The sequence below is a fragment of the Corvus kubaryi genome, unplaced genomic scaffold, assembly GCF_017639235.1.
Source record: "Corvus kubaryi isolate FWS band 111438036 unplaced genomic scaffold, C.kubaryi_AGA036_p1.0 split1-131, whole genome shotgun sequence".
Taxonomy (NCBI): domain Eukaryota; kingdom Metazoa; phylum Chordata; class Aves; order Passeriformes; family Corvidae; genus Corvus; species Corvus kubaryi.
Window position 1 is genome coordinate 13,752,262 of NW_024582073.1, and position 109,989 is coordinate 13,862,250.

Consider the following 109,989-nt stretch of genomic DNA (forward strand, 5'->3'; position numbering starts at 1 on the left):
TTATTCTGACTTGGTGCCTCCCACTGGTTTGTTTTCAAACTAGCACAGCAGGCCAGGGCATTGCTCGGACTATTGTAAATCCATGACTCTTGCCGATGGTCGGCCTTTGTCAGGAAACTTCTGCCGGGGTGCAAGGAGGGGGAATTGCTCTCCAATGCAGTCGCTCCCCCAGAGAGTGGCACAGGTACAGGCACAGGCCTACCCAGCCACCCTAGAGACGGCACCCGGGGATCAGACGGCACCCACGGATCAGACGGGTTTGACGTCCACACCGCAGCCGCAGTCGTCTTAGACTCTAGCGGTATTTATAAGGTTCCCTTGGATGCATATGGACCCTTAGCCCAGGGATCCAGTGCAATGCTGGTGGGAAAACCTGACGTTGCTCGTGAAGGAATCCTAGTGCACTCAGGAGTTACTGATGCTGACTTTACATGTCAGATTCATGCCATAGTCTCCATGAAAAAAACCCCTGTCACTATTCCTGAAAAGACCTGCTGTGCTAAATTAGTGCCTTTTAAGTCTTGTGTCCCCAGGATAGAACAACAAATTCACAGAGATAGCGGCAGTGGATCTACGGGACTTCCGCAGGCCTTCTGGACTGCAGACATCTCTGACCAAAGACCACAGATGACATGTACCCTGATCCTGCCGAACGCCCGTCCACCCCGGATTCAGCTTCGAGGTTTGATTGATACGGGTGCTGATGTAACTATCATCTCCTTCTCTGCATGGCCTCCCTCATGGCCTTTAGCCCCAGTGGGATCGGCCATCGCAGGATTAGGAGGAACCACACAGAGCTATTTAAGCAAACGGCCTGTGTTGGTGAAGGATTCAGAGGGGCACACAGCTACAATTAGGCCTTATGTTGCTACCACTTCCCTTAACCTTTGGGGACGGGACGTGTTGGCAGCTTGGGGCGTACAGATTGGGACAAATTTTTAATAGGAGTCACTGTGCGTAAGGGCGCACAGTATCCTACAAAGGAGGGATCTGCATGGCAGGTGCTGAAAGGCCATGAGTCAGGCTCTGCTCAGTTAGTTGAATTAAGGGCTGTTACCATGGCTTTTCAACGATTCTCACAGGAACCTTTGAATTTGATTACTGACTCTGCTTATGTAGCAGATATCACCCAACGCTTAGATTGTTCACTTCTGAAGGAGGTGAACAATGCGGCTCTGTTTTCGCTGTTGCAAACCTTGTGGTCTGCAATTCAGGCTCGAGTGCATCCGTATTACATTCTGCACATTCGAAGCCACACCAATTGACCAGGGTTTCTAAAAGAAGGCAGTGCCAGGGCTGACATGCTGGCCAACCCTGCGTGGGTAGGGCCTCAGCCTGACAGAATTGCACAAGCCAAGGCATCGCACGGTTTCTTCCGTCCAAGTGCACATACCCTGCAGAAGCAGTTCCATTTAACGCCAACCGAGGCGCGCGACATTGTCAGCGCTTGTGCTGTCACGGACTCGCTGCGCCTTTGCCACCAGGGGGCTAAAAGCCTTGCAGCTTTGGCAAATGGATGTAATGCACATCTCCGAATTTGGCTGGTTTAAATACGTGCACGTGTCTATTGACACTTTCTCCTCGGCTATGTGGGCTACTGCTCACACTGGAGAGAAGGGCAGTGATGTCATTGCCCATTGGAAATTGGCTTTCTCAGTCCTGGGCGTGCCAGCTTCTGTGAAAACCGGTAATGGTCCTGCCTACGCCTCGGAGAAGATGCGGCAGTTCTTGCACCTATGGGGTGTAGACCATACCTTTGGTATCCCACATTCTCCTACTGGCCAAGCCATTGTCGAACGCGCTCATGGTACCCTGAAGCGTGTTTTGGACAAACAGAAAAGGGGAATGCATGGAGAAACCGCAGAGAACTGACTAGAAAAAGCTTTGTATACAATTAATCACCTTACAGTAGCACAAAATTCAAATAATCCTGTTATTCTGAATCATTTTCTCTCATTGCAGTCTTCAGGTGAGACACAACTGCCCCAGGCAAAAGTCTGGGTACGGAATTTACTCACTAACCAGTGGGAAGGCCCTCATGAGCTTATCGTTTGGGGTTGTGGGTATGCTTGCGTTTCCACAGATACTGGGATACGGTGGCTACCTTCAAAATGTGTTTGCCCTGACCTACGGCACCAGAGGCAGAACAGGCAACCTCCAAATGATGGCCAGAACGCCAACCATCCAAATGGCGACCAGAATGTAGATCATCAGCCTAATGATCTTCTGATGATGACCAGGATGTCAACCATCAGGCAGATGGTCCTTCCACAAGCAGAGACTGAACTTTAAATTTCTTGTTATGGAGTCAGATAGTTAAAGCCCTTAAAGCTATATTTAGAATTAATAACTGATGTAAATTTCTATTTAGGATTAAGACCTAGTAGAATTGTTATCTTATAAAACGGGGGAATTGTGGATGAAAATATGCTGCTAGCAAGAATTTCTCTTGCTTCTTTCCAGTCCCGTGAGATACTTTTCTCTCTCATGGAAGATAGTAGTAGAGTTCTATAAACTATGAACACCTGCGACCTTGCAAACCTTTGTTTATAGTACAGTAGAAAAATATTTTGACAATGGATGTTTTAGGATTTTAGCCAATCACCCCATGGGGTGGCTGATCCTTTGACCAATTAGACTATGAAGAAAGAAGTCCATAAAAGAGTTGTAAAATAATTAAATCAGGGAATCTTGCTGCACAATGCCTGCCTGCTGGATCTCTCTTCTCCTCCCTATCACTGCAGGACACCGTGATAGATTATAGCCACAACTCCAAAAGCAACAGCTAGTTCCAGGTTGCATGAGAGATCTCAGATGTTACTGCAGTAGGTAACAAGACACATGAACCAATTCTGACTACAGATAGTAAACACAGGCCACATACTAAGGAATTTCCATGCTTACAGAGATGGCTTTCCCATTTTGTCAAGGTTTACAAATGGGGTTTAAGGCTTTTTTTTTTTTTAAGTAGGTTTTTCAAAGTCAAGGAGCATTAGGACCAGCTGTAACTTTTGTTACAAAGCTACACATCCCTTGTCCCCTCTGCAAAAATAATAATAATAAAGCAAGCTTTTGTTCACTATTGCTCTACATCCATCTCCTGTCTTTTCGAGCAGCTCAAGTGGCTGTTTACAAAGGAAGATGCAAATGTGCCATGAAATCCATGTAAGTGGGAGGCAATGGTACCACAGCATGTCCAGGTTGTGGAGCAAAACAGCACCAGCTGGTGAGAGACCAAAGCACACACAGTGTGGCAAACTTTGAAGAGATCAGGCAGAAAAGGTATAGGAAAAAGGTCTGGAAAAGAGATTACACAGGTAAAGAACAGAAAATAAAAGTTGCATAAGATTTTAAAAAAAATAGTAATGCCAAATACAAAACAAACAGATATTTAAAAAGAGGCAGCAGTAAATGTTTCTTAGAGACCTAAAGATTTGTATTGCAGAGTGGATTGTGTGCATGCTTGCTGAGAATATAGAAGTTTTTTTGACTACAAAACTATCAGTAAATAATAACTCCCCACAGAAAAACGTTTACTGAGCCTTCAGTTAACATAAGAGATCAGAGATCAAAATGGCAAGTGAGAAACCACCACACCCAGACACCACCAAAATCCTAAAATACTTCTAGATCTAGTACTTCTTATCACCCTTTTGAAAACAGATGCATAAACACGTTACTGACATATTTATTACTACAGAAATCTGGCAGCAAAATAAATTTTAAAAAAGCTTGTCAGAAGGAATCAGCAATGCATTCAGAAGCACTGACCACTGGTGTGTCTGTACAGTGTCATTGTGAAATGTAGAATGTGCACATGGACTTATCCAAGCTACACAAAGCTCCCACTGACTCGAGTTTATCCAAGACTGGACTAGAAAGGTGCACAGAATAGCCTTAGGGAGGCAACTGAAAGACATGCCCCTGTGACATGGGACACATCTGCTACTAAATCAAATTTAGGAACTACTGTGGGCAGGATAGATCAGATTTCCATATGCTCATGGACTAAAAATACTTAGCACAAAGCATAGCAGAACAATTACTTCTAAGCCCTTGATGTGACACCTCTAAGTTAGAAGCAAAAGTTTCCTTGAAGAACAAAAGGCCATGTTTAAGCTGACTGGGCTCTGTTATAACAGCAATTTCTTATTAAGAGTTAACTGCTCTACCCAGAAAATATGGCACTTCTGGATGGGCATTTCTGCCCCTCCTGTCCTACAGCTTCAGTGTGCCTTGCAATATGACCATCTGTTGGATGAGAATGATGAACAGCAAGCAGCTTTCAATGAGGTTGTCGGGAAAGGGAAAAACTTAGTCTCTTTCAAAACTGAAAGTGTGTTTCACCAGGGTCTCTCCCAAGCAGTTCAAAACCTTCAGAAGGCCACTTTTTTAAAGTTACTTAAAAATGGTATATTTCAAAACAAGAGGATAAGTTTAGTATTTGAATTTTGCAATGCCAAATAGCAATTTCAAAAGATTTGTTTTTAAAGCACAGAGTGGAAACTTGGTCCTCCTCACAAATAGAAGGTACACTCACTCTTCTGAAGGAAGCTCATGCATTTAGTAGCATTGTGAATTCAAAGAGCTGAGTTTTAAGTCAGTTAAGAATGACAGCTAGTAGGGAAAAAGAAAACATTTTAGATTTCTAAATGCTGTTTCTAGTTTCTTCTGCTTAGCACTACACCATGCCTACAGTAATATATAAATTGCAAGTAACATGTTTATGCTGAGGGCTATGCACGATATACAATGCCGAATCAGAATAAAAAAACATACTCTCTGTTGAAATTTTTCATTACAAAAAATTCCACATTGAGAAGACAGGCTTTCAGGAACAAATTCACAGAAACTAGGCAGGCTGAGACATGCAAACATTTGACAGATCATGCACTGTGCACACATACATTGCACTGAGGACTAAAGAATTGCATAGATCAAAATGCTGTGTTACCAAGGACAGATGTTATCCAAGGAGCTTTTAAAACTATGTATTTAATTAACAGTTGCTAAATTTTGTTGTGTAACAAGTCTTACACTGATTTGGAATCTTAAGTTTTAGTTCTACAGGACATTGTCATACCCATTACTAGAACACAAATGTCTGAGAAGCTAAGAATTAGATTCCAAGTTTTGCTGGTTTTATATACAACTTTATTTTAATCTTTACAACAGTATTTGGGACTGAACAGCTTAGCTACAAAAACCTCAGCTGGTATTTCTTCTTCTCCTCACCTATTAAAAATGGCAAATAGAAAAGCTTTCAAAGCTTAAGCTGGTACCAAACCATGTGCCAGACAAAATAGAGTCAATAGAAGTACTCTATAACAGTCTTGGCTGAAAAGCAATACAGAATTCCAACTTGATTCAGCTGCTTGAGGAGGTACAGGATCCATCATCTCAGCAGCCTGAAGTCAGATTACTTTCTAACTAGTTAGACGACCTTTCAAATGTATCACCCCCAATCCCAGGGACTGTATTAATAATGTCCCTGCTTATTATAGCAGCCAGGATGAGTTTGAACTTGCTTTTAATATTTTCTGTTTATTCTTGAACACACAATTTCTTTGTGCCATTAAAAAAAGTATTTACAGTTCGGTCGCGTCCCTTTACTATTATCAAAACCTATTTCAAGGATCCAGACTTGTCTCGTGTTCTTCAGTTTCATCAGGTAGTTCTTCAGCAGATGCATCACACACATTGTCCTGGCCATCTGCGGACTGATTTGATTCATCAGGTTCCCCAGCTGCAATCTGAGTTGTTTCTTCTTCCTCTTCTTCCTCAACTTCCCCGTCATCCTCTACATCCATCTCAAACACCCTGACATGGCGGAGGTTTGAACTTAGCTATAGAGACAGTAAGAAGTTCCTGTTAATGACTAAACAAGTAAAACACCAATAGCATTTTGTCAGCCACTAGCTTTGAAAATAGCCCTTATCTTTGAAATGGAGGTTTCAGGAGAATTAGCAACTTTTTTATTGCTCTACAGGCTGAGAAGTAAAGCAAGCAGATTGATTACCTTCTGTTAAAGTTTTTCCATCCTGTGCTATTCGACAGGTATGACTGTACCCTGACACCCTCATAGCAGATTATGAGAAAATAATCTGTTTGTCATAAAAAAATGGTAACTTTTAGGTTACCACTTTAGTCAGCATATTTTCTTTAATAGCTGACAGGCTTCTTCAGAGATACTGCACTTACCACACAAGAAACTTTTCTAATGCCATTTACAGAAACATACTGAGCTTTCATATTCTCTAGCACTCTCCACTGATTCTCCAAGAAGACAGTACGTGTGGGTATCTCACCGCTTCGCTCATCCAGCCTGCACATGGCAAAGAAAAAAGCACAAAGCTGGTTCAAAAGACATAACTGCAGTTCTAAGAAAAGCCTCCAGATTCTTATGTCTAAATTTCATCATATGCAACAAGCAGCATCATAATGCTGCTACAGATACTGTAGAGCAGGAGATCCAACTGTAGAGACACAGCATATTCCAACTGAGTTAAAAATATCACAGCAGGTGAGAAGGGAGTTGTGAAGTCTGATCTTCCCATGAGAAACAGCTATGGCAGGAGGATGTGGGTGGCTTTCCTTCAAACCTCTCCTCTGCACAAAGAGGAGTTTCCGAACACAGTCCTGGACACAGTGCCTCCCTTTACACAGAAGTTTGGCCTCCTTGACCTTTCAGATATGCATCACTACCCCGCTCACAGGGATTGTATGAAGACACTCCCTACCTATTACAGCAGCCAGGATTAGTTTGAACCTGCTCTTAATATTTTCTGTTCATTCTTCAATGCACAGTATCTTTGTGGCATAAAAAAATTTAATTTACAGTTCAGTATGGCTCTTTATTTTGCAATAAAAATGCATCTTAAGCAAACCACCAGAAAAGAATGAGAGAAAAGTAAAAGCAAGGGAGACACAACTAAAAGATTGGATTCACTGCCTGAACTACACTGGCCTTTTGTGTGTTCACTTTCATCAGATGCTCTCCTCTACCTGTGTCAATGCAAACAGCGGTACCAGTTCTGATGTTTTAAGGTTAAGCTGACAATATTTGTAAGGGTGACTACCAGGGAAAGAAGAAGAAATACCTTTGAATTCTTATTACACAGCAGAGATATATGAGCAGATATGCTGAAAACATCCTAAATTGAAGTATTCTGACCAGCAAAGTTAATCTTCTAAAGAAAGGAAGATTTCTGATTCTACAAGGTGTCTTCAGCTGATCCTTGCATTTCATGACACCCCTGCTACACATGTAGCATCAGTATCAAAAAACCCAAAACCAACCTCCCAAAAACCAGAAAACAAACTATTTAGGAAACTTCTGTCTCCCCCATCCTACTCTCCTGTCACGAAGAGAGTTTGTGTCTTTAAAATATTTATACACACACAAAGTATGAGTAACTGTACACAGTTCTAATATTTGCTTCATTTGCTTTTCAGTTCTACATTTTCAGATATGCTCAAAGTTTTCAATACCTTTCCACAGAATCCCAGATGAATTTCCTATCTTGGTCCTCATCTGTATATACTGAAGATAAAGGCAGCTGAGCCAAGACTCTCTCCTTCCCCTCTTGTTGCACGCTCTCCTTCAGAACTACAGTTACAGTTTCATCATCATAGAAGTGAGCATCCAAACAACTGTAGCATCTATAGGAAAATAATTTAGAAAGAATCAAGTAATGTAAGAGAATGCAGAACTAAAATATTTTAAAGTTGCACAGCCTCATGTTAAAAGGTATTCAGTACTTAACAATGAGCTTTATTGTAAATAATAAAACAGGTCAGTTGTGCAGCTATGACACTGAATGATAGCCATAACCTGGCAGACTCCTGTATCATGCTGGAAAAATTATTCTGAAAAGGGAAAAGAAAGCAAGGCACAAAAAAACTTACTAGCAATCTTCACATTTCAGATCAAACATAAGAAACAGTAAACACAAACACCAAAGAAAACTTAGAAATACAGCTGAAGGTACTGAGGGCAAACCATATCTGGCCTTTCTACATGAAAAGGACAAGTTTAGTCTATCATATGCCTTGTAAGATGGCTATATTCAGGCCTATCAAGTCTTATCTTACTTAAAGAACATCACAGAGATAAACAATACTTGTTTCCAGCCAGCTTTGTCTCTTGCACATGTGTTAAAGCTTCAGTTTTCAACTGGAAAACTAAAATTTACTTGACCTTGAGATGAAGCGCAAAGTAAGATTCTCACGACCCTGCAGCTTCACGCACCTGTGCCATTTCCTTACAACCTGATTCACCCAGGTGAGTTAACTTCAAAGTCAACTTAATGCAAAAAAACCACTAGGAAATATGATCTTTAATTCAGCAATCTGGAAGAAAAATCAAATATACTGACCTGGAGTCTGAGCTCTCATTTATACTGTTGTTCAAGAAGTTTCCAAACTCTACTGCAAGAATCCCATTACTGACAGACCTAGAACAACAGAGTTCATTATCTCAGTGACAAAATCTTTTCCCTTCACAGAGAATCCAAGATCTCTAATGGCAACTGTGGTACAAGATGGTGTAAGCCTATCTAAGCTTAGCACAATACATGGCTACATGCCAAAATTGTGATTGGCAGATGGAACCTTTTAAATTCTTCTGCTCCTCAGAAAAATGGGACTAATGGAGTCAAATGGAAAACTACACCTGGCTTATGGGATACAGTTCTTTGCTGAACTCCTGGCTCAATTGTCCTAGTCTCATGTTCATTATGTTACTCGTTACTCCACAGCAAAAGAGGTTAGATTGTTTTGGGTATCAATGAAGGAGGAACTAGAAGTCACCACAGGGCAGTAATTCTGTCATCAGCAGCTGTCAACTGGAAACACAAAAGATAGTTTCACCATGTGCTTTCCTTAGCAGTAAAATTGCTTTGCAAATTCCCATCCCATCACAGTTCATTGTCTCCTCAAATTAAATGACACAAATTATAAAAATCAGTATTTTACAGAGAGGAGGAGTTTTTGTTGTTTTTAAACCCAGCTCATTTCAGCCATCCCACTGATAGAATGCAGCTTGAACAGCTGTATCAGTATAACCATGCTGTGACAAATCACACAGAGGACACAGAAACTCTGAAGGTACGCAGATCCACACCCCAAAGAGATGTATTCTACTTCATGCACCTGTGAGTGCAGTCCCCATATTTCTAAAAGCATTAAATTACTGACTGCAACTCCTTAATCAAAGAATACTATTTAAAGTAAGACAAAGCAACACTGGAAGTGGGATTCTCTGTAATTCTGCACAAGTAAGTAATTCTGTGAGCAGCAATCTAAATGAGTGTGATTTTTTCCTTATCCTAAAACCATCTTGGGTCTTGAAATTAGATTTTCTGAGTCTAATACAACACAAACTTCTGCTGCAGGTTCCTGCTGCATTTCTTAATGTACTCCTCATTTTCTCTAGTATCCAACAAAGACTGTATTCATGGTGCTCATTCCTTATTTTTACAATTAGATTTGAATTTTAACTGTCTCTGTACAAACGTGGCAAAGCTCACACATCACTTTTTCCCTCTTTTTGTCTTACCTGGAAGTGTCAGTATGTCTCCTCAAAATGTGTATTTTAGAAATAGAATTTTCTAACATGGTGAAGAGAACATAATGTAAATTAGACGTTTTGTCATTCCACCTGCAATGTGGGGGAAGAAATGAAAATTTAGATCAAGTTTTAGTAACTGGTAAACAACAAGGAACAAGGAATAGCAGCATACTTACAGAAATGGTAATTTAAATAACTGAGGTGTGCAATCTTCACTGCAAAGGAAAGACAAAACAGTTTATAAAATGCTACTCATGCATGAGTTTTAGTTGCACATTTCTTTGGTTGCTTATAGTAAAGAAATACCTTTGGGAAATCTTGTAGAGAGACATGCAGGCTGCTTGATGCACTGACTTCCCAATTACATCCTAACAAATACAATAAAAATAAGCCATAAAATACAGGAAATTATTCATAATTATACATGTTTTTAAGATAAAAAAACCCCAACCAACCAACCAACAACCTCTGAGTACATCTGAAAGAAAAATCCACCAATATTTATCTTGGAATAAACGTCCCTAATGCAAACACTATTGTCACTTCATACTCGTTTCATGTTTCTTCATATTAGACTGATGTATTACCAAGTAACACAGTTATCTGGCACACAGCACACACACACACACACACGTAATTAACATTAAAACCAGATCCCAATAATGTGGCAACAGAATATGTTAAACAAAAAAATCCCCCGCTATGCTTTCCCTAAGCAAAGGCTTGACACATCCCAGCAGTGGTGAAATTGGACTATACCCAAGTTGTAGGCACTCAAAGGCAAAGATTAAAGTTTCAGGCCTCGCTAAGGGTGACTGCTACCTTCAGCTGACCACTATCCCTAAAAGAAAGTTATCATTTATAAAAACTGAACTTACTGCTGGCTTTTGTAAACACTGATCAATGATGCCTTCCATTTGCCTTTTGACAAAATGCAGTGATTTCTCAGGATAGTAGGGAAACAGAAGTGGACTTTCTGTAAACAGATAAAGTTAATTTTAAAAATGCTTGTATCTCTATAAAAACATATTACACCATTATAATCACTAAAACTAGATTTTCTGAAGACTATTTTCCAAACAAAAATTCCACCATTTCCCCCCTTTTTATTGAATTAAATAGGCAAAAAAAGGCAACTGTGGTAAATTCTATTACACGACAGCTTATGCTGTCAAGGTTTTACAATCTCTGGTTTCTAAAGTTAAAGTAGAATAATTTTCACCATCTGCTCATTATAGTCTCTTAGTTCTTTTTCACCACTAATTAACAAAATAGACTCAGTGAAAGAGAACAAGCTAGGACACTTCCCCCAGGTATAACCTAAGCGTAACTATTACTTTCTTGAACTGGAATTAAGATATCCTAAAACAGACATCTTCTGGGATTCCTTCCAAGCCAAGACTTCTGAGACTGGTACAGAAAAGATGGGGAACTCCCAATATCCAGGAAATGGTAATTAACTGGGTAAGCAGCTACATAAACCCTCTGCAAAATAACAAGGCCCATTTATTTTATTCTACTAAGATGAAGACCAATGAGTAACACAACAGAAGTAACTCATAAGCATGAAAAAAGATTACTCTTCTATATTTGTTACATTCTACATATAGCTTGCACTCACTTCTTTTTTTAACGAAAGCACCTTACCTTTAAGATGAGTACTATCCTTCAGAAAGTTAAACCACTGGTTTCCCTCTGTATTAGGTGGTGATACGAGGTCATCATCTTCATCTTTCAAGTACTAGAAAAGAAACACAAGTTTTTAAGACTGCAGTTTAAGAATAGGGAACATTAGAATTCACCTTCACTATTGCCCCTAGTAAGTATATTAAACATTTCTTGTTAAATTAACATGCCATAGCCTTGAAACTAAATATTCCACTCCATCCAGAAGCAGTAAGAAAAATCAACAATTGTTTAAGATCACATGGTGATATTTCCCTAAGAAACTGATTTTTAAACCAAGTCTGATCACAAATGTTTTGAAATCCAGTGTTAAATGTCACAAAGACAACAAATATACCAGTTTTACTGAAGCTGGCTTTTACAGTTTTACTACAGCCGCAAAATGTTTTTGTCTTTTCCTAAAAATACAGTATGTGCAAGGTGAAGCTACAAGGCATGGTTTTAAACCTTCATTTTCCTAATACTAAGGGGAAACAATTAGAAGACTCTCTTTCACCATTACTGGTATATGAAACACAGAGCAAATGGGCCAGGGAAGAAAAATGGACACAGCTTTAAAAACTTCTCTATCAAAGGATTTTCTCATTTGTATTTTTTGCATTTATTCCATAGCTCTTTACCTGGCCAACTCTTTCCACATTGAAGTATTTTCCCTTACGATTGTAAAGTTCTGGTGCCTAAAAAAATAATGCAAATAAATCCATTATTTAAACACAAAGTTAACGAGAAGTAGTGAACAAAAAGATGATCATATTATTCTATTCTAACATTTTTCAGACTCAGCTCTTGTCAGCAAAAATACAGTCAAATTATATACTTGGAAAACCAGTATCACTTACCTCATTGAAGTGCTCCGTAAGAAAATCAGCAACAAATGTGATATCTTTTTGAGTCATCTAAAAGGAAAAAAAACCAGTGACAAAAGCAAAGGGTAAGAAATACCTTTCAATGAGCACAGAACACACATTGTATAGGCTGCACAAGCACAGCTTCCTCAGCCTGTGCTCATAGGGCAAATGTTCCAGTGTCCAATCTCCTTGGGAGTGCTCTGCTGAACTCATCAGAGACCATTCTTGTTTGTCTTGTACAGGATGGCCCCAAACTGGAAATGCAACCTGACAAGTGCTAAATACGGACAGTAACTACTTCCCTTGAACTCCTGGCCATGCTCTTATTACTACAGCCCTGGTCACCCCTGCCCACCTTTATCAGGGCACACTGCTGGCTCATGCCCAGCTTGCATCCAGTGATTCCTACATCATCATGGCAGAGCTGACATCTTCCCGGCCACATGGGCTCCAGCTGTGCAGTCACAGGGGGTTAAACCACCCCACAACAGAACCTTGCATTTTGTCCTTGATGAACTGCAGGAGGTCCCTACCTCTCCATTCCTCTGGCCTATCTATTTCTGGAAGGTATCTCTGCCCTGAAGTGAGGGCAGTGTGACGGTGGCTGCAAAGCCAACACAGGTGTTATTATATTATGGTATTATTATATTATTATATATTCCCTCTCCTCTACTGGGGCATTGATAAAGATATTAAAATCTCACTCTGGTTAACTTCGTCACTTAGGGCACATAAAGGGCTGCTATACAGCGGCCTTACATACACAGTGTACTAAATACAGTAGTGTTAACAAGGAAAACAGAAAAAGTAATTCATGCACGACAGCATGTTAGTATGAACGTGCAGGCATCAACTTTCTCAAAAAAATGACACAGACACTATCCTTTAAGTTCCGGAACAAAAAGAAACCTTTAATTCTGCTTTCAAGTTGAGCAGAATATAGAGGATATCACCATTTATCAGAAGATATTACTATTACCTTGTTCAGCTCTGGAAGCACATGGTCTTCTGACATCCTCAACATGGCTGAGGGGAAAAATGATATTCTTATTGCATTAATACTGTTTTCCTAATATTCTTCGTTTTTCATGTCTATGTAATAAGCCACTACTGTTAGAAAAGATTAATTCATCCAAAGCAAAAGAGCCTGGAATGAAGAATTACAAATGGAGACTGAAATTAAGTCTCACTAGACCCACTAGCTTACATTACAAATTTTGAAGAATTTGTATCTTTAATCTTTTCCAACTGCATTCTACCCTGTATGAGACTGAGACAAAATTATTATGGAAAGGGCTCATAAGAATTTGTTCATGTCCATAATAAGAGTACTAAAATGGATATATGTAAAATACATTAAAACTGTCATGCTCAGAATAATGTGTTTTAAGAGAATTGCACAGGAGTAATTTTAAATCAGCAAGGCTTGGATAAAGTTCTCTGTTTAGTTTGAAACCAAACACAGTGAACATAGCATTATGACAGAGAACTCAGACAGTTGTGCTTTCTGCAATTTTCTAAATTAGAACTATTATATTCCTGCTAGTAAGTGCTAACGCTGCATATCTGGGGCTTTTACACTATCTGGTACCACTTAGGTTTTGTAAAGTAGTTTTAAAATGATCAAATAGAAATTATAAACTTGTTCATGAACACTTTATAAAAACAAGCAGCCTAAAATACAGCATTCTGCACTTCCTTTCAACGTTTTCTCTGCAGCTACCCAGACACAACTGAAGGTGGCTACTAAGTGCATCTGGATATTCAGAGACTGTTTCCATCTGTGCAGAACCTTACACATAACTAGGCTGTCACAGAAGAAAACAGCAAGTAACAGAGTAAAAGAGAATCAGGCTATACTTCAAACTAAGTCTAAAAAAAGTCCTTTATTTTTTCTCCAAATCAAGACCAGAAAATTGATCATGAATCAGAAAACAGTTTGGAGCAGCATTACAGGTCAAGTATATACAATATCCACTCTACATACACTAATTTTAATTGAGAACTACCAAATTTATAATCTGTGTTTAATATTATAATTACTCTTGCCTCATCAACTATATCCCTTTACATGTCCAGAAATTTTCTATGATAGAAAAAAAATAGATGGTTATAACTAAGATTGGCCTAATTACTTGCCTGCATTTCAATGCTTACAGGATAAAACAGATACTGGATGATTACTATGTTACCAATCTTACCAACATATAGCCATCGAAAAAATGCCTTGAAGTTTTTCATACTACTGTCGATAACTCTAAACAAGAAACAAGAAAAGAAATTACAAAATCTGAATGTCACAAGCTGCTCCAGGCTTAAGTGCCATCTTTACCACAGAAAGGTCTGCAAGCACTACCGGTTTTTTCAAAATGCCCAGCGCAACATTTCAAGTAAGACTGTTCTTGCGGTGTGAGTCTGACACGCAGTGAGACAAGATGAAAGCTCACCACCAAAAGAGGAGTCTTGCTCCCCCAACCTTCTCTATTCCCAGACACATCCATCTCCTTCAACACAAGACTGAATAGGAATGTTTTTTAAACTCTCCAGACTTTATACTTACTGAAGCAGCTCATTCGCCTTCAGGATGAAAGAACCAACAGCAGTAATAGCCTCTGTAAAAAACGCTAACCATTATTATTAAGCTTTCAAAAGTGAAATCAAAGCAGGTAGGTAGCACACACACTACTGTACCGTCAATTCCAGACGCGTCTAATCCCAGAGACTCATATTTTTGTTTCCATAAAGCCATTCCTTTCAATTCACTCAAGTGGTATAACAGTGCCTCAGAGCCACTAGGAAGGCAGAGTTAAAAAGTGTAATATTTTATTCACCCTCTGGAAAATCAGTACTCTGCTGCTTACTACATTTTTATCATTTAATGCACAAAGTGCAAAGTTTTACAAGGTAGTCTGACATGTACAAGAAGTAAGGTATTGCTTCAGAGAAAAGCAAATGTTGTCCCAATGATTTTAACCACCACATAAAGTTAGCATGAATGTTTTGCACAGATCCTATAAAACACACCAGGCAGCAATTTACAGGTGATGTGTCATGGAGATTGTTCAAAATACATCAATAGTTCTCTACTATGCAAAAGTAAAATAAGACATTTTGCCATGATCACAGTCTCCAAAGCAGCACACCTACATAGAAAGCACCACCAACACAGCATATTATTTGCCATTTAAACTATAATTTCTTGGAAATTCTGTGACTTACCTCTGCAAATGACTTATAACCAACTTCTGTATACTGGAATAGGAAGACTCTATGGACTGACCAAGTTTTTTTAAACCCTGTTAACAAAGAAATACAATCATATAATAATGTTCATTAACATAGAAATGATTAAAAGATATTGGAATAGATTCGTTTAGTATGTTTAAAAAATATTAACATACCTTTACTGTCAGTTGGTTCATTAGTAATGCCTGAAGTTCCAGACTGAAGAAGGTGGGGAAGAGAACCAAATAGGCATTTAATTTGTGTTTCAACATCAAGTGCAAAGGCATGCTCAGATAAAACAACAGTAACTACCTTGCTTTGCCCCATAACAACAGCTGCATAAACTCATCCTGAACAGAAGTGGTTGTATTCTTTTCCTGTCAGTCAAAATGATTGAAATAGATTGGTGAAGAGGTTAAATCCAGGCTACCAAATTATCTCACAAACACTTCAGTTAGAGTATTTCAGAGAACCCACCCATATTCTTGAATGTTGAAATCAGACTACTGATCACTGAAAATTTTCTGATCACTGAGAATTTTTAGTATTTCAAGTTATTTTCAATTGCATTACCCAATAAAAATTGTAAGCAGTTTGCCATCAGCAAGAATCTATTTTAAAAAATAAATTACATTACATTATTCATTAACTTCTGTCCATGGTCAATGAACACAAAATTCAAGCAAATCCAAGAGCATCTTAAATATGGATAATTATATGTGCTCTATTGAACTAGGTTGTAAGTGTTATTACTCAACAATTACAGTAATCAGTTTATCAATGACTTAAGTACAAAGAGCCCAATCTTAAACAGAAAGCAACTGATCAACAGCTGGGCAAGCTGTTGATTTTTTAAAGATTCAGAATAAATAAAGTATCACATGCAATCATGCTTGATTGTACACAGGTACCTTCAGCATCAGAGCACTTGACACAATAGATTTCAGGCTGTCTCCAAACTTAGAGACTTTTCTCTGGAGGCATCATGCTTAAACATTAAGATACACAGTAGACTAACAAGAACAACAGAACTTCTGCAAAAAGTGTTTTTCCAAAAGGATGGTTAATCCTACAGTACCTGTACAAACTTTGTTAGTCGTGAGTCCATCTGCATCAGTATTTCTTCCCATGCTTCACACATGCATGTCAATGACAACTTTATATACTGTAATACAGAAACTGTCATTATTACTATTTCCTTTCTCCCCTTTGACAACACGTTCAAAAACTGGATGTTACGATACAAAAGGAAGATATACTGTAGATCTTAACATAAAAATTATTATCAAATTCCAGGTTGCAGCTCTACATTTACTTAAAACTAACTCAAGCTTCTTACTAGAAAACATTTATTTCTTTTGCATTAGAATGTCAAACCTGCAAGAACCACAAGACTAAAAGGATGGTGTAACACATCACATCTGTACCTGTAACAGAGTTGAAATGTGAGTAAACTTCCGGGCCATTCGAGTCACCTCAGGTAAGTAACTTGATAATAGACTAGTGTCCAACTATAACAAATGAAACAAGCAACAGTTAACATATGATTTGTCTTGTAACAATATATAGATTACAGAAATTAAAAGACAGATTGGAAGGACCAACAGAAAATCTCTCAGTTCTCATTTCCTTAAGGTTGATTTTAAGAGGAAAATACATTTAATTCAAAGAAGCAATAACTATTTTTAATACATCTATAAAAACCCCTAATAAGATTCCACATTTTGGAGTTCTAACAGTAATAGTTTTAAGGATGACTGTTCTGGATAGACAGGATAATTGAAAGCATTGCTGTTATGCCTTTGTGTGCAGAATGAAGAAAATCCGAATCATTGTAACTGTAATTGAATAAATTAATGTTATTCTAAAAGTAGTGTTTTAAAAGAAAGCCTCAGATCACCAGTGTCAGTCTCATCAGTGAAACTGCATGTTAACATCATAAATTCAAAAGCTAAACTGGGGTTAATTTCAGAAAGGCTGGAACTGGTAATTTGTGCTTTCTCTGCAAATAATGGGAAAGCAATAAAGCCACCAGATGTAATTTAAAAAGCAGTTTTACTTTTAAAAAACATTTTAAAATTAGTTTACTTGCCTGAAAATACGTTATCTCTGCTTCGCTGTCTGAAGAACTTTGTATCTCTGTAATAACTGACAGTGATTTCAAATCACTAGACAAACATAGTCCACGACAAGAACCTGCCACCTGAAGGATTCCAGTTTACAAGTTAATAAAACATTTCATTTCCTGTAAGATATATTTACTGCTCTAACACACTGACATATAAAGATGACTGTGTTCAATGACATGTAAAAACAACGTGTAATTGTCAGCTACTGCTAAGGAACAAACCTGCTCTTTTTATTGTGTATTAACATTGAACTTTGAAACAAGATGTTAAATTTCCCAGTTCAATTTCTTTCCATCAATGACCAACAACCTAATCCATCAGTTCCTTTAAAATTCAGCAGTCCACTTTCATTTACGTGTAAGCATATGTATATTTTGACTCAATTCAGCTGCAGTTGGGTATATTATGAAGAAAAAATATGGAAAGGAACTAAACGTACCCCAGTTACTGTAGCAATCTTGAACATTCCATAAGCATAAATCTCAATAAATCCTGAGCTGCCACCAAGGACAAGAGCATTAAGTCTATAAAAATAGAAGAATGTGTTAATAAGCATACTGAAAGAAATTTGAATGCACAGATATCCTTCTTAATACTTAAATTCCATCCCTTTAATAATGTTCCTCTAAAGAATCACTGCACAAAAAGAAATACTGTGCTACCTTCCATGATCCAAGAAATTTAAAAGCGAACAAACAAATTAGCTTGGACTTTATTGATAAAACCGGCCTCTAACATTTACATTAAGAGTATCAATTACTACATTAACTGAGAGAATAGGGAAAAAATAGCACAGTTTAGTCACAGAGTTCTTTTTCACTCAAAGTAACAAGTTTCTAGCAACAGTCCCCTTATAGGCTGCAAGCATTCTTACAACCTACTTTGAGTTTATCCTGACTATATGCAGAGGAAGTTTGTCACAGTCACTCAGTGGCACTCCTCAGCAAAACCTCAAAGGCAATAACAGCCACAGAAGTAACAGCATCAGAAACCCAGTTCAAAGAATAGAGTCTGGGACAGACAGGTCTGCATTTTGCTCACTTATTAACACTAATGTGCTACACTGGTTTGGGAAAACGCCTACAAATACTAGAAAATTAACTGCAACTTCTGCCTGTTACATACCTAAATAAATATTCATTGAAGCAGAATGTTTCTGTTAAAGCCAACGCAGAACTTAGCAAAACAATATCTTAAAAACTTTTGGTTTGATTGAGCAGATGAAGGGAGCAGAAAATTCACAAAGCTCCTACACCACAGACAGCTCACTCTCTCTCAAGCAAGGAAATCCTATTGTAAGAAGACCTATCAAGTTTTAAGAAGGAGAAACTGGTGATAGAGATGCAAATTTGAATTAAGGAGGTTCTCAGTGGTGAGACAGTAAGGAACAGTGAAATGGAAAAAACAAGGCACAGACATTAAGTGCCCTCCTCAAAAAAGCAGCACAAGGCACTGCACAAAGCCAGTCTCAGTCTGCTAAATTACACTTCCACCAGCTGCTCTTCATATGTTTCCTAATAACAGATGTTTATTTTAAAGTAACATGAATACAGCTAGTTTCAGAGCTACTTTTAAGTTTAGATTTGTCACACTCATACAAACCCCCAGGAATTCTCTGTATAGAACAAGCATCCACAAATGTCTCCAAGACCATCTTAACTAACACATAAATCAACCTTCAAATGCACTGCAAGAAATCTTCTAAGAAAAAGAAGATATGACATCAACAGCAGTTGCTCATGAAGTGCCTAAAGTGCCTTATAAACCCTCTATACTGAGGGGAAAAGGTGTAAACTGATGGAAACTTTAATACATGCTTTGAACTTTATCTTTGTACATAAAAAAAAGACATTCCATGTAATTTCTCTGAGACTTTAAGAACAATTATGAATAACTTAAAAGTAAACTCGCTTATCCATTATTTTATACTTTTAGAAAAGCATCCAAACAAAAAACCTCAACCAACAGCAACCCACAGACAGAATTTACCTGACATCACCCAGAAGCTTCATAATCTCATCTGACTTTTCTTCACTGAAAATACAAAACATGTGATTAGGGCTTATGTAGCCTGTCTCAATACCAGAAAACAAAATAAAACAAAAAAATAGAGAGTTACAATATGACAATTTCTTACCTGAAAATTTTTGCAGTGGTACTGTAACTGAAAACAAAATAATTACTCTCAGTTACAATGATCAGACATCTGTAGGGCATTAAAGACAAATAACCAAAATAATGACAACAAATGAAAAATGGTATCTTCTCAAGCTGACTAGTATAACACTTACTTTTTTGGTAGTGCTGGTAATTTAGGCAAAAGGAGGTTTGATTCATCCTCAGCATTGTAAAAGGAAGTGAGAAGACTGAAAAAGAAGTAATACTGTCTTTAGTACCCAAGCTGTAAAAATGAGGAGAGACTTTCTTTTTAATTCCAAAGTTAGAGCATATATTCAATATATTATGTAAATGGGAATTAGAAATATCAGAGGATAGTCCTTTATGGGACCTTTAATAATTTATCAAGTGATCAAATTAATAAAAGAACTGAAAATCTTTTATTTCCAGTGAATAAAGTTTGTATCTGCTGGCTCAGACATTTGTCACCAAATCCTTCATTACCTGTAATGCAGTTCTGGTCAGAGGCTTTCTGTTTAAACTCTTTCCAAACCTGCAGTACAACTTACCCACACCTCAGAACAGCTAAAGACACATTGCAGTGAGAGGAAGATCAAAGAACAACACCTAATGTCACATCTTAGATATGTCAGAAGGATGAGATTCCCAGTAAGAAGCTAAGCCTATCCCCACCAGGAGAAGAATGTTAGTGATTTAAGACAGTTATTTTCTTGCTATTTTAAGACTGATGCTTACTGGAGGTGAGGGGGGAAATCCTCAAGTCGGGAGCTTACACCACCTGCCTCCTTTAAATGAATGTTTTATTTAATTATGTTGTTGCACTGCCATAAGGTGCATATCAGAGGTTTCTTTAAGACAACAGAAACAGGGACCATGATGTCCTCCAGCTCACAAGTGCTGCTGAGAATTGTTCAAACACACAGAGTTCATGGTCACTAGGGATAATCTGACTTCCTGAATAACAGAATTGCCAATGGAATTGGATGTAGCACCAAAGACACAACACGAAAGATGTGAACGCCAAAATAAAGATCTTGAAAATGCAGAAGAAAGGTTTAAATATAACACTTATTCTGATTAACAAAATAGATGAACATAACATTATTATAATTAGTTTAATAAATTGATTGGTGTTGAAGCAAACTGGATCAGAAGACAGGCTGTACATGCTTACACTAGTCTAAGCAGCTCTTAAGAGGGAGAAGCACAAGATCATGCTGAAATCTGATGTATAACCTAAAGAACAAGACTAAGGTACCAGCACTCAAAATAACCATATGAAAAGTGTCTATTCTAAAAAAAGGAAAATTTTAGCCAAGTGGCAAAAAACCCCACAGCTATGGAATATTGTATTATTTTATGTGACTGCTTGTAACATTCCAAGTATAAACTATCAGTAAGGTGGCACTACATAGCCTGTGATTTACTCCGTCAGACTCACCTGCTCTCCTCAGTTACTTCCATCCAATGCATGTATGTAATAGATAAGTCCACAGAGAAGGAGTGCAAGCTTTCAGGTTTTTCTACATCACACAGAATAATCCGCTTGGTATCAGCAAGGCCAAAAGCCAAAACTAGAGAAAGACAAGTGAAATGTATAAATAACCAAGGTGCAAAACTGTACTTTACACTGACCTAGAAAACAATGTGCCTTCAAAGCCAACTACTGGACACTTTTCTTTGTCTGTTTACAGTCCTTCCAAACTCTCATTTGAAATCTACTTACTGTAGTGAAAGTCTGAACTCCTGTCATGTTTTAGGTGATAAATTTAAGGCAAAGGCCTGATTTCACAAGTATTTACTTACACGTTGAACTGAACACGCTTCTAACACTTCTAACAATAGTTCTGATAAAGTAGAGGTTTCCAATTTTGTAAACTTGAGTACAATATTGTATATAAAGACTTTCCACCAGAAAGGTTTGGGTTTTATTGCAACAGAACACAAATTAGGAGTTGCTGAGCAACTTCTGCATCACTTTCTTCCTTTCTTCATCCATAATAGCAAACAGCAGGCAGAGGCTTCTGTACTTACTTCCTTGTAATCACAGGTAATCAGCTTAAAAAGAAGTTTCTTAAACTCTTCAGATGATATCATAAAACAATATAGGTAATTTTTATCCACATGTCATGGAAGATTATTCCCATTCTCCCACCTCCAGTAAATTAAAAATTAACTGATTTCTGGCATAAGTTTATTAAGCTACTAAATTCAACATTATTTCTGTTAATAAGGAAAAGACTTTTTTTTTCTTCTCTGGTCTATAACTAGAGCAATTTTAGTCTATGATATTTCACCCATGATAAGCAAGCTAAATTCTTCAATCAATCCTGATTAGACAGCTTCTTCCTCTCCCGATAAACTTTGTAGTTCATACAAAATATCCTGCTTAGTTAGGAGGCTGAAATTTTGCTATAACCGGAAAAGCAGCACTTGGGATAAAAACCTGGCTTACAAATCTTTCTTGCAATTGCATTCAATGGTGTTAATTTCTCTATTACTGTGAATGAACCTATATAAAATTAAGCTGCCCTTCTCTTCAAACACACTTTACTTGAAAATTTCCTTCACAGATGAGAGGTATCATCATTCATGATTTCCCATGGGACTTTATTGCACCATATCACCTCATATACTTGACATTACTTTTGCCATCTGGTCTCCAAGCAAGAGCAGTCACTTCTTTTCCTGTATTTTCATTTGGAGGCAAACTCCACACTCGTTGGAAGTTTGCAAGCCGATGAAGTAAAACCTACAAAGCAAATGCATTAAAGGCAAACTTAAACCACATTCTTGCACTAATAAAAGTGTGTAAATCAGTCCAAGATGCACGGAGTTTTTTACCAGTTTTAAACGCCTGTGTCTTAAACACCACCTACTCCTCTAGCAGATGATTCACTCCTATATTCTTTTAGAAGGCAGCATACAGTTTACAGCAATACAGAGAAATAAGCTGAACCTTGCATAAGAATACCAGCGCCTAATCAACAGGGGTTACCCATCACCTCTCCAGTAGACACCCCGAAAGCACAAGTCTTGTCTTCATGTATGATCACATACTGCAGTTCCGGGGGAAAAAGTACTCAAAAGTAGATTTAATTTAAATAGGAACTTTCATGCACTTTAAAATCCCACAAACACAAGCAACGAGAGCATCAAACGTGAATTTGCTCGGAAATTAGAATGCAAAAGGTGAAGGGACAGTAAGCATTAAGAAGCTTGATTCTAAAAAATTGCTATTCCTAAATGCTTGGCCAGGCGTACAAGAAACATGCCCCAAGTAACAGCAAAGGCATCTCGGCCTGCAGGGAGAGGCAGCGCCCGTCCCTCCCGTGCTCCTTCCCCGGCCCCCGCACTCACCTCCCCCGCTCTGTTGGCCAGGGCGATGAGGTCCCTTTTGGGGGACCAGGACATGAACACGACCTCCTGTGGCAGCTGCTTCTCGCCCACCTGCCTGAAGGCGGGCATGGCTGCGGGGCTCCGCCGCGACCCGCCGGGCCTCTGCTCCCGCTTCCGGGGGCGGTGCTTCCCGCCGCGGGGCGGAGCGGGGCGGAGCGGGGCGGAGCGGGGCGGGGCGGGGCGGGGCGGAGCGGGGCGGGGCGGAGCGGGGCGGGGCGGAGCGGAGCGGGGCGGAGCGGGGCGGGGCGGGGCGGGGCGGAGCGGGGCGGAGCGGGGAGGGGCGGAGCGGGGCGGAGCGGGCCTCGGCAGCCGTGGAGGTGATCTGGGAGCGGGGCGGGCCTCGGCAGCCGTGGAGGTGATCTGGGAGCGGGGCGGGCCTCGGCAGCGAGGCCGCCGCAGCGCCGAGCCCGGGCGGGCGCGGGGAGGCGGGTCAGGCTCTTCCCGCTCCGCCCACTTACTAAGTACTATTTAGTACTAAATACTTTTTTTTTAAGCCCCTTTTCGATTTGGAAAGAAATTTTTAAAAAGTCACAAGCCATCCCGTGAGAAGACTGTAGCTAACACAGCTTGAATTCCTAGAACTCGTGCCTTCCCATCACCTACCCTCACTTCCTCCCTTGCCTCACGTCCTCCAATACCGACACAAAACCAGAGCATCCGCCAGTACCTGACCTCAGACACATGGTAAGGGCTGTCATAGTTCACTTAGTTGTTTTCGGGGGTTTTTTTTTGATACCAGTAATGATGTATAATAAAGGAACTGTCACTTTTCATTCAGTCCGGTTTTATTTTGGATGTTAGCATTTACACTTTTAGAAAATGGAACGGAAGGCTGGCAATAAAAAAAAAAAAATTAGCAACCCTGTAGCAGCAAGAAAAGTCATGTCTTTTTTTTCTTATTCTTTACTTTCTTCTTAGAGAATATGGCATGTTTCATAGCTAATCTTCTAAAGATCCCCATCTTTACTCTCTTTTGAGTTTTCTGCCCTTTCTTTTTGTCAGGCCTGTAAAGCAAAAAAGGAACACTGAGATTAGAATAAAATGAAGAACACACTTCTCTGTACAAATATATTTGCTGGTATTTTAAATAAGTATATAAACTTTGTGGCAATATGTGAAGTACCGTCACAAAAAGTACAAGGAGTATTCCATCTTAAAACATTATGGTACTTCACTTCCCAAAACTGTCCACTTTATTGCTATTATACTTTCATTTTATGTACTTATTCAGCACTTAAATATAAACAGATATTGAAAACAAGAAACTCACCAAGTACAAAAAAGCACATACATAGTTTCATGCTAATATATAACGCATGAATATATAATAGAAAGGCTTAGAAGAAAGTACGTAAAGTTTAACACCATTAGGAAGCATCCTGCAATTAGTACAGGACCTAAGTACAACTGGCAAGTGGTTGTTTTCTGTCTCTGACAAAAGATGTCATAATGCGAAACGCTGAATAACTATAACAAAACATACAACATTTTTATTAGAAAAAGAGATCTAAGTTATCTTCTGCAATGAATCAGCAAAAGAACTAACTGATGGCCTGAAAGTACTAAACCATTCTGGTACAACTGACAGAATAGTACCTTCCTTGACAGAAGAACCAGATGAGGTTTCATGAATTTCTTTTACCATCCTTTTTAATTTTTTAGCAGAGGAAAAAGAAATAGTAAGAGATGGAATTTTTATGAGAGATATATAAAATGAAACATTGCTACCTTTTGTGTCTAATACTCCCTAAGCAAAACCCGGTTTAATATCAGTAGGACACAAAGCAATAGAGCCGTACCCATCTACCATCCAGCAGGCACCTGGTCAATCTCTGGATACTGATCCAAGAGGGTAATTGTCTGAGTCTCACTGTGTAACACACAGCTTTTGGGATGGAAGATTTGCACTCCCCCTGCTACAGCCATTCAAGTCCAGAATCACAGAAAACCCCATTACTCTGAAGAGGAATTTATAAAAGTGCAATCAATTATCCCGAACTGGAAAGACTGAGCCATCTGCTGGATCATCTCTTAGCAAATCCCCTTTCCTGTTTTCAGTTAGTTCCATCTGAAGACAGCCACACACCATTTATTTGGCTCTCTGATACATACAGGTATGTGTACAGTGTTGCTCTGTATGTTACTAAAGGGCAATCATGGAAGAAAAAAGGTATTTGATGTGACCCTCATTAACGGTGGAGATTTAGATCATGCTACAAAAAGCATGTGAAATACCAGAAGGAAAAAAGCAAAATATGCTACAACAAAGCAAAAGAGACAGGAAGCAATAAAACCATTATAGTGACTCTTCTATCTGCCCTTTCATGAGGAATTAAAAGGGGATAAAAGTGTTCTATTACATCAATTTTCAGTTGTCTTGACAGAGCTCCATGCACCAGTCACCAAGTTTGCCATCCATATAAATCAGCGTTGAAAGAAAACCCATAGATGGGGAACTGGAAGCCCCAGTAAGTGAACTTTTATCACACCCTCCCTTCAGTATATACTCCCCAGCAATGCAGCAAGTGGGCAATAGTGAGACTGACATCAGCATCTAAAGCCAAAAATTATCTCTTTCTGAATTGATTCCATGACATAAGATGTCATCTCATCTGAATGCTGTATTTTACTGTATTAATGCAATATCACACTTACTGACAAGCTGTTCTGGTGCGGGAGAGACTGGGACAGGCACTGCGCTTGTGACCTGCCTTGCCACAAACAAAACAGCCAACGTCAGTCTTCTCACAACTGTGCTTTTGAAGAGTGCAGCAGTTGCAATTGTTACAATGAAACCAAGCTGCAAAATACATAATATGATTTATGATCTTGGAAAAGTTTAGAATGACCATTCTGAAACCAAGCTTTAAATATAGGCCACAATACCACGTTTTTAATTCTGGATTAGCTTTACAGAGATGGATGTGAGTCACTTTCTGGTCCCTTATCACATTACTAGACATACTGTGCAATTATGTGTGAATTATTTGGGCATTAGAACTATTACCCTGTGTGTGATCTTAAAAAGAAAAATAGTCCAAATGTTATAATGGACTTGTAACAGTAACAAAAATGACTGCTTCAGCTATTTATACAGAGCTATAAATACACCTAAATTTGTGCATGAAACATAATTTTATCATGATCTCTCGAACATTTTAGTAATTGCCTACTTGTTTATGAAATTCAAAGTTTACAAAACGAGGAAATGCTTATATGACAAATGGAAATATTTCAGTTTTCCCATAATAAACATAAATGGGATTTAGTGTGCCTTGACAAGAATTTATTACATTTCCACATAGCGCAAGTACACCAAAACTAAAGAATAGCAACTTGTGTGAAATTAACACTTTTCCTTTATGTCTTCTGAATTACTACATTTTACTTCTTTCACAAAATATTTTCTCTTCTGGTTTGGAATCTCAGTTTCTTTGGACTACGTGCACTTTTATTTAGAAAATATTTTTCTGTACTTACAGGGTTTTACACATTTTTTGCAAAGAACACAATGTTTCCATCGTCTGCCATCCTACAAAAGGCAAATAAATGGTTTTATTTATTAAAGCCCCCCACTGATTCCATCTTAAAACAGAACTACTCAGGTATGGTCCCCACTCTTTACAGGAACTACTCTTCTGTAGGAAGGACTGTAACTCGGAAGCAACAGTCCTGAGAATCTGTGAAAACCACAGATGAAATTTTGAAATTAGCAAGTTCTACAACTTCAAAACGTAAGAAAAAATGTATGTGTCAACAGACCACAGCTGAATAAGCTCTGGTCTAAGTGGCAAGTAGCAAACTTGTCCTGTCCTTTTTCCAACACAAAGGAATTAGGGAAAGCGAAATTATTTCCCAGTGAGTTATGAAAGATGTACTGAGAAGGTAATAAGTCTATGAAACTGAACTGCTGGGGGTTTCCCATGGAACTCAGCATCAGAATAGGTTTTTATCAAAGCAAGTACTACAGAGGTTGTTATCTGACTACTTCTAAAACTTCCATTCAGAAAGAAGTGAAAATACTTACTTTTGATGTACATGAATTGCATATCTCACAGTGCTGGTTACCAGAACTAACATATCGCTGACATACAGTGCAAAACCTGGGGAAAAAGATGAACTGGCCCACTATTTGCTCACAGAACAATTAATTTTATACAAGCTTAACAACAAATATAAGGACTGCAAAATCACTTTGTTGAATTAAAGATTATGTCTTTGATGCATAAATGACCACTTAGGCCATTTACATACAGTACATCCACACAGTAAAATACAAGTGCTTGAAGTCAAATTATCAACAGTATCAGTAGTAAAAGAAACTAAATTCCTCTGTACTCAGTGCTTCTCTTAGTGTTCATTTTTTAACTACTGTCTTAACAGCAGATTATCAGACATAGCTGCAAATCTCTCTTGTAGATGTAGACAATATTTCCCACAGAAAAAATGAGGAATCTCATCATTCCACACTGGAAAATACAAATGTCATTTTAGACACTTCAGCTCTCCTAGACGTAGTTCATATAACATGCAACTTTAGAATGAGACAGAAAAATGTGCTTTTAAGCCTGGCATCCAAGTTAGGCAAGACAATACTGAACAGCACCATGCCAAACTCCTTTGGAGATTTTATGCCTTAATTAAGAACAAAGACACTCTTTTAAAAGTCACCTGAGTATTAATACATCTTACCTATAACCCTCTTCTTCAGGAAGCACAATCATATTTGGGGCAAGGTTCGTGAAAATACGGACAGGAGACTGTCTACGACCTGTCTTGCCATGCTTATATAGTGCATGATTATCATAGTCTACCTAGAAAAACAAAACCATAAAAAAGAGTCTTAAAACGCTAAGCACAGGAAGAGCTATTTACATATTTATTATCTTTATATGTGCCTTATGAAATGTTCAGGTTTATACAGAAGACTCTAACCCCAAATCAGATTACAAATTCTACATCCAGTTTTTTGTCTCATTTACTTGTAAATTTGTGCAAACATAGTATTAGGCTAGACACACAATACTTCAATAATCATATTTTACTTATTCCCTTTTGCTCATTTGCAGGGGATACCTAAGATAACATTGCAGTTGTTTACAAGAGCAACCTGTCAAAAAAAAAAAGGGATCTATACTGTTCCGTTTGTCAGTACAAGTGGTGACATCTTAACCTATCTCAGAGTAACTACAAAGTTGCTAATCCAATTAGCACTGCTTTTTCCTGCACCGCCTTCAGAGACTTGTCACAAAAAGCTCTGAACACTGGCAGGAATGCAGAGTCTAGCCTAGCATGAGTTTAAAATTTTCTTCAACAAATTTCTATTCTACAAGACACAAATACATTCTTCAGAACATCAATGTCAAAATTCACGAAGAGCTGTTAAATGAAAAAATAAACCTTTAGCATCATGAATACCCATGACTAAGTTCTCAAAACACACTACAGCACGTGTGCTTAAACTATGTACAGAATGGATACAATATTGAAGAAGCTGATACCAGATTATTGCTTTATCACTGACAAGTTCACTTATTAAGCAATTTTTAGTAATTCCAAACATTTCCATCATTGCAATTGTACTCTGATCCCAGCAGTTTTGGAGACGAAAGACCCTTTTTTTTTTTTTTTTAACCAGGGCCAGGCACTACCCACTAACATTTCAACATCTGTGAAAAACGAAATACTCTTCATCAAGTTACCTCTCACCTCTGCAACAAGCACCTGTCAGAATTAGAACAAATTCTGCTACACTGAAAGCCTGGCAGAATAAACAAGTTAATGAATAAATGACAGATGAGTTAAAGATACGTAACAGGAACACGATAAAGCTATCACAGATATGACTAAGAGAAATACAGAACGCAGGCTTCACACGAGCAAGGCCCAGCTACAGAGAAGAATGCCGCTGTACCTGCTTTCACTCATATTCCTGTTCACATTGCACACAACTGATATTTAGCAGATTCACTGGATTCAGCTGTACCTGGTAATCCATCATACTGAAGCTTGGGAAAAAGTCAAGAATACGAGACTCAAAGAAGTATGGAAATATCCAGAACACAGGCATCTCTTTGTTGTCATGACCTAGTAATGAAAAGACTTTGGTGTACATAGGAGAAAAACACAGTACATGCAGCATGAGAAATTTACAGTGAACATTCCAAATACATAAACATGGATATCTACATCATACTGGGCAGAAGCAGTAGTTCTCTTAGGCAACAAAGTTTTGGCATATTTTACACATGGAGATGTAAGTGCCATGTAACTAAACTCTTGATACCAGCTTAGGCTGCTAAGAAACAGGACTGGTTTGACAGCTTATTTTTCTCTACCTTTAAAGTCCATTTTAATTGCAAAGCAGATTTGTAAAAAAATGGGAAAAGTTTTTAATGCAGACTTTGGGAATTGGGCATTACTGATCTAAAAATATCAGGAGAGTAAATTAGATATATGATAGTTCATCTCTAGAAATTATAACAAGTGTGCTCACATTCACCTGAGTAACAACAATCACAGACTTAGAAATAGGTCCTTTTTCCTTAAAGTGATGTTACAGCACAACCCACCTATCTGGCTGTAATACATACCTTCTTTTTCTGTCTCCTTCCACATTGCCATCAGCTTTTTAAAACTAGAAGCCAGTGCTTCCACTAAACCTCCAAATGGGGGATCAGTTATCATAATGACTCTTTCACCATTCTCTTCATACAAGAATTTCCTGCAAGTTTCACGTGCAGCCTGTAAGAAACAGAAGTTAATTTCCAGAAATAAAGATTCGAGAACTGTAAACATATTGTCTTTGGCAATGAAATGATCACTGTAGAAATTTCAACTTTAAAGATGAAACTTTTTTCCTGTCTTGTGGAGGTGAATTTCCTCTTGAGTAGCATTAAAAAAAAAAAAAAACAAAAAACCCAAAACAAAACAAAACAAAAAAAAACAACCACAAAAAACCCACCTAGATTTGAAAGACTGAAAACAAGTGCCCTGTTCAGTTAACATATAAAAACATTACTGAAAATCAAAGAATGAGAGTGCCTCCTCTTCAGCAGTTCTCTTCCACTCAATTAAAAGTTAAAGCTGCCTATTAAATTTACGCTAATTAATGTTGCTTACACACCTTAATTGCTGCTTTTATTAAAATGTTCTTAATTGATTCATGTTTTTCCGTGATGTTTTCTACTAGATAGCCATGGCTTTCTTACAAAATTCTGCATCAACAACATGCATTTTTTTACCAAAGCACTCAATAAATACTTGGCCTTACCTCTCCGCCAAAAAAATGATGATTGAACATGTTGTAGTGGCAGAATTCACCCTCTGTGTAGAATTGTGAATACCTGTAAAATAAGTTTTGATAGTAGTAGAGAAACATAAACAACTCTTCATTTTTCCTAAGGGGATAGTTAAACATAGTTAAAACAGGCCTCGAGAAAAACATCATCTCTGGGTTCTGATAACTGACAACACATACCAATTCTGAGAAATAATTAAGTATACTTACTTTCCTCATCAACTGGATGTCATTTGTGTATGTGTACAGGAACAGAGATGCAGAGACAAGAAAGGGAAAACAACCACCAATTTATCTCTTTAAGTAATAAGAATACACATCTTTGTATAGGTTCTTCAGATAGATAAACATTTGCTAAAACCTACCTGAAATCAATATCCAGCAAAAGGCTTCTAACACTGAATTCTTCTTCTTGTGATACTCTTGACTGGATCATTTCATGAACTCTGAAGTATAATTGGAACAAAGAAATTTAATACAAAATCGCTGGCTTCAGAAATGATCTGGCAAGACGAGAATGCCTGGTACTTTACTAAATGTAAAACCAAACAGATAGAGAAAATGGAGTAGTCTAAACTTGCATGACTCCATTTGGTTTGTACTCAGAGTCAGAAAAATAGGTTAGTCTTAAAATATGAGAAATCAGTGGAGCCTACCGGATCACCTCACACAAAAAAGCATAAACTAAGAAACTCACTGTCACTTCTATACGGAACAGAGAGATCTGAAGCATGTATGTGTGTCATTTGCATTGGTGCCACAGTCTTCTCTGGTATAAATTCAAAGCTAGACCCCACTAGATGTTTGGATAATCCCAACCAATTAAAGTATAGTGAACCTCTTATTATGGGAGAATCATTGATCATGTAATCATTAGTAAGCTGTACAGTTTTGAGAAAGAAACATTATTTGAAAGTGTAACAATTCTCACTGATGTACCTGGGTGTCCCAACAGAGAGCACTCGTCTGAATCCTAAATCTATAAGGAGATTCAGTAGGAACTGGCAACTTCTGTCTGCAAATAAATATTGTGCATTTGTTTTTTTATTCTCCAGTGGATATAGAAGTTGACTGGGACTTTTCAACTGGGTAGTGGTGATATCACACAGGAACTGGTGATCCGAGTGTTCTTCCCATTCTGCTGGCAATAGCAATTGCTGGCATTCCTGGCAAAACCTCCTCTTTGGTAATGGCAACAGAACAAAATTCTTGTACCTTTAAATATAAAAGACGATAGGGAACAAAGTTTGAAAAAAGCTTCTATCAAAGATAGGAAGGGGAGCTATGGGAGGGGGCTTCGTATATTTTAGGAGTTCAGATATTTAAACAGACAACATAGTTTACATTGCTCTTGCAAAACTCCATGAGAATGAATTATTATTGATGAAAAAATATTCAAAGGACACTTTGAAATGCATAAAGTATTTTGACCAAATATACTGGGAATTTCCATGAAATAACTAGATTACAGAGTGAAGACTCCATCAACTATCAGCAAAGTACTGTACATTTATACACAAAATTCAGACATTATGTGTTACTGTGTTACCTTTGCTTCTTTTCACAATGTTAAGCCTGCTACTTTTGCATACTAAAGTCACGAATAATTTTTTTAACAGAAATTGCTACTGATGTCTTGTAAGCACATTATGAGCACTAACATAAGAATGACTATACATACCAGAAAAAAAAAAAATCCAACAGCCCCAGTTCCTGGATTGAAAATACCGTGCTCTAGTTAAATGTTTCATGCTATTTCCTTCCCACTGCCGTACAACAGTTCTTAGTTGTCCAAATTCCTCTTTTCATATTTTAAAGAAACCTGAAATGTTATCTCTACATTCAGATACCCATACTACTTCATTTTTACTGAAGAAAATATACACTAACAATACCTGTCCACGTTCTGTCTGTGTGTAAAAGGAGGCTGATGGTTTCTATTATATTCTTCACGTGCCGCAAGCCTAGTTTTTGACACCTGTAAAATTTGCGTATATGAAAAGTTACAAAACGAACAGCTACTGTTGTGTGTTGTATATCAAATCTCAACATGAAAAAAAGGGGTGCATAAAAGGTCTCATGCTTTAGCTACTTTGCAAGGAAGAATGATCATGTTTGTTGTTTCAGAAGAACAAGTGTGTCTGCAGCACAGGGGCATGCTGCAAAACAACACAAGCCTCTCGTTGTGAATTTAAACTGTGCATTTCATTCTTCTATCACACGTAATACTCAGAGAAAAACTCAAAACATTATTATGATGAAGATAGAAAGAGCCATACTTTCTATTAATGTGTGCCAGCAGCTGTGTTCCCTCTGAAGAACTATGATCTGATCCTGAAAAACTGATAGTAGAAATGTTGCCCAAGTCTTTTGTGTGAAATCATTTTAAAAGCATGACAGCTCCTTGTTATGATCTGCACCTGAGTATTTACCATTTCAGTCTTTCACACTCTTCTCCGAGTCTTCTACTTTGTTCCCACAAAACATATTCATGGTTTGACAACAAAGTTTCAAGACATTTGGTCAAAACTTATGGAACTGTTTTGCTTAAAGGAGGAGATGGTAAAATGCAATACAACGAAAGACATCATAATACAAGTGATATTCAAAATGAACAACAAAGAGATATTGCTGCAAATATTCTGAGACTGCTGATCATCATGCCAAGCCCCACCATCTCAGCATTCTGTATACCCCACTATTGTTTGTATCCAACAGATTTTCTCTATTTTAATCAGGGGAAACAACGACATCTTGGGATCAGAAGTACCCAATTTTGTTCAACATTGCATAGCATCGGCAAAGTTCCTATATGTTTTGGCAATAGAATAACAAGTGCCAGTTTTGCACAAAATGTACACAGCCTTCCTTGAAAGCTATACTTGAAACATGTTCTCCTGACAAATAAATGCTCAGCTAAATACCAACTATTAGACCAAGTTTAGAAAATAGCACTTGCCACAGATTTCCACAACAAAATATACTTTTAAAATTGCTAAATAGAGGAAAAAAAATCCCCAATGCTTCATAGAACCATAGAATGGCTTGGGTTGTAAGGGACTTAAAGATCATCAAATTCCAACCCTCCTGCCATGGGCAGGGCCACCTTCCACTAGACCAAGTTGCTCAGAGCTCCATTCAGCTTGGCCTTGAGCACTTCCAGGGATGGGACATCTACAACTTCTCTGGGTAACTCTTCCAGTGCCTCACCACCCTCAAAGAAAAGAACTGCTTACTAACATCTCATCTAAACCTATCCTCTTTATGTTTAAAGCCATCACCCTTTGTCCCACCACTACATGCCCTTGCAAAAAATCCCTCTCCAGATTTCTTGGAGGCCCCCCTTCAGGTATGGGGAGGCTGCTATAAGGTCTCCCCGGAGCCTTCTCTTCTCCACGCTGAACAACGCAAACTCTCCCAGCCTTTCCTCATAGGAGAGCTGCTCCAGACCTCCGATCACATTCGTAGCCCTGAGCCTTTAGCACAGCCTTAAGCAGTGCTCTCTTACCTTCTCATCTTCCCACTGAAAAAAGTTACAATCCTTTCTATCCCTACAAGCCGAACAAGCATAGAATCTTCTTCCTTGCTCTTTTCCTTGCCTGGTCTTCGCAAACAGAAGTGTAGGACCTAGGGACAAAGGCGATGACACGATAACATAGGGAACATCTGCAGATCGGTTTCACGGCTCTGCTGCAAGAACCGAGCATCCAGAACAAGGCTTCCCCAAAGGCTGCTGCAAAACAGCCCGCGCCAGGAGGTGTCCCCCCCAGGCCGGCTCACCGTGAGGGCAGCTGGGCGCGCCGGGCGCCGGCCCGAGCAGGGCGAGAGACCCGGGCCTCGGCCGCCCCCCGCCCGCCGCCGCCATGGCACCGCCTCCTTCCCGACGGGCACCGCGCCGCGCGGGCCGACGGCGCCCCCCAGCGGAACGGCGGCCCCGGCGGAGCTGGCGCGGCCCGGGCGGGAGCGACAGAGCGGGGCCAGAGCCGCGGGCAGTGCCACTGGCACAGGCGGCAGCACCGGCCCGTGCTTAATGAACTGCCCGGTAGAAACCATCATGGCAAGGCTATAAAGGCATTTCCATCTCCTTTCGAACTGCACTGTACCGTGTTTTACATTTAAGGCTTAACATTTCAGGTTGTTGAAGTTGCTGACATGCTACATTAATATTTACATCCACTCAGAATTATATAAAATACAAGCATTTTATTATTTCTCAGTTCAACAATATTGCTTAGAATTACAAAATACAGCAATGTCTGAAATACTGAAGGTTTCATAAAAGTAGCAATCTTTCTCCCCTTCCCAGTCTTAAATGTCAAAAAAATTACTAAAATAAAAATATTTACCACATTACATAAGCTGCAGACTTAGAAACATGACCATCAAGTCTTAAACCAGGTAACTTAAACATAAATGTAAATGGCAACTGGCAGGCGAGCACAACATCATTCAGGGCACAAAAGTAATTCTCTTTGCTGTAGATAATCCAGGGGTTTTTTTCTTTTTTTTTTTTTTCCCCCCAGTCAAAAAAACCCAAACAAACTGTGTTTAGCTAGAAATTTAGAAGGCAGACTGGCTTTGTGATGAACACATTAGAGCTTCTGTCATTAGCAGAACCACGCTGGTGACAACTGATGAACACATTTTTACATGTATAGCAAAACAAACCTGTAACAACATGGTGCAATTCCTTCATAGTGATGCATCTCTAAAGAAATATCACAGATTTCCATATATGTGCTTAAATATACAAATGCTAAACACTACAGTGAAATTTCAACCTCTGAAACATACACTCAGTGTGGTTTGTCACAGTAGAAACTGTGTGTATTTACTTGGGTTGAATTTTGCTGTAATTCAACTATTTTTTTGGTCCCCACGTGCAAAAAGGCCTACTTGGAGCATTTTTCCCCCCTTCTCCCTTTCTTTGACTTGCTTGTCAAGGACAGATTGATTTATTTCAAGTGCATGACTTTTCAAGTAACTAGTCTACAAAAATCTATAACCAGTTTAAAATATCAGGAAGAAAATCCAAGGAAAAGCATTTTCACAATCAAAGATAGCATTCTGAACTTCTTTTAAAAGCCATATAAAAAGAAATTCATAGTGTATGCATTCTCACATTAATATTTTAAAAAAATTCCTATTGTATTCAAAATTAGTTTCTCAGCATATGCAAACGGTTTATCTTCCCTCATTCCAAATATTATTCAGAATACATTAATTTAACCTATAAAAATACAGTATGGACAAATTCTTTTCATTCCCTGACATAAGAATTCACAATTTTGACACAAAAATTGTAAACTTTTATTACATTCAAAATACATTTCTTAAGTCTTCAGAATTTAAGTTCTGAGGTGTTGGCAGTCAGAGCTCTTGGTATACAGCAGAAGTACATTATTGCAGAGCCTTTACACAAAAGTAGCTTTCTAAAGTTAAGAGAAACTTACTCTTCCCATGTATTTTTGTTGCTACCAGGAGGAAAAGAAAGGCTTCCTGCTATGAAAGGTCTGTGTGAATGCATTACTCAGATGAACAATTCGGCCCTGACTTCCAGTGCTACTTCGTTCTACAATCACACGTGGCATCTGAACAAGCTGAATGGGACTCTTTTCATCCTTTAATGCCTGAGTAAGGTTTAGTATCTAAAAAGAGTAAAAGCAGGTGAGGTTAGGGTGCACAAATAAAACTGTGGCTAACAGGCTTATCATTTTAGTTGCTACTCTTAAATCAATTCTGTAGAGGACTACGCTGCTGAATAAATTAATTTCAAAAGATATGCTATTGCAAGTAAAAATATTTTATTTATTCTGTAACATGAATACATCCTACTGCTGTCTACCCTTCCATTCTTTTCCTATTTCATGCAGTCCTCTTCCAATTTTCAGAAAATTGTAAGAGATAAAAATCTATGAGCATTTTTAATTTCACAAATCTCTTGAAAGCATTGCACCTTTAGTGAAAAAAATACCTACAAGAAAGCCATCAACATGATTTAACATAGGATATACGAGCAGTTAGCTACAAATTATTTTCATATCAGAAGATATGAAGCCATATAATTACCTCATACCAAACCCAGTGCTAAGACCCAAATTCAGCCCTCAGCTCCCAGGAGTCTGTTATCTTCCTTCCAAAACTTCAGTGCTCATGGACTGCCCTCATAACTTACTTCATGTTCAGTGTTACCCTGCTGAAAACTGAGGCAAGTATTCAATTTAGCTCTAGTGACACATTTGCACTATCCTTAATATCAAGCCTTTTTACCCCCACACAATGCCCCTTTCTTCCTTGTGAGCCTTACTAATCCTCTGCTTATTCTGCTCTTTCATGGCCAAAAAACCCTGACAAAGTCTTTTGCATTATTTACCGCAATTTGGTTCTGCCAGCAACTCTACTTGACATTTGCATTCTCTAAGTTCTAAGGCAATCCTTTGTAGATGTGTTACCCATTTCTTGGACTCTACATTCTTGAGAGAACTGTCTCCTTTGGGTTTGAAACCCTTCCCAAAGTTTTTTTTCCTACACTTCACAAAAATAGACTTCTAACAATGTTCAGTATCTTAAAGACCTTGACCCTTCCATGCAAGATATGTTTCTCTGCAGTTTTTTATCAACTAGATTCTTCATTTTCTAATTCTTAAATTCTCATTTTTAATGATGTATTTAGATGCTTTGGCTATACTGCAAATTGATCCCAACTGAATGAATACCTTAGCATGTGATCTAGATAGCCAAGTCTTCTACAATGCCCTCGTAACATACTTTGCTTTAACACCAAAAAGTTTAAAAGTTTAAAATCAGTGCCAAAAGGCATTGTTTGCCAATGTATTTCCAATCTCACCCAAGGATTACTTATTAATTGCATTTCTTCCGTTCATGAAAACCTGACATTTCCCACGGTGAAACACACTCTTACGTAGCTAGAGAGAAGTAAAAAAAAAACCCCAAACGAAAACAAATCTCTGCTAAAATCCACCTGAGGAACAGGGTGTGAAGAAAGGGTCCAGATGCAGCCTTTATAGTGGAAAATTAATTTTGACAACCTCAGCTACATCACTCTCAATTACATCAATCATGTTTTTCCTCAAGCGTTTTGTTAAATAACAGATTCCTTGTAGCCAATTGTCTCATCAGAAAAAAAAGCTACTTAATAGAGTTTAGGATGCCTGAGTACTTCAAGAACCAAGCTTGCAGTGACTACACAAACTTCTCAGAAGAGTTACTTCAGAAACTCCTATAATTCAATTTAGTAAGTAAGGTTTGATGTCTTTTAGCTACCACACAAAAGATGTTAACTGGGATTATGTTTGACTAAGGAGAGCTGCAGTCTTGTGCAAGGTACATCTTGATGTAGGAAATTCTACAGAGAAAACATCGAATTAAGACGCTCTAGGAATGTCTGGTTTAAAACAATCCATGTTGAATCTATGAACACAAGGACTAAGTTTCAATAAATTCAGAGCAAATGGGACTATTAATTTGTCTAGTCCAATTGTCTTACACTTGCAGAAATCACTATTTTATGCCTACAGTGTACTAAATTTGTTCTTAGCTAAAGCTTTTTCTCTAGTATTTCCCACTAGCCTTAAATTGTAAAACAGGAAGAAGATGGAGAAATCCTCTCCTGTTTTAGTGTTTAAAAAAAAAAAAAAAAAAAAAAAAACAACAAAAAACCAGAAAAAAACCCAAAACAAAACAAAACAAGCCCAACACTTAACTATGATCAAACTTCTAACCTGAAAATGGCTGGACTGTTTTGAAGTATGGTTTTGACATTTGATAGGATGAAGAAATTTTATTACCTAATATTGCTTTCAATAATCAAGTAAACCCTCTAAAATAAAGTCATATTTATTTTAATAGCATAATGAAATCAGACATCAAATTTTCCATCCAAATTTCTGACTCGACTTTTATTTTTCAAATACCTTCTAAGATTTTAGAATCCCCCCCAAAAACAATAAAACATAAATCAGCATACACTTTTTGCTGTTTCATCTATCCACAAGTAAGAACAAACTCTAGAAAGAAATTTAGTCTTCTCAGATGAAAATACCTTCAAATATCACTCAGTGTAATAGGAGTCAGTTTTTGTAGCTCTAAAGAAAGCAGCTGAGGAGTGATGACAAATTAAATACATAGATAAAACCATAAAAAACCAGTCTTACCTGCCCCCTCATAACAGACATCTGGTTTTCAAAAGTAGCCTTGTCAAATCCTTTGTCAGTCTTTATTAAGAAAAACAAACAGTCTATAGTAAATAATCCATTTATTTTTAGCTATATATTTTGGTTGCAAATTCATCAATATCACAATATGCATATTCATATTTACCCACACAATTATAATTTTTGAAAGATTCAAATAGAATCCTAGTATGAATCACAAAAAGGTCTATTTACTGCATCAAGTTTACATATGTGAAAATGAAGACTGTTCCACATCATAAAATAAAATACATCAGTGGATACCACTTTTGGGCATTGGTAAATACCAACAGCTGGTAGATACCAGGCTTAATATCAGCACATTGCTCTTTCTCTTATGATGACTCCAGCAGAAAAATGCTTCCTCCTTCAGATTTAATAATACTTAACTAACAAACCCAGAGGGATTTTGAATACAAATGAGTCGACAACGCAAACACAGCAAAAATGTGTTTCAGGATCTAGTTTTGACATTACAGCTGCATTTTCATTACAAGTCTAAAATTTCCAATTCTTTCAATCTTTAATTGGATTTTTTTCTCTTGAACATCTGACACAAATGTTTGCAAAATGTTTTAGAGAAGGATACTCTTTACATGTCAACACTTTAGCACAGTTTCTGTATCTTTCAAGTGAGTCTGACTTTCAATACGATCAAGATTTTGGCATCAGCTTAGCACAATATATGCATAAAATTAAGTATATGAAAGGTATGGAGGTACTTTAAGTTACATTAAATACATTATTTCCTCAGGCTGCTACAGTTTAAGTCTCTACACATCACGTGCGTATGTTAAATGCAGTTTTTACACAGATTTGTGCTGTAAGAGTAAACTAGCTTTAATTATGTGAAACTTAGATATCTAATAGGTAATTTATGTTTTCAATTGAAATAATTACTATCAATTAACCAGATTGGTGACAGTTTGCTTATAATTACATAAACCTTTTCTACCATGCCAAGGTTAAAGGTAAAATAGCATAGTATCTTGGCATTCAGAAGTTAGATGGTTATTCTTTTTATGAATGTAACTGTCTCATTACAAGTATCAGCTACTTCAGTAATAGTTAATTCAAAGAAGCACTTGATTCACCTTAAATAGTTCATAAAGGTCTTCACAAAGGTCCTGCACGAAGTTCATATCAGAAAGGCGAGGAAGAACTAGGTCTCTGGTCTCCTGAGAGAAAGGAACTTTCGCTTGAGGAAGCCAAGCCCAGTGAAAGGGATCTAATGCAGAAAAACAGTGCACTTAATGATAAACAAGCAAAAATGAAATTCTGAGTCGCATGCTCTACTACCTACTGCAAGTTCTCAGTAATACCACTTCTTCCCAACATTGTTACCCCACACATCCCTTTTAGCTACAGTTACCAGAGCAGTTTTACAACGGCTAAGCCATTTTTTCAAACAGTGAGAATATATTAAGTAATAAATATTTAGTTAAAGAAATAAGTAAAAAAGGTATATAAATTAAACATCATAAGCAACAGTAGTTTAGTATAGCAGTTTCTTTTGGAGTAAAATAATAGCTGCAGTCAAATAGAAATCTTTCAGGTATTTGACTCATATGGAAGAATTAACAAAAAAGCTACTATTTTTAATATAATTTTTAATTTTTTTAAAATGCCTTCTTCTAAGAATGTTGAGAGAAAAGCATTCATAACTTTTCACGTAATTGCTATTAGACAGCTTTTTTCAAATTATATTACAAAAGTAATTAATATTACCAGATGTTAAACAAGACACCAAACTATTGCAGGAGCTGAGAAAGGCCACTAGGAGCGGGCCACCCCCTAAACTTCCTCACACTGCCCACAGCCCCGAGTCTGACAGTCCAGGCAGTTTTCCACATATCTCACAGTCCTTTCAGTTGGTATCTCACATTTCCCTACACGAATACTATGACAGAGCAAGTAGAAGTCCTCCTCAAGGTCAAGAAAAAAAATCAGTATTCATTGATCTTCCCTCAGCCACTGAACCAGTCATCATTAAAAGCCGCCTAGTTAATCAAGCACAGTTTGTTCTTTGTAAATCCATGCTGGCTTCCCCATCACCTTCTTGCTCTTCATGTGCCTGAATACAGCTTCCAGGAGGATTCATTCCACAGTCTTCATGGAGACTGAAGCAACCTCCCACCATTACTTATAGTCTTTCAAGAGGGATGATAAAACTGCATAACAACAGCATCAGCCAGCTCCCACTGTTTCCAATGCATCCCATCTACTCCTATGAACTTCTGTATGACCATTTTCCTTAAGTGTTCCCTTTCTTCTGCTTTGGGGATTCATTCCCAGAGGCTCTACTTAGGAGCTTTGAGATCCAAGAGCCTCAGAGCAAACCTTACAAGAGTGAAAACTGAGGCAAAGTCAGCATTGAGTAACTTGTTCTTTCTTATGGCTTTTGCCTTTATGTCTTTGCTGCACTTTTGTTCAGTCCCACTCTCACTTCTGATTTACCCAACCCTTTCTTGTTGCTCTTTATGTCCTCTGTTAGCTTTACTCCAGCTGAGCTTTGACATTCCAAACTCCATTCTTGCACTTTTGGAAAAATTCTCTATTTTTTCAGCAAAGTCTCTACATCTTTATTCTTTTTTTTTCCCCAAGGTACTTAAATTTTGCATCCCAGTTCAGTCAGGAAATCCCTTTTCATCTGTGCTGGACCAACTTCCGGCCTTTTGCAAATGCTGCTCTCTGGCTTTGAGAAGGTTACCCTTGATGACCAACCAACCAGCTCTAGTCATCAAAACCATGCTCTAGGTGGTAAGGGACTGCAATGCACAAACATTTTGCTACAAGTTTACTTTTACAGAACTATCACACACCTGTCCATCTGCAAAAGAATTCTAAAGGATCACGCAAGTTTATTCCTTTTGATGCCGATGTGAAAGATGATATAAAATAAGCAATAATTGCTGTGTCTTTAGAACAGCTACAGAGGTGACTGTAGCCAAGAGATATGTAGGACAGTATCTATTTAATATCAAGATAGAGACTACACAGAGCTCTGGGTGGAGTACTTAACTAGCCTTTTGACAGCATAACTAGCCACACTTAACTGCCATAATTACCCGATTGGATAATAGCCCACAAAAGTCATTGCAAACCCTGTTGGGCACTTCCCTCCTAATGATAAGTAGTCAGATGTGGTCAAAAATAATCTCACTTTAACACTAACAGTATTTTCAAGCAGATGGAAAATTGACTAACTAAATATTAACTTCTACAAAGTAAGCTAAAGCTGAGAACAAGAAAAAACAACCTGACTACTTGTCCACCTACAACAGTACCCTTCCTTTTGAAATAGAAATTTGGCTGATAGAGGGACAACTTGTATATCCTCACAATTGAGTTATTTTCCACCACATTTTTCAAGAAAACATGTGCGAGAAACATTTTCCTAAATTCTTTCAATACCACCATTAATCACTTTACATACAGTACTATGTTTACAAGTGTCCATATATTGTTCAAAAGTAAAAAATATGAACAAGAATCAAATCACATATGCCATTGCAAAAAATGGCGTTTGTCACTAACTTTCTGAGGAAGAGTACATTATTTAAAAATTCAATATATAGCTACAGTGATGATTTCTTAGTTTCTTGCTGCAACAACACAAACAAAAATTACTTCTTTGGAAGTTACTGTCCCAAAAGGAAGATGATTGAAGAATGCAGTACTTACATGCCCTCCACTCATCAGGATGCTTAAAAGGAAATGCTAAACCATTGTCAATTGCAGCAATTTTAATAGATTCTTTAGTTATAGTCCATTGGCTATCCTACAGAAGGAATATTTAAAAAGTAAGTGATACTAATGTGTTTACACAAACAGTGAAACACATTAAAAATACTAAATAATATACTTTGTAGTGTAGCTTCACTGGTTAAATTCAACTTAAACAATATAAAGCAGCATCCAAATAAACTCCACCACATATAATTTCTTACTCTACCATTATTAAAGAGATGCCCTTCCCCAAATACAAGATAAGCAGAGCACAAAGGGATGAAGAAATGTACCTGAGCAACAGTGGACATTGTTACTGTTATTATAGCCCAAGCTAGTAGAGCAAAAATACAGAACAATAATTTCTAGCACTGTTCTACCTAGTCTAATCAAAATAGCTTTTCCACTCATTTTGCCTACAATATTTTGTGGTTATCATATTTCTTGAGACCATGCACAAGGATTAAGGACATGCCCTTAATCTCCAACAAGACCAAGCTACAAAACTAAACAATTAAAGAATGTAAGTTTCAGAGTACAATTCTCTTACCTTATCTGACGGATCAAGTCCATCATCTTGTTTTTCGTACCTGACTAACCAGTTGTCATTACCTCTGTCTGTAAACAGGAAAATGCATGCCACAACAAGTCATTTATAAAGAAATCATCATCTAGAGTGACATACAACAATATTGTAAACTGACACTTTATACATGGAATTAGGCAAAACTGTTCAGAAAGGGTTTTTCCCATCACACGTGGTTTAGTTTTACTGAAATGTATAGGCAACTGATTCAGTGGAAAGACCACAAATTTACCAGGTATTTACCAGGTCCTTAGGTATGTATTACTTCTTTAGGTACCCCAACTGGCTGAATATGCAGCAAAATATGAACAAAGCCAAAAGAAACTATTTTCATACATTTTATGCAGAAAGATTGGTTGTGGTGTGCACTTTTCCTGAGGAAAATACTATCAGACCACAACGACTTAATTTTTAAGCTTGTTTTAATGCTGATGGGGAAATGGAGAAGGCCTCTAAAATTATAGATAATGTGACCTTTGACTACATGGAGAAAACAGACTCTACAAAGATGAAGAGGGAGCAAAACTGAACAGAAGGGAAAGAAACTGAAAAGGTTCAGACAAAATTGAGAGATTGAACACTCTGAAAAGGTCTTTCAGACAGAGGATGACTGCATGTATTCGTAGGACCTTCTGTCATTTTAAGGTGCTCCCTTAAGTTTAATCACCCTCAGATTTTCATGTTCTACTATGATTAGATATATCAGATTAATGTAAAATCATCCATGTAATGAGGTTTTGCATTTTGAGTATTTGCCTCAATTTTAAGAATGTCAAAAAACACTAACTGTTTGGAAACACCGAGGTTTATTTGATAAAGCTGACAGACCATTGCAATAGCTAGCAAGTATTATGTTCTTACGAAAATTTCTTCTAATTTGCTTCTAAAATGAGAGAATTTGAGAAAAGGAAAATGAGCTAGACCTGGTGTGTCTGAAGAAAAGCTAAGATGCCCACCTCTGCCAAAGCAGCAAAGCAAATATTTTAAAGATAAAACTGCCTTTGGATTCCTCAAGATGTAATTCACCTACATAGATAACAGAAGAATCCCAGCTTTGGAGTGACAGAAACAAGAGTGCAGCAGAACAGACAGGTACACATTGCAGTGGTACCTCAGTGCCTACACAATTAGTATGAACTATTGTGAGTTGGCATGAAACTGTGCTATTATCAGCTCCAGTTTAGCATAAAAGGAATTGTAGTCATTGCTTTTCTTATGGGTCCTGAAACCCCACCATTCTTTATCTTGATCGGGGGAAACAGTTAATAGCCCACACACAGAATTGAAGCACAATGAAAGCATTTGTTCTTGACTTCTGCAATTGCTTAAAATAGTGAGTAACAATCAAAAAAGAGTTGTTTGGATTGTTTTTGTACTACAATATTTAGTGTATTAATCCAAAGTAAATTTTTTAAAATTTCAAATGCATCTTTATGGCCTTCAATTGTGAGAAAAGCATCTGATACACATTAAAAGCCTTAAGCACCAGCTTTCAGCCAGCATTGCTTTCTACCTCAGGAAAATAGATAGATACCAAGAGACACTAACAAATACCTGTATTTCTGATGACATAATCCAAAATAACCAATCTTTCAAACTGTGACTGAAATTCTTTCCTTGTGTTCTCAGGTAAAGGATCAGTTTCAAACTTCCTGAGCCAGTAGTCAGCTTCCTTATACCCTTCAACAAACAGCTGGAAGGAGCCAACCTGAAATAGTTAAGAAACTGCATTTGGAAAATGCACATGGGTGGGTCACATAAGTAATCTCAACATTCACAGAAAAATTAATTATATACTTTCAAAGTTCAGAGCACAGGAAATATGACATAAAAAAAAAATTAAGTGGTTTCTCTTTTATTCCTATATTCTTAAAAAGGTAAGAATCAAACCATGTGAGGCTGGGTTTCTGGGGGCTCTGGTGGCGGTTTTTTAAAATATTTCTTTAAATACTCACTGAGTTTACCAGCAATAAAATATAGCCAGACAGCTCAGTGTAAATTAAGTTAGTATTACAAGAAATATATGAAACCAAGTGAAAGAAGTAACACCTGTTCTCTTTTTCATTGGAAATGCTTGTTTCAATAGTTCAGAGAACACTCACTGAAAATTACAAGAGAAAAATCTTCCTCTCTGAAAAGTCTTAAATCTTCACTGATAAGAACAGCAGCATTAACCATTTTCTTCAAGACAGATGCTTTCTGCATAAAAATTACTGAAATACATTTCCCAAAAGAGTCCAAGGGAGAACATGAGAGTTGGCATGGGCTCCATATGTATGTGAAAGGTACTCAAGATTGAAATTCAAGAACTTCTATTTGAGAAGTAAAATGCAGACAGATAAACACACAGCATGTTTTTTTTTTTCACTACAATCATGCTTTGTCCAAGATTGTCCAAGACAAAGTAACTATAGAAAACTTAATTAATTCAGTTTGTAAACAGATACTCAAGACACCAGGCATTAGTAGCATCATCTGTCTCATCCACCGTGCTCATACGAGCTTGCACAACCCATGTCACATGGATCTAAACTGCTGGGAACTGACTCAAGTGGATTACCCAAGCTGTACACAACCTGTGTTTTAAAAGCTTAGGATTAGAACAGTGTAGTGATATTTTGGGAGTACAATAAGGCTCATTAGGGAATAAAGATGTGAGGTTTTTAGTCAGTGTAGTCTGCACATAAGACAAAAGGGATGTAGGAAGAACACAACAGCAGGGTACCCAAAAGAATAAAACAATAGACGGCAAAAAAAAAAAAATCACAAAAAATTTTAAAAATTAGATAAATTGCAGGGAAAAAACAGACTGACAATATCAAAACATGACACTTAAAGGAAAGGTAGTAAGTTATCTATAAGTAGAGCAAAAGTGAGATATACAACAATTAATATGTTACTATTCCAACAGAAAACTGGATTGTAAACTGAAACAAAAAGTGACAAGATGATTAAAACAGTTCAAATGAAAGAATGATGTAAGAGTGGATACATGTTGCATGGAAACAGTCATATGTATCAAATTTCAGATCGTTTTCAACAAGTTTTTTCTTCTACTGCTGAAGTTACTTAAAAATACCCCTTTTTAAAAAAAAAGTTTTATGTAAGAATCAGGAAGTGCACAAATTACTTATTTTTCATCTTACCTTAGGAGGTAGTCCAATTCGATTAAATTTTTTAGCAACTTTTGGCACTTTCTCTAAAGCATATTTTTTTCCTCTTGACTTTGCACGATCTATTGCACTGTAATTAAAGGTCTCACTGACAAGCCAGACAACCTTAAAATATGAAAGTTAAACACAGCTCAGAATTCCTCATTATTTCAATTGTAAATTTACAGTAAATTTTATGCTCAGTTATACAAAAAAAATTTAAAAATTAATCAAGAAGCACGCATCAGGAATTTTCAACAGATAAATTTTACATGAAAAGGTGAATATTCTCTATTTTACATATCCCAAGCAAAAATGGGAATTGTATATGCTGATTTTTGCAATTTGCATCTCATCAAAACATGAGGCACAAAAGGTATCAGAAAATGCTAGAAAGTGCTTCCAAAGAGGAGATTCGATTCAGATCTCAAACTTATCCATTAAATCAAAAGTCACAGTCACTTTTTCTACACCAAACCACTCTACCTTTGTACTTGCAATAGTTTATAAATTACATATAAATAACACATGATATACAAGGATATCTACACAACCACAGTTCAGAGACTGACAAATACATAGGCTTTTTTTTTTTTTAATTCAGTAATTTATGTGTTTTGACTTTTACCTTAGTTTTAGGTACAACTCCAAGCCCCAGCTTCTCATCCACAAGATAGGCACCAGCTTCAGAGAGATATCCCTGATTTGGAACGAGGCAGCCTCTGCCAAAGCAGCAAGGGCAACAAACTTTATGAAAATATTTGGTCCATTTTGGATTTAGATGTCCATAAGGCTCTTCGGATTTTGGTTTGAACACTCCAATAATTTTCTAAGATAAATAATATAAAATTAAAATATGAGCACTTTGAGTTGAAAAATAGTAAAATTAGTCTGAAAATTAGTTATTTGAAAATACTGGTTAAATCCTATCCGGTGCATTTTACAGTTGCTCTTTTTAGATGATGAAATAATAAAACTAGTAAAATTGAATTCCAAATAAATTTATCATGAAGTGCTTCTTTAGGATTAGTATAAACTCAAAATAAGCTCTTCATAAGAGAAAATCCAAGCCAACACTTACTTTTTCAAAATATTTTGCCAAAAATTCAAAAGGACTGCGTTTTAAAAAAGATATACTTTATCTTAAGTTCTTAAAAAAGAAGTTTTTAAAAGTAGCTTTAAAAAACAATTTTCAGCTTACCAGCAACTCACTGACCAGCTATTTCAGTCAGAGACATAATGGCTCCAGGAAAGTGACAAACATACAGAACACTACTTTTATATCTGTTTTTCTTATTACCCTAAGTTTGAATGGATCAAAAGGTGAGAATGACCATCAGCCATCATGTACATTAGAGACACATAGTAAATCTTAAAATTAGTCAGAGCCCTATGTCCAATTTTGGACACTATGCTTCAAGAAATCTGTTAACAAACTGGAGAAAGCTGAAAAAAATGAGAATAAGCACAAAATACGTGAATAATGAAAGATGGTCAGTACAGGGAATGCTTAAGCTAAGAGAAAACTTAGACACGATGGACTATGGAATAGGCTGCTACAGGAAAAAAAGGAACAACACATTTACTGTTAATGAGTCAAAAAATGACAGGCTTAAATCCCAGCAGGTAAGTTGCAAAAAAGAAATCCTTTAGAAACATAAGTGCAGCTCGAGACTGGAACAGATGGCCAGGTTCTGCAGTCTCCAGAACAGGGTGCAACTAACAACAGGTTAGTTAGACATTCCTCAAGAATCACGTTGAAATGATCCTGCTCCACAGCACAAGTATTAAAGAGACAATTTCTCAAGGTGTCTTCTACAGAGGGTCTATATTTGTTAACCTCAAACTACAGGCTTATTACCACATTAAAATATATAACCTTTCAATTGTCTGTGATAAACTTTGGCCTAGTGCATAAGGTTCACATAATGACTCTTCCGTAGCTCAAGTGGAATGCTGTAGAAATGCTGCATCTTCATCCCTTCTCACTGGACAATGGCAAGTAAATAGAATTCTTTCTAATAAATACTTCAGAACAACTGTTTAAGAAGCATTTTCACATATTAGTACTTTACTGAATCCTTATGAAAGAAAGTATCTCAACAAGCTAAACACTGCCTGTTGTTGCACCAACACTCAAAGCTGATTCACACTCCGGTCATGAACATGTTTGCTGGCAGTCAGAAACTAGCAGTACTCTTCAGTAGCTGCTGATTCAGCTGGATTAGGGAGAGGATCGGACCAGCTGGTTTAGCTTCTAAAGAATTTTAAACCAATTTTCTCATGACAATCATGCTTTGTCCAAGACAAAGTAACGGTAGAGAACTTAAGTCATTCAGTTTGTAAACAGATACACAAGACACCAGGCATTAGTAGCATCATCTGTCTCATCCATCTATTTTGATTCATTCCCATTAACTACAAGGAAAACCAAGTTACAAAACACCATTATTTGCATTCGTACCATAAAATTAGTGTCCTATGAACAGAGTCAGGAAACAAATCGACAAGAACTCCCTTGGGTTTGGTAGGCTGTTTTCCATGATTCTAAGGTTGCATTCAAAACCATGAACACAACTGCACAGACAAAATTCAACTTGGACCTACAAAAATGTAATAAATATTCTATGCAATGTGAAAGGTCAGCACATTTTTGAATACTTTATTTTATTTTTTTTTTTATTTTTAAATCACAATACTCGGTATACTACTTAAGTCAAAATCCTAATGTTAGGTTTAGAATTGTTTAAAAGTTATTTAATTTTTTCCTATTGAAACACATGTATCTACCTGCTTAAAACAAAGCTAGCAGCTCTACATTTCTTGGAACTGTTGTGGTGCATTTAGAAGTATATGCCAAACCTTTAATTATCTCTTCTGAATCACTCTCTGGCTAATACTTCCTAATAAGTGCCCATTTAAAAAAGGAGCTTAGCTCATTCTATTATTTGCCTGGACTGTACTGTGCTACACTGTCAAATCTAGATATGGTTTTCAAGGTTTTGCTGAAGTTAGAACCTTACTAAATTTTGCAGAGCCACCCCTGTTGAGGACCAGAGTAGACCAAAAAGTTCAATCTATAGAACAAGCTACCATGGCCAGTCTTAATTTTGCCAGTCAAAATGACTGACTCCGTTAACACTAGCAATTAGTTAAAACTGTCAGGAACATATTGCAGAACAATTTCTTTTATTTATTGCTTTCACAATGAACAACAAATGCAGAAATATGCAGGTCTTTGGCAATAGTGCTGCTTAAGTACTGAACTCTATTTCAGTATGCAACTATATAATTTTTGCCAATAAATGCAAAAAAGCTAACTTTAATTAAGCAATTTGAATTTTATCTTTCTGATAGAACCAAATCAGCAGATAAGGCGACCTAATGGAAACAGCCTATTTTACCTATAATTTGGTATTCATTTTGGGCAAACACTTCAGAAGGTGATCAGGAAAAAGGCTTAGCACATCCTTTAATGAGCTCCTTCCCAGCATAGAAAAGAGATTACTCAAGAGGAATAAGAGAAAGCAAGTCACAGAAGTGTTCTGAAGTGGAATGACACAATACTGAAACAGGATCTGAAATCCATTTTACACATGAAAGTCGCACTATTGGCAAAATGAAGTTTTATCAGACCTTTAATATGGACAGCAAACATAGATAAGCTCTAGAATAAATGCAAAGAATAAAATCAAAATTTAAAGTCTGCTAAGAACCATTATTCCCACAGTCCCATATCCCAAATACTTTCATATTTTGTAATGATTTCTTTCTGAACCATGTAAAATAAACAGTCTTCTTTTCTCAATCTTTATTTCTCCTAAACACTTACATTCAAATCAGTGACCTGCATAAGGGAGGAGGGCAAGTCACTACTAGAAACTCAACTAGGAATAAAAACAACACAGCAAAAGAAAAGTAAAACCAACAAGAAAATCACCACGTAAGAAACAAGGAATAATATGCCCCATCCAAAATACTATGGTGATGTTTATACTGAAATGATGCATAAGTACTCTCTCACCATCCCCAGGGCTCAGTGAGTATATCAGGTGTTGTCTAGTGACCAAAACCCAGCAAAATCAATCCAGATAAGCTTCAGACAAAACAGATTGGCACATATGGTATGACTTTTTTTTTTTCCCCCTAATGATTTCTCTACTAACTTTCTAAGAATAAAAAAATCTTGATCGCACAGCATTAAGAAAAACTCAAAAAACTTAATCAGTTGTAAAGCATTTTTAGTGTGACACTCTAGAATATTCTTTAGATACATCATGCACAGGATTTTTGAAAAACTATTGATTTAAACGCATATTTGACTACTTATATTTTTTTCCTATTGCATATTAAATAAGATATGAACCTACTTTAAAAACAGCATGAAGTTTGAATATGTGTATATAAGCACACAACCAGAAAATCTACAAAGATCTAAGCTGCAAAAATAGGGAGTGACCTGAAGTTGGAACTCTGAAGACGTTTTTATATTTACAGCATTGCATGTGATAGCAAGAATCCCACAAAGCCATTACAGAGAGATTTTTTTCATTCAGGTTTCAAAGAGAGACCACCCTTTTTATTTTCTCCACCAGAATGAAGAGGATCATTACTAACAAATGTTCCTGGAACACAGGCATATGAACTGCAGTTTTCAGAAGATTTTGAAGAAGTGGTTCTGCTATTTTCCATAAAAATAAAATCATAAATTGATATATTTATTTATATCAAAGTCAGTTAACTAGTCTAAAAAAAAAAAATCACTTATTCAATAAAGTGTAAAAACTATCACCAGAAAATTGCCATTAAAACAAACTAAACAACTATGAAAATTAACTGGCAAAACAGGAATATATTTTCTAATGACTATATATAGTCAATAATATGACTAAAAGCTAAACGAGAACCGTACTACTTCCTAAATGAAAGGAAAATTACTGTTATGGGAATGCACGGAATCACAACAACCTTGAACGTGCTCTGAAAACCTAGGTATTCAAAGTGTTCTAACTTCCATTTCCAGCTCAATTGGGATCTTCAGGATTAAAGGACACCTACATCTATCTAAGACCTAAAAACTGCTGATTGAGCTTAAATTAAAATCAGATGTGACAAATTAACACAAGTTGAGCAGTCGGGAGTCTCATTTAGTAAAACAGCTCAGTAGCAAAGTATTTCTAATTTAAAGAAAACAATGTGAAAATATGTCTGAGACATCATTTCCTCTTACTAAATAATGCTAACCATGTGTAACTTTTCAAGAGAGATATTAATGTAACTATTACTTCTCTGTCCCAAAGTAACCTTAGGGACACCTCACTCACGATCACAGGTACCATTCACCACCACCATTTACCACTACAGAAGGGAAAACCAAATCTTCCAGAGGGGAAACCAAATCTTCCAGCTAAGATTCAGCAGACAAGTAAAAGTTAAAAGGTAGGTTTGATGATACCACTCCTCTCACCCATCTACCAATTATATATGAGAAAGGAGACATGACCTAAATAAAAGACCATCTAAGAAGAAAAGAGAGAAAAATATAGGAGGCTTAGCTAAAGAAACTTAAACCATACTGAAATTAGGAGCTCAGTTGTGCAAATATCAATTAAAACATACAGAGAACAAGATTCCACACAAGGGCATTTCTGAATTGTTTTCAGATGTTAGAGGCCCCTTTTATTCTCTCTTTCTTTGGTGCAGGTCAATAAAAACTTGATAAAACTGAAGCAGAAATAATGGTTATTTTGCCTTAGCTTATGCACCAAGACATAATTAGAAATCTAAGTATTACTTGCATTGATTTTTCCAAAATAAATTTTGGCATACAATAAATTATTAAATAACTTATTTAAATTAATTTGCATATAGATAGAATTTTTGAATTTCCATTTTCAACTTGCAGCTGATGTTGTGTCCGACTTTGCAGTAACATGCTCACCCCTTTTGGATCCTTAGCAAAGTAACTCCCACTGGATCCTTGGGAGATTCTTTCTGGAAAAACTCCACACTCTATAGCTTGTTCTGTTCTCAGAATAATTTCTGCAAATTCTGGATCATCTAAAAATATATTCATATCTGCAGTATGTCCTGAATGCCCTGAAAAACAAGAAAACAACCAGTCTTAAGTGCAATGAATTAAACATAAGCAAACACACTGATAAGCCAACAGCCTTCCCTGCTGACACCCATCCAACAGCAGGCTGAAAAATCTGGTCCATTTAATCAGTCCAAGTTTTTTCACTGATTTATCCATGTCTAATCAACTTCTTGTTTAAAGTAAATCAGCCAAATCTGCAACAACAAATTTGAGATTACCACTGCTAAGTGTTTACAATTTTCAAGGATTTCTTTTTTTAATATTTATTTATGAAACAAATCTAAGGGGAAAAAAAATGTTCAAAGCTACAAGTGTAAAAAAAAAAAGTGTGAAAGATTTTACATATTATTTTTGTGTCCTGCCCATTACCTCCTATTAGAATGGTATTGTACCATTCATTTAAGAGCTTGGCTAACATGTTTATTATCTGCTAAAACACAAAGTTGTTAATGCACTGAATAATCCGCTACAGGTAGCACTCCCAAGTGGTACCAACACGGCAGTGAAGTGCTGCATGCCAGCACTATTCCAGCCTTAGAACACTGTAAGCAACTTGTAACATTTCTTTACTTACCAACCGGAAGATCAGGTCTGTGCAGACATTTGTGCACACTCTATGATCCTATGCAAACATTTAGAAAAACAACTAGAAAGGAAGGTGCCAGAATCCTACTGATCCTTCAATTTTTTCAAACTATTTCTTCACAAATTTTGATACTGTAGGTTATTATACCTTCCTTTTAAGGCTGGGATTGTTCCACATGTTCACTGAGTGCATTCTAATGGGCCTGTGCATTAGGGCTCACTTCTGCCTTAAGAAACAGCTACATTATTCTAGATTAAAACGTTTACAGATGAAGTTCCTTTGCTCACATTTCAGCAATTGAAGAAATTTAACATACGTCCTTCTGGAATGACAACCAACACAGAATCCATTGAGAAAAGATACTCTTTAACAGTTTGTGGAGAGTCAAATAAAAAAAACCCAATGATCTTTTTTTGTAGCTCAGGACAATTTTTGAAGCTTTTTAGAACATTAGGACTTACTTGCATGTACCACTTAAAAATAGTAACATGGACTCCAAACAAAAACAATCAAAAAGCATAAAAAATAGGTAAATTTTAGTATAAGTTGGCAATAAGGAAGAGAAACCTTAAAGCTAATAGCAGATCATTCTTAAAAATCAACAGCTACAGCCCATTGGATCAGAATCTGTTACAACTATTTGGCCAATACTGCTGTGATAAACTACACTTTAAGACTTCAGTGTAGGACAAGAGAGAGGGAAAAGGTTCAAAGGTTTTCCTTTGTCACAAAGTACTTAAGTGAGTTGGGGAAATAAACCCAAAGATCCACAATACACTTATTTTTATGGAAAAAATCACTTAGAATCAGTGGTTCTTATTTCATAATCAAGCCTCAACTATCTCCACGTATCTACATTCCATCACACAGCTGAGCTCCAACTACTACATATTTTTGTCAGGGAAAGCAAAATCAGCATTGTGCATTATACTGTTACCAAATGAAGTGCAACATCCATGCTAAGTCATTCTGCACAATTATCTTCCAGGTGAAAAAAACCTACAGAAGAACTTTGTATCACATGGATTGCAACTGTCTATCTGGAAGACTCAGAGGTCAGTTTTTAATTTCTGTGCATTTTTTCTAGAATCTAGAAACATTAAGTAGTCTCACTGTCTGAGGAAATTCTTCAACCATGTCTTTTCTAACATAAAAGATAACTTCAGAAAAAAAAAAATTAAAACCAAAAAAAACCCCATTGCACTGCCTGCTGAAGGAAGAAGAGAAATAATTTTTGAAACTCATTACTTGCTCAGTATTGCTACTGTGCTGCTAAGGAAGCATGTTACAACAGTGATGTGGCTGTTCTAAAACATTTAGGCTGACAAGGAAACTAGAAGTTTTAAGGAGTTTATCAACCCTCTCCATATGGAAAATAAGCCGTATTAATTGAAGATGGTATTTGCTGAATGGGGCAGGGTTTGGGGGTTTTTTGAGTTATTTTCTTCTTTAAAAATTATTTTAATCAAGTTTTCCACTGAGAAAGCATGTTATGTCAGAACTTATTCCCAGTACAGTCTCAAACTTATAATTATAACTAATCAAGGTTTCTCTTGCAGTTACTCTTGAAAATTACTCTTCTCATTAAACTCCCACTAAGGATACAGGGCTCACACAAACAAAGTCAAACTACCAAGCTTGAGAACTTCCTTCACGTTAATTTGGACAAGGCCCAAGTCTGTGAAGCTGCTATACTGGAGTGATGATGACTTGCCAAAAAAGATACAAATACTATCATCCATGTATGCACCACAACCTGCTCTTCCATCAAGTTAGCATGACGTAAGCTAAGCTAAACGAATACACTTTGCAAGAGTAAGATGTATGAACTCCTTCAGCACTAAGCCAGATTTATACTTTTTAAACATTAACATGATTAAAAGTAGTCCCTTTAACCAATTCCACCTTCTCCTATACAGTCTCCTATTCTGACCATAACTCCATTATGTAAACACTCTGTGTTGCAATAACATACACAAGTAACATCTGGTGCATGTTGGCTCCACCTGACACGTGAAACAATCCTGCACCTTCAAGGGTTACACATACAGAAAAGGTAAGGACAAGGAAACCAAAGATGAGATGCTGTAATCAGTCACAGTTCTGAGATTTTCTTACACACTTTTGGAGCAGATTCCAAGTAGTACTCTGCATTCACCATCCTAATTGCTTCAGTGGTGCAAGAGTCATAAGCTCTAGCCTCCACTCTGAAGCATCAACTTTTTAAAAGTTTCTAGAAACATTTTGCTAGAAGCACTATCTCCTTAAAAGATCTTAAGTCTTGTAGGAAAAAGACAGGAAAACTAACATTTTAATGGCATGTTTACATTACAGGTATGGACTATGCTTGAGACTGGTGCTTAAAAGATGAGATTTTTCCGTCTTTATGGCCAAACAAGTAAAAGTTGTCTGTAGTTACTAAAATAGAATTATTAGCACAACTTATTTTGTTAAACTTTATGGGGGGTTTGTTCGGACTTTTTTTTTAAGTACTCTATTGTTGCAAAAGAAACAGTCTTGCCAGTCTCTGGCAAGAAATCCTACAGTATAATTACAATAGCAAAAACAAAGAAGTGATGGAACTCCACATATTTCTGTCAGCAAACCCATCCTAGATGGATACTTATACAGAAACTTGCACAGAATCAGAAATCTTGAAAGTCTAAAGAAAAGAAAGTAAGCAATAAATATCATGTAATTTATCATTTTGCCAGTATATCTAGAATTAGATAATAGGCACACTTATGTCTCTTTTCAAATTAATAACTAAGTTCTTGCATTTCTGGACTTTCATACTGTATTTCTCTCTTCAAGACCAGATTTGAAATTATGAAGGATAAATTTTTATGAAAACCAAAAATATGACAGTAGAGCCCCCATCTAAAACTTTTAGTGCATGTGATGGTACAAAATGAGCATATGATTAAAACAAAGAACAGACACACACTGATTTTTTTTCAAGATGAAACGATGGGGGGGGGTCACAAAAAAAGTATTTAGCGGGATAGGCGAGTCAAACTGAAAACTTGACACTTCTCCAAGTGTTCAGGAAGCAGCAGCCAGTCCCACCACAGAACAATCTTTAAAACATGCAAAGCCACAAGTTTCAAAAAACATGACAGAGACAAACAAAGCAAGGCCCAACAAAGCAGCAGACAGAGAGCGGGGAGAAGGGACAGTGGAGACGCTCATGAAGATGTAAACGAGTTCGCGCAGCCCTACACAAAGTAGTCGAATTTCGATCCATTCGCAGCATCTTCCGTTCATTGTCAGTCCGCGAGCCCATACGTCGAGAGACGTCAACACACCTCTGCCCCTCACCGATGCTGTGCCATCGGACATGGGATATCGAGCGCACTTCAGTCCCGGCTCCCCCAGAGCCGCGGGCCCCCTCCCCCAGGAGAGCAGCGCAGCCCGACCAGCGCTGCCGCCCCCGGGCCGTACCTGCGGCGGCGCGGCGCTCCTTGTCCCAGGCGGCGTCCGCTCGCCGCCCGCGGCCGCTACCCGACGCCCGCAGGAGAGGCTCGTCCTCTCCATCTCCCTCCGGCCCCGAGTCCTCCGAGTCCTTCAGCTCCTCGAGCCCCGGCTCCCCACACTGCCGCACGGCCCCGCCGGGGGCGGCTCTCGCATTTTGCGGCCCCCGCCAGGGCGGCTTTGCCTGAGGCGGCGACGGCGGCGGCTCCGTGAGGAGCAGCAGCCGCTCGTCGGGCTCCTCCGCGCCCGGCTCCACCATGGGCGGCCGGGGCCCAGCGCGGCGGGAGGAGGAGGCGGCGGCGCGGCCGGGCGGGCTCGGGGCGCTCCCGCCGCTCCGGCTCCGGCTCCACCGCCCCGCGCGTGCGCGCGGTCCCGCGCCCGCCCCGCCACCTGCCTTAAAGGGGCCGCGGCTCCGCCAGGGCGCCGGGATCGGGGGCGGCCAGCAGCAGCTCCGAGGGCTTTTCCGGGCTAGCGACCGGTCAGGAGCTCGGACACCTGCTTTCAGCGCTGGACGTTAGACAAAAACATCCCTGAAACTCGCCTTAGCTCTACACCTGGAACAGGCTTGCCTCCTGGCCACCATTTGCCGTAGCCAGCTGCTCTCCCTCCCCACTCTTTGCACAACATACGGTAACTTCCGAAGCGAAGCCTAAAAACAATATAAGTAAAACCAGTATGAATACATTGCAATTATTTCCATGTTCCCCACCATCCATGCGTTACTAACTAGAAGAAAGAGAATACAACTATAACCCCAACATACTACATCAGATTTCAACCTGGATGTGTTTTCCTGCTCCTCCCTATAGAAGAGAGGTTTTCCTCAAGTTTTGGTGAAATATGGGAGAAAGATACATGCATTAAATACTCCCATAGAACTGGGATTATGGGTTATATTTGGACCAAGTAAGTTCTCAGCTAAAAATAGTAATTGTATAAATTTATTATTCATTATTCTCATAGTTATGCATGTTATAAGAATTTAATATGTGCATAATCTGGATTACAGGGGAAAAAATAATTTTTCTTGATTACTGACAAAATAAAACCTTACTGAAACCCTGGACTTGTGTTTGTTTTGTCTGGGGTTACCTGTCAGCCAGTGGACTTTGGAATTAAGCTGAGCATCATGTACTTATGTAACTGCTAATATCTGTAACATTTGATAAAATCTGTTTACACTTGCATTTCTGTTTCCATTCCTTTCTATTAAAAGTGAACTTAGTCCTGTGATTCCAGATGAATAGCCATTTGATGCCTTGTAGACACATATATGAAGGTTACAGCAACTGGATGTAATTTTCTGTACAGAAAATTATATGGATGTCAATTTCTGTGTGAAGCAAACAAAAATATCAGACTAAAATGGGAGAAGTCTGACATTCTCCCCAGCAGAATGTTAAGTAATACTGCACCTCTCTTTAGCTACAAGTGAGTTTTGGCTGTTTCAATAATGTTCCATTGAACAGTCAATTCACAAGCTGCTAAAATGATTGAGAGTTTGTTCTTTTGAAAAAAATAGACAAGAAATAACTCATTAGTTATTTCATAGAAAGGCCTGGGTTGGAAGGGACCTTACAGATCATCTATTTCCAACACCCCTGCTGTGGACAGGGAGACCTTTCACTAAACCAGGTTGCTCAGACCTCCATTCAACCTGGTCTTAAACACTTGCAGGGACGGGGCATTCACAACTTCTGTGGGCGCTCTGTTCCAGTGTCTCACTTGCCTTACAGCAAAAAATAGTAAAACCCCCTATTTCTTCTGGTTTATGCGTTCATCTACACGTTACTGTATTTCTAAATGCAGTTAACTGGTAGTTTTCACCTTCTGCTTCAATGAGAGTTCTGTAACTTGCTCACAGGTCTTGATCTAACAAAGCCTTTACATTGCCTCACTCTTCAGTAGTGCAGAGTTCAAACACCACGAGAGCTCATAATTAAACAAAATACACATCACCGTCATAGTTATTAACAAACCATTAATTTTAATTCCAAGTAGCTCATACTCTTCAATTAGCCACCTGCATTTAAATTACTAAGAATTACATCACGTAAATTAGCTGGGTCATTTTCCTTGTGCTAAAGCTTTTGTTCCTATCCTCCTAAACCAAGAGAGCAGACTTTGTCATCTGCTTATATGTATTTGAGCATGGTGTCGAAACACTGGAGTTGAAAAAACAAAAGGAAAAAAAGGGGAATACCCGCACACTTGTGCGCTTGTCGCTTTAGGTAGGCGCCCTCTTGTGATACAGAGCAGGAGGAGCAGCTGCTCCGCGTTTATAGAGCAACAGCAACAAGACACATCCGACAAACCAGGCGCAGGTGACTGCGGGGAACGAGGAGGGGGCGGGGAGTTTAATTTGTAGAGCTCTCTTCTGCTCAAAGGGCTAAGAAACTGTGTTAATTATAGTATGAGCAACAACTTCAGACAGGTGTGTAAGATTACTCTGTCAAAACGTCCAAAAGATCCTAATCAGGTTAGCTAAACTTACAGAAGCGGGACGGTCGCTACGTACTCTTCCCATGCCAATTAGCCGTCTGAGCTTAAAACTGTAAAACAGAAGAATCAGATAAGATTTCATAAACGGATTCAGTTGACCAGGTACAGGCTGGTTATAATTAAACATTGGAACAAACACACCGCGTACTTAACGCGCCTCTTCAATTTTTGTACACTCGCTACTAGTTATTTCAAGAAGGTAAATGGCAACCTGCCAGTCCCCGTGGCCGCCTGGGGGCAAAGGACAGCGACGGCGGCCGGGTCCCCCTGCTCCTGGGAAGCTTCCACCTGCTGAGGCTTTACGGGCAGTTCCTAGTAAAGTTGCAAAGCCTGGCCCAGATCTCCTGCTGGTGTAACTGGTTTTTCCCAAGTTGTGGGGGGGAAAAAAATTATATATATATATATATATATGTATGTATGTATGTATGTATGTATGTTAGGTCTCTCTGAGTAATTTGTCTTTGTCCCTGTGATGCAGTTTTGGCCTATGCCCCCAGCCTTAGCAGTCTGCTGCTATTCCCTGAGGACCGTCCCACAACCACCTGTGCCCACAAACACGTCCCGAGGAGCGAAGAACGCCCTCGCCCTCGCGGGAACACCGGAGAGGTACCCGGTTGTTCTCAACAGCCTCTGAGGGGCAGCGAAAAACAGCCCACGAATAGGCTCTTCCCAGCCCAGCAGTCTGGGTTCTGGCGGGCTGCCCCTCACAGGGGGATGCGGCCGGTGACAGACTCTAAGCTCAGATCCGCTCCATCGCGGCCCCGCACCTGTACCGTGGGCGGCCCAGCCCCACCCAGCGGCCGGGAAGGGCCGGGCGGGGGCGGCCCCGCGGAGCGCTGCCCGCTGTGCGGAGCCAGCGGCGGGGCGGGGCCCCGGAGCTCCGCGGAGCTGCGTGCGCCGCACCGCACCGCCTCTGCCCGCCCCTTCCCGGCGGGAAGTGCCCGGCTCGCAGTGGCCCGCTCGGCGCGGAGGGGGAGCGGCGGCGGCCGCCATGAACGCGGAGAACCAGGGCTGCAGCGAGCGGCTGGTGACGGCGGCCTATGTGCGCCAGGGGGCGCAGGGCCGCCGCGCGCACGAGCTGCGCCTGCGGGCGCTGCTGGAGCAGGTAATGGGGCCGCCGCCCCCGCCGCCGCTGCGCACCGGGAGCCGAGTGGGGTACAACTGCCCTGAGCAGCCCGGTCTCCGTGCACCACTGTCTGCTGTGGGGCAGAGCTGCCCTTCTGCCCTCCGCTCACCGGGATCCGAGCAGGCAGAGCGGCCCGGAGCCGCCCGCCGGCCCTCCGAGCAACCGGGTTCGGCGGGGAAGCCCCCCCCCGCCCGGGCAGGGCCGTGGCGGCCCCGCGCAGCCCCGTGAGCGCGCAGGCCGCCCGGGCTCACGGACTCGCTGCCCTCTGGCACGGCGCCACCGCGGTGTCCGGCCGGCGGCTCGGGAGAAACCTTACGGAGCCGCAGAGCAAAAGGCCGCGTTTGGGAGGAAAAAAAAAAAATACTGCCCTGGGTTGTGCATTTGCCGAGAAAGGCACAGCGAACGGTTAAATGAATGTTTTAAAACAGTAAGATATTAACACATTGTTACACGAGGTAAAAAGTGGTACCTGTAAGGTGCCAAAGCAATGTATTTCATTGCTTCCAGCGTATAAAAATCATTGTCAATGAATTAGCAAATATTTCGGTTCTTGAGCATCCTCGGTCATGTCATCGACTGTTTCCAACTTAACTTTGATACTACACTTCAGAAACTAATCAGATTTACTGAACTAGCTGTTTTGTTACTGGGGCATTTGAAAAATCCTCTGGACCTATAACAATCTTCATGGTTTTAGGGGTCCCTGTCCTTTGAGAATCTTGTCTGCAGTTGGCAAAGATGGGTGCAGTTGTTAATGCAGTAAAGAGCACAAGAAAGAGCATGTTTCTGGTTGCGGGTTTTGACATATTTTGGAAATGGTTTCCTTCCCTATTAGATAATAACTAGAAAGGAAAATGCGTAGATAGGAAGATGTGTTACATTAAAACTGTATTTCCCTTCTGCTCCTGTTTTTGGTTCTCTAATATCTGAATATATTCCCTTTTGTGCAGTTTTCTCTGTTGAATTCTTGTAGTTGTACATCATGTCTAGAGAATACATCAAATAATCTATAGTCTTGTAGGGAGTAATTAATATGTATGCCCTGCAGTGGTTTTGTGTGTACCATAAAGAACACTTGAAGGTGAAAAATATCCTGATTGTTTTAATGTTGGGGTATGCTAATGTACTTGTACTTAATACATGGAAAAATCATTATTTAACTTTTCTCTGAATACAGGTTCATAACATTAGATAGTATAAAAGAGCATAATGAAAATACAAACTGCTGTTTAGCATGAAAAAGGAGAGTAACAATAATCAAACAAGTTGCATTAAGTTTTGTTCATTTTTCATTTCCAAGTTTTGTATTTACTTTTATATTATTAAGGGGAAATGTCCTGAAGATGGATGGGATGAAAGTACCATTGAATTGTTTCTTCATGAACTTGCTATAATGGATAGCAATAACTTCCTGGGCAACTGTGGCGTTGGTGAAAGGGAAGGAAGAGTGGTGTCAGGGCTTGTTGCCCGAAGGCATTACAGGTAGAAATTATTGACAATTTGAATTATTCAGGTTTATTATTAATACTTTCCAATGGCATATTTTATTGTGGTTTTGTTTATCTAAGACCTTGGTAGCGTTTGAGGCAAATAATATAATGCAATAATTTAATTGATACAGCTTTCTACATTAAATTTTCATTTAATAACTCATTAGAAAGTCTTGAAAGAAGAAAAAATGCTTTGTCAGGATTATGTCCTATATGCTGAATTTGTATAAGCTGAAGTTGAGTTGTCCTCTGCAAGGGAAGTAGAGATCTTGCTGTTTTAAAATAATCTATAATGCCGTACATGTCTTTTATAACAAGGTGCAGCTTTTCATCTGTATATTATTAAAAACTACTGTACATTGTAGTTGCACAATATTGAACATTGATAGTGAACAGCTCTTTGTATGTTGTCGTATTTGTTAATAGCTTTATAATGTGATTAGTTGATAGGTAGAGGAAACCCCAGTCCATCTATAATCGATTTTATATGAAGTAAGGAGATCTCTAAAGACAAAAAGAGCTTTTATTAGCTTGTAGCCCTTCTGACACTTAATGGGCATGTTGGATGCTATAATTTTAGAGGCGCTACGTTAATTTCTTTACGAATATACTTTTTTTGCATGTGTTTTGAGTTCTGTGCTGAGTACCTTGCTGTGATGTTTTATCCAACGGGAGTGAAACAAAGTGAAAATTCCAGGGTGTTTCTCCTTGAAAGATAAACACAGAAACAGAGGCTAGAAATTTAGTAAGCTTTACCTTATGGAGGTTGAGTTACTTAGGCTTGATGGCTTTCGTAAGCCCTACAGTATCACGAGAAGTTCATGGAGAAGTCCAGTAATGCATCAGTTTGGCTTTTTGAGTTTTGTGAACAGCTCTCTAGATTAGGATATGCATGGTAGGGGAGGGGAGGATATCTGAGGAAGTTCTGCTTTTGGACAGCACTGGAGAAAGCATGCCTGGCTTCTGGCCAGAGGGAGCCTGAACTGGTGTTCAGCTTCTGTTGTTCCAGGGCAGCTCTGTCACCTGGCATCTTGCGTCACCTGTGTAAGCAATAGCAAGGTGTCCTCCCCTCCATTTATTTCTGCAATAAGTTTTACAGGTGACTTTGGGAGTGATGGAGGTAGCAGGAGATGGTTTTCAAGCTGTCTCTCCTTTTAGCTTAATAAAGGTTCAGTCTTAGGGAGGATTAGTCCTTAGGAAGGAGTACCTACGTGCACAAAATAAAAAGTACTGATATGAGACAGTTATTAAGAACATAGCAAGAATGAGGGAGGAAAATATTTTAGGTGGAGTGAGGATTCTGTGTAAATTTCAATTAATTACCAAGTGTTTGTTGATTTCAACTTAGTACTTGAAACAGGAAAATAAATTTAAGCTGTAAAACCATGCTTCTGAATGTCATACACTCATTGGACTACATTTTACTCTTTGCCAAGACGAAAACAGAATTAAAGCTATAAGTAGGTGTATACTGTTACTAGCTTACTTGATCAGCTGCTACTTTTCAGCCATGGGTGAAGTTAGTTCTGTAAGCTTGTATCTTATAAATTACTTCAGGATCCTCCACTCCTGAACTAAATAATGTTTGATATAACCATAATTTATAAACAGAATGCAGAGAGACATGGTATTCCATGATAGATAACATAGAATAGCAAAATGATAGATGAAGTGAAGATGTATAAGATGGGCAAAGCGATACATATATATGTGTATATATATATGTATCGCTTTGTATATGTATTTGTCACAGTATGTGTTATTTCCTTGCCACATGAAGATGAAGCATTTGTCAAGAAAGTATCTATAATACCACTATGTCTATGCTACACTACACTGTAGACAACTCATTTTTGTTTTCCTTGGTTGTGTGTCTGAACATGTCAGCATTTATAATGCTGTTTCAACAAACATCAAGAAGTGCTGAGGTGCACTTAAAAGTAAACTTGCCAGATGCTAAAGATGTTGCTACTATGGGTCTTCTCAAAGTTTTTACTTGCATGCAGGAACATTGTTAATCTACTGTTAAAAAAAAAACCCCAAAATTTCATACAAATATGTGTAGTTTGTTAAAATGGAATTCATTGTGGCAGATATTGATGTTGCATTGGGTACAAAGTTTTCCACAATTGTTTATCAAATTAAATTCTCTTCAGTCAACAAGAATTGCAATGTGAAAAAACTTGATGCGTGTTTTCAACTTCTTTTGTTTAGGTTGATTCATGGAATTGGAAGATCGGGTGATATTTCTGCAGTACAGCCTAAGGCTGCAGGTTCAAGCCTTTTGAACAAACTTACTAATTCAGTAGTTCTGGATGTTATAAAACTGGCTGGTAGGTGTAAATTTGAAAAATATCTGTTGTTTGTGAAGTTACGTCATGGGTTCCTCATGTTGATTTCTGACTTGCTTTTTCTGTGCAGGTGTCCGGACAGTGACTGGTTGCTTTGTGGTTCCTATGGCAACAGGCATGAGTCTAACTCTGTGTTTTTTAACATTGAGGCACAAGAGACCAAAGGCAAAATACATTATCTGGCCTCGTATAGACCAGAAATCTTGCTTTAAATCAATGATAACTGCAGGTAAGAAGGTAACTGATTGATTACACAGTGTGTGTTCTTCTAACAGATACGAAACTTCCAACTATCAGAGCGATCAATTCATATCCTTACAGTAAGATACAAAAAAGGCTTAACTCCTGGTAGCTCTGCTCTATTTCTGCACTCCTGATTTCCAGCATATAATTAAGACATGTATGCTGCCTTCCTAATGCCTTGCAAAATGCAGGTGTGTGCTGTGGTACAGAGGTGTATAAAGTAGACAAATGAGAACACAATACTAAGGAAGTTACAGTTTGCCCTCAGAGTAAGATGCTTAATATGCTGTCCTTAGATTTATGTAAAACCAAAGCTCATGGTTCAAATCTCTCTCTCTCTCTTGAATTTATGCAAAAACTTGTGTCCTAGGAATTGTGATCAGAAGGTGATGACAGTCTGTCTGATTTGCACAGTCTTTTCTGTTAGCATCTATTAAAACAACAGTATCATGAAGTGTTTTTCAAACGTATACTGGAACTCAACCCCCAAAATTAGTCAGAGATTTGTTGAGTTACATTCAGGTCTTGCTTTTTTTGGTCAGGTTTTGAGCCTGTGGTGATAGAAAATGTATTAGAAGGTGATGAGCTACGGACAGACCTCGAAGCAATGGAGACCAAAATCAAGGCTCTTGGTGCTGAAAATATTCTTTGTGTGCATTCTACAACATCTTGCTTTGCTCCAAGGGTACCTGATAGGTAAGCAGTCTTTGTAAAATGTGTGTTATATGTTTCTGTAAAAACAAATAAACATCCTCCCCCAACAACAACAACAAAACCCAACCAACCAAAACTTCCATGTTTTGACCATCCATCTTGCTAAAATTATTTCTGCCAACAGTTAGCAAAGGTACTTTAATCCCCTTCCAGAAAAATATATTAAAAAGGTGAGAATTACAGAGAAGGTTTTTCTCATGTCATATAGGTGAGGTTAATGATGGTCTGTTGTTGTGAAATTAATGTCATTTTGCTAGTGGTTTTCTTAAAATTTCATGGAAGTAGTAAAAGTAGACTCTCAGAGAGACATAATCCAGGAAATGTAGCTCCATAGCTAATGCCATGTTTTAATGTTCCTGTTGCCTTCTCTACTCTTCTCCTCCAGCCCGTGATCAATTTTGCTAGGCTGTTAGCGGTTACAAAAAAGAAAAGAAAAAAGCTACAGCTAAATTTAAAGTCAGCTTGAGTTACTCTTTCCTGTATTATACTGATGTTTATAAGGGCAATTAAGACACACCAATGAAAGGAAACTCTTGGAAGCATCTGGGGCAGGTGTGTTGTATGACTGTAAGATACAATTTGCCCTGCTGTGCCTTGGTTTCACTATTTGCTGCCTGATTGCATGATGATGCTACTTACAACTTCCAGTGGCTAAATTACCATTAAAACAAATTTTAAATACATTGCATTCTTTCCTAATATTATGTGTCCATACACATAACTTCTGAAGTTGCTACAAAGATTTCATTCAAGCTCTAGCTGAAGCTGAGATGAACACTGCAGTTTTAGAGAGGAAATAGAATATTTGACACATTATTTCAACCTGTGCATTGGTTATGAAATATTTCTCAATCTGAAGGTGACCTGCTGGAGTACAGGTGCCTGAAGTACTTGGTATATTGAGTCATTTGTCCAAAATGACCATTTGCAAAACCTGCTTTCTCTATTTGCTTAAGAAAATAAAGCAAAAAATTCCTTATGTTTTACAACTGAACAGGTGTATTTTTGTGGGCTTGTATGTAGTTTGCTGAAATAGGAAATACTAATAGGATGACTTTTTAAACATGGTTTTATATGTAGTGTCTCAGTAATTTCTCTTTAACTGTTTTTAATTTATCATGAAATTGAAGACACTTGTTTAGAGTTCCTCTGCAGTGTGTGCTTCTTTGTTAATTATTTCGTTATTTGGAAAAATTAGTTGTCTATTCACAAGAACAGGAAAGAAATGTTATTGGCTCTGAAATGTGGCAAGTAAAGATATATTTCACTTTCTTTTCGTAGCTTAAAAAAAGCCCCGGTATTCATCATAGGTTAACCTTGCTGCTAGAGGGAAAGATGAGAGTTAAAACTATCTAATTCTGTCAGAATACTATGAACATTGCTTGAAGTTGACTTGCAGATTTATTGTCTAACTTAAATCACAGCTATCAAAATTGAATGGTCTGTTTTACAGCTTGGGTAAATGAACCTTCTCCTTATCTGCTTCCTCTTTTTGACATGCTGCGATTGTTTTGTCCTCTACCACTAAGAGATGAATTATTAGGTAGTGGCACTATGTTATGATATACCACAGATATAGGAAGATTTGAATGTACTTTCTGTTTAAAGGAAACTGTCAACTGTTGAAGGCCATAACCTTCATCTTCCTGTAGGAAGGAAAACCTTGACAGCATTTCTGGAGGGTGCAGTTTTAAATGTCTGTTTTTAAATATCTGCATTTGTAAGGCTTTATTTAGTTGTGGTGGTCATGTTTTATAATTTTAAGTAATTTTATGGCTGATGTACCTATGGCTCTCCTTTGAAGTATTGTTTAACTCTGTGGGAGTAATTCTCTAGTGTATAAACTCTCTTTCTCAGAGAGGCATCAGTTCTCAGACAGTGTTTTACCTGCTGTTGCTGTGAGGTGTTTCTAAAACTACTGTATTTAAGAGAACCAAAGGGGAGAAGTGTCCTTTTCAGTTGGTTTATGTGCTTAGCAGAATTCTGTATCTTTTTACTTTTCAGTAGTAGAAAAAAAGAACAAAGCTTTCTTTTCATTAACTTTAACAAACAGGAGAGAAAGAAAGGAAGAATAAACTGGGAAATATTTCTCTATTTGTGACTATTCGGAACTTCAGTAGCGAACTTAAATTAATGCTTTATTTTAATTATATGATTAGTAGCATTTTCAATGCTGCATTCTAGGCCTTGGAAGCAGGTGCAGGTACAGACAGGTGCTGTTTATTGATTGCTTCTCTTGCATACTATCACATTCTCTTCAAACTTTAGCATTCTCACTCTGTATTGCAAAATGGATCTAATTGTTCAATAGAATATTTTTAGGAAAAAAGACTTTTCTGTTTTCAGTACTTGTAGAAGATAGGTTATTGCTCCTTTAATTTTCAAGAAGTGAGAAAGATGAACATACATAGCTGTATACCCTCTGTGTTTCTAGTTTGGTGAAATTCTCTGCCTGTGCTTGAAAAGAAGCATGTAAGAGGGAAACTATGTTCCTTTGAGTCTCTCTAGAAGGTGAGGAATGAGTCTAAGAAGCAGCAGATCAGAAGGCAAAAGCTTTGCCCTACATATTGTTATGTTTGCTCAAGTATTCTGTTAATGAGGGGAAGCCGTATGAGGAGCAGCTGAGGTCACTTGGTCTGTTCAGCCTGGAGGAGACTGAGGGGAGACCTCACTGCAGTTACAACTTCCTCACGAGGGGAAGAGAAGGGGCAGGCACTGATCTCTCCTCTGTGGTCCCAGTGCCAGGACCCAAGGGAATGGCCTGAAGTTGTGTCAGGGGAGGATTAGGTTGGATATCAGGAAGAGGTTCTTCACCCAGGGGGTTGGTGGGCACTGGAACAGGCTCCCCAGGGAAGTGGTTACAGCACCAAGCCTGGCAGAGTTCAAGAAGCATTTGGACAGTGCTCTCAGGCACATGGTGTGACTCTTGGGGATTGTGCTGTGCAGGGCCAGGAGTTAGATTTGATGATCTTTGTGGGTCCCTTCTGACTCAGAATATTTTGTGATTCTGTGTTGATAAATGTGAAAAATTATTGAACATGCAGCACCTGACAAATATCTTGACTGTAGAAGATCAGTATGTACATTATATTACTGGTGTTTCCTAATCATAAAGTACTTTTGATTTTTTAAAGATAATATGGTGATGATGATTTCCTAAGGAAATTTAATGACACTTGCAGCAGAATTTTGCATTGCAGAGCAACACCAGACAATATAATAGAAATAGAATGCAAAGGAATGCCACCTCTTGGAAAACATTTTCATACTCCGCCACATTTTATATGTATGTCAGTAAATTACAGTGAGAAGCTGTACAGAAGGAGATAGAGTAAAAATGCATTGGAAGTAGAGTTTCCTGATTTTTTTTTTAAAGGTAATATTACCTTTATCATCACTTTAAATTATTTTATATTGCCTAATTTTTTTCAAATAGATTCTATTTCAAAATACATCCAAAAGTTTGGGGAAAATCATGAGTAATTTTTTTAAAAATACAGCATGATTGGAGTGCTTCAGAAAAGGCTACTGCCTATATGTATGTTTAAAACGCCTAATGATCTTACTTTAAATGATCAGTGTGCTTGCATAAATCTTAATTTGACTGATTAATCAATACAGGTTGAGCTCACTGTGATTTCAGGGGGTTCTAAAGGCAAGTGAAGAGTAAACAGCTGAAAAAATTTTCAATTTGTTGATGTCCACATTCAGACATTTGAGGGCCCTCCAGTCCTTTAAAGAATTTCTTTTCTCCTAATCAGTTTGTCAGAAACATGCAAGTGAGATTCCAGCCAAAGGATCGAATGCTAGTTCTTTGAAATAAACAGAAACATGTAAAAACTTCCTGTTATAGGATGCTTTTGATTCCCAAGACACTCTTGAAACTACTATAGACTATTTTTTACGTTGAATATTAGAGAAAAAGAAAGAAGTAACTAGCTAAAGCTATGTTAGTTAACATTAAAGTAACAAAAAACAAAGCTTATATCTAAAGCAGAATGGTTTGGGATATATTTACTGGTGTCCAGACAAAACTTAAAGTGAAGCAAGAAAAGTCTCAGGCTAGATCAACAATTTGCAATGTATGTAAAAGCCAATAGAGTGTTCATCTTAAGTTTTATAGCTTAAGATGACAAATACTGCCTTGAGGTACTAATCAAAAAAGTTACTTTTGTCATTCTGACTTCCTTGTAGACCTCTCAGTCTTTTAATGGTCTGACTTCTAAGATGAGCTACAGTAATCAATGCTTCTCTAAATTACAATTTTATGCTCTCAGGCTGGAGGAACTGGCTGTGATTTGTGCTAATTATGACATTCCACATATTGTCAACAATGCATATGGACTTCAGTCTTCAAAATGTATGCATCTTATCCAGCAGGTAGGAGCTGTGTATTTCCAATAATATTTTTTAGCAAGTATAAGTAAATCTGTGATTGTAGACAACCTAGCAAATTTTATGAGATACTTTGTAGCTTTGAGAGTAATCCCATGCATGTCTGATATTTGAACAATTTTCTGAGAAAGCAAAACAGACAAAAATAGCATTTAAACATAATAGTTGTTTCTATTATGTGCTTTTTATGTAACCCTAAATTTATTTAGGTTTTGTGTATGTTCATGTGTCTTTCATAATGGAAAAATGTCCTTAATAAGCTTTCTTAAAATATTTCCTTATGTTGTTGACTAAAAGTGGCATAATGGATCATACCTGAATAGAAATTAAGCCTTCAACGGGATGAGTTACAGATTTTCAATTGCAGGATTCTACAGCAGCACTTGATAGATGTTGTCACTGTTAAAATATTGTTGGCACAGAGAATGGCTGAGGAAACTGGTTTAAGTTCAATGTTATGTTCAAAAAAGTTTCATTTCTGTTTAGTTTGAAGAGGATGTTGCTTGATAATCAGTCAAATCAATCGTGAAACAGAGTTCTTGCATTTTTCCTCATTGTATTGTATGTGCATTGTTCTTCAATATTCTCTTTTCTGTTACCTATTCAAAAGAATAGGGGGTTAAATTTTAATAGAATCCAGAGGATCCTGAACTATTAGTAATTTTAAATATGCTAGTCATCTTTTTTTCTGATTGCTAAGACATTGCTATCAGGACACAGATGAGTTTAATGTACAATTGTGACAGAAATATCATGTTGGCATTTCTAAATCTTGAAAGACTGAGGGAGCTTATGAAACAGAAAATGGTATATGATTTATTTGTAATGTACTTAGGACGTGTTTATTGTATTTAATTTGCACAAGTTTAGTGAGAAACTAACATGAATGAGGCTGTGGAAATGCTGGGTTTTGCTGCATGAAATGTTCTAATGATAAACATTTCAGACTATAATGCTACAAATAGAATTTTTACTGCGGTTTGTTTCTGTATTTTTTCTAGACTTGGTAGGTTGTTTGTTCCTTGCTTATGCAAATGTATACATTTGAGCTCTGATTTGTTTTGCGTTTTTTTACAAAGTTTATTTTGTGTGCTAGAAAATTTTCTGTTTATGTGAAAGTAGTTATTAATGAGTACTTAGGAATATGTACATGCTGAGCACAGTGTGAATAGAACTTGCAAGAGTACCACAGGAAAAAGCTTTTGAGACCATTTCATGTTGTGCTTTTCCTCTGGTGGTCGCCTGTCAATTAAATCAAATGGTAGCTGCTGGCATTCATGTTCCCATCAAAAAGCTGACAAACTTGGAGTGCTTCTTCCTATCTCCTGTGCATTAAGCTATCAAAACATAGAACTAATAAATGAGGTTTAGTTGGCTCTGCTTTTTTCAGTCTATTTACCATAGGTATTAACTCTGTTTCTACTTCTTGCATTTAGTATGTAGTCTTCAAAATATGTGTATTTGCATGTATTTTAATATGTATGGAGTTTAACCTACTTTTCAGGTTCTCTTATGCTGCATACTTTTAAATTGTACAGTTCACAGTTGCATGCTACTCAAATTGAAGATGTACTGCAGAATCTACATTTTTTCCTTTGAAAATATGTGTGGTTAGGTATAAGGATGTGGGGGATGTCTGCTATAAGAAGTTACTTGAATCTTGATTTTGAAAGCAGCCTTAGAAGGAGTGCTGTAACAAGCCTGTTTGTTTATTGCAAATTTATGTATGTATTGAAAAAAGCTTTGCTAATGAAGCATTAACTTGTAGCCTTTTATTGTGAGACTTGTAGAAAGTGTTCGGGGTTTAACAGTTTTAACTGTGTAATTCCTGTTAAATTTTGAGGGGTTTCTTTTTGGTTGTTGTTGAAAAGAAGCTACACTTAGACTTGCAGGAACTAAAACTGATATTTTAAATCACAGCAACATGGGAATTTGTAAGGTACTATGTTAAGCAGACAACGGTAGTAATAGTAAGCAGTGCTAAAAAAACATAATACCCTGGTTTTTATGTTTGATCAGAAATGCAGTATCTGAGAGTTTCAGGAATTATATTTATTTTAGCCACACTTTTATATAGTTATGATGCTATCACGTTTCCTTTTTTTTCTAATGTATGCTGTGGCTTTTATTTTTTGTCCTTTTTGATAAAGGGTGCTCGAGTTGGCAGAATAGATGCTTTTGTTCAGAGCTTGGACAAAAACTTTATGGTTCCAGTAGGTGGTGCTATCATTGCTGGCTTCAGCGAGTCCTTCATTCAGGAGATCAGCAAAATGTATCCAGGTAACTAGTTCATGGACTGATGTCAGCCATACAAAATAACTGTAGAAAACTTGATTATCAGCTCTCTTTCACATAAAATTTATTTTTGCCACTTTAATCTGTATATTGGGGTTTTTTTTCAGGAAGAGCATCTGCATCTCCTTCTTTAGATGTCCTCATTACACTTCTGTCTCTGGGAACCAGTGGCTACAAAAAGTTACTGAAAGAGAGAAAGGTAAGCTTTTTGGCAAGCAGTATTTTCTTGAAGCCAGCTGTAACAAAGTCTTGTTGCAAAACTGCTTTGTATAGTAAATCCAGTTTCTGTCTAGAAAGCTATTGAACTTAGTCTGAATCTGGAAAGTCTGATATAATTACTTCTTGTCTAAATGGTGCTCACGAGTACGCATGATTTCCATGTTGTTGTTTGTTCAAACCAGGAAGCTAAACTGAGGTCCTGTACTATCTTGTACAGTATTCATATTTGTTGTTCCAAAGTGTGACTAATATAGTAGAATTTTGTCCACAAAAACTTAAATGGAGAAATACTGTACTGTGTTATCATGGTCACACTTCTTCAAGGACAGGAGATTGGACACTCAGAGTAACCCAGGGTCTGTGCTCTTCCTCTTTTGTCCCTGTTGTGCCTTTGTGCTATAATAGTGCTTAATTAAATGTTTCTGTACCACATTCTCTGGAGATTCACAGCTTCTGGTTGGGTTATAAATACTGTGCATTGCCACAAAAAGAGGAAAGTATTGTCATTTTAGGTATTCATCTAGACACACAGCTAAGTTTCTTCTCTGCTTTTCACAGACTATGGGTTTTAAGTTGGGTATAATTGCACTGCACAAAAATCCAGTGGATGTCAGGTTGGATTTGTATATCTTGAGTTATCCTTAATTCTGGAATAAATACATACCGGATTTTTCTCTCTTTATGTAGTAATACAGAAGATTCTTTTTATAGAGGCTTTATATAAGGAAATGCTGTGAATTAAGTACTATTACATTAATAATTTTTAACTATGCATTATCTGTTTCATTATTTTATTTGAAAACTATGTTCCGATTGTTTCCTGCTGACAGCTTGCTGCTGTCTCTGATTATGTGGCAGAGCAGTAGTTCTGGATGCTTTGACTAATTTCTAGCTGCTTATAGAGGCATCCATAAATTCTGTACTGGAACTGAGATGCCATAGGAATAGCTAGACTATAGAAAACCAAACCAACTTAGTGGCCTTACAGTGACTAAGAAGTGATCTGTGCAACTAAAGTGAGAACAGCTTGTGAAACACTGAAAGCAGTTACCACTTTTGCCTCTACCGCAAAATTTTATTGCGGACTGTTGTATGTATTGCCATGTATGTTTTGTGTCTTCATTAAAAGCAAATTGTATTTTTTCCCCTTTACTCTTATGTCCAAAGGAATCTAAAGTGAATTTATTGTTTTCTACAAAGCTGATTTTGATGCTAGATTTTTACCAGTAGCAGATGTATAAAGGACAGTAGAAATATTGTCCAAGTCATAAATAATAGTTTTTTCATAAATGTCTTAATGAATAGCTGTATACTTTGAGTCATCTCATTTTCTTGGAAGTAGAATTCTGAAGTGAATAAAGTATTATATTTTTACAACTTCAGGTCTTTTTATTTCAAATGTGAGTATTCTCGATAAACAGAGCCTTTATACGGCATAAATATGTTTCTTTTATTGGATTTGCTATAGAAATAGAAACATTTTTGCTTGAATGTGTTTGTTCCTGAATTGTAAAAATGCAATAGGGATAGTTTATTGCCTGTACTCTGAGGAAGCAGAGGCAGAGCTGTTAAGCTTCCAGCAGGAACTATTTATAGCTTGACATTGAGTACTCCTTTCTATACCGGTGCAGCTGCACCTACTCACACAAAAAAAATCAGCTATAAAAAGCTTCAGGTATTTTTTTTTCTTTCTCTTTTTACCTGATCCTCATTCGTGTGGGTGTTACTTCAGGTTATTTGAGCTTAGGCCAGACAGACCAGAATATTACTGAGAAGAGATTTGTCTCGCACAAGCAAGGAAGAAATAATCTGCCCAGTTTTTCTTTTACACAGATTAGCTGTTTAATACAGGAAGGGAAGAAATTGTAAGAGGGAGAGGAGCGTATACATGGCGTGGGATTTTTCTGACAAGCTGGAAGTTGTGGAGTGTGCAATTGTCCAAGAGTATGAGATTATATGTTGTGATATGAAGGAGTACTGAATTTTCAGAATTCCTTTTTATACTTTTATGTGATGGTTAGAACAGTGGTTTTCTGATCTCAGTAGGCAATTCTAGGTCCTTTTGCAATGCAGATAACAGCTGGTCCATAGTCAAATTTGTTAATATCTTTGCTTTTAAGGAGCTCATAACATTATGTAAAGGTCATGTTTTTATAGCAACTTTCGATGCCTCAGTACAGGTTATGTTATGTCCCGTATTTTACATTTCTAGGTCCTAAAAGTTGCTATTTTCATATATGTATGTGTGTGTCTAAACCAGGCCATGTGAAGTAAATATAGTTGCACTGTGTAATGGCATGAACAACAGGCTTAGTTGTCATGTCAAATTTTATGGAGAGCAAGAACCCTACATTCAGGGTTTACATTCAGAACTCTACAGACCAGGTTTAATACCTGCTATTTTCCAATATGGTCCTTTTAATCGACTTAACTAATTATTTTACCTGTATTATTGAAGAGGTGATGGTTTTGTTTTGTTTTCAGCAGTTACGGATTTCCTCATTAGACTTTCTTTAATCTAACAATCAAGATAATTATCATTTTCTTAAACACATTTCTCTTGTTACTGTGGGATGTGATAGAGCTTTTCATATTGGTATCCATCTGTCTGCATACTTTCTGAGATTAAAACTGGAGTTATTTTTATGTCCTTATGGACTGTGTATCTAAAATATTTAAAATCATACAGAGTGGGAGGAAATTGTTTGGGTTTTACAATTCAGTAAAATACTGGGTTTATGTTTCATGAGTTATCATTGATATAGTTGTTCTGATTGGAATAAATTATTTGTACAGTTCAGTGTGAGTTTGTATTGCTGCTCTACTTATGATGGAAGAAGAGGAAAGCCATTTCATGAGGGATATTAAAAATGTAAAAAAGATCAGCTATTCTCAAAGTGAGATAGACATTTGTTGCTCCTCTTTTTTTTTCTAGTCGGTTTGCTACACTGTAGCATATCAAACATGAGAATATTGTAGGATTTTCCTCATGTGAAGTATATGTATTCAAACCATATTCAAACTTTAGAGTAGCTGGAGGCAAATGAGTTTAAATGAACTGTTTTATATGGTGTTGTGTAGTTAAACAAGTGCCAAACATGATGGAAATTTCAGAGAGGCCTCCATTCTTATAGCCTGTGTTGGAGAAGTATGGGTCACAGGGACCCTGAACTCAAGGTCTTGCAAATGCTGAAGAGAAAATGTGTTGATTGCTGTTTTTAAGAAAGACCTTTAAAAATTGTGAGTTACCAAAACTTGTGACTGTTACCAAATCAGATTGGCAAGACTTACTGGGCACTTTCTGTTAGATTACACTTATGTTAGATACAGATGATATAAAGATTTAAAGGTTCTGTAATTAATTTCGTATTTTTAAAACTTTCTGGTATAAATCCAGAACAAAATTCCTGCAATGCAACAGAATCTGAGGGGGGTATGTGGTATATGCAGGTGTGACACACAAACACAAATAGCTTGTCATGTGTTTGGCTGCATTTCAGTAAAGTAAGGCTTCTTCTAGGCTCTTATCTGCTGGTAGGTGTCCATGCTCAGCACTGCAGCTTCTCTGACGGGTGGCGTGGTGCACCAAGTAGCCTGGTCAGATCACAGCTTGGATGCAGCTGGGCATTCTGAGGCACAAAGCAGAGCAGAGGCTGTGATGGTTGCATTATAAAACAGCTGCTGCTGCAAAGTAAGATGGGACCAGATCAGTCTCAGGCAAGCACAGGAGAGCTGGCAGTCTGTGTCTAGTGTGAAGAGGCTGTAAAATGACTCTTGTGCAGTGTCCTCTACCCTGCCATAAGCAGCTCTGTGGCTGTTCCCTGAGGACAGCTTGTCTCTTCAAATGAGAGTAACATGGGGAGGAAGGCAGAGTGTTACAGGTGGTTAGAGCCAGCTAGGATAGTTTCAACCCTGCACAAAAACTTTTCTGGCCTTCATCAGCTGCCTCTTTGTCAGCTGGTAGGGGACTGATAGCTTATTACCCCTATCTTCTTTTTCTCTGGAGTTACTGGCTTTTTCCTTACTTGTTTCTCTCTAGTTATTTTCATTTGCAATAATAGTGCCTATCACAATGGAGCAACAAATGAAGAATCACCCATACTAGGGTAGGTTCTATTAAAAATAGTTTTATAATGTAAATATAGTATGATTCAAATATTTTTGATGATTGTTACAATACTTCTTGAAAATATTTGTGTATATGTATGTGAAAGTACACTGTTTTGACCAAACCATTGAGTTATTTGGCATATTTGATGCATACAGTGTTGTTGACTTGTTCTTTGCTTTTTAAGGTGTTTTGTTGGCTTAGGTGCTGGAAGAACCAGAAGTGAAAGACATTTCCACATAGTTTAGCATTCATTTCTCTAGCATAATGAGTTTTTGTGATATGTTTCTAAGGTAAAAGAGTGCATTAAATAATGAAACTTAACTGACATTTAGTGCCTGGGTTGCTCAGTGTAACTTTAGCATAATAGTTGGGTTCATTGGAGAAAACTTGAGTGCCTGCTACAGAAAATCTATTATGTAAGAGCTCAATTATATATAATTGCTTAGGGTGCTTATAAATTTTCCATATAAGAGAAATATTTTATAATGGAGGTTGGTTATAGATTTGACCTCACAAAAATATTGCTTTAATCCATTTTTTGGAAAGGCAGTTAATCTATTTTGCAACAAACTTCTGAAACTATAAAATATCTAGAGGGCTTCCAATGGAAAGATGCAAAATAGTGTTGTTCATAAAAAGAGGAAACTTTGAATTTATGTTCATGTAGCTTCAGTCAAACTGATGAAAATACATACTTGGATTTTTTTTTTGCCATCTTTCCATTTTCTTTTGTTTTAACAAATTCCTATGTATGTAAAGGCTCATCTAGTAACCTAATTTCATTGAAAAGATTTAATTAAATTTAATACTTTTATGCAGTGGTAACTTTTTATACCAGCTTTCAGTAATACTTCCAGTATTCCTTTCAGCAATACTAAAGAGATTTATCAGAGAATTCCCTAGATACAACACACAAATATTTTTTGAAAATTGGTCTTGTTCCAGTATATTTTTTCTCAGTACTAATTTCACCAGTAATATATCCATAGTAGGCACAATTTATGTCTATTTCTATAATACTTTGCTTCAGTTTTAGGAGTCAGTAGCCAGCAGAGGGAGCACAAATTAATTTATGATTTGTATTCCAAAAAAAAAGCTAATAAAATGGCTAGCACATTAGTGATGCGTATTATGGAAAGTAACAAATGAATAATATGCTTATATACAGTGAGGGACCAGAGGAAAGGCAAAAGTGTCTGAACATCTGAAACATAAATATTTTTCAACTTCTCTGAGTGAACTGTAAATAAACTCTGGACTGAAACCATAAAATCACTTGATTTATGGGAAACAAGAATGATTTTTCACAGGTTTCCAGTTCTGATAATTAAACATATATACCTCCCCAATTTTTTTGTTTTTTCAAGTATTACAGAAGCTTTATGTTTTTGTGGATAGTTGTATCAATAGCCTAATTTATTTAGACAGTAGGAGGGTACTTTTTTCTCTCCTGAATTCGTTCTGTGGTATTAGGAAGTACAGGTGGGGAGCTGTGTTCATTTAGTCGCTCATGAAGGGAGACGAGGTTTCCTGCAGTGGTTCAAGAAAAGCAGCTGTAACATTCTTCTAACTTAGGTACCACAAAGCTCATTTGATTTCATAAGACCTTGGGGAGGATCTGTTCAAAAGCATAATTTTGATCACAAGCTGTAATTTGTATCTGTCAGAGTCCACAGGTCAAAGCAGGATACTGGTCTACAAACAGAAGAGGTAATTCTATTTAAAGAATGAAAAATCACTTGTCAGGTCCAGAAATTGATGAGGATGCTTAAACAGGCAGGCACACTGAAGCAGATAAGCAGGACAATTTTTATGGCCTGAAAGAGGAGAAATCTGGTGTTTAATATCTTCTAAAAAGGCTACCCTGTGTCTGTATGGTTTTGCTAGTTTTTATGAGAGACTAAGCATTAAAAAGGATGGAAAAAAAGCTAAAGCATACAATAAGAAGAATGGTGTTTATTCTCACTGTGTCCATAAGTGTTTTGAGCTGATATCTGAAGAGGAATATATTAAACTGAGAAAGAGCATGAGCAATTATCATAGATTACTACTGGGGAAGAGGGAGGATATAAAATACAGATGAAGTAAGAGAAATAACCTTTTATGTGCAGTGTGACTTGTATCTGGGCCAAAGTATTTATGAGTCTCAGTCTTATGACACTTTCACAGTAAAGGTGCAATCCAATTAAGTGATAGCAGAAATTCAGATATTTCCATTCTTACAGTCAGCTTGAACAGGAGGGGGGTCCAAGAAAAGGACAGACTGCTCAACAGAGCTGAGTATTCAGGAGAGTGTGTATTGTGTGAAACAAAATACAGTCAAATGTATACTCATAGCCTCTTTAAGAGACTGGATTTTTATTGTCATACAGAAAAAGAAGTCTCTGCACTAGTGGGAAATGTGATTGTGTGATACATGGCAACAGAATATACTGCTTTTAGTCTGGAATGTATTAATGGAGAGAAGACAGAGTGAGGAGCCATTTGCCATAACGTGGCCATCTGTGATGGTAACAGTTCGTTCTCAGTGGCTTAGAGGGGCTGGGACACAGGAAGGCTCTTGAAAAGTGGGGTGGGGTAAGACCTGCTGTGCAGTGGGAATCTCTTCAAGATTTTTTACCTCCCTAGGTTTCAGGGCCACAGAGAGAATAAATGACATCCCAAGCATATATATTAGACCAGATAGAGACTTGTGTATCAGCTTTAGAGATAAGAACAGTGTTCAGGAAATGGAGCTGTTTCCTTTATAGAATTATTTCAGAGAATTGTCTGATCCACTTACTTGGTACACATGAAAAGAGAATCATCTGAGCACCTGTAGGATGTAATGGAGACTTAACAGTTTTGTGAAATAGGTACTATTTTCTCTGTTTGATAGCTAATAATAAAAAATACTGCTTTTTTTTTTTTCAGGAGATGTTTTTGTATCTTTCATGTGAGCTGAAGAAGCTGGCAGATAACCACAATGAGAGACTGTTAGAGACACCACATAATCCCATTTCCTTAGGTAATTATTGGGGTTTTAACTTAAAAAAAAAAAACTAATATACTGTGGATTCATAATGCACTTTCACATACCATTCCTATATATTTAAACATCACTACACTCTACTAAATTGAACCCAATAAGGTAACCTACTATAAAAGTAGAGTAGTAACTTGGACCCATTATTTTGCTCCTGTCCAACATATTCATTTGACACAAATTAATTGAAGACAGGCAGAAGATGTTAGCATGTAGTAATACTTTATAAAAGGTAGATTTAAAAATAAATTAGGGTATGATTATTTTACTCATCATCTTAGTGTTGTAAAAGAGAATATGGAATTCCTACTCAAGGTATTTGTTCTAACCAGAATTTCTGCTGAACACCAAAATAAAAATGCCCACCTGTGTAGAATCTGCATATAGTCTAACCAAAGAATAATCTATGACAGCTTGTGGAAAAATCAAAAATTATTCTATGTAGTGTTTCTTTTTTTTCTTTGTATGTGAACACAAATATTTGGCTAGATTATTGCTATTGGAAAGCACTTGTCATTTGTGGTGGTTCTTTGGAGAAAAAGCAGCTTTGTAGCAGTTTTAACCTGACCTTATGTTACTTTAGCCATGTCACTGAAGAATCTAGATGAAACTAACGATGCTGCTGTTACCCAGCTTGGATCTATGCTTTTCACAAGACAAGTTTCTGGAGCAAGGTAAGGATACTATGAATTAAAAAAACTAGGGAGTTGTGGGGGGTGTATTAGCATATATTGTATGAAATCCTGTAAGTGTTTTATACCAATTGTATCATGATTACAAAAGGCAGTCTGACAATAACAAGTTAGAGAGCAATCACCCTTCTTCATCACTGTTATAGACTAGTAATGTCTCCCTGCCTGAGTTAGCAGTGAGGCTTCCTATGTCAACTTTGGTAACCTAAATAGATAATCTATTCCCCTTTAATTTAGTGTCGTTATTCCCTAGTATCCCTTGGTTTCATTTAGTTTCCAGATGTTGTCTGATCGTGTAGTTTATGTGTAAGATCTTTGTTTTGTTTATTGCAGCACAAATATGGTTATGCTGGATGTCAAGGGAATAAGCTTCCAATATCCTACATAACTTTTTGTAAAATGGAAAAAAAAATTGCTTTCTTGAACTAATTGTGTTAAAAATAAAAAAATTTTAAAACTATAACCTAAGCCAGTCTGAGCTGAATTTATTCTTAGAGACACTGTTACAATAAAATGCAAGCCAAATAATTTTTAATGATTTTGGTTTAAACCTTTTTAGAAGAAGAGAATGATTTAAAATTTGTTTTGGCAGCATTCCTTAATCTGAATATTACTGCTGCCATGCTCACTTCTGCCATAGACTTAATGTTATTTTTTTGTAGCAGAGCTGAATGTTTCCACGTCAGAAGGTATGCTTCATTAGCTTGGATTATTCCACTTCCTGCACAGATGAATGACAGTAAATCTATATGTACTGTGGCTAGATGCTCTTTTTAATTTGCCTGTCCTAACCTTGGCTGGTCCTGTAATTTTAACCATCTTTGGCTGAAATTATTCAAGAGTTTCAATTTTTGAAGTTAAAACTCTGAAATTCTTTGCTTGATGTGAAGGTTTCAGGTTTTCCCTTTTGTTGCATAAGTAATTCTTCTGTAGTACACACTGACCTGGCATTTCAACAGTTTTAAAAGTTATGCTGGTGTTGAGCATCAGTGGTAGGAATAGCAACTCCCTACTTCAGTAGGAATTTGTGTAATCGTGTTCAATCTAGGGTACCACATAAAATGTCAAGGCATCTTTAATTGAATCACTATTTTGTTTGTTTGTTTCAGGGTTGTTCCCTGTGGATCTGTGCAAACTGTGAATAATTACACTTTTAAAGGCTTTATGTCACATGCAAATGACTATCCTTGTGCTTACCTCAATGCTGCCTCAGCAATTGGAATTAAAAAGCAAGATGTAGATGTATTCCTAAAAAGACTTGACAAGTGTTTGAAGACCTTTAGAAAAGAAGGAAAGCAAGAAAAGTGTATAAATGAAATAAGTGATTCTAATGCAGCCACAGAACAACTTGAAGACTAGAAGATACAGATTTTGTAACACAGCAAAATGAAGTAGCAAGATGGTGTCTGAAGTGTGTCGGGTTTGTATTGGGTTAGGACTGTGCATCTGCAGTGCAGAAATTTACTCTTGATCTTATATTCTTGTTATTGAAAACAATAATAAAAATTTGGGTGGAATTCAGCTTTAAGAAAGTAGTTGATACTCTCTCCAAGAGCAAAGAACCAGACACAAGTTTTGTGCAATGTATAAAATGCACTTAATATCTGCCGAAGTAAAGCTTTATGTTAATATAAGACTCAGAGTTTGCCTTTCGATCTGTGTGTGGCTATTTGGACCAGTGTTTACCAAATCACAGGATGTTTATTCATATGTTTTTGTTTAATAAGATTGTCTGTGACAGTGACTGAATTCCCTCCTAGGCATAGACCATCCAAGCACCACATTTCTCTGCTCTCAAAATACTTTGTTTTTCATCAGTGAAAGTGTCACTTTTAATTTCTTTTCAAATTCTATGCAAATGTTGGGATAGCACTTACTAGATACAGTGTTCAAACTGCATGGGGAAATGACAGAGTTGGAATAGTAATGTTTTTCAGGTGTTCTCACCTGTCATGAATTACCTACAACTAGTCAGTCTCTAGTGGCAAAGAGGAACCTAGAGTACCTCATAGCCTGTCAGTACTCAGCTCTTGAAAACATTGGCATTGTTCAGCAGCCCAAGGGAGCTTTAATACTGAAAGTCAGGGGTTGTGGAATGAAGAGGTACAGTCATTGGGGGGCGTTTGGCTTTGTTTTTTTAATTTTCATTCTTCTGATTTGATATGTGATCAGATCAAAAACTCACTGAAAAGGAGGAATGCCATGTAGGATTAATGCAGTGGTTTTAAGAGCCAGTGAGACATGAGAGTATTTTGGCATTTTTAGTCTACTGTTGTTGAAATGTATATACTTCCATTTTTGTAGTGTCCCTTGCCATTGGCACTGTTGTTTCTGTGGCTCTGGGCAGTTACTGATTTGAATTCATTAAGCAAACAATAGATTCAGAGTCTGTTCCTGAAACAAAGGTTCCATATCACTGGAGTGACAGTGCTGCAGGTTGCAAAATGTGTAGTTCTTAAATGTGGTTACTACATTGTACATAGCTTCTATGTCATTTACTGTTCAAAGTAAGCATAATGTTCAAAGACATTTTCTTTGTCTGTGATGCAGTATTGCTTGGGATACCACAATTAATGATTCTAAATGTCAGGAAACATTTTAGTTACTTTGCTGGGTGGAATCTGAGACATGTGTCCTTCAAAGCCCTCTGTAAATCACTTCATCAAAATAGTGGTGCTTTTGAGAGATCGTCTGTCCAGCACATTCAAATGGATTCATACAAGAAGTGATGCTAGTATGTGGGAGTTAATACTGTGCTAGTCATCATGAAGGTGCTCTCACTTAATGAGGTCCATTGTATCTTAAGCTTAAGTGCTGCTTCCACATTGTTATTGCTGGAGTTACAGGTTAGATTGATTAGAGCTTGTGCAGGTACAGCTCCCTGGACTGCAGTCACAGTGTTGTTTGCTGTACAAACACATCCTAGGAGACAGGTCAGGTAACTTGGCCACTGAGCCCTTGTGGCTGTAAGGAGATGTAAGTCTTTTCTTTCTCTCTCTTTCCTCTCCCCTCCCCCCCCCTTTTTTTTTTAATGAGAGCTTGCTGTACCTCAGTTTTTCCAGTCAGTAAAACTTCCACAAACTTTGGAGCCACATCTCTGCAGCTTACTGCCTCAGTATTCTGTATGTTGGAGCAGCCAGTGAAAACCACCAGGCCTCAGTGATACCTATCTTCCCGTTTTTTGATATTGCTGTTTGGTGCCTGAATGGTCATCTAAATCAATAATTTATACTCAGTCGCAGAATGTGAATGTTAGCCTTATTACTACAAGAGTTCAGGGAGATGTGCGATAGCAGCTAAAATAAGCATTTTGATGAGTAGTATCCTGATTCTGAATAAAGAAAACAGCAGTTGCCTTCTCTGAGAGGAAGAAATTTCTGCCTTTTTTGGTCTCGTAATAAACTGTCTGCTGCAAGTAATTCAGTCACTTCTAACACAGATTGAACTGTTTCCTTGATTTGTGGGTTTTTCTGTCTTTGAAGTGTTTCCCATTTGCAATCAAAGCTGAAAATTTCAACAAAGCTCTAAACAAGAGTTCATCGACCTCAGTAGTCTGTTTTGATTTTTACTTCTTAAACTTCATTTATTAAAAAAAATAAGGTGGTGGATTTAATTGAAAACAAAAATAAAATTAATTTGTGTCATTCAAGTTCTTCACAGATCTTAGTGAAGCCACCTGAAGTGAGAAAATCTAAAATATTTTGAGAAATGTGTCTCACCATAGGGTATAAGCTCTTGAACTAAATATTCATGTTATATTGCTTTGGTAAGCTTTTGTACCAGTTTTCAGTTTTGTTTGCTTGTTTTAGTTCCATAAATGTCTTCAGTTTTAATTAATATTCATTTTTTAGAGACAGAACCATTCTATAATGTCACATAAATGTAAGGAAATTTTAAGTAATTCAAATGGCAGTATGCTTCCAAGTAAATGGAGAAGACATGGTTCTTTACAGCATATTTGAAACAGGAGATTCAGTAGAGGATAAAAAGTATTTCTCAAGTAAGAGTATAAATTTCTTATTCTCTATTCAGTAATGTCTATAATGAAGTAGTGAAATAACACTGGACCATATACCCATGAGCAGAGGTTTCATTTCCTTTTTATAACAGTTACAGGGAGATTTCATGGCTATGGCAGCCCTCACCCACTAAAAGCAGTGCTGTGAAAGATGGCAACAGCATGGGCATATATCAAATATATATCAAGCATAAAACAAATAACAAATTAACAATATTTGTGTTCTGTGAAGATCTTTCCAAGATTGTACAGTGAAGTAGAAAAGCTCCTTAATTAAGTTGCAGCCCTTTTTCTAATCTCTACCTACACATGTCACTAAACACTTTCACATGGCTCAAAAATCTGTAAGAGCCAACTTGCTGTCTCCAGGTTCCTACATTATGAGGGAGACTTCTGGGAAGGCTGCCTGGGCTTCGCAACATACTCAGGTTTCATAGAGCAGGAATCCAAGTGGAAACACCAAGAAGCGATGCCCATTTAGTAAGGCTGTCTCACAGCTATTGTTTATGTAGCGACCTTTCTCCATCGTCTTCTAGCTCACAGCATGTGATTACCAGTGAAATAGGAATGGGCAAGCACTTGGAAGACTCCAGAAGAGCTGAGGATTCAGAACACAGGTTTAGGAGGTTACCGTTCTTGCTACCTGTCTGCTGCTCCAAGTTACTGCCCTGTATCTGCTCGGCAGCTGTTCATGCGCTGTGTTCCCAAACACTGAAACTGGGGTGTGTTTGAGCAGTGCCAGGCTGAGAAGTAGTGGCTGTAGAGCCAGCACAACGCCCACTGTGCTGCTGCAGTATGGGTGTGCTACAGATACTTGCTTACCAAGACAGTAACCTTTGGCAGCGGGATGCGGTGCAAGAGTAGGCAGGGACCACTCAGGTTGCTGCAGTCTGAACCACCGAAGTGATTTTCCCCCTTTACAGGGCCTGCAACTGTTGTGCAAGGTGCTTTTCTTTCCCTCTGATGTTGCATCTTAGACTGTCTGGATCTATACAGGTGGAAGAAATGAGGGAGCAGATGGCTGTGCCTTATAAAAATAGCACTGGGATAATATAGTGCAAGTGAACTGACACTGAATGACCCATCTCACAGGCCCACTCTTAGTTTACTTTTTTTTGGTGGTATCTGAGATAATCAACAAAACAGAGGACTTGGAGCAATAATAGTGCCTATTTGTGCTTTGCTCGTAACAATTGCCTTAGACACAAAGCAAATAAAATCTACCAGATGCAGCAAATTCTCTTGAGCCTAAGAAAGCAAAATTGTAATGTTGCAAATGTAAATGCTGGCATTGCAGCTTAATACACGTATAAACCGAGCAATCTATATTGTGTGATCATCATTTTTTAAGAAAGGCTGGAGCCCAGAGACTAGCAAATGTTCTCATTTGCAGTGTATCAGCAGTTCTCAGTCTTCAGCTGCTGTACAGATAATAATTCTAATTGAAGAATCATTACATGGATCCATATGTGAATGATAGATGGGCTACAGCCTTTTGTTCATGATACTTTAAAAATTGAGTTGCTGCTGTTACTTTTATAAGGGGAGATTAGATTGCCTTTTCCTCCCCCCCTTTTTTAATGCAACATTTTAATCACCCTGGTCTGACAGGATTTGGAATCTGAAGGGAAAACAATTTCTATAACTGACAATTTTTTTAAACAATAGCTATTTAAAGCCTTGAATTGGTTACAAAGTGACTCTCCCCAGAGAACCTTTGTTCAAATGTTTTTAATTCTGAAACTAGTGCTTGAAAAATTGTGTTCCATGTGTTCTGTAATAATTGTTTTTCATATATTATACTTTTTTTCCCCTCAAAGATAACAGCATACACTCTAGTGCAGTTTAATAATCCTTTAAAAAAACCATAGTTAAAAAGGCATTTGCTCCGTTACTCATCAAGCATCTGTTGTATCAAAGAATTGGTAATATATTTATCTTGATGGATAAGCTTCAGTGTTCTGGACCAAGTTCAGTGTAACTGGACCAAGCTTTCCACACTCCTTTGGGGATCCTAAAGTCAAGTTCATGATCTAATTAAGATGGGTGTGATAATTATATCTGCTGCTGAACAGGAGTCTTTCATCAAACCACATTTCAACTAAATTCAAAGCTGATCCAGTTCAGAAGCTCAATTGATTTCTTAATGTGGATGGTGAAATTTAATTTGCCTTTAGATCATGTATTCCAATTCAGGCTGAGTCAGTCATAGCAAAATTATAACTGTTTGGTTTTTAACATAATGTGAATAGAAAAAGTACAGCAGTTTCAGCTGGGTGCTACCTTTCCTATTCCTTGTTCTCAAAGGGCTGCAAACGTTAGGCTACCATCTTACACCTACAGCTGTTTGGAGGGTGGTGTTGGTTATGTACACGTACTATGACAGCAGCAGGGATGTGTGTGTTACTGATCTTTTTTTAGGCTTCCCAAGTAGGAACACACCACTTGGGAATTCAAGATGAACACGTAGCACTACTGATCTGTTTTCTCCAAAAACTGTTTCTGAGGCAAACTTCTTGTGATTGAAGTGTACCAGAGGAGCACATGGCCAAAATACAGGGAAAAGGAGCAAGGTCTCCCAACATGTTTGAAGCTTTCTACATTGGTTACATGTATTTGGCTCTTGCGATATATAAGGCTCATATTGCTATGGAAACTCATGTAAAAAATGTTTTCAGCCATTCTTGTCCATTACCTAAACTGTTTCTGAGCCACCTCTGTAGGCACCGGGGCAGGGTGCGCTGCTGCAGCCCTGCAGCTGGCGGATCACAGGTGCAGCCCTGAGCTCTGGCTGCAGGAGAATTCAGTGCCCAGCAGGGGAAAGCATTCCTGCTTTGCTTCGGTATTGGGCTGCCAAGCACATGTGAAGTAGAGCTAGTTTGCAGACACAGCTACTGTTGAGGAGTTAAACCTGCAACTTCTGGAGTGTGAGGAATTGAAGAAGGGAAAAGAGCTTAATTTGGTCTGCAATATGTCCAATTGAGAAATGTAGCTCTTGAGGGAAAATAATATGTCTATTATTTTCTAGAGAAATGTCTTCAAAAATTTTTGCAACATACTGTATAAACTCTTAATTAAATACAAGTCTGCTTACTACTCTCATTGTCTTCTTCTGGCTTCTGATTCTATACAGCATCTATTTCAATAGTGGTAGAGGAACTGCAAATGGCTTGGTGGGTGGAGAGGCTTGGGATACAGTAAAAACACGTTTTTTAAATGGAAGATGAGGAAAGTGTCTAGGAAGTTCATAAAAATAGAAGTAGCCTGAAATGCTTGCTGTACAGCTGAGCAGGCAGTGAGTCTCCAGGAGGATCAGCGTATGCATAGTAAAGTCTTGACCTCCTGCACAGGGCAAGCACCAGAGAATACTGTCAAGATGTAGCTCTGATTTCATCACAGTGGTAGCTTGCTCTCTAATACTATGCATTTCCAGTACTCTGTTCTTCCCTCACCCCACTGAGTAATTTTGGGTGTGTTTTTTTTTTAGACTCTGCTGTACTAGTGCACCAGAAAAAGGATGGGAAGGGAGGACTGATGCCGACCAGTGAATTGCCATCCCCACTGATGCAGAACTTCGTATGCGAGAAGTCAGCTGGAGCACACAATGGCAGCAGGTTCAAGCGCACATGCTGCTAGCTTTTTTTTGTTAAAGGGTTAGCAATCAGTAAATGGATTTGAATATAATTTTTTTAATAATATTTTAACTGGTGCCATTAAAAGTCATGCTCATATCCCATGCAGATGGCACAAACTGTCACACTCTGGTTTTCTCTTTGGTTTTGTTTCTAAAAATTTCAGCTGAATGTTGAATCTGTGCCTAAATCTGCTAAAGGATAGCACTTCAAGTTTCAGAAAAGATGCACATCATGTTGACCTAGCAGTACATGATTTCACTGGGTCCCAGAGAGTTCATTTTCCATCTCTGGAGGCATGCTTAGGAATGCTTAGCCTCATTGATCCAAGGCCTCTCGAAGGGAGATATTTCTCAGTGACTCTGTCACTGAGAAAGTGGAGGTCTTGGTGGGCTCTTCATAGTGTCTTGTGCTGACTTCACCCAGTGTCTTCTGGATCCACATGCTCATTTACAAGTAAATAGCTTTCCATCTCTTTTTGGATTGAGATGGGCAGTATAAATGCTTCTTTATTGCTTCTACACCCTTAACAGTATTAAAAGTTATGGTGAGTGAAACACTGCTGCTGCCTTCAGCAAGGCTGTAAGGCACATGTGGCTTTGCTGATGGGGTGGAGCAGGCCTGAGGGTGTTTGAGCTCGGGTGATGGCATACCTTGTGCTCCACATCCTGAAATGCCACTGCTCTGCCAAGTGAGGCAGGGCCTGCAGTGGCCCTCCTGCAGGTGTCAGCTAGGCAGAAGTGAAGTGTGCAGCTGGCCTTGGGTTGTCCAATCTGCTGATCCAGAAGGGAGTGGTGTTTTCTCTTTCCTGGATGTGATGGCTCTGCCACCGGCTCAGAAAGCAGAGGCAGTAACAATGTATTTTTGTCATGGAAGGCAATAGCAGTGACTCAGGACTCCTGGGGCACCACTTAGCAGAGATAAAAGATGCTGCTTTCATTTAGTTGCTATATAATTGCATTTCTGAGTCTCCCTGTTTGCTTTGTTCTTGGATAAACCCCTCTTCCTGCATTTGCAGGCCCTAATTTTCCCCTACCTTGCAGTTTTCGTAGATTTTTACATCCATGCAAGTGGTGGCAAAACTCAGCTCTTTCACTGAGTTGAGAGCATTTAGCGTATGCATTTACTTGGCATAAGCATAGAAGGCCGCAGTAGGGGCAAGGCAGTGGGGAATCAAGCCAGTTGTTTACATCTTCCTCCAAAGGACTGGTAGGTCAAACATCCTTCTCCTGTCCACAATTCTCTGCCATTAACAGCTGTTAGTGAGTGTTAGCACATCATATTTTTTCCCCTCGAGGCTGAGTACATTATCTCTACCACACTCCAGCACCTTGCTGGGAACATGCCACAGCTCTGTTTTCAAAGTGTTTTGTTAATGCTAGTGACCTTGGTGGTGTGACCACAACACCTGCTTTACCTGATAACATCATTAATTTTTTTCTCCTCAGCCTTTGTGTTGAGCATAAGCAAATCTTCATTTGTACCTGGAAAACACTGCCTGAACATCAGCCTGCTGGAGCACTGCCCTGTATCTCTCAGTATTTTTTTAATGTGTTAAATAGACAATTAGAAGAAATCACTTCAATAAAGGCACGAACACAAGACTTTCGTTAGCTGCAATCGAGCAAGACGGCGCTGGAATCAATCACATGGCTTTTCAGCTGTCACTCTGCCACAGCAACAGCTGTCTGTCAGTCGAGGTGACAGCGGAGAGCTGATCTATTCTCTTCTCTGAGCTATAGAGATAAGCTGCACATGCACAATGAATGTGTTCTCAAAATAAACACATTGGGAATAGCAGAGGGGGTTTTTTTCATGATAAATCTTACTCTTCTAAGAATTCCTCCTTCCTGATGGATTGAGAACTGGCTGAACAGCAGATCCCAGAGCATTGTAATCAGTGGCATGGGGTCTAGTTGGGGGCCTGTCACAAGTGGTGTCCCCCAGGGCTCAATACTGGGCCCAGTACTGTTTAATTCATTCATCAGTGACTTGGATGAAGGTCCAGATGCCTCCTCAGCAAGTTCATGGATGAGACAAAGCTGGGAGGAGTGGCCAATACCCCTGAGTGCTGTGCAGCCCTTCAGAAGGACCTGGACAGGTTGGAGAGACAGGCAGAAAGGAACTATCTGATATTCAACAAAGGCAAATGCAGGATCCTGCACCTGGGGAAGAATAACCCCATGCACCAGCACAGACTGGGGGCCAAGCTGCTGGAAAGCAGCTCTGCAGAGAAGGACCTGGTGGACACCAAGTGTCCATAAGCCAGCAGTGCCCTTGTGGCCAAGAGGGCCAGTGGTACCCTGGGGTCCATCAGGGAGAACACTGCCAGCAGGTTGAGGGAGGTGATCCTGCCCCTCTACTCAGCCCTGGTGAGGTGCACCTGGAGCGCTGTGTCCAGTTCTGGGCTCCGCAGCACAAGAGAGACATGGAGCTCCTGGAACAGGTCCAGCAGAGGGCTGTGAGGATGATTAAGGGGCTGGAACACCTCTGTTAGGAGGACAGGCTGAGTGAGCTGGGTCAGTTCAGCCTCAAGAAGACACAGCTGAGAAGGGACCTCATCAATGTCTATCAGTATCTGAAGAGAGGGTGTCAGGAGGATGGAGCCAGGCTCTGCTCAGTGGTGCCAAGCAACAGGACAAGAGGCAACGGGCAGAAACTGATGCCCAGGAAGTGCTACCTGGACATGAGGAAGAACTTCTTTAGTGTGTGAGTGACCAGGTGCTGGAACAGGTTTCCCAAAGAGGTTGTAGATACTCCTTCCATGGAGATACTCAAGAACCACCTGGACACAATCCTGTGCAATGTATTCTAGGATGACCCTGCTTGAGCAGGGAGGTTGGACCAAGTGACCCGCTGTGATCCCTTCCAACTGTACCCATTCTTGAATTCTGTGATTCCTCCTCCTTTTTCAGTTTACCAGGTTGCTGTCACCCCCTGCCTTTTTCCCTACAGTGGCTGTGTGTTCTCCTTCTGCTTTTTACCTTACAGGTTTGGTTTTCTGCATGCTACTACTTTGTATTTCTATGGCTGCATCCCACCTTCTGCTGTGTTCTACCTTCAGTCAAGGTGGGGTCTGTCAGAGGAGGAGATGCAGGTGGTGCTGCCTCCAGGGCTAATGTGACTGTGGCTGTGAGTGCCATGGCTGCAGCTGATGTCCACAAAGCACTGATTGGAGTTGTTTGGATAAGGTTTAAATGGATCTTAAACTCAGGGAGGAGTAGAGGAGCTCTAAGGGCTTGTGAAGGGACTAGTTTTACTTCAGGCTTTTTTCCAGGCATGAGTTTATTAAATTGTAAGGTGCCTTTAACTTTCCCCTCCCCACTGTTTGCCCCAGTTTTGTTGTTCCTACACTGCAGTGCTGATATTATTTTCATTGTACAGGGCAGTGCTGTAGCTCCTTTCTCTCTCCTTCACCCCTATGCTAGCTGGAGAGAAACAGGTTTCCTTGGCAGGAATCCTGTGGTTTGGGTCTTGCTATGTGGCCCCATGCTCAAGTATATCCTGGTGGTGTGTCCTGTGTGGCAGGGCTGTGCAGGGATTGTGGTTGCTCCTGTTTCTCTGCCTCACTCTACAGTAACAGGCGTTTGTATTTAGGAATTTGTGAGTCTTGGGTGACGTAATTTCCTCAGTAAAACATGGCAGTGCAAGCATTGTGTTGTGAAAGCATAGGGATAACACTGACTCAGGAGCCTGATCATGTCACTGGTCCAGACTAAGAGCACATATGCCATGAGAGACTTGGTTCAAGGCCTTCCAAAAAGACCAACAGAAACTCACAGTGGAATAAAAAGGGGAGAGCCAATCTCAGAGAAGCCTTTGCATGTACAAAAAACCCCATAAATATTTTCATTTAAAAATTCAATTTCATTCTTTATTTTATGATTTTGGTTGTACAACACTTGCATGTATCTTTTCTTTTTGTCTGAGGTCTACGAAGCCTGAAATGGAAAGCATGGATTTTTCCATCAGTCTCTGAGATGGAGCTGAGTAAGTATCTTTCCCATTTTATAGGTAACAAGGACAAGACAGCAGGGTCCCTTCAGAAGGCCAATTGCCTTTCATGTAGCTGTGCTGGTTATGCCCTTTGGCTCTGTCTCAGAAGCCCAAAGTAGCAGGTCAAAGTGCAGATAGCTTCAAATGTTCCACTTTTAACTGTTTTCTACTTAAACAAGGATAAATCTTTTATTGCCTGAATAATGTTTGCTATCCACAAGACTACCACATTATGGCAGTATATGGGAGTAAAATCAGCAGCTCCTATTTGGCAGGCTAATGGGTTTGACTGGGTAGCTCCTTTGATAATTTCAAATGGCCTAAGGTAAAAGGAGCTTGGAAAAGATCTCTGATTTCCTTCCAGAGGGAGAGAGGAGGAGCACTGAAGTGACACTGAGCCATCACCATTTCTGCTGCTCTCATTTCATTGAATATACACTGCCAGAAAATGTCAGTTTTCAGGACTATCAACAGATACTTCAAATAATTAAAAATAATATCTCAATTATAGCAATTATAGTTACATAGCCTCTTGCATGCTACCAATCCTACCTTTGACGTCTACGGTTTTAGGAAAGTTTAATACAGGTTGCTGAAAATTAAGCAAATAACTTACCAACATTATAAAACATTATTGTTTTTTTAAGTTGTTACTTGCAGGTTTCCAGAAAACAAAGTGTCTAAAATAAGATTTTTTTTTTTTTGTCAGGAAAAATTTCAGTGCTATCAGTTAGTTTGAAGCATTCATTCTCTTTCTGGTTCTATCTCAGGATAGATGTGTTAATTTTAACACACAGAGTGCAGAACAGAAGCATCATATGCTGCATCTATACACAGAGATTTGGGTTGTTTTCGAGAGAGTTTATAATTTTTATCCAAACTTAGGTTGTTGCTGAGCTCTGCTTTCAATTTTACTGCAAAGTCTCAACAAAGGAAAAAATTATCCAAACCGGTCATTTCTAAGGCGTATTTTTTTAAAAAGCCTACTGAGAGAGTAGTTTGAATCATTAAAATATAGGTGCCATAAATCCTGGTCGCCTAAGCCACAGTTCATCCACACTTACACAAAATTTCCCTTGAGATTTCACATTTTCCAAGAGCACTTTCAGTATATAAATACCTTTCCAAGTTTTTTGCAAAATCCAGATAATAATTGAGTTATATTAGCTTATATTATAGTTTTATTATAGCTTTATACGTAATCATATTGTAGTTATATAACATAATAGTTGATTAAGTAACAGCTGCATTCAGAAATGTCAAACAGAAAAACATTTAGCTGCTTTTCCTTCTAAGCAATATGCAGCTGCAGTGAACAGAGAGGCGAGCTGTGGCCTCTGTCCCAGGGCAGCCTGTGTCGGTGTGAGGGCAGGAGCAGCAGCAGGTCGCTGATCGCTGCTGTGCAGCTGGGCCGAGCACAGCCAGGCCCCCGCACAATTGCTCCCTCTTGCCTGTATCTGTCACTTAACCAGCTGTAATGAGTGAAAGATAACTAAGGCAAGAGATAAAACAATGCTCTTTGGGAACACCATTGAACACATCCTCTTATATGTTAATGGAGCTTGCAGGAACGTGGCCTGATCCTACAAGCTGCTGACAAACAGCAAATGAACTTCTGGGAAAGCTGAGGCTCTTGCTGGTACTTGGTATCAGCCTGGGCATCAACTGCAGCTCCTGATGGACCTTAATCAAGCCTCTCCACATATGCTTTTCCCACAAGTGTTTAACCTGTCTGAACTGAGCACAGGTCTGGTTCCTGTGAGTGGAGGTCTCTAGATAACAGGCTAGCAATAAAAGAACAAACCACCCAAACAACAAACCCAAACAAACACCAAAAAAAAGGCAAATAAAAGAAGATGGGCACAGGGAATGGACAAATTAATTGCACCATGTCTAAGCCACATGTGACAGGATATAAACCCCTTTACTGTGGCTAACCATCCAGTAACCACTCCTATAGCAATGATATGTGATAACTGAGGGCCCCCAGAACAACCCAAGAAGCTCTTGCTTATTTCTAAGCAATGCCAAAGAGCACTGATGCTATGATGGATGGCTCCTTACTTGAAACCTTCTTTCGCAAAAAGCACAAGACTGTCAATATTTGTAAACTTTACTCACACAGGTCAGCAAATATAATAGGCAAATATGCAGAGCAAAATACACTTTGATTGATTATATGCTTTGGAGAGAAGGCACCAAATTCTATATTACAGATATTTATCTTGTAGTCTTTTCCACTCTGCTGCTTGTTAGTGCATATGGAGCATTTTGCTTGTGTTTTTAAATACTAGTAAGTGTGAGACACATGGGAAAAGTTTTTCTCTTATTTTAAGTGGATTTTCTCTTAATTGAAATGAGGACAGATATAATGCTGGCGTAATAATGTCTTGTTAAGCTCAAACCTATGTATTTTTTGAGTACTTAGGGCATTCTTGAGAATTGACATCAACTATGCCACAAGAAGTGCAACCAAGATTCCCATCTTTATAAATATTTCAAGTGTCCATTATAAAAACAAACATCATAGTAGCTTTCCTCCTTTATCTGCAAAAGTGTGGTTGGGAATATGCCAGCATCCTGCCACCCAAAATGGTCACCAATAGGTGGTGCTACTCTTTCCAAATGCAATGCAAGATTCTTCCGGGTTGTCTCTCAAGCAAATTCTCCTGCATGCCTCATCTTCTGACAAATCTTTCTCAAAGCCTTTTGTTGATAAATACACGATTCCCAACAGATTGATTTCAAATTTTCATATTCCTTCTTCACTGCTATGACCTTTAGTTGCTCCTTCACACTAGTGTTTGGTTGTTCCCCATGCTCCAGTCTTTTGCAGCCAGCTGTCAAGTAGGAACTTCTGGGGACGTGATTCCCACACCCAGAGCTTTGGCCTCACTCCCAAAGAGCTTACCTTTGTCTTCATTCAAAGTTCTTTTATCATGACTGTATTTTTCCATTCTTTCTGAAAATGGGTCTTAACAGTGCTCCAAAACAAATGAATCATTTTCACTCAAAGTCATCTTTAATAGAACTTTTATAAAATTCTGCTTTTGAATGCAGAAGCAAAAATTTAAAGAAAGGAAAAGGTCATATAAATATAAAGCAGAATCTGTCAAATGGTGTAGAATAGCTCTGGTGATATCAGTCTTTTATCTTAAGCAAGGATATTCTTTTTGCTCGTTGATTCAGAATTCAAACTGATAGTGTATTCTGCTTTCCGTGACTGGTTCAGGGCAATATCCCATAACTCCAGCTTGCAGTTATCGTAGTGATGATTCTCCTGATGGAAGTCATGACGTTCGATTTGCACTGATGGGGAGAGCCAGGCTCGTCACCCTCCAGCTGTCAGCATTGCATTTTATGTTGTCCTGAGCTCTGTGCAGGAGCTGGGACATGCCAGTAACAGCTGGACTGGGGGACCGCATGAGTCAAGCCTCCACATCGGAGACCAACACACCTCCTCTCGTAGCTGTGATACTCAGGGTGCATGTTTCCATTTGTAACAGCTTTAGTAAGACTTTTTTTTCCGGTGCTGCCTATAAAAATCAGTAGACCTAACTATAAGCAAATGCTGACTGGGATGCTTCTGACAGCCTGGGTCTGGAGCAGGGTATACGTTGTAAGAGGAGGAAAGCTGCCAATTCCAGCACCCCTGCAGTACAGTATGGTCTGTCCATGTCTCTCTGCTCCCTCTTGATTTCTCTTACAGGGTATGTCTAGGCCAGAACCCTTTTGGTAAGAGGTTGCTTCCCCAGAGGCTTGATTCCCAATTGTCAGAAAAAAAAAGAAGACATGAGTACCTCAGATGACAGAATTTTAGAATTATAGACTGTTAAGGGGTTAGAATGGGCCATCTAGTCCCAAGCCCCTGCAAGGGGCAGGGATATCTCCCATTAGACCAAGTTGCTCAAGGTCTTATGCAATCTGGCCTTGCACACTGACAGGACAGGGACATCCACAACCTCCCTGGGCAACCTGTTCCAGTGTCTCACCACCCTCACAGTAAAGAATTTCTTCCTAACCTCTAACCTAAATTTCCCCATTTTCAATTTGTGCCCATTACTCCTTTTCCTATCAGTACAGCTCCTGATGAAAAGTCGCTCCCTAGCTTCCCTGCAGGCCCATTCAGATAGCGGGAGGTTGTTATGAGGTCTCCACACAGCCTTCTCTTCTCCAAGCTGGACAGCCCAAATTTTCACAGCCTGTCTTCATAGGGGAGTGCTCCAGTCCTCTTACCAACTCCATGGTCCTCCTCTGGACTTGGTCCAGCAGTTCCATGTCCTCCTTATGTTGGGAACACCAGAACTCTACACAGTACTTCAGGTGACGTCTCACAAGGGCAGAGTGGAGGGGGAGAATCACCTCCTTTGGCCTGCTGCCACTCTCCTTTTGGTACAGACCAGGATTCTCTTGGATTTCTGGCCTGCAACTGCGCACATTGCTGGCTCATGTTTAGATTTTCATCAACCACCACCCCCAAGACTTTCATGCAATGCTGTGCTCTCTGACCCCTTTGACTGTCATCCAATGTAGGAGTCCCTACAGTATATACAAGGAAGCTGCCAAAAGTCCTTCTGACCTTAGAGGTATAGATACTCTTGATGCCTTTTCCTGGTCTTAAAATCAAGAGTCAAACACAGTTAGAAGGGAAAAGGGGATTTTACCTTGGTATTTATTTTAAGGATCTTTAGGTGCACACGTCCAGGTCAAATGCACCTCAATGCCCCCCACAATGCACACCCCCAAAAGATCGGGTATAACATTATAGGTCTTACTAATTAGCATATCTATCAAAGATTCCCCAATGAGAGGCTTGAATGAGCCCCCCTTCCCAAGGAACCTTCCCGTGGATGGTTCTATCTCAGTTTACAGAATGTGTTTTGGAGAGGACCTTGGGGTCTGGGGCACACTCATCCCCTAACTATGAAGCTTCTAAAATGTTTAGTCTCCTAGCTGAACAAACAGGTCCAAGAATGTAGGCAAAAAGCACTAAGAATACAGAAGTTGTAAAAAGGTATGACAGGGGTATAAAAGAAAAAGCAAAAAATCATCATGGCATCACTCTGAGCCCTCTAACATGTCCAAAGGGCTGGAGCACTTCCCTTGGAGGTGCAGGCAACCATGGAAGGTCCCAGGCTGGGCCTCAGCTGGGGAACATATGCCATACATTTGGCATATGAGAGAGCAGTGGCATCCTTGAAACACTGCACTTTACCTCCCAACTTATGAGGCCAAAGGTTGTCAAGCTATTTTTTCCTTCTGCTCATCTTAATGAATGTTGAGGGAATTTTTTTTTCTGTTTGTCACACCTGGAAGGATGAAGTACATATCCTCCTGCTCCAGAGAGGAGGAGACTCTAAGCCTCAGGGTAAGACTCTTCCCTCAAGGCTTAGAGAACCCTCTGGGGCTATACTGAGAATAGATTTGTCATTTCCTTGTTGAATGATGATCAGAAAAGCATTGTGTGAGGGTGGAACATGGTGCTTATAATGATATTTTAAAAATAGTGGCTGGAACTGTATTTTATGAAGGTCTCGATTCCTTGTTAAGGTGCTTTAAGAAAATATAGTGGATCAAGGCTTTCATGGGGCAAGAGGCAAATAAATGTTCCATTTCTGCATCGCCTTTGAATTTAAGCATGCCTGATCTGGAACCCTAAGTTTTGGGAAGTTCTGGACATGGGCACCTTTTGACCTTAGGACCCACCAGAGCTGGACAACAACCAAGGTGTTTGACAGGCAGCCACCTCACTACTGAAAACCATGTTCTGTAGATGATACCCAAATTCCCAAGCTATGCAGCCTGTTTGACTTCAGACAAGACGCAAGAAGGGATGCCTCTATCATCAATCTCACATCTCTAAGTAGGATTTTCTTTTTTTCCCTCCAGTCTACCCTGAATTAGTTGCTGTTACTGATCCATCCTCCTACCTGTGGGAAGGAAGTGCCTTGTGCCCTCCAAGGTCCATCTGATACATTACTGACATTTCAGTGCTCTGCACCTACACCCTGTACAGAGAGGTATTACCTTACTTTTCCAGCCTGTCTTTTTTAGTTTAACTGAAAAGTACAACTCCTAAACTGCAGCTTTTAACATGTGTGCATTGCTCTAGATAAGATCTTGCTGACCCTGTAGGACACTCCGCAATAAAAGGAATTGTTTTGTTGCATGAATATGATTTATGAGTATTGAAAAATAAAAAGGATCCTAGCATGGGAAATAGAAATCTGATATGAGGAAAAGAGATATTGTTTGGGTATACACTAGGAAGCATTGACATCCTTGTTACAGCTCTGGAGAAACCGGATTAGTTTAGCCACATGATCCAAAACATAATGCAGTGTACACATTAATTTTAAAGATGTTAGTAAATCAGTAAGCATCTTGAAGGGTGAAACAAATGTCCTGGGCATGAATATTCATCTAGGTCTCTGATAGGTTTCATACTAATCTAGCTGTGTTACAGAAAATGATGAAGCAAACATCTTTCACTTAGTATCAGCACCAGATACAATGTATGACATATCTAAATTCACTGAAGACACTGAATCATCTGTGAAGAGGAACTTTTCTGACCCTTGACTATAGACATAAGAGAAAACATAGAGCTGAGCAGAAAGCCAGACCTACCCTAAATAAGTGTGATCCCAAGAGAAAGACCAGAAAGTCAGGTTTGGAAATAGGCTGCCTGAAAGAGGCTTGCTAGAAGCAGAGAAACTATCTTTATTTTCTTAATCCCTCCAATGCCCAAAGGAAAAGGGCTCAGAAATTTTGTTAGAAACAGCACAGCATCAATTTCTCCTAAACAGAATAACTTGCAAAGCCTCCACATTTTTGGCCAGGAAGAGTTTTAGATTTGGTGCTTTGCAGCTGCTCCAGGATCAGCTTTTTAAACATTTTCTAACTCCATCCTTTTTTCCCCCAGTTTATTCTGTTTTTTCAGGCTTGTCTAGAACTGGTACATATTGTCACTCCTCTGCCAGGTAGGAACAGATTTGAAGATTTGGAGGCTGGTGTAGAGCAAGAAACCTGTTCTGCAGGAATACATTTTGTAAATGTCTTCATTTTACCTGCAGACATTGTGTGTGTAGGTATAGACAAATACAGATCCCAGGAAATACTTTGTTGAACTATGAGCCTCAAACAGCACCTTGTGGCTCCTGCTGCACAGCCTCCAGCGCTGTCCAAGCCTTGTTCTTCTGTTTATAAATCACTGGCCTGTACTGACCACTACATGTTTAGTTGCTTATTTAATGTTGGTAAAGACTGAAGAGAACAAAGGCTAAAATAGAGATGTGCAAATGATTACTTAGTACCATTAAATTTAGTGTCTTTTCTGCTAATAGATAAGACAATCTCTGTCTAAAATATTTTTGACGCAGTTGTACACTATGGAAACAAAAAGACATTTTTAGGTCTTTCTGCTGTTTCCAAGTTCAGATGCTTTTTTCCACTGTTTTATTTCTTTGCTTTGTACTAGACAGTTCCAGCATTTTCACTTGTTTTTCGTGTTTCTCAGTGTTGCTAATGAAAACTCCAGCAATAGAAGATCAATAAAAGATAAATTTACACTTTAGATGGGATTTTATCATATATTTTCCATGCATTTCCTAATCCCTACCCCCAAAATCCACAAATAGGAAATCATTAAAGCCAAGGGAACTTAACAGATGGTACAGCTGATGGTGTCTCCCAAGCTTCGCTCTTATCTTAGCCAAATGGAAATAATGCTTGGAATTAGTTGCATAGGTACTTATTCTCTAAGCTTAATGCAAAAATTGTTACCTCTCCTATTACCTTACTGTGGAATGACTAAACAACTGTATTTTTGCTCCGGTTCATAAGAGCTATTGCATAGGGATAATGGTGCTCGTAAGACTGTATGAGAGACAGGAGGGCTGATGACACATAACAATCAGAGTCTCAAAACATCACTGCTAGTCTCAAGAATCAATTACCTACACTTTAAAAACAGTTCTCTATTCTTACCTATTCGCTCAAAGACAGAGGACAAGCTGCTCTGTCAGCTGGGTGCCAGAGGCAGTGGCACGGGTGCTGTGCTCAGTGGCTTGAGGGAGTTGTGCAGCAACACCAGGTGGGCAGTGGGGGCCTGACCTGACCTGCTTCTTCCTCTGCCAGTGTAGGCAGTTTGACATGAGTGGGGTGAGTCCTTCCCTCTCTTCCCTTGAGCACAGCTGAAACTGTGCCCTTCAGCCCTGCTTGCCCCAGGGGCTTGTCCCACGGGCTGCAGTGGGCATCACACCTGGACACAGCAAGGCTTCACCACCCCAAACAGAACCCGTGGCTGAGAAGTGCACACGAAGGGAGATGTGGTCAGATGCTTTTCCAAGGGGCAGCCTCTTGCACTTAATGGGCTTCAGTGAATCAATACAGAGGTCCCAAGGAGTTAAACATAGATATAATTCCTTCTCTCATAGCAGGCTGGGGATCCGCGGACAAGGTTCATCCACAATGCTAAAATCCCATTCAAGCAGAAATGTCACATTATTTACTTGCTAAAACAATGCTCTTATTGCAAAGACATGTTAGGAGTGAAAATATGACAGCATCTATTTTAGGTTGTCATTGATCTTTAATTTGCTATGACCTGAAGGGTTTCCATGTAGTCAGTGCTTTTTGGCCAAAATATATGACTGCAGGGAAATGAGTAAATGAGTGCTAGAGATGTTCTTTTTTTCCTATGAAAAGACTGAAATTGCTTTGTGTAAATGTGTGGAAAATGCTGATATTTTGTTTCTATAAATACTTTGCCTCCTGCGTGCTGTATTTCATTTGTGCTGTTTCCTAGGAGTATTTGGCTTCTTATCACTTTTATACAGCGTGCTGAATACAAATGAGCTACAGTTTACCCAGCAACCAAGCTGTGGAGCATTTGTGGCTGTTGTGCATTTCCTGAGCAAGAGTAACTACTGAATGAAGCAGATTACCCTGTAGCCTTGCAAAACACTGAGGATTATAAAACATGCATTTAGTGGATAAATACACAGAGGAAAATGCACAGACAATCTCTGTTTCTATATATATGGATGTGCGTATAAATGAATATATCTGGGTGATGCAAAAAAAAAACCCTGAAGTAATCCATCATTTTTAATGACAATTTAAATATAGGGAAGCAAAAAACCTCAAAATTGCATTTCTTATTCTCAGTGATACCACCTACAACCAGAATCCTTGCTTATGGAGTCTATAAACAAGGTTCCATTACCACAGACTTAGTGATCACAGGATGATTCACATTGAAAGGAACCTCAGGAGATCACTGGTCCAACCGTGGCTCAGAGCAGGGCCAGCTCTGAGGTCAAATCAGATGTCTCAAGAGTTGATACAGCTGTTTCTTGAAACCCATGAGGATAGAGACTGCACAGCCTCTCAGAGCAGCTGCCCCACTGCTTGATTGTCCTCATGGGGAAAATCTTTCTCCACATATCCAATCTGAACCTCTCTTGCTTCATCATCTCTTGTCTCTCATTCTCCTACCATGTGTCTCTGTGGGTTAAAAGCCTGGCCCTCCCTCCTTGATGGTCTCTCCACAGATGCTGGGTGGCTGCTGCTGGGTGCCTCCAAAGCCATCTCTTCTCCAGGCTGGACAAGCCCAGTTTCCTCAGCATGCCCTCAGGGAATGGTAAGCACTCCAGGCTCCAACCAGCCTGTAGGCTCTTGCTGAACTCACCCCAGCTCATCATTCTCTTCTTTTATTTGAAAGGATCAAAACTGGGCACAGGACTGCAAACATAGTCTCACTACTGATGAGTAAAGGGACTACTCCCTTGACCTCCTGCCACACACTCATTAATACAGCCCTGGTAACCCCTGGCCGCATTTGCTGCCAGGGCACACTGCCGGATCATGCCCAGCTTGTACTCACTGACATCCCCAGGTCCATCTTGGCAGAGCTGCTTCCCAACCAGCTGGGCACCAGTTGTGTTCCTATAAGGGAGTGCTCCTTCCCAAGTGCATAATGTGGCTCTCATCTGTGTTGAATTTCAGGAGATTCCTGCTGGCCCATTCCTTCAATGTGTCCGGGTCCCTCTGGATAGCAGACCTGCCCTCCCATTTACTGAATGGTGCACCCATTTGGTGTAACCTTGATGAGAGTGCACTCATGGTGTCATTGATGAGGATGTGAAACCGGACAGGTCCCAGGACACATGCCTCCTGCACTCCGCTTGTTACTGGTCTCCAGGTATAGGATGGTTCGTTTACTCTACCCTTTGAGCCCAGCTTTTAGACACCAGTTGCCCATCCATCCAGACTCACTTGGATGCAAGAATATCACAGGAGACAGTGTCAAAAGCCTTGCTAATGTTCAGGTAATTACTATCTGTTGAAGAAAAGTGTTCCTGGAGAACTCCGTGATTTTACCAATGACCGAAGTTAGGCTAACTGGCTTGTGTTCCCCAGGTTCTGCTTTTGGTCTTTCCTGAAGACAGGTGCAAAATTTGCCCTTCTCCAGATCTTAGGGACCTCTCCTTCTCCCAGAGAACTCTTAAAGGTGACAGAGAATGACCTTACAAGGGCAGCAGCCAAGAGAGTGAGCAACCTTGGATGCAGCCCATCAGGTCCCAGGGACACCTATGGGCCAAGTTCTCTTGAGATTCCTGACTCAATCCTCATCCTCTGCTGGTGTTCTCCTCCTCCCACTTTCTACGCTCTTGATGCATTTTGGCAGTGGGGTGAATCAAGACAACAAGTTCACTTTGCTGGGGAGGGGACCTCCTAGCAGAACCAAGAGGAAAGATCCAAATTTTGTCAGGAACATTTTGGGTGAAAAACATGAACTGTTTTCACAAGACTTTGGAAAACATCAGGAAGCTTTCCCCACATTGGATAATTAGCCACGGGCAGAGGAGGGGTGGAAAAGGGCACTCAGAATTACACACCTGAAGTCATCATCCAAGTCAGTTTTATTTTTTTCTCACTCAAAGCTTGAGGGAGGACTTCATGTTGCCTTGAGAGGAGAATGGCAGTGTAAGCACTGAGGTCCTCAGCACTTCCCATGCGTGTGCCACTTGTTTAATTGCTAAAATACACACATGAACATGCCAGATCTTCTTATCCAGGAGTGTTTGGAGTGTCTCAAAGCAATTTAAATGAGTCTTGTTGAACTGATTGACAAATGTAATACAGATGCACTTGGCCATTTTTGCTTAAATCAAATTGTAGTCAGTGACATAATTTGCCAAGGTGGACAATGATGTTATGATTAAGTTAAAGGTCTCCATACCTTGATTTTCATCTACTTAATACCTGGGGTTTTAAACCTGCATTCTTTGCTGTGGTATATTGGGATAGGCTTTTCAGTGCACTGGATTAGGTTGTATGTTGTAGTGAAATAGAAATATATTTTATAAATATAAAATATTCTAATATAATGTAACATCATTAAACACAGAACATAATTAGTGAAAATACTGCTTCCCCCTGCAGCACAGAGGTTACCACACATGATTTTTGTGGGACTGGCATAGCAGAAAATGAAGGGAGGGACTTTCACGTGGAAATGAGTATAAGCAGCAAGAGAGGGCCTCCCTCTATCCTGATGCTCTCCATACTGGCAAGACAAGTGGGAGAGCATCCAGCGAGGATCAACCCACCTTCAGGTAGTTGTCTTATGAGGAAAGAGCTGACAAGGGAACACAAATCTAGACAAGCATTTCAGACTATAAATACTATGGTGGAAATGGAGTAGGACATGGAAGAGACAGGAATAGGCAGAGTTTGACTAGGCCCCCATACCCTTTCATCAGCACTGCCCCTTCACACTTCCCAGCAGCATTCAATATGCCCAGCCTGCACAACACATTGAAACCACAAAGAAATTAGGAGGAAGAAGAGAAAAAGTGAGCAAAGATGGCACCAAGTGCTATGATGTCAATACACCCAAGCTGTTCTGCATCTCTTTGGGTTTTCTTAGACTGTTCTGCCTGTCCTCATTTGCTGAAATGAGGTTTGACTTTCCTAAAATGCAGAAAATATCGTAGCACTTTTTAGCATCACTAAAGCTGTGTCAGATTAAGTGTGACTGCTGTTTAAAACCTCCAGTGTCTGTCATTTGATGGAGATTATTTTAAGGTTCATCTCAAATGTGCAGAAGCCAATATGGGGTCATTTTCAGGGAAATTGGGACTGCAGAGGGTTTGTCCTCTTCGAAAACAGTTTTATCTGTTTAGTAGTAGTGACTGTCTGTTCTGTAAGGGCACTTTACCCAGCAATCCTGGTTTGAATGGCAAGGTTGGAAGTTGTTCAGTGCACATGAAATCAATAAGTGGAATTGGGGTGAAATGGTCAAGGAACTGCAGTTGATCAAATGGCAGTTGATAGAATTTATTACCTGACTGTACGATTTGTCCATAAACAGATAGATACAAGGCAAAATCTAGCCTTCTGTTTAATAGTTCTTTGCCATGATTCCCACAAAGCCTGCTTTCCTTTTCCCGGGGTCACCCTGTCTCGGTGGGTTATCTGAAAGTATGGGGCATCTAAGGAGACTTATTTTCATGTGCCTATGTTTTTGAGGGGCTGCAGATTATCTGAGCTTTGTCCAAACCTGGAAAAAAAAATACAGTAATTCTGTTTCACTGAATTCAAAGGACATAATTCACCCAGAAGTGGACCACTTTTTCTGTAGCCAATACCATAGTCTTTCTGTCCTTAAGAATATAAAGGATGCATCTTACTTTCATTTGCAAGTCTAAATTAGAAATATTTTCTTCTTTAGTTTAAGGTGGAAAGAGAAAAATTAAAACCTCTTGTTGATTTTCTGGGAAGTTAAGTGGTCCAATTTCATATTAAATTTCACATAGCAAAATAGTGAAATGCAGCCATCCCGCAAATATAAAAATCTCTTTTTCTCATAGAATTGTCATCCTTTCTATGGGGCTTTTTCTTTTGCCTGATGTCCTAAAGAAATTAGACTTTTCTTACTTCCCCTATTTGTATTTGTGCCTGTTTGCCAGGACCCTTTGATAACTTTGAACTCACTGAGTTTGAACCAGTTTGGAGAGAAGGATGGAGGACATGGAGATCCTGAGCTCCCACTCAGGGAGCCAGTGGGAAGAAGAGATGAGGGGCAGGCAAGGAGCATTCATCTGCCTCTCCTTCTGCTCAGCCTTTGCAGTACCAGCACTTGGCAGCAGCTGGGCTTGGCACACCCAGAGTATTGTGCCTGCTGGAGCTACTTCCAATTTCTTGCCCACCTGACAGGCACAGCGATGGGGCACAGCTGGAAGGAGGGCAACCATTGCATGAGGTCACTGAAACTGGCATAGCAAGGAAGTGCAGATCTTGAGATGGTGAAGATGCAGGGAGGGAAGGTGCATGGGGATGTGGGTACGCAGAGTTAGGGTCAGACTCCATTAATTTTGCTCTTCAAGGAACAGCTTGCTACTCCCTTGGTCTCTCACAAGTGAAGGAAAAAGGAAAGTGTGTGGGATGTCATGTTTATTAAGTTTTTATTCCTTCAGTGGTGCTCATATATTATTAATAACTCATCTGAAGAAGTCTCATTGCAGGGTAGGACTGTAGGTGAGGCTATGTGTGAAAATCTCTGGGACACACCAACTTGTTCTGCCTGTCCCTCTTTCCACAGAGATTCCTTTCCAAATCTGGGGATTTGGAGCCACTGTGAATCTGGCTTAGGGGCCTTTAAAAAAACATGAAAGCAAGGACAGTACATGTGAGCAAGTCCTCTTTTTCTGGTGTAATGTGAATAATCACTTTCACCACACAGGGCACACAGCACACCTCTGGTGTAAGAGACCAGGGCTGGGGAGCACTGTGTCACTGCAGAGGACATGCTAGCTCTCCCAAAGTAGGATTTTGCAACCTGGATTTTTGTTTGATTTCTGAGAATGTTTTTTAAACACTTTTCATTAAAGCCTACATTTCAGCAAAGTAAATTGCTTCTGTGCTTCTTTAAAGGAAAACTGCAGTAACATACCAGGTGTGCAATCTGGACCAGAAATCTTCAGAAGTCAAGAGCAGAGGACATTTAATCCTGACCAAGCAGACTAAACATTTGGTCTGAGAGCTGGAGAAAATTCAAGATAATAATAACGTGCTCTGCATGTTGCAGAACATCTCCTCTAGCAGTTGGAGTCCAAAAAGGTCACATCAACCATGAGTGAGGAAAGAAAGGAAAACACTCAGCAAGATGAATATTGCTCAGAGCATTAATTTTCCCATACCTTCTTCCACAGCAGGGTCACAAGCAATTAAGAGTCTTCATAGTGGGAACACTTCCACTGACTTACTTTACTCCCACCCACAATTTTTTTCCAATTTCTTTGAAGAGGTGGTGTGTTGTGATCCAACAAAAATCATTTTTATTTGCAAATTAGCCTAGGAATTAAATTTTCTCAGACAAAAGGTTTAAGTGCTCTTTCCTTCCATGCTTTCATTTTGTATGCAGTGACCTGATCAGCAGGCTTCTGTCTACAACTGTCCACTTCTGTCAAATTACAGGAAAAAATACAGTCAAAGCCTCTATGTTAATACTTACTCCATAAAGCAGGGGTTTGTGAAAAAGGGACTGAGAAGAGAAAATGAGAATGTCTGAGAAATGCCTTCCTGATCCTGAAGAAACAAAGCTGACAACTTTCACATCAAGATATTTATTTTAATATTTATATGCTCTTAAAAGCTCCTCTGATTTCTTTTCTCTTTGGAATTCAAGATAAATATCCAAACTTTTGGAAAAGAGAAAGAGCTGTTGTGTTAGAAGAAATGACAGTGATAATGTCATAGATCAAAGTGTTGAGATGTCTCAGTCATACTCACGTGGGAATCAGAATATTTTCCACCTAACATCCACTTGGAAGATTCTGTGCACCATTGTACAGGTCTGCACTGGGGTACACTCTGCATCCCAGGGAATCCCCACCTTCCCCTGCACTCTTGGTTACGATGATTGTTTAAAGGCACTGCACAGCCTTTGCACCTCTCCTCTCTGCTCATGTTTTTATATCATGCCCGCTGACATGCTGTCTGAGTTCTTCTTTGCTTGTGTTACCCATCTGAAATGCCATTTTATCTATGGATATTGAATAGCACAATCTTTCATAGGCAGCTGACTGCATTTATTTGTGGCATGACTTAAATGGATGCACCTGCAAGTCTACATAAAAAGTCACCGGAGCCTATGAGCTGGAATTTGAAGGAAAGCAGCAAAATGCACCTTCCGGTATTATTTCTCATTCTTTGATATTCTATTTCAACATCAAATTCAATTTTCTATTTTCTTCTCAGAAAAGAGAGAAGATTTCATTTTTATGCCACTGCGTTTTTATACTATGGCATGGATAAAGTAGGCATCACTTTTTAAACCAAGAAATTTTTTAATGTTCTTTTAAGGAAATTTATATGTGCTCATCTATATGCATATTTTTATTTTTAACCCCTCAAATACCTGTTTTCTGTCAAGTGAATTTTCCAAAACAATCACTCATTTTTAATTTCAGCAGGACAGGACCGTCTGCTCTGTCCTGCTGGCACTCCAGGCTGTCTCCTCAGCCTCTGATAAAGCCCTCACTCTTCACACTGGTGCCTTCCTGTGCAGTACCCTGGCCCTGCTGCACCTGCCTCCCATTCCACCTCATCCTCATCTGACTCACGAGGAAGCCCCCTTGACACTTTCAAGACCTCCAGCAAGGGTGGTCTGTGCCTGGCAGCCCCTCACTGAGTGCAGCAGGGATGCTGCAGATGAGGCTGCACAGAACACCCCAGATAGGGACAGCAGGAGAAAATCCTGCTTCCTCTTCCATGGGAATGTAGAGGGGATACCAAATAAATTGCATTTAGATCAGTTAAATCAGAAGACACCTTGTCTGCAAAATTAATTGAGGTCAGTGCTAGCAGGTAAATAGTTTTCCATTTCAAAATGTTCTGGGATTTTTAGATGTCTGCAGGAAATAGCTTAGCATGAGTGAAAGTTGAAGAACTGAGTTGTGGCATTGGGGTTCTGGCTTTGTATCTTTTAGAGAAGGTGCTTTACATACCAGTATGGCATTTGTAGACATTTAAAACCTTGTAGCAATACTGAACCCTGAAGCCGTGTTTCCTGACAGAATGTTGTACGGCACTTGGAAAGGGTAAATGTATCAAAGGCTTCCCGAAGTGGCATTCCTGGATGGCCACAACAGTCACACTTCATGGACAAACGTCTTGTCTGGTTCATGACTTTGTCGCTGTTTTGGGAAATTGTTGTGTTTTTTCTTTTTCACAGAATCATAGAATAACTCAGGTTGGAAGGAACCTGTAAGGATCACCAAGTCCAACCCTGTTTCTCACAGGGCTACCTAAAACAAAACCATATAACTAAGTGACATCCAGATAGATGTTCCTTGAACTCTGCCAGGCTTGGAGCCATGACAGCTTTCCCAGGGAGAAGTGATTGACCACCCTCTCAGTTAACACCCTTTTCCTAACGGCCAGCCTGAACTTCCCTTGATGCAGTCTCATTTCATTTCCTTGTGTCCTATCACTCATCACCAGAGAGAGATCAGCATCTGCCCCTTTGCTGACACCTTGAGGAAGTCGTAAGCCCCACTCAGATCACCCCTCAACCTTCTCAAAGCCAAACAAACCCAGCAACCACAGCCCCTCCTCATTAAGTCTTGTCTTCAAGATCTTTCACCATCCTGGTTGCCCTCCTCTGGACACAATCTCATAGCTTTATATCCTTTCTTACATTGTGGTGCCCCCAGCACTCGAGGTGAGGTCTCCCCAGTGCAGAGCAGAGCAGGACAATCCCCTCTGTTGCCTGGCTGGCGATGCTGTGCCTGATGCACCCCAGGACATGCTTGGCCCTCCTGGGGGCTGACTCGTATCCAAGTTTTCACTGACCAGGATCCTCAGCTCTCTTTCCACAGGGCTGTTCTCCAAGCTCTCATCCTCTGATTTGTGTGGATAACCAAGATCACCTGTCCCAGAAGGAGAATCTGTCACTTCCTCTTGTAAAATTCCATGTGCTTGGTGACTGCCCAGCCCTCTAGTCCTACCCACATCTCTCTGCAGGGCCTCTTTACTCTGAAGGGAGTCCACAGCTCCTCCTAGTTTAGTATCATTGGCAAACTTACTTAATGTACATTCAGTTCCTGTGTTCAGATAATTTATAAAAACCTTACAGAGCTCTGGCCCTAAAATGGAGCTCCATGGAGCCCCACTGGTGCCTGGCTGACAGTCTGATGTAACCCCATTTACTGTAACACTTGGAGCCCAACCTGTCAGTCAGTTGCTCACCCAGTCTATTATGATCTTTTCTAGCTGTGTGCAGGATATTTTGTCCAGAAGGATACTGTGAGGGACAGTATAAAACCCTTTTGATTTCTGGTAGTGTTCTTGTAATTTTTAAAATTATTTTTTCTGGCACTTTCAATGACCTCAGGATAAAAGTGACCCAGCTGGAAGAGAATGACAGGAAATCCAGCAGCTTTAATGGTTCACAACTATTTCTGTCTGCTTGTCAATGAAATAAACATCCTTAGATTATTGTGGCTGTAGAATTAAGATGCAGATGTGGTGCATAACAGCTCTTGCAAAGACATATATTACACAAATCATTTAAATCACTGAAAATATAAAACAAGGCAAAGAAAACTGGGACTAACACTGATCTCAAACAATTTCTCTGTCTTGTTTCTGCATAATCAGATGATAAATCAATTAAACTGCTAGCTCAGGTGTTGCTCACACTTTCTGAATTTTTGCCTGCTGCAGGGGTTGTGTGTGGGTGGAGATGGAGATCTGGGTCTGCTCAGCACAAAGAAGAGGACTCTCACTACTGTCTTCAACCACCTAATGGGAGGGTCTGCTGGACTGTGTGGGAAATGGGGAGGGGCAGCAGGCACAAGCTGCAGCAGTGGAAATGGTCATGAGAATTTTGTGACTCACCCCTGCAAACCAAGAAGAGAGGCTTGGACAAAAAGGATTGTGAAGGTTACAAGTTACATGCAGTTCTGAAACCTTTCAAGCATTCAGATACAACACGATTCAATTAATGCGTACTTAAGACACACATACTACTGGAAAGCAACTGGAATTGTGTGGTGTCATCATCCATTTGCTTCTTTCATGATCTAGACATCCTTCGAGTTGGTCTTAGAACCATAGAACCCTTATGGTTGGACAAGACTTCTAAGATCATCAAGTCCAATCACTAACCCAGTACTGCCAGGTCCACCACTAAACCATGTCCTTAAGCACCACACTACACATTAGATTGCCCAGAGAAGTTGTGGGTGCCCCATCCCTGAAAGTGTCTAAGGTCAGGTTGGATAAGCCTCTGAGAAACCTAGTCTAGTGAAAGCTGCCCATGGTAGTGGGTTTGGAACTAGAATAAGGTCTCTTCCAACCCAGACCATTCCATGATTCTGTGATTTTTTTTTTTAACACATCCAGGGATGATGATTCCACCACTTCCCTAGGCAGCCTGTTCCAATGCCTGAAAACCCTTACAGTGAAGAAACTTTGCCTAATATAAATCTAAACCTCCTCTGGTACAACTTGAGGCCGTTTCCTCTTGTCCTATTAGTTATTACCTGGGGAAGAGGCTACACCCATCCCACTACAATCTCCTTTCAGTTAGTTGTGAAGAGCAATAAATCCCTTTCCCCGAGCCTCCTTTTCTCCGGGCTAACCACCCCAGCTCCCTCAGCCGCTCCTCGGAGGACGTGTACTCCGAAACCTTCACCAGCTCCGTTGTCCTCTGGACACGCTTCAGCACCTCAATGATCCCCTCCATTTTTTGGGGCAGCATCACTCTGGAGCGACCAGCGGGAGCCACCCACGCTCTCCGCCCCCCGCGGGGCTTTTGGCTTTTGTCCCGCCGGGAGGCGGAGGGCGAGGTGGCCCCGCCGCGCCTCGCCTCGCCCCGCCCGCCGGGACCCCCCCTCCGCGTCCCGGCGCCGCAGCGGAGGCGGCGCCGCGCTGATGTCAGGGCGCGGGAGGCGGCGGGGAGCGGCCGGCGGGCAGCGGCGGTGCCGGGATGGCGCTCCCGCTGCGGCTCCTGCCCGCGCTCTGCG

At 39.1% G+C, this 109,989-nt stretch overlaps 4 protein-coding genes and 1 long non-coding RNA gene across 12 annotated transcripts; 2 read left to right on the plus strand and 3 right to left on the minus strand.

Moving 5' to 3' along the window:
• Positions 1–5,131: 5,131 nt before the first annotated feature.
• ANAPC4 (anaphase promoting complex subunit 4) lies at positions 5,132–23,134 on the minus strand. 2 transcript variants are annotated; one of them, XM_042053267.1, is made up of 28 exons: positions 22,959–23,134; positions 22,245–22,350; positions 21,040–21,172; positions 19,751–19,825; positions 19,597–19,623; positions 19,449–19,493; positions 17,899–17,983; positions 17,423–17,533; positions 16,758–16,841; positions 16,409–16,495; positions 15,643–15,707; positions 15,507–15,549; positions 15,325–15,401; positions 14,797–14,897; positions 14,666–14,717; positions 14,307–14,362; positions 13,085–13,131; positions 12,097–12,153; positions 11,878–11,934; positions 11,219–11,312; positions 10,450–10,547; positions 9,878–9,939; positions 9,748–9,786; positions 9,560–9,661; positions 8,379–8,456; positions 7,492–7,662; positions 6,202–6,325; positions 5,132–5,846 (listed from the first exon to the last, which is right to left on the minus strand). In XM_042053267.1, the coding sequence occupies exons 1-28, from the start codon at positions 23,064–23,066 to the stop codon at positions 5,631–5,633; spliced, it is 2,400 nt and encodes a 799-aa protein (XP_041909201.1). In that variant the 5' UTR covers positions 23,067–23,134; the 3' UTR covers positions 5,132–5,630. The 2 variants fall into 2 exon arrangements, with proteins under 2 accessions (XP_041909201.1, XP_041909200.1); XM_042053266.1 differs by lacking the exon at positions 6,202–6,325 and having other exon boundaries at positions 5,730–5,846; positions 22,959–23,133.
• Positions 23,135–23,268: 134 nt separating this feature from the next.
• Positions 23,269–28,669, plus strand: LOC121676452. The gene is made up of 2 exons (XR_006020466.1): positions 23,269–23,681; positions 25,370–28,669. It is a non-coding gene; the product is annotated as an uncharacterized LOC121676452 (long non-coding RNA).
• On the minus strand, positions 23,761–34,560 carry ZCCHC4 (zinc finger CCHC-type containing 4). Of its 4 annotated transcripts, none has more exons than XM_042052960.1 (13): positions 34,078–34,189; positions 33,806–33,924; positions 32,193–32,275; positions 31,237–31,512; positions 30,663–30,743; positions 30,271–30,343; positions 29,591–29,741; positions 28,984–29,084; positions 27,690–27,811; positions 27,025–27,100; positions 26,478–26,529; positions 25,653–25,797; positions 23,761–24,001 (listed from the first exon to the last, which is right to left on the minus strand). In XM_042052960.1, the coding sequence occupies exons 1-13, from the start codon at positions 34,160–34,162 to the stop codon at positions 23,878–23,880; spliced, it is 1,488 nt and encodes a 495-aa protein (XP_041908894.1). In that variant the 5' UTR covers positions 34,163–34,189; the 3' UTR covers positions 23,761–23,877. The 4 variants fall into 4 exon arrangements, 3 of the variants coding, with proteins under 3 accessions (XP_041908894.1, XP_041908891.1, XP_041908892.1); XR_006020465.1 differs by lacking the exon at positions 32,193–32,275 and adding an exon at positions 24,797–24,955 and having other exon boundaries at positions 23,917–24,001; positions 34,078–34,560; XM_042052957.1 differs by lacking the exon at positions 32,193–32,275 and having other exon boundaries at positions 34,078–34,560.
• Positions 34,561–34,815: 255 nt separating this feature from the next.
• PI4K2B (phosphatidylinositol 4-kinase type 2 beta) lies at positions 34,816–56,434 on the minus strand. 2 transcript variants are annotated; one of them, XM_042052961.1, is made up of 10 exons: positions 56,108–56,433; positions 51,919–52,076; positions 46,606–46,806; positions 45,972–46,103; positions 44,380–44,533; positions 42,790–42,857; positions 42,195–42,291; positions 39,605–39,738; positions 38,472–38,531; positions 34,816–35,945 (listed from the first exon to the last, which is right to left on the minus strand). In XM_042052961.1, the coding sequence occupies exons 1-10, from the start codon at positions 56,394–56,396 to the stop codon at positions 35,772–35,774; spliced, it is 1,467 nt and encodes a 488-aa protein (XP_041908895.1). In that variant the 5' UTR covers positions 56,397–56,433; the 3' UTR covers positions 34,816–35,771. The 2 variants fall into 2 exon arrangements, with proteins under 2 accessions (XP_041908895.1, XP_041908896.1); XM_042052962.1 differs by lacking the exon at positions 34,816–35,945 and adding an exon at positions 35,956–36,500 and having other exon boundaries at positions 56,108–56,434.
• Positions 56,435–59,554: 3,120 nt separating this feature from the next.
• SEPSECS (Sep (O-phosphoserine) tRNA:Sec (selenocysteine) tRNA synthase) lies at positions 59,555–80,936 on the plus strand. Of its 3 annotated transcripts, none has more exons than XM_042053312.1 (11): positions 59,555–59,744; positions 61,093–61,247; positions 63,470–63,588; positions 63,677–63,835; positions 64,392–64,545; positions 68,841–68,943; positions 71,109–71,238; positions 71,361–71,452; positions 78,497–78,590; positions 79,192–79,282; positions 79,634–80,403. In XM_042053312.1, exons 1-11 carry the CDS (start codon positions 59,631–59,633, stop codon positions 79,686–79,688), a joined length of 1,266 nt encoding a protein of 421 aa, XP_041909246.1. In that variant the 5' UTR covers positions 59,555–59,630; the 3' UTR covers positions 79,689–80,403. The 3 variants fall into 3 exon arrangements, with proteins under 3 accessions (XP_041909246.1, XP_041909244.1, XP_041909245.1); XM_042053310.1 differs by lacking the exon at positions 79,634–80,403 and adding an exon at positions 80,410–80,936 and having other exon boundaries at positions 59,558–59,744; XM_042053311.1 differs by lacking the exons at positions 59,555–59,744; positions 79,634–80,403 and adding exons at positions 60,040–60,192; positions 80,410–80,936.
• Positions 80,937–109,989: the final 29,053 nt, after the last annotated feature.

Excerpts from the sequence above, each read along its gene's own strand:
- ANAPC4 (XM_042053267.1), bottom strand. The coding sequence starts at position 23,066 with ATGCCCGCCTTCAGGCAGGTGGGCGAGAAGCAGCTGCCACAGGAGGTC. Across the intron at positions 16,842-17,422 it reads CAGAGATAACGTATTTTCAG|TTGGACACTAGTCTATTATC; the intron begins GCAAGTAAACTA and ends CATTTGTTATAG. Across the intron at positions 14,718-14,796 it reads AGACGCGTCTGGAATTGACG|AGGCTATTACTGCTGTTGGT; the intron begins GTACAGTAGTGT and ends CGTTTTTTACAG.
- ZCCHC4 (XM_042052957.1), bottom strand. The coding sequence starts at position 34,353 with ATGATGGTTTCTACCGGGCAGTTCATTAAGCACGGGCCGGTGCTGCCG. Across the intron at positions 30,344-30,662 it reads TTGCTGGATATTGATTTCAG|GTATTCACAATTCTACACAG; the intron begins GTAGGTTTTAGC and ends CTTATTTTACAG. Across the intron at positions 27,812-28,983 it reads TCAGTATGATGGATTACCAG|GTAGACTATGATAATCATGC; the intron begins GTACAGCTGAAT and ends TTGTTTTTCTAG.
- PI4K2B (XM_042052961.1), bottom strand. The coding sequence starts at position 56,396 with ATGGTGGAGCCGGGCGCGGAGGAGCCCGACGAGCGGCTGCTGCTCCTC. Across the intron at positions 44,534-45,971 it reads GAATTGGACTACCTCCTAAG|GTTGGCTCCTTCCAGCTGTT; the intron begins GTAAGATGAAAA and ends TAACTATTTCAG. Across the intron at positions 38,532-39,604 it reads ACCTTTATGAACTATTTAAG|ACTGACAAAGGATTTGACAA; the intron begins GTGAATCAAGTG and ends TTCTTAATAAAG.
- SEPSECS (XM_042053310.1), top strand. The coding sequence starts at position 59,631 with ATGAACGCGGAGAACCAGGGCTGCAGCGAGCGGCTGGTGACGGCGGCC. Across the intron at positions 59,745-61,092 it reads TGCGGGCGCTGCTGGAGCAG|GGGAAATGTCCTGAAGATGG; the intron begins GTAATGGGGCCG and ends TATATTATTAAG. Across the intron at positions 71,453-78,496 it reads AGTTACTGAAAGAGAGAAAG|GAGATGTTTTTGTATCTTTC; the intron begins GTAAGCTTTTTG and ends TTTTTTTTTCAG.